The sequence below is a fragment of the Taudactylus pleione genome, unplaced genomic scaffold (assembly GCF_031769625.1).
Source record: "Taudactylus pleione unplaced genomic scaffold, aTauple2 ptg000010l, whole genome shotgun sequence".
NCBI classification, from domain to species: domain Eukaryota; kingdom Metazoa; phylum Chordata; class Amphibia; order Anura; family Myobatrachidae; genus Taudactylus; species Taudactylus pleione.
Window position 1 is genome coordinate 12,240,718 of NW_028284413.1, and position 144,179 is coordinate 12,384,896.

General features: G+C 45.5%; 1 protein-coding gene across 1 annotated transcript; it reads left to right on the forward strand.

Annotated features, from left to right (window-relative positions):
• Positions 1-22,196: 22,196 nt before the first annotated feature.
• On the forward strand, positions 22,197-98,381 carry NMUR1 (neuromedin U receptor 1). The gene is made up of 4 exons (XM_088467448.1): positions 22,197-22,273; positions 53,719-53,824; positions 64,607-65,542; positions 97,852-98,381. Exons 3-4 carry the CDS (start codon positions 64,630-64,632, stop codon positions 98,247-98,249), a joined length of 1,311 nt encoding a protein of 436 aa, XP_088323574.1. The 5' UTR covers positions 22,197-22,273; positions 53,719-53,824; positions 64,607-64,629; the 3' UTR covers positions 98,250-98,381.
• The last annotated feature ends 45,798 nt before the right edge of the window (positions 98,382-144,179 follow it).

Consider the following 144,179-nt stretch of genomic DNA (forward strand, 5'->3'; position numbering starts at 1 on the left):
CTGACTGGTTCGCGCATGCGTATTACGATCCGTACGCATGCGCAGTTGGGCAAACATCGCTCGGAGCGAACGAGCGGCCGCTTACGAGCAGCTCTGAATCAGACCCTTAGTGTGTCTATGTCCTATTTTATTAATAGTTTGGCTATTGACGTGTGTGCGTAACAAATCTATTTATTGCTGCTGAAATGCAACCATATCTTGCCAGTATGATGCTTCTGGCTGTGGAGGGGGTGGGGGAGGGGGAGGTAATAAAATTGGTGGAGTGGAAGGCACAGTGGGTGTTGGCAGCATATTTGGCGTTTGAGGAATAAGGGCTAAGGAAATCTCCTGTTCATTTTCGTGTAGCCTATCATCCTCTGAAAATCCAGCATGGGAAATGTGAGGTGGATCTTTATAATCTATAAGAGTTGTGTATTGTATTAAAAGTACAACACAGTATTTCCTGTAATAAAATAAAAAAACCCTGACAACAAAGCAAATGAACTAAACAACCCCAGGTTGCTGGAGCACACAATTTGTAACCCACTGTGTTAATGTATATTAAGGTTCGGTGCTCAGTAGTCAATTGGTGTTACAACTAGGGGTGTGCACCGGCCACTTTTCGTGTTTTGTGTTTTGGTTTTGGATCTGGATCTTTCTTTGTGTTTTGGATCTGGATTGGTTTTGCCAAAACCACCCTTCCGTGTTTTGGGTTCTGGGTTTTGTGTTTTGGACCTGTATTTTTTTTTTTTTAAAAGCATAAAAACAGCTAAAATCACAGAATTTGTGGGTTTTTCTGCTCCTGTGCTATTATTAACCTCAATAACCTTAATTTCCACTCATTTCCAGTCTATTCTGAACACCTCACACCTCACAATAGTGTTTTTATGTCCAAAAGGTTGCACCGAGGTAGCTGGATGACTATTCTAAGAGATACGAGTGGGCGGCACAAACACGTGGTCCATCTAGGAGTGGCACTGCAGTGGCAGACAGGATGGCAGTTTGAAAAACTAGGCCCCAAACTATACATAATGCAAAGAAAAAAAAGAGGTGCAAGATGGAATTGTCCTTGGGCCCTCCCACCCACCCTTATGTTGTATAAACAGGACATGCACACTTTAACAAACCAAACATTTCAGCGTCAGGGTCTGCCACACGACTGTGGCTGAAATGATTGGTTCGTTTGGGCCCCCACAAAACAAGCTGGCAATTAATCTGTCCCTGCACAAACTGGCTCTACGGAGGCAAGATGTCGTCCTCATCCTCCTCATCCACCGATTCCTCACCCTCTTCAGTGTTGTGTACATCCTCATCCTCACAGAGTATTAATTCGTCCCCGCTGGAATCCACAACCACAGGTCCCTCTGTATGTTCTGGAGGCTGGTCTCCCTGGAAGAGTTGATAATTAATTTTCTGAACATCATCTTCTCAACATTTTGTGGAAGCAACCTCCTATGCGTTTCGCTGACAAGGTTCCCGGCTGCACTAAACACTCTTTCGGAGTACACACTGGAGGGGGGGCAACTCAGGTAAAATAGAGCCAGTTTGTACAGGGACCTCCAAATTGCTTCTTTTTCCTGCCAGTACAGGTACGGACTGTCTGACATGCCTACTTGGATGCTGTCACCGATGTAATCCTTTAACAGACAGACGCACGCTTGTCGCTGCTGCTTTGAGGATGCAAGTGCAGCTACAGCCCACACAATTCACAAAGACAGAAAAAAGAAGAAGAATATTTTTATTGTTTGTGTAGCACACTTTGAGGGTGTCACCACCCTTTAACAGACAGACGCACGCTTGTCGCTGCTGCTTTGAGGATGCAAGTGCAGCTACAGCCCACACAATTCACAAAGACAGAAAAAAAAAGAAGAATATTTTTATTGTTTGTGTAGCACACTTTGAGGGTGTCACCACCCTTTAACAGACAGACGCACGCTTGTCGCTGCTGCTTTGAGGATGCAAGTGCGGCTACATCGCACACAAGTCACAAACACATTAAAAAAATAGTTTTTTATTTTTTGGAGCCTTTGAGAGTTACACCACCCTTTAACAGACAGACGCACGCTTGTCACTGCTGCTTTGAGGATGCAAGTGCGGCTACAGCCCACACAATTCACAAAGAGAAAAAAAAAGAACAATATTTTTATTGTTTGTGTAGCACACTTTGAGGGTGTCACCACCCTTTAACAGACAGACGCACGCTTGTCGCTGCTGCTTTGAGGATGCAAGTGCGGCTACATCGCACACAAGTCACAAACACATTAAAAAAATAGTTTTTTATTTTTTGGAGCACTTTGAGAGTTACACCACCCTTTAACAGACAGACGCACGCTTGTCGCTGCTGCTTTGAGGATGCAAGTGCGGCTACAGCCCACACAATTCACAAAGACAGAAAAAAAAAGAACAATATTTTTATTGTTTGTGTAGCACACTTTGAGGGTGTCACCACCCTTTAACAGACAGACGCACGCTTGTCGCTGCTGCTTTAAGGATGCAGGTGCGGCTACAGCCCACACATTTCACAAAGACAGAAAAAAAAAGAACAATATTTTTATTGTTTGTGTAGCACACTTTGAGGGTGTCACCACCCTTTAACAGACAGATGCACGCTTGTCGCTGCTGCTTTGAGGATGCAAGTGCGGCTACAGCCCACACAATTCACAAAGACAGAAAAAAAAAGAACAATATTTTTATTGTTTGTGTAGCACACTTTGAGGGTGTCACCACCCTTTAACAGACAGACACACGCTTGTTGCTGCTGCTTTGAGGATGCAAGTGCAGCTACAGCCCACACAATTCACAAAGACAGAAAAAAAAAGAACAATATTTTTATTGTTTGTGTAGCACACTTTGAGGGTGTCACCACCCTTTAACAGACAGACGCACGCTTGTCGCTGCTGCTTTGAGGATGCAGGTGGAATCTAGACGGGATTTGGAACCGGGACACACTACATCCATCAATTGTCTAAATCCCACTGCACTAATGGCGGATACCGGACGCACGTCTAACAACAACATAGCAGTCAAGGCCTCAGTTATACGTTTTGCTTCAGGATGACTGCTGTCGTACTTCATCCTCATCGCTAGGGACTGTTGGAGGGTCAATTGTTTAGTAAAAGTAGTGATGTTCCAACTTCCTCTCTGGGAAGATGAACAACTCTCAGCAGCAGCAACAGCACTAGGAGGAAGTGGTTCTTGATCTTTCCCTATTTTATTTTTATCGGAGAAAGTTTGGTCCTCCATTTATGTTATATTGATATATACGTGCGGCTAAAGCGCACACAAACACAGAAAATATTTTTTTATTTTTGCTGGAGAGTAGTGCACTTTGTGGGTTACACCACCCTTTAAGAAATGAGCCAGCCGGCTCTTTACTTATGGGACACAGGCGCACGCTTGGCGCTGCTCCTTTGTTGATGCTCGTGCAGCCACAGTGCACACAATTCACAAACACAGAAAATAATTTTTTTTTGGTTTGGACTGGAGTGTACTTTGGGGGTTACAGCACCCTTTAATGGTCAAGCCAGCCGGCCCTTTACTTATGACACAGGCGCACGCTTGGCACTACTTTGTTGATGCACGTGCGGCTACTGCGCACACAATTCACAAACACAGAAAATTATTTTTTTTTTGGTTTGAACTTGAGTGTACTTTGGGAGTTACAGCACCCTTTAACGGTCAAGCCAGCCGGCCCTTTACTTATGACACAGGCGCACGCTTGGCACTACTTTGTTGATGCACGTGCGGCTACTGCGCACACAATTCACAAACACAGAAAATATTTTTTTTTTTGGTTTGGACTGGAGTGTACTTTGGGGGTTACAGCACCCTTTAACGGTCAAGCCAGCCGGCCCTTTACTTATGACACAGGCGCACACTTGGCACTACTTTGTTGATGCACGTGCGGCTACTGCACACACAATTCACAAACACAGAAAATATTTTTTTTTTGGTTTGGAGTGTACTTTGGGGGTTACAGCACCCTTTACCGGTCAAGCCAGCCGGCCCTTATACTTATGACACAGGCGCATGCTTGGCACTACTTTGTTGATGCACGTGCGGCTACTGCGCACACAATTCACAAACACAGAAAATAATTTTTTGGGGGTTTGGAGTGTACTTTGGGGGTTACAGCACCCTTTAACGGTCAAGCCAGCTGGCCCTTTACTTAAGACACAGGCGCACGCTTGGCACTACTTTGTTGATGCACGTGCGGCTACTGCGCACACAATTCACAAACACAGAAAATATATTATTTTTTTGGTTTGGAGTGTACTTTGGGGGTTACAGCACCCTTTACCGGTCAAGCCAGCCGGCCCTTTACTTATGACACAGGCGCACGCTTGGCACTACTTTGTTGATGCACGTGCGGCTACTGTGCACACAATTCACAAACACAGAAAATAATTTTTTTTTTGGTTTGGACCGGAGTGTTCTTTGGGGGTTACAGCACCCTTTAACGGTCAAGCCAGCCGGCCCTTTACTTATGACACAGGCGCAAGCTTGGCACTACTCTGTTGATGCACATGCGGCTACTGCGCACACAATTCACAAACACAGAAAATAATTTTTTTTTTGGTTTGGACTGGAGTGTACTTTGGGGGTTACAGCACCCTTTAATGGTCAAGCCAGCCGGCCCTTTACTTATGACACAGGCGCACGCTTGGCACTACTTTGTTGATGCACGTGCGGCTACTGCGCACACAATTCACAAACACACAAAAAATATAATTTTTTTAGCACTTGGGGGGAGCAGCCCTGATGGACAGAGCACCCCCTGGACAACACTACAGCACCCCTTTAGGACTGGGACACTGCACAGGACTTTGGAGTGGACACAGCCCCTATGGAGAACTGACTGCACAACACAGTCCAGCCAGCCCCTATGGACTTTGAAGTAGTGGACACAGCCCCTATTAACAACAGCAGCATAGCACAACACAGCCAGCCCCTATGGACTTTGAAGTAGTGGACAACAGCAGCACAGCGCAGCACAGCACAGCACAACACTACTCTGCACTACACTACACTACACTACACAGCCCAGCCAGCCCTAACTCCCACCCTCCCTCTTCACTGTCCACAGCCGAGTGAGAAAATGGCGCCGGCGCGGGTACCTTATATAGGTTCCAAAACCCACGAGACTCGGAAGGCGGGATGATGACGTTTTGCCTCGATTTCAGATCCGAGTCAGGCGGGAAAAGTCGAGCCTGACTCGGATCTGCCTCGGATCGGGGGGGCTCGGGGGGGTTCGGATTTCAGAAATCCGAACCCGCTCACCCCTAGTTACAACTACAGGTATTCACAATGTCTTATACTAATGTTTGTTGTTTTGTCCATAGACTCACCATCCTGAAGGGGTGAAGCAGGTTCCGCTGTGTAAGACCGAGTCTCCAGACGTCTTCATGGTGGTGTTGCAGCCTGTTTACGGCTGCAATGTTCTTGGTCTTTTTGGTGGAAGGTTTGAAGGTCCTTTAAAGAAAAAAAAAACAGTGTCTGGATTAGGGGTGAGCGGGTTCGGTTTTACTCGGTTTTACTCGGTTCTTATCGCCACTTTACCGCAAATTTGGCTCGATTTTATTCGCTATCCAAAACACATGTTCGGCGACAGCCAATAAAAAGATCCGGGTAAAACCGAGTAAAACCGAACCCGCTCACCCCTAGTCTGGATATGACATTACTGTTTGTGCCACATATGTTTGTGTGTATTTAATTTGAATATTGTTTTGGATAAACATTTACATTATCACAATGTTTTCTACATTTGTTGGAACAACAGATATCTGGATTGGTTAATATTGGACGTAGGTATGATCGAAACAAATGTGCCTATACACAATAGCATTGATCCAACAAACAACATTAATCTGTTAGCCCAAGCAAATGAAAACTTTAAAATAAAAAACTAGAATCCCTACACATCCCTGCATGGCTAAACTTTGTTTGTGAAGACTAGCATAACAACACTTTCAATTAGAGGCGAAAAGTGCCGTTTGGAGATAAGTTTCCGCGGATTCGGACTTTCACCCTGTTTTCAAAGTATCTCCATAGTCAATTCCAGGACGATGTCACCTGAGCGGAAACTCAATGCATTGGAATAGGTGGAAAAGTATCTCCTTTGAACAGCAGGTTTAAAGAAATTCAAAATCGTTATTTTGGGGTGCAAATGTGTGGAAACGACTCAGAACCCTTGGGACAGCCCCCCAAAGAACAAATCTGCCAAAACTTTTTACAAAATTACATCAGAACACCACAAAAAAGAACTTTTGCTTTGGGGGTGAAAAAGTAAAAAGTGGGGGGACAAACATTAAAACTTGCGAAATAGACTTCTTAGAGGTCTGCAAGGATGGGCCAGGTGTGTTTAGGATTGTAGGTGCATGACGCATTTGTGCGTTTTTTTCTTTTTTTAAAAGTATACTTTAGAGACATAAAAATATGCTAACACCCATTTTCAAGTATCCCAAATTTGACTGGATTACTTATTCTCCAAAAAAATAAAAAAATTATGCCATTCTTCACAACCTTTGCAAAGACGCTAATAAGAAGCAATTTAAACAACTTAAGTACACCAAACACTTTTATTGGGGCTATTATCACACATCTCCATTGATTCACTATGTAAGAGCATCTTTTTAGAGGGTACAGACTGATTTGCCCAATTCAGACTTTCCGCTTGTTCCACATTCTCCACTTTGCATTTTCCCCTGTTTAGGAATTGAATAGGGTGAAAAGCGGTGATGCACACAGAATGTTTTCACCTCTGAAACAGGCGAAGAAGGCGGAATGTCGGACAGGCAAAACTTTTCGTAGTTTTCACCTGTAATTGAATAGGGGCCCTATAGGCATTATATTGGACATAACCAAAACACAGATTTAAGCATTTCTGACAGTTATTATCTAAGAAAAAAAAGGAAAAAACTTACATGTCCGCTTGGGGGCATCTGTGTCCCGCACATAAGTCCTGCGCACCGCTTCAGGAGGAATGAGGTTTTTGAGGGGTTCCTCATATTCTAAATAAATAGCTTCATAAGCAGAACCACCTCCAGCACCCCGTGCTGACTTCATCTCAACCGCCATCTTCTCTTTCAAATGTAGCTTGATGTCAGAGAAACGCTTCTTACAGTGGGACTCACCACGCTTGGTTGGCCCCACAGCATTGACTGCCTGGACAACACCAGACCACATGGCACTTGTACGCCGGGCAGAGATTCGGACAGCCTGCTATCTACACGAGTGATGTCAGTAGGGATGCCCACAAACGGCAGGCGTTCTTTCGGGAACGCCTCAGTTTGTTCAGCCACCCCCCTACCCGCCTACAAAACGGGGCGAGCTGTCGATCAACATCAACAGCCGCCCCGTTTTGGTGCGAGCTCTGGAGTGAGTGAAGTTCTCACTCGCTACGGGGCTCGCACATGCGCGTTGTGCACGCTGCGCGTGCGCACTGGGTCACCATTGACCCATTTGTGAGCTCAATGCGCTTGCGAGCGGGTCTGAAGCCGGCCTTTAGTACTCAAAGGGCTAAGTGATAAGCATTTATATTCTTTTCTTTTAATTTGACTGTCTTTATTGTTCTCTCATTTGTTATTTCCTTGCCAACTCACTTCATTTTGCGATTTTTTTTATGACAATTTATGTAATGATTACGAATAGGGATAAAGAAAAGTGCAAGAAGAATGTACTTTTCTATTTTTAGTTTAATAAACAAAAAAATGCATTGTGGGTATTTTTTTACAATAATTTCTTTCATATTAACAAAAAACACTTAAATCATTCCTGTTATACATTACATTTCTGGAATAAAACCAGCATTGTTCTTATATACAAACTACAAGTATATATGTATATATTTGAGGGTGGTTCAATAAATACTTTAAGGTAACAAGATCTCTCAGAGCGTAAATTTATTCAACTCGTCCATATACGTATAATCAATAGTATGGCTTTGGTACAGATTATTTTTCCACATAGTCCCCATACTTGTCTAAGCATTTGTTCCAATGGTACACCAAGGCCCGAGGCGGAACTACTGTGAAACTAATAAAGCTTAATTTTTCAACAAAATCAATAGTTTTTAAGTGTGTGTTATTAAAATAAGGTTATTTTAGTGATAGAATCATAAGCCAATGGGTTAAAGTACTTAATATTGACGTTAGAATATGCTCTAAAGTAGTGCATGTAGTTGGAGTTTCTGAGAACCCAGGAACCCCCCTGATCAGTACTGGCTGGCAGACATTCTATCTACAGCTCCAACCAGAGGATAGCTCTTATGAGCTTGTCGGGTGCAGAATAGAGAGCTGTTGTCAGTGTCACTGCTGAGTGCAGTACTGTCAGGTGCCACAAGATGCTCACATTTCCATTTGTGCTGTCCTATCTGCCAGAAGTCGGCCCTGCAGTGCTGACCACAAACTGAAAGCTGAGCTGATTGTGGGATGGCATGCAGCTCAGAGGCAGGAGCAAGCAGCATGGGGGAGAGACCTGACTCATGGGGATTCCAGAGATCCCACTCAGGAGGATCAATAGCTGGGATCCTACAGAGGAAGTAAGTTTTAGTTTTGTATGTGATCTGTCTACAGACTCTTTGTCTCCCTCTGGGGCTTCCTACATCTATCTATCTATCTATCTATCTATCTATCTATCTATCTATCTATCTAAAGTCTCACTCTCTTGGTGGTTTCTACATCTACTGTATCTATCTACAGTCTTACACCTTCTGGGGGTTTCTACATCTATCTATCTACAGGCTCACTCTCTGAGGGGTTTATACATCTATCTACTGTCTCTCTCTCTCTCTAAGGGGTTTCTATATATATCTACAGTCTCTCTCTAAAGGGTTTCTACATCTATCTACAGTCTCTCAATCTCTGGGGGATTTCTAAATATATCTACCTACAGTGTCTCACTCTCAAGGGGGTTTCTACATCTGCAGGGGACATAGAATGCAGGCACACACTCTAGGTACTAAGAACAATGATAGAAAAATAATAATCCTGATAAACTCTACTATTAACATGGAGTATAAGTGAGGTTCTTAGTACAAGTTTGGCCAAAAATGTTTGCCCAGCCACCTCGTCAAGGTGAACCCCATAAGATGGGTCCCTAACATCCCTAATACTAACACATTACATTAAATTTATCCAAGACTTACCAGTAATAATGCCCATTCTAATATGTAGACAGATATGATGGAACCTGGGCTGGTGATTAAAAACACCTAAGGGCAGATGGGTTGGGTGCAAATTCCAAATAGAAGGAGTCTCCATCTTCAAATGTACAAAATATACACGAATAAAGTAGTAAGGGGGGGGCTTGGACTGCACACCCTAATTTTAAACATAATAGGAGGTGCTGCCATGCTGAGACTTGTAGTACAATGCAGAGGACATAGAATGCAGGTGCACACTCTAGGTACTAAGAACAATGATAGAAAAAATAATCCTGATAAACTCTACAATTAACATGGAGTATAAGTGAGGTTCTTAGTACTTGTTTGGCAAAAATGTTTGCCTATCCACCTCGTCTAGGTAAACCCCATAAGATGGGTGGATGGGCAAACGTTTTTGGCCTCCAGTGACAGGCAGAACCAAGAGAGAATGGGGCTTAGTGGTGGTGTAGCAAGGTCATGGAGGGAGGGAGGTGGTTTAGAGTTGAGGAACAGGAAAGAAGCAGATGGTTGGAAAGCAGACTGATGAGAGACCCACATCTATCTGCAGTCTCTCACTCTCTGGGGGTTTTCTACATCTATCTACAGTGTCTAACTATTTGGGGGGTTTCTACATCTATCTACCTACCTACAGTGTCTCACTCTGGGGGGTTTCTACATCTATTTACAGTTTGTCACTCTTCTGGGGGGTATCTACATATATCTACAGTCTCTCTCTCCCTGGCAGGTTTCTACATCTATCTATCTAGTCACTCTCTGGGGGGTTTCTACATCTATCTACTGTATCTACAGTGTTTCACTCTCTGGGAGGTTTCTACATCTATCTATCTATCTATCTATCTATTTATCAATCTATTTAGTGTCCCACTCTCTAGGGGTTTCTACATCTATCTATCTATCTATCTATCTATCTATCTATCTATCTATCTACAGTGTCACTCTCTGGGGGGTTTCTACATCTATATATCTATATTCTCTGCCTTTCTGGGGGTTTCTACATCTATCTATCTACATTCTCTTGCTCTCTTTCTACATCTATCTATCTACATTCTCAATCTCAGGGGTTTTTCTACATCTATCTATCTATCTATCTATCTATCTATCTATCTATCTACAGTCTCTCATTCTCTGGGAGGTTTCTAAATCTATCTATCCATCTACAGTCTCTCACTCTCTGGGGAGTTTCTACATCTATCTGTCTACAGTGTCTCACTCTTTGGGGGTTTCTACATCTATCTATTTACACTATCTGGGGGGTTTCTACATTTACAGTATCTATCTATCTATCTATCTATCTATCTATCTATCTACAGTCTCTCACTCTCTACATCTATCTACAGTGTCTCACTCTTTGGGGGTTTCTACATCTATCTATCTATCTATCTATCTATCTATCTATCTATCTATCTATCTATCTATCTACATTGTCTCACTCTGGGGGGTTTCTACATATATCTATCTATCTATCTATCTATCTATCTATCTATCTATCTATCTATCTATCTATCTATCTATCTACAGTCTCTCACTCTCTGGGGGTTTATACATTTGTCTACAGTGTCTCACTATGGGGGGTTTCTACATCTAGATATCTGTCTATCTACAGTCTCTCATTCTTGGAGGGGTTTCTACAGCTATATACATTGTCTCACTCTCTGGGGGGTTTCTACTGTATATCTATCTATCCATCTACAGTATCTTCACTCTCTGGGGGATTTCTACATCTGTCTACAGCCTATCACTCTCTGGGGGGTTTCTACATCTATCTACAGTCTCTCACTCTCTAGGGGGTGTCTACATCTATGCTATTTGGGCCTCAAGGTCCTTGCAAGGGCAGCAAGGTTCTTTGGACCTTGTTGGATGTTGCCCTATTGTTGCTGGTTGCAAAGGGCCCCCCATAACAGTTCAAGCTTCAGGGTCCAAAAAATGTAAATCCACCACTGACCAAGGCATCTATCCCGCCATAGAAGAAATCAGAGTCAAGCACCTGAGGTAGGACATGAAAGCTTGCTGAACTACACTGTAGGTTAGGAAACGCCTTCCACCCAGGTGCTTCTTCAATGGTCCGAAAAGATAGAAATGTCTCTGCTTCTTCAATGGTCCCAAAGCACTGTGCCATGACCTTCTATGCTGATGAAGTTGTTTAGAATTTCTTTGAAGGTGTGAACGAAGCATGTTTTCATGTCATGGATGCTTGCTTTGTCTCCAGTGTCACATGATGCACCCATGTTTCATCACCTGTAACAATACGCTGCAGGAACTGCACTCCCTACATATCAGTGACTATTGTAGAGTCAAAGGCTATAATAGCAAGGATATTTTAACTATTTTCTTTATTTGTATATTTTGGATATAGAAATGGCTGTATTGTAAACATATAAATAAGAGAAATATTGTTTAAACTCTGTGGACTTCATTCAGAGTTGAATGTAAATGGAAGTTGCAGCTTTTTTCGCCCATAATTTGCTTTCTTTGGTGCACACGTGCGATTTTCCACGATGCACATATTTTTTCCTGTCACTTATGATTCCCTGTGACAAGAGGGCTGAGACGGGGATGGAGGGGGAATGTAGGTGCGGCCAAACTACAGGAAAGCTGTGTCAATGTGAAATCCACACAAAATGACCACCTGTAAGACACAAATGTGACTGTTTGGAGGGACGTGATTTGCAGCTAAAACCCAGGTGCAATTTCTGCTGAAAAAAGAAGAATGTTTGTGAGCTGAAACAAAGACTCAATTCCCTCATTTAACTTTGCACTAAAAAGACATTTTGCTCTCAGGAATCTTGATTAATTATCTACACTGGGATTAATTATGGCCAGACTCCTTTTTTAACAGCTATTGATCTGATTCTTACAATACTATCATCACTTAGGGTTTTATATTTCACAGTTTTTAATTATACCAATAAAAGTTATTTTTTATTTGTTTTGCTGCCTGTGTTCCCTATTAAAAAGAACTTTTACTTTCCTTCTATTCAGGTAAAAGTACCACTATCTTAGGGAATACCTCCCTCACTACTATGGTGTTATAGACCACCAATCCATTGATTTTGCCAATCATAACTAATATTTTATCTCAAATCCTGTGCAGATTCTTTTTTATTCAGCAATCCTTTATTATAACCTACAAGATTTCTTCACCTCTGCAACAGTAGCATATACGAATACAGTAGCATGTGTGCTAGGTTTACGTAAGAAGAAAATAGCAGCAAATGCGCCAGGTGTACCCCAAAGAAATAAAGTAACATATGGTTTATGCAAGGAATAATAAGAGTGTAGAGATGAGGCTTGACAGTGTTAGTATTGTGCTGAAACCTAGAGATGTGCGCTGACCTCCGTGTTTTGGTTCAAAATCATCGTGTTTTGGTTTTGGCAAAACCACCCTCAAGTGTTTTGGTTCGGATTCGATTTTGGATTTCTTTAAAAAACAGCTAAAATCATGTAACTTGGACCTGTTTTTGTTCCTTTAGTATTTTTAACATTAATTTCCATTAATTTCCAGTATAGATGAGCGGATTGGATTCTGTTGAATCCGGACCGCTCCGAACACTGGGGATCCGAGTCCACCCCCATCTGACTCAGATCCCACTTCGAGGCCGAACCTCATCTTCCCGACGTCTGATTCTCGCGATAATTGGCTTCTATATAAGGCGCCAATTCACTCGCACACTGCAGAATGCTGCGCACTTTTCTGCTGTATTGGTTGTACAGCTGCTGTGTCCAGACTCACAACAAGTGGCTGGCTGTGCTGTTAAGTGACTGTGTATGGGGTACGCTGCTGTATGCTGCGCTTTACTCTGCTGTATTGGATGGCTGTGCTGTGTTCAGAGTCACAATTGGCTGGCTGTGCTGTTAAAGTGACTAAGTATAGGATGTATGCTGCGCTATACTCTGCTGATTAAAGTGGCTATGTCCAGACTCACAAGTGGCTGTGCTGGTAAAGTGACTGCATATAGGGGGCACACTGCACCCTGATGTATGCTACGCTGTAGTCTGCTGATTAAAGTTGCTTTGTCCAGACTCACAAGTGACTGTGTGTACAAGGCATGCTGATATATGCTGTGCTGTAGTATGCCCATCTGCTCCAGTGTAAAAAAAATTTAAATGATATTTTTTAAAAGTTTAAAAAAACTAAAAAAGTAAAACAAACTTTCAAGAAAGTTAAAAGTTTAAAAGGTAAAAAAAAATGTTTTTTTTGTTGCTGTACCCCACTGTGTATACAAGCACTGTGACTCCTTGGATCATAGCCCACTGTGTATGCAAGCACTGTGACTCTGCTGGCCGTACCCCCAGGGCTGCCATCAGTAATGGTGGGGCCTGGGACTGACAAAATAGGCAGCCCCCCCAAGGCTATTAGACCAAGTCTCTGCCCAGCTTTCTTTTTTTCCACGCCACTCCCCACCAAAACCCCCCTGTCCAGGTCACCAGGTTATCAGACCCAGTCTCTGGCCAGCTTTTTTTTTTTCCACTCCACTCCCTCCCACCCCCAAGGTAACCAGGTTATTAGACCCAGTCTCTGCCCAGCTTTTTTTTTTCCACTCCACCCCCTAGGTACTTAGACCCAGTCTCTGCCTTCCATCCAGTCGCTGATGATTTCACTTACCTTATATCCTTTTTCTTTGCCTATTTCCCAGCACTGCAGACGCTGGCTGCTGGCCCAGCACCTCTCGATCTGCGGCTCCTCCTACCACAGTCTCTCCCTCCAGTAGCGCGGCGCGACGTAATGACGTCACGCGAGCCGACTTCATACCAGAAAACTTTATTGACCATAGAGGGCAGGCAGGTGTCTATCATGTAGGTTGGTGCAGGAGCGGCCCCGTTGCCTCCTCCATTTATGGGTACCGGATCGGTGGACGGTAACAGCGGCTGGGCCCTTTTTCTTCTGTTCACGGGCTGCAGGCTGTGCAGTGGCGATAGCGGGCAGGCCCACGGCGGGCACCCCCTCCTTCAGCCAGGGTCCGGGCCCGGGACTCCAGTACCCGCAGTCCCCACCTAATGGCGGCCCTGCATACCCCACTGTGTATACAAACACTGTGACTCCTTGGGCCGTAGCCCACTGTGTATACAAGTACTGTGACTCTGCTGGCCGTGCCCCACTTTCCAAGGACAATTCCATCTTGCACTGTAATGTTTCATAGATGTGCTTTAAACTACAATGTATGTGCTGCTGCTCTGTCGCTTAGTAACCAGCCAGCTCATTGCAGCCTTTGGCCAATAATGGTGAAAACAATTTTGTGAGCTGTGAGGTGGTCTAAATTGACTGTAAATGACTGGAAAGTAATGTTATTGAGGTTAATAATATAACAAATTATGCAATTTTAGCTTTTTTATTAATTTTTGTAAAAAATCCAAATCCAAAACCAGTCAAATCGGTTTGGTAAATCCAAACCCAAAACCAGACGATGACTCCAAATCCAGCAAATTTGGTGTGGCCTAATTTCCAGTCAGTTTTGATCAACTCACAGCACCTGAAATCACAAGGGCGGGACTTAAATGCTATTCACATGACGCGGATACTTCTGTTTAAATCCGATTTCCGAATTGCGAGAAGCAGTGGCGTCATGAGGGGGGCTGCGGGCCGCACCCTAGGGTGACACCAAAATGTTGGCACCCCTGCAGTGACAGCAGAGCCGGATTAAGGCCCATGCGGGTCCCAGGGCAACTAAATTGTGGGCGCCCCCTTCAAGCCACATGGAGCCTACAATGCCACCCCCTCCCCTTCCCCCTAGCCACACGGAACCTACATAGGCACTCACCCCCCTTAGTCACCTAGAGCCTACATAGACACACACACCCCCTTAGTCACATGGAGCCTACCCCCCCTTCCCCCTAGCCACCCTGAGCCTACCGCCCTCCTACCCCCAAACCACATGGAGCCTATTGCTCCGCCGCTGATTACTCACCTGAGTGACGGCATGCGGGCGTGACCTCCTGGCAGAGCTGCTTCCTAGTCCTTTCATCAGCTCCACGGATGTAATGTGTCATGTGACGGGAGCCACTCTGCACTGTATGCAGCAGCACCAGGGGCGGATTGGGCCACCGGGACTGCGGGAAAGATCCCGCTGGGCCGGTCCCCTCTCCCCCCTGCTGGGCCGCTTTACACACATTGACTGGCCGGCGGCGGCTCTAACTGCCACTACCGCGATCGGAGCTCAGCTCCGAAAGCGCAGCTGTCATGAACGAGCTTCTGCGCGTGCGCAGAAGCTCATTCAGTAGTGAGATGGTAGAGGGAGCGCTGCTGTGTAAGCCGAGCCGCAGCAGCTCCTCCCGTGGGGCATTGCGGAGCACGTGAGTGACACCTCACGGCTCCGCCTCCAGCAGCCACTTATCCAGCGCAGGAGCCAGGAAGAGGAGAAGGGGCAGGCTGCAGGAGTGGCAGGGCTGTATGGACTGGAGCAAGCGGTCGCGACTGGCAGTGACACTGTGAGTCAAAATGTATTCACATGATGTGATGTGACATATGACTCCTTTTATATATATATATATATTTATTTCACATCCCAACCCACAAGTTATTATAGTTATTTAGGTGATACCTGGGATGTGATTATAATATGATCACAACATCCCAGGCATCACCTAAATAACTATCATAACTTGTGGGTTGGGTTGTGAAATAAATATATATATATATATCTTGATAAAAGGGCTTATTCCCCTGAAACGTTGACCACACAGACTGCCTCTGGGTTCGTTTCTTTGTTGCTGAGACTCCGAGTGCCATCCGCCATACACCTGCTATATATATATAATATATATATATATATATATATCAATAACGCTGTATCCAGCACTCTAGGCAGCTGCAAGCCCCTTGTAGAATTGCTTGGGTGCCTTCCTAAGATAGGGTATAATTCCCCTCCAAATAGTGCAAACAATAGGCGTCACTCCAAGTCTTGCAAGGATAATAAACGTGTCTTTAATTCATATCGACGTTTCGGGGACTGCTACCCCGTCATCAGGACAGACAACCCCCGATGACGGGGTAGCAGTCCCCGAAACGTCGATATGAATTTATTATCTTTGCAAGACTTGGAGAGACGCCTGTTGTTTGCAATATATATATATATTAGGGATGTGCAGGCTCGGATAGGTTCGAGTTTGCACGTGGAGTTCGGATTTTTCCCTCCAAAAAAACGGAACTCAGAACGAGGCAAAACGTCATCTTACATGGACGAACATCATCATTCCTGGTCTTTTGTCCAGGAATGATGATGTTCGTCCATGTAAGATGACGTTTTGCCTCGTTCTGAGTTCCGTTTTTTTGGAGGGAAAAATCCGAACTCCACGTGCAAACTCGAACCTATCCGAGCCTGCACATCCCTAATATATATATATATATAAATATTTAAGGTGTCCTATGCGTTTGTGTTACTACAATATCATGCACTGACATTTATGTAGGTTGCACATGTAGTTAGTAATTAGTTATTTAGAGCTGATTATGCTATGTATAGAAAATGTGTGTGTAACTGTATAGATCTATCTATCTATCTATCTATCTATCTATCTATCTATCTATCTATCTATCTATCTATCTATCTCGTATCCATCTATCTATCTCTGCCAAACAAATAGTGCACTTATTTAGATCCTTAAAATGTCAAAATGGAACAGGTCCCAGAATTGATTGTTTTAGGTGTGAACAACTCTCTACTTCAGTTGAAACCACCGTATCAGTCCTAGCATGGACCAAAGAATTTTGTGGCTGGCATCTTTCCCAGTAATTTATCCGAATCCAATCGCTTCACAGGAACGTCACTGGCTTGGCGTTGTTGTGACGATCCTGTGACGTGTTTGCCCAGAGAAACCTGTTAATTTGACGGTGGTATCTTTGGTTGCCTAACCCTGACCCCTAACCCTCCCACTAACACACGTTTCCCACAGCCTAAACCTAACCCTATGTAGCCCCCCTCCCCCAGTAGCATAACCCTAGCCCTCCCCCTGCAGCCTAACCCTCCCCCTAGTGTTTAACCCTTAACCTTAAACCTAACCCCTAAACCTAATACTTACCATCTGGATTGTGGGGCTGTTATTATGAGCCCCAGCATCCTGACCCCCGGGATGTCAACTACATCCCCCCTGTAGGAATCTACTATATTAGTTGCTACTTCTTGTGCTTTGATTTTAGAATATATAATAGTTGCGTCCAACTCAGAATCCCGCCACCCTCGACAGTACCCGCCCCCTCATTAGATCACGCCCCAAATAGGGCTGCTTCCAGAAATTTCCCGGGCTGGTTTTCCAACCCAATCCGTCCCTGAGCAGCACTGACTGTGCTGCTGCATACAGTAACACCGGATCGTGGCAGTGAGCCTCAATCCGGGAACAAGTGTCACTGGACCCCATTCCCGGCAGGGTCACACTGACGCCCCCCCCCCCTTAATACAGCCCTGAGAGACAGGAGCTGGGTGCTTCAGTGTGATATTCTCCCGCAGCACCCGGCTTCTGTCATAGAAGAGGAGCTGACAGTGCTGACAGCCCAGTTTCCGGTGGCAGCCCAGCATCTCCAATGATGCTGGGCTGCCCCTTCAGTGAAGTCATTGGGATCCCCGCCCGAGGCCATGTCCCTTTATTTTAGGCCACGTCCCCTTTTTAATAATATGTCAGATACATAACACAGAATAGAGCCTGGGCAGTGAAAATAAATAAGACATCTGCATTAACCATGTAAAATACAATACCACATAAATAATTTGGAAACGGCAGTCTCCACATGATATCAGTAACTTAGGAAATGTCGCAGATATCTCCTGCATTAAATGCAAAATCACATTGTATGGGAATATTGCTGTAGTGCAATTTATCAAGCCCCGTAAACAAAAGCTTTCAGAGCTTGAACGTTATAGCTACCGCCATATAAAGATGACATTAGTCACTTTGCACCTGGGGAGGGGAACAAACTGGCTGGATGGGTGTTTTGATCCCTCCTCAGTCCAGCATGAACCGACTGTCATGCGCCGAAACCCAGTATCCTTCTCTGCTCTCCCCAGCCCCATGTAATGTATATCCTGCGCAGGACTGGCTCAAGGCATGTTCAACCAGTGCGGTTGATCAGGGGCGCCACCCCATAGCGGGCGCACCCCTCCCAACCATTCCTGATTTCAGCAGGACAGTCCCGTTTTTTGTGCACTGCCCCGCTGTTCCACCCGCGGGGCAAAGTCTCCTGCGGGTGGTTGGGAGGTTGGGCATCTTGACTGCCGTGCGGCGGTGTCGGCCCATAGTAGAGGAATGGATGCAGTGCGCATGTGTGCGGCTTTCATACAGTGCAGGAATAGGGCTGGGGGCAGCCCAGCTACTGACGGAGTGCTGGGCTCTCCCCCAGCCTGATGTTAACAGGAGGCGTGCCATACGCGCACGCCTCCAAATAGCGTCATGTAGGGGTGTTATATGGTAATTAGACCATGGCTCCAATTTTGGACACACGTGGCTTTACCGCGCGCATGTATGGGGCGACTAGATACCGTCCTGCACAGGGCGTGGCTCCCCCTGGAACCAGCCCTGATCCTGCATTTGCTTCTATCTTGTCCACTATTTAATGGCGCAGTAGTGTAGGAGCAGCAACTTGGCATCTCTCACTTGGCTCTAACCAACTCAGACATAGGTGCCCGTGTGCATGTAGGTTTATTAGCACCTATCAGAATGAAATTAATGCTCAGTTCATTGACATTTCTTTTCACTCCTGCCCAGTCCTTTGTCCAGAGGCACTGAAAGGAGGGGAGAGGAGCAGGTACTGATTAACCAGGCCCGGGCTTGCTAAAGGGGCCAGGCGGAGGCCTGAGTCTGCCACTTTCCCCCTTAGTACTGTCAGCGGCAGCAGCACCCAGTGAGTACAAAGAGGCTGCTGCTGCCACTGAGCGCAGCAGCAGTCTCCTCTGCCTGGACCTGCTATGAGGGGGAAGAGCGATCTCACTGGTCACACGCCCTCCCTGGATCTGCCCCTGGCTGAGGGACACAACGGCGCCCCCCTTTGGAGCCACGCCTTCTTACATTAGGCCATGCCCCCTTGTCAGTATCCGGGCTCAGCCAGGCTCTCTACAAACCGGTTTGTGTCACATTATACATGATGCATTCACTTCAGGACGGTTACTCTGCTCTCACTTCTGCACTGCAGGTATCTGCGTGCTACTCTTGTTCTCATGTATTTATTAGTATTCATCATGCCATCAATTGTCAGTGTGACTTACTTTGGCATTATTTAGTCTGTATTTAATTAGTTTGTTATTAAGGGCTCTATTTACTACAATCCGCATATTGAATGCGGATTGTAGTGTGATATTACCGAGTGAATTCGCATTGCAAATTCAGGCATTATCACAGGGATTTACTATAAATCCCTTGCAGGGACAGAGCTTGCGATAAAGCTCTGTCCCTGCGGATCCCATCCGCACTCTAGTCGCGGTATTTTCGGAAAAAATACCGCGACTAAGAGCCCGCGCATGCGCCGACCCAGAGTCGCTGCTACCCCCCACGATGCTAAGCCCCGCCCCCCGCAATCGCGGACCCCCGTGACACCCCCTCCCCCCCCCGTGACCCCCCCCTCCCTTCATTACACTTACCTGCATCCTCCTGGCCTCCGGTGATCTTCTCCGGGCTTCCCGATCAGGTGATCTCCCATACTGCACTGGGGCCCGATCACCTGATGACCGGGCAGCAGTGCACTGTGGGAGACCAGCTATCACCGGAGGCCCGATCACCGGTCCCTGGATTCAGGTAAGTAAAAGAAAAAATGTTTCAATTTTTTTTTTTTTTTTTTTTACAGCAATCAGCTTGCGGTCTGTTTAGACCACATAGCTGATTACTGGTACTGGCTCCCGCCTCTGCTCTCCCCGATAACCGGGGGAGACCCTGGATAACGCCACCTCCTGGTGGCGTTATTATCACAGGGCTTCCCCCGGTATTTCTTTACAATTTATTTTTAGTAACTATGGTTGGATCACATTTCCCAATGTGATCTGCTTTACTAAAAATAAGTGATACCTAGGGGTTGGAGTAGAATTTTACTAATTCTACTCCAATTGCCCTGTAATAACTATAGGTGAAACTAAAATAATGTGAAAAGGGTGTGAAAACACCCTTTTTCACTTTATTTTAGTAAAAATAATGTTAATAGAGCCCTATGTCTCAGTGCTGCTTAGGGTTATATTTATTAAAATATGTAGCCAACACCTGAATATTTAGAATCCTTACCGCTGCATATGGCAGGAATAAGGATTTTTTTTTCTTAAATTTATTAATTTAAATCGCTGCAACACGTGCTCCAATAAGTGTCTATGCCTGCGATCAGTACATACGCAATCAATTTATTTCCACCTATCATGCAATGCAGCGCATATGCAATAAAGAAAAGGGTGTGATGTGCATTGGGGTCTCCTGTCGCCCACTGGAGAGGGATTTTAACATCTCTCTCCAACATGGCTGCCACATTGCTAGGGATGGCCAATTAGCAGTCCCGTATCGATCTTTTGCATCAATGTGGGACTGCCATGTCTGCATTTAATGCAGAGGATAATCAGCAAAATAAAATTGTTCTTCCCTAAGATCGATATTATTTTTGCCCATGCGCCGTTAGGGTTTAAATAAAGCTTGTGCATTCACAGTTAAAAAAGAAGAAGAAAAGAAAATCTCATGCATAGGCAGTGGAGCGGGAGACACCGGAGACCAGGAAGTATATCGCTGCTGCCGTATCATGGTTTTCGGATCGGTTCTGCTAATACATCAAATCTCCAGAATCAATCCAAAAATCCTGATGCATCGGGCAAGGAAATCGATCATTTAAAAAAAAAAAAAAATCATCCCTATCCATTGATTGCAGTTAATGGTCTAGCAGCATCTAAAGATGGTGTTAGCCCACACATGCAAAGATCCACAAAGCAAATCTATGGGGACAGCTGATGCTAGGACTGGCGGCTAGAAAGCAGGAGATATCATCTGCTTTCTTTATTGGTAAATTTAAGGGATAATACATTTTGCATTTAAACATCAATTTCCACATATTGTATGGACAAAATTGTTTAATAAATAGCAAAGCCGTAACTAGACTTTTTGGTGCCCTGTGCCAGAAAGAGCATTGGCACCCCCTTCATTTTTCAAAGGGACATAATGCACCCAAAAAAGGGCCATGGCTTCATGGGGAAGGGCCAGGGAAGAGATAGGAGAGGCCAGGAGATGCTGGGGATGAAATAGCAGGAAGCTACAAGCAAGAATGATAATATACAGGAATTTGACAGGCCCAAACAACACCTGTGGTGCCCTGTGCGATGGCACCAGCCGTACTACCCTAGCTACGGCCCTGATAAATAGGCCCTCAAGAATGTACAGCAATCTCGTGCCGCTATGTAATAAAAGTGCCATCCACACTCACTTTTCCAGAATCATATGCAAAGTGTTATCCTTGTATTTGGCGGGTCAGGTAGGGGTAATCCAGCGCTGACCCCCAAAATTTGCTATTCTATGAGATTGAGACCTAGAGATATTAATCTGGAAGGAGGCACTAACTGCTAGTGAACCATCAGGCAACTAACTGATCACTCACCCCTAGGATCTGTCTAGTTTGTTACACTTATAAACTAGAATAAAAATACACAAATTGTTACATGTTCAATTCAAATGTTAATGCTACAGGTTCAATAACATCTTTATCATTCTCTTTAGATCAATGTGATATATTTGTCTTCACACTGTATATAGATCATCCCAGGGTCTGTTTGTTTAGAAAGCAGAAAGACTGGAAACTATACAACCTTAAGGACAGATCTACTGTATGCTAGGTTTTGTAAATAGAAAAACATATATCAAGAACCTCGTGATCTGCAGGAAATGTAAGCGTAAAAAAGCAGCTACTGTATGCTCACTCTCGCTGTCAGAGGGAAGTGAATGGATGTGTATTATTGCTGTATTGCGAAGTGAGAGAATAGCTTCTATACACAGCTCATCTGGGCTGTCCTTTAAGTACAGCACCGCCCTCTGGTGGAGCTTTAATAAAATGTGTATAAGAGTTGAGCAACGCTTCTTATTCAGGTCTGTGTAGGATGTGAAGACACTCAGCCAGTGGTGTATACCTTGGGAGGGCTTCAAACTGCTTGGAGCATGTGAAAAAGCTGGAGGAATTTTTCACACCTACAGGACCAGGTGAGTGTCCTAAACTTGTCAGGCTGAAGTCCTAAACTTGTCAGGCTCAGCATGTTTACTGTTGCAGTTATTCACTTTTTAAAAAAAATGTTTGACTGCAAGATCTGCAGTGTGAGCCAAATTCTTTTATTGTTTAACACTACTGAAGTGACATAATATATTATATGAGATCATCTTACATATAACATACAGTAGGTAATGTATTTGGCGGCAAGTTTTAATGTCATCATTATATTTGTACAGCAGGTGTGCCTACATAAACTAAATGGAAAATAAATAAATGTGCAAAATAGCAGAAGTTGTTTTGATGGTGTACATAACATAGATTTAGTATATATATTTTATACATCGGTTAGTAATGTATTTTATATCAGCATTCGCCACTTGATGTTTTATTCAATTGATTTTGTTTGAATGGATGCTGTCTTGAAATATTAATATTATAGAGCTGTTGTTGCCATTATAATTCTTATTTGGATTCAACAATTGATGGGTCAAGAGAGCACTGGATAAAACTCTACTGCAGAACTATCATTATTTGTATATCCTTCTAACTTTGTATTCTAATATTCTTTTCAGTGTAATTAAGTGACAGTTATAGCAGAGTGATCCAAATAAGATCAGAGAGGTATAAAATAAAATTGTGTGTGTATATATATATGTATATATATATATATATATATATATATATTCAGATATATTAATTCACTCACATAAATAGAAGCTAGATTTTGGTATACTGTTCACATATTCTTGCTATTTTGATCATGATCACTAGCCACACGTTCAGTACAAATACTTTGAGCGTCGCAGGAGACCGTCTTTAATGTATTCCCAGCATGGTCAATTAATATGCTATTGCAAGTATCATGTGTATAGTTATCTACACCTCATTCAACAGTGTATGCCACAGAGAGAGGATATTAAAGTGTATTTTACCACACACCTCTGTTACAAACAACCTGTTTTATTGTGTTAGTAATATACTGTACACATTTTTCTCTCGATCTTTGTGTCATAGATGTTCTAAGACAGCCCCAATCTTTGCTCCTTGAAGTCTTTAAACGGTTTAGATTGTTTCTCTGAGCGTAGACCTGAAGCGTTTACATTAAAAGAGAAGGAATGGAGCACTTGTTTTATAGTAATTAATACTAAAAGTATTCTGATATTTTTTTTTATTAAACTAAATGACATGGATGGTTATTTATTTAAAAATGAATAAGCCACATTGGTATGAAAATTTGTTGCCACCAGGAGCATGCATTATGGGACACACATACATGGATGGATGGACACACATACATTATGTTATTATTTTAAAACACACAGGGGTCTATTTACTAAGCTCTGTTAGGAGATAAAGTGAACAGTGATAAGGTACCAGCCAATCAGCTCCTAACTGCCATTTTTCAAACACAGACTGTGACATGGCAGTTAGGAGCTTATTGGCTGGTACCTTATCACTTTTCACTTATTCTCCTAACACAGCTTAGTAAATAGACCCCACAGACACTTAAAAGAAGACACACATCATGCATGAACCAGTTGTTGAATGTGACACAAAGACAATATTAATTAAGTACACAGACAAAAGAGTATGACTTTGAAGTGTGAGCTTATTGCACAAAGTACTTATAAGAGCGGAGGGAAACACAGGCTATCCATAGAGAGACTAACAAATACTTGGATGAGGAAGCCTATTTGACAAATATCACGGCGGTACTTGTACTACCACAATACCTATTCTGTCATCGCCCCCTCAGGATGGTAGTAATAGATTTATATCATTAGCATATGCTTTAGTCTTTTTTTTTAAATGTAAAGATTTTAAATATTATATATTTTTTTAATAAATGTAATTTGCGCCTGTGAAAGCTGATATCAGGAGGGTGTGGAGTATAGAAGGGAGTTGTGGGCAACTGAAAGCTCCTTCAAATGTGCATCCGGAGTACAGATAGGATGAGCGTAGAACAGACATACACTAAATGGGGAGAAATAAAAGAAGAAAGGGACAGAAACACAAACAAGGTGGGGGGTACAGACAAGGAGAGAGATTCACAAATTGGACAGAGAGGTGCACATACATACACACATACATGGTGGTGGGGGGGATCAGAAGCATACATGGTGAGACAGAGGGCGGGATGCAGGGAGAGGAAAAATGCGGGTTTGACCACACTTCTCATATGCACCAAGTGGTACATCCCCCCTGACTTCGGGTACATACCGCGGTTCATTACCGCAGTATGTACCAAGAATTTTGCAAAGGACATCTCTCCCGATAAGAGCTGTCCATTGCGATGCTGCCTGGTAGAGGGACTTACGGGTTCAACACCCAGAGGTCCTCCTGGCGACCTTCTGCGCATGTACATAATGCCGCGGGGGTTCAGCCTGGAGCGCCCCGATAAGAAGTCCATAGGCCTCTATGCGGTAACCCACCTGAGTGTATTGCATTCCGGTGCTTAATACATTTGGGGAATGCAGTAAAACCCCTGAAAACTGAATTAAGTGGGTTTTACCGCATTTTCCCTGTTAGTGCATCCCAGCCCGGGGCTTGGTTGCAGTGGGTAACGCCATCTTCCTATAGGCTTCTATTGGGAAAGTGCTGTGAGAGGGATCCAATTGGACCCCTCCCTGCACCCCCCGTGGTGCGTGCGTTCTTCTGCGACAGAGCGGTCCTTTGAGGGGATCGTCATGCAAACTGGCGTTACCAATGTCAGCATGCATGTGATGACTGGCGGAATGCATCCTGCTCAGAGAGAGATATATAAAACAAGCCTACCTGGTGAGAGCAGGGAATGAGGTAAATCATCTCACGTAGTATGCGTTCTCCTGTTCCGCTTTTACATTGTAACAGTCAGCATGCTCAAGAGTCATATTAAGCAGCAGGTGCTTACTGATTAAACACACTGGACCAAGAAATAGATAACTACATTGCCACTCGTCTAGTGCTGGAGGGAACGGGGTCTTCTGTCTCCGAACTAAGTTGCCACACGTTGACTTCTTTATAGCTGACAAACGGCAGCACATGGACCATGGTGTGGCTAGCATTAAGAGGTGGCGATTTGTGAACAAGGGCAGTTTCAGGGCAACTGGAATGCCTACCTAATCGGCCCAGGGCACAGAAGTGCGGTACTACGGTACTAGGCAAAGCTACAGGTTGTGAAAAAAAAGTGTCCACCTAATTTCCATTCTAATGAAACTGTAGAGAAAATAATGAAACTGAAATAAGTGTACAATGCAGAGGACTCACTAGACTTCCAGGAGACTTGGCAGGCCTCTTACTAATGTTCACAGAGCTCTTTCTTACACCTCAGATGATCTACCTAGTATATAATTATATTTTCTCTCTCATGTATGCACAGCTACCTATTCTTTCTCTATAGCATGTAACTGCCTCTCCTCTATGTAATGTACAATACTATGGGCGCCAGCCTCTCCTGTCTAGTGCAGGCATTCTCAGCCTGTAATACATGTACTCACGAAGGTACATCATACATATTAAAGGAGTACCTCCATCAGCTAATTTAAACAAATAATAATGATTTCATGCATAAGTAATGAATTCATGACAAGCAAAACAAATGAGTAACGGCAGTTTTTAAATCTTGAATGTATTAAAGTGTTAGTTGCCAAACATTTATGCACCTTCTGGGGTACTTGGAATAAATATAAACACTTTGCGTGGTGCTTGGAATAAATTGACATTACAATAGGAGACACTTGGCAAACATTTACCTTCATAGAAGGGGTACATGATATTAAAAGGTTGAGGATTTCAGTATTAATCTACCCATATTTCTTCTCACTATCAATCCCAGCTGCCTCCCTTCTGTAATGTACAGTATTCAGACTGTATCTCTCTGGTATAAGTAACTCCGAATGTTCTCCCAGCTGAGACATATGGGGGCCTATTCATCATCGGAGGCCATATGTCCCCCGATGATTAAGTAATGATCTCGCTATGAGGGATACATAAGTATTCAACTCGCAGCGGGGGAAACTTTGCATCAGAGCAATTCATTATTGCTCTGGTACGGGGACAGCTGTTCCGAAAAGCAGCTGTCCCCTCAGTATCACAACTACAGAAGTAGCTGCGTTACTTACCTCCTCCCCGTCGTCCCGGCCACACATGCGTGACCCGAGGGTACACATGCGCAAAGCCACTACGGAGGTAGTAAGGCGGCGGTGGGATCCGCTCGGATTCCTCTTCACTTCCCCGGAACTCCTTCCAATAGGAAGGAGCGGAGATCCGAGAACAAGCGCCATCTGAAGATGGCGCTTGTTCTCGCAAGCAAACTCCAAAAACTTTCAGTTTTCGGAGCTTGCTAAATAACACGTGGTCCCTTTGGAACCCCTGATGATAAATGGCCCGGTAACTAAAATATGCGGAAACTAGCGTTTCCGCATGGTTACCGGGCCATATATCATTGATGAATAGGTCACATGGAAATAAAAGCCTTCACTCTTTAATTTGATCAGCACAACAGAATGGATACTTTACCTCATAATTTAAGGTTCTGTGGGTTCTATTATCTAAGCAGTGTTAGGAGATGTGTTGCTCTTGTTTCTATGAGAAACAGTGCCAGTACTCAGGGAGAAGGTGCCAGTACTCAGGGAGAAGGTGCCGGTTCTCAGGGAGGTGGTGCTGGTATTCAGGGAGAAGGTGCCACCAGTGGCGTCACAAGGGGGGTGCGGGTGTCACACACCGAGGAGTGACACCAAGGTGCAGACTCCCCCTCAGAGACAGGAGCCGGGTGCTGCACTGTAGTATTAAGTGCAGCATTTATGCTCCTGACACTGTGAGGGAGCCGGCACTGCACACAGGGCAGTCTCCTGTACAAAGTAAGAAGCACAGGACTATGGGGGTTTGGGCTACGTGGCCACACCCCCTTCCTGCATGGCCAAGCCCCTTCCCACAAAACCAAGCCCCCTGGCAGCGAGGCCACACCCCCTTTTTGGCGGCTCAAGTCTTCACCACGCGCACAGCATTCATCCCAGCACCGCGTGACACCGTGGGGAGGGATGTCACTGGGTGCCAGTACCAGACCCTCCAACATGACCTGTCCCACCAGAAACAAAATGCTCTGCTGCTGGACTTCCCACTTAATTTATGATTACAGTCATCTGTGTTACACTACTTAATTGATGAGAGTTGTGTTTAAGCACAGGTGAGGGCCATCATAAATCAAGTGGGAAGTCCAGGACCAGAGCATTTTGTACCTGGTGGAATGGGTCGTGTTGGAGGGTATGCAGTACTCAGGGAGAAGGTGCTGGTACTCACCTAAAGTCACAGATTGATACAAGATGTATAGTAGCTGCCATTCTCCAGACCTATTTTACTAAATTCTGAAATTATTTAACCGATTTCTACCTGAGAATGAAAAATGACACCAAAAAAAGGTGGCGTTACCATCAGGAAAAAATATTGTTTTTATAAAAATAAATCCAAATCCATTATGTGCATAGGAGCAAGCAGAATATAGGCTGTATGCCTACAGTATGCCCTGCTCAACAATTGTCATGCTTGCTCCTCAATAGGACATCAGTTTTGGTTTACACATATATAGTGCACAAAGCACTATGTGAAACTTATTTTTTCAATAACCTGGTATGTCCTCATTGTGTATATATATCTATATATCTATATATACATTAGGGGTGTGCACCGGCCACTTTTCGTGTTTTGTGTTTTGGTTTTGGATCTGGATCTTTCTTCGTGTTTTGGATCTGGATTGGTTTTGCCAAAACCACCCTTCCGTGTTTTGGGTTCTGGGTTTTGTGTTTTGGATCTGTATTTTTTTTTAAAAAAGCATAAAAACAGCTAAAATCACAGAATTTGTTGGTTTCTCTGCTCCTATGCTATTATTAACCTCAATAACCTTAATTTCCACTCATTTCCAGTCTATTCTGAACACCTCACACCTCACAATAGTGTTTTCATGTCCAAAAGGTTGCACCGAGGTAGCTGGATGACTATGCTAAGCGACACGAGTGGGCGGCACAAACACGTGACCCATCTAGGAGTGACACTGCAGTGGCAGACAGGATGGCAGTTAGAAAAACTAGGCCCCAAACTGTACATAATGCAAAGAAAAAAAAGAAGTGCAAGATGGAATTGTCCTTGGGCCCTCCCACCCACCCTTATGTTGTATAAACAGGACATGCACACTTTAACAAATCAATCATTTCAGCGCCAGGGTCTGCCACACAACTGTGGCTGAAATGATTGGTTCGTTTGGGCCCCCACAAAACAAGCTGGCAATTAATGTGTCCCTGCACAAACTGGCTCTACGGAGGCAAGATGTCATCCTCATCCTCCTCATCCACCGATTCCTCACCCTCTTCAGTGTGTACATCCTCATCCTCACAGAGTATTAATTCGTCCCTGCTGGAACCACAGGTCCCTCTGTACGTTCTGGAGGCTGGTCTCCCTGGAAGAGTTGATAATTCATTTTATGAACATCATCTTCTCCACATTTTGTGGAAGCAACCTCCTACGCCTTTCGCTGACAAGGTTCCCGGCTGCACTAAACACTCTTTCGGAGTACACACTGGAGGGGGGGCAACTCAGGTAAAATAGAGCCAGTTTGTACAGGGACCTCCAAATTGCTTCTTTTTCCTGCCAGTACAGGTACGGACTGTCTGACATGCCTACTTGGATGCTGTCACCGATGTAATCCTTTAACAGACAGACGCACGCTTGTCGCTGCTGCTTTGAGGATTCAAGTGCGGCTACAACCCACACAATTCACAAAGACAGAAAAAAAAAAAGAATATTTTTATTGTTTGTGGAGCTCACTTTAAGGGTTACACCACCCTTTAACAGACAGACGCACGCTTGTCGCTGCTGCTTTGAGGATGCAAGTGCGGCTACAGCCCACACAATTCACAAAGACAGAAAAAAGAAGAAGAATATTTTAATTGTTTGTGTAGAACACTTTGAGGTGTCACCACCCTTTAACAGACAGACGCACGCTTGTCGCTGCTGCTTTAAGGATGCAGGTGCGGCTACAGCCCACACAATTCACAAAGACAGAAAAAAGAACAATATTTTTATTGTTTGTGTAGCACACTTTGAGGGTGTCACCACCCTTTAACAGACAGACGCACGCTTGTCGCTGCTGCTTTGGTCCTCCATTTATGTTATATTGATATATATACGTGCGGCTAAAGCGCACACAAACACAGAAAATATTATTTTATTTTTGCTGGAGAGTAGTGCACTTTGTGGGTTACACCACCCTTTAAGAAATGAGCCAGCCGGCTCTTTACTTATGGGACACAGGCGCACGCTTGGCGCTGCTCCTTTGTTGATGCACGTGCAGCCACAGTGCACACAATTCACAAACACAGAAAATAATTTTTTTTTTGGTTTGGACTGGAGTGTACTTTCGGGGGTTACAGCACCCTTAACGGTCAAGCCAGCCGGCCCTTTACTTATGACACAGGCGCACGCTTGGCACTACTTTGTTGATGCACGTGCGGCTACTGCGCACACAATTCACAAACACAGAAAATATTTTTTTTTTAGGTTTGGACTGGAGTGTACTTTCGGGGGTTACAGCACCCTTAACGGTCAATCCAGCCGGCCCTTTACTTATGACACAGGCGCACGCTTGACACTACTTTGTTGATGCACGTGCGGCTACTGCGCACACAATTCACAAACACAGAAAATAATTTTTTTTTGGTTTGGACTGGAGTGTACTTTCGGGGGTTACAGCACCCTTTAACGGTCAAGCCAGCCGGCCCTTTACTTATGACACAGGGGCACGCTTGGCACTACTTTGTTGATGCACGTGCGGCTACTGCGCACACAATTCACAAACACAGAAAATAATTTTTTTTTAGGTTTGGACTGGAGTGTACTTTCGGGGGTTACAGCACCCTTAACGGTCAAGCCAGCCGGCCCTTTACTTATGACACAGGCGCACGCTTGGCACTACTTTGTTGATGCACGTGCGGCTACTGCGCACACAATTCACAAACACAGAAACTAATTTTTTTTTTGGTTTGGACTGGAGTGTACTTTCGGGGGTTACAGCACCCTTAACGGTCAAGCCAGCCGGCCCTTTACTTATGACACAGGCGCACGTTTGGCACTACTTTGTTGATGCACGTGCGGCTACTGCGCACACAATTCACAAACACAGAAAATAATTTTTTTTTTGGTTTGGACTGGAGTGTACTTTGGGGGTTACAGCACCCTTTAATGGTCAAGCCAGCCGGCCCTTTACTTATGACACAGGCGCACGCTTGGCACTACTTTGTTGATGCACGTGCGGCTACTGTGCACACAATTCACAAACACAGAAAATAATTTTTTTTTTGGTTTGGACTGGAGTGTACTTTCGGGGGTTACAGCACCCTTAACGGTCAAGCCAGCCGGCCCTTTACTTATGACACAGGCGCACGCTTGGCACTACTTTGTTGATGCACGTGCGGCTACTGCGCACACAATTCACAAACACAGAAAATAATTTTTTTTTTGGTTTGGACTGGAGTGTACTTTCGGGGGTTACAGCACCCTTAACGGTCAAGCCAGCCGGCCCTTTACTTATGACACAGGCGCATGCTTGGCACTACTTTGTTGATGCACGTGCGGCTACTGCGCACACAATTCACAAACACAGAAAATATATTATTTTTTTAGCACTTGGGGGGAGCACCCCTGATGGACAGAGCACCCCCTGGACAACACTACAGCACTCCTTTAGGACTGGGACACTGCACAGGACTTTGGAGTGGACACAGCCCCTATGGAGAACTGACTGCACAACACAGTCCAGCCAGCCCCTATGGACTTTGAAGTAGTGGACACAGCCCCTATTAACAACAGCAGCACAGCACAACACAGCCAGCCCCTATGGACTTTGAAGTAGTGGACAACAGCAGCACTACACTACACTACACTACACAGCCCTAACTCCCACCCTCCCTCTTCACTGTCCACAGCCGAGTGAGAAAATGGCGCCGACGCGGGTACCTTATATAGGATCCAAACCCCGCGAGACTCGGAAGGCGGGATGATGAAGTTTTGCCTCGATTTCAGATCCGAGTCAGGCGGGAAAAGTCGAGCCTGACTCGGATCGGACTCGGATCGGGGGGGCTCGGGGGGGTTCGGATTTCAGAAATCCGAACCCGCTCACCCCTAATATACATATATATATATATATATATATGTACATATATATATATATATGTACATATATATATATATATATATATATATATATATATGTACATATATATATATATATATATACACACACACTATATAGACAAAAGTAATTGGACACTGACAGCAAGTAGATCAACCAGATTTTATTGACGTCAGTACTTTGCAGATACACCAGGTGCAGTGATCACAGCAAACAATCTTATTGGCATGTCTTGCCATTCCACCTTTAGTACAGCAACCAACTGTGACACTGAAGAAGGTTGAGTCGACCTAGAACGTACCCGTCGCTCCAATTCATCCCAGAGGTTCTCAATGGGGGTCAAGATCTGGATTCTGAGCTGCAAGTCCATCCGTGTTACCGAATTTTCTGTATACCAGTCCAGCGCCACTCTGGAAACATGACAGTTGGCATTGTTGTCCTGATAAAAACATTAGTTGTTTCCATAGAACTCAAGTGCATGGGCCTCTCTATGAAGTGTTCTTGTCAAAACCGCCACATTGATGGTCATTTGGAACTCGTGTGCAATGGTATGCATGGGACCATTTCACTTGAGCGGGGGTGTCCAATCATTTTTGTCTACATAGGCCCGTATTCATTTAGAAGCGAAAAGCCGAGATCCACAAAATACTATCGCTGATTGCGACTTTTTCACCAGTCGAAAAAATATTGCCTTATTCAATTGCATCCCTCTTTTTGTGCACCCGAAAACGCAATGCAATGTAATAGGCGAAAAAGATTCGCGTCAGAATAGGTTGAGAAAAAAAGTGCAAAATCGCTATTTTGGGGTGCAAAGGTGGGGAAACCACTAGGCACCCTTGGGACAGCCCCCCGAAGGATAACTGCATCAAAAAAAAAACAACTAAAAAAAATAGAGGAACACCCCAAAAAAACACTTTGAAAAGGGGGGTGAAAAAGTGCAAAGTGGGGGTACAAACTTAAAAACTAGCGAAATAGACTTTTGGTGGGTCTACAAGTATGGGTGAGGTGTTTTATGGATTGCAGGTGCTTGCTTCAGGTGCGTTTTCTAAAGTTTTTTGAAAATTTATTTTAGCGACTTCAAACCATGCTTGCACCCATTTTCATGTACCCCAAATTCGACAGGACTACTTATTTTCACCCAAAAAAATACTTAATGCTATTCTTCACCACTTGTGCAAAGACGCTAATTAGAAGAAATTGACACACCTTATGTACCCCAAATAACTTTATTAGGGCAATTCGGGGGGCATGTACATTGATCCCCAATGTTAGTGCATCTTTTAGGGGGTGTCAGGCTGATTTCCCCAATTCTATCAGCACTTTTCGTCTGGTTTGCATCCGCCTGGTTGCGGCTTCGCGTCTTTTGGAATTGAATAGGGCGAATCGTGGTACCTGCTCGATAAGTTTCCGTGGCTAAATTACGCAATGTAGGTGAAAAGTCCGGCAGGTGAAAAAGTATCGCGGGTGCTAAACTAATTGAATACGGGCCATAGTGTGTGCATGTATATATATGTGTGTGTGTGTGTAATAAGTACAGTTTGGAATATAATGGTGAGTGCTGAGTTTGTATGATTTATATATATATATATAAATATTAGGGGTGAGCGGGTTCGGATTTCTGAAATCCGAACCCCCCCGATCCGAGTCCGATCCGAGTCAGGCTCGACTTTTCCCGCCTGACTCGGATCTGAAATCGAGGCAAAACGTCATCATCCCGCCTTCCGAGTCTCGCGGGTTTTGGATCCTATATAAGGTACCCGCGTCGGCGCCATTTTCTCACTCGGCTGTGGACAGTGAAGAGGGAGGGTGGGAGTTAGGGCTGGCTGGGCTGTGTAGTGTAGTGTAGTGCTGCTGTTGTCCACTACTTCAAAGTCCATAGGGGCTGGCTGTGTTGTGCTGTGCTGCTGTTGTTAATAGGGGCTGTGTCCACTACTTCAAAGTCCATAGGGGCTGGCTGGACTGTGTTGTGCAGTCAGTTCTCCATAGGGGCTGTGTCCACTCCAAAGTCCTGTGCAGTGTCCCAGTCCTAAAGGGGTGCTGTAGTGTTGTCCAGGGGGTGCTCTGTCCATCAGGGGTGCTCCCCCCAAGTGCTAAAAAAATATTATATTTTCTGTGCTTGTGAATTGTGTGCGCAGTAGCCGCACGTGCATCAACAAAGTAGTGCCAAGCGTGCGCCTGTGTCATAAGTAAAGGGCCAGCTGGCTTGACCGTTAAAGGGTGCTGTAACCCCCAAAGTACACTCCAATCCAAACCAAAAAAAAAAATTATTTTCTGTGTTTGTGAATTGTGTGCGCAGTAGCCGCACGTGCATCAACAAAGTAGTGCCAAGCGTGCGCCTGTGTCATAAGTAAAGGGCCGGCTGGCTTGACCGTTAAAGGGTGCTGTAACCCCCAAAGTACACTCCAGTCCAAACCAAAAAAAAAATTATTTTCTGTGTTTGTGAATTGTGTGCGCAGTAGCCGCACGTGCATCAACAAAGTAGTGCCAAGCGTGCGCCTGTGTCATAAGTAAAGGGCCGGCTGGCTTGACCGTTAAAGGGTGCTGTAACCCCCAAAGTACACTCCAGTCCAAACCAAAAAAAAATATATTTTCTGTGTTTGTGAATTGTGTGCGCAGTAGCCGCACGTGCATCAGCAAAGTAGTGCCAAGTGTGCGCCTGTGTCATAAGTAAAGGGCTGGCTGGCTTGACCGTTAAAGGGTGCTGTAACCCCCAAAGTACATTCCAGTCCAAACCAAAAAAATATATATTTTCTGTGTTTGTGAATTGTGTGCGCAGTAGCCACACGTGCATCAACAAAGTAGTGCCAAGCGTGCGCCTGTGTCATAAGTAAAGGGCCGGCTGGCTTGACCGTTAAAGGGTGCTGTAACCCCCAAAGTACACTCCAGTCCAAACCAAAAAAATATATATTTTCTGTGTTTGTGAATTGTGTGCGCAGTAGCCGCACGTGCATCAACAAAGTAGTGCCAAGCGTGCGCCTGTGTCATAAGTAAAGGGCCGGCTGGCTTGACCGTTAAAGGGTGCTGTTACCCCCAAAGTACACTCCAGTCCAAACCAAAAAAATATATATTTTCTGTGTTTGTGAATTGTGTGCGCAGTAGCCGCACGTGCATCAACAAAGTAGTGCCAAGCGTGCGCCTGTGTCATAAGTAAAGGGCCGGCTGGCTTGACCGTTAAAGGGTGCTGTAACCCCCAAAGTACACTCCAGTCCAAACCAAAAAAATATATATTTTCTGTGTTTGTGAATTGTGTGCGCAGTAGCCACACGTGCATCAACAAAGTAGTGCCAAGCGTGCACCTGTGTCATAAGTAAAGGGCCGGCTGGCTTGACCGTTAAAGGGTGCTGTAACCCCCAAAGTACACTCCAGTCCAAACCAAAAAAATATATATTTTCTGTGTTTGTGAATTGTGTGCGCAGAAGCCGCACGTGCATCAACAAAGTAGTGCCAAGCGTGCACCTGTGTCATAAGTAAAGGGCCGGCTGGCTTGACCGTTAAAGGGTGCTGTAACCCCCAAAGTACACTCCAGTCCAAACCAAAAAAATATATATTTTCTGTGTTTGTGAATTGTGTGCGCAGTAGCCGCACGTGCATCAACAAAGTAGTGCCAAGCGTGCGCCTGTGTCATAAGTAAAGGGCCGGCTGGCTTGACCGTTAAAGGGTGCTGTAACCCCCAAAGTACACTCCAGTCCAAACCAAAAAAATATATATTTTCTGTGTTTGTGAATTGTGTGCGCAGTAGCCGCACGTGCATCAACAAAGTAGTGCCAAGCGTGCGCCTGTGTCATAAGTAAAGGGCCGGCTGGCTTGACCGTTAAAGGGTGCTGTTACCCCCAAAGTACACTCCAGTCCAAACCAAAAAAATATATATTTTCTGTGTTTGTGAATTGTGTGCGCAGTAGCCGCACGTTCATCAACAAAGTAGTGCCAAGCGTGCGCCTGTGTCATAAGTAAAGGGCCAGCTGGCTTGACCGTTAAAGGGTGCTGTAACCCCCAAAGTACACTCCAGTCCAAACCAAAAAAATATATATTTTCTGTGTTTGTGAATTGTGTGCGCAGTAGCCGCACGTGCATCAACAAAGTAGTGCCAAGCGTGCGCCTGTGTCCCATAAGTAAAGAGCCGGCTGGCTCATTTCTTAAAGGCTGGTGTAACCCACAAAGTGCACTACTCTCCAGCAAAAATAAAAAAATATTTTCTGTGTTTAGCCGCACGTATATATCAAATCGATATAACATAAATGGAGGACCAAACTTTCTCCGATAAGAATAAAATAGAGAAAGATCAAGAACCACTTCCTCCTAGTGCTGAAGCTGCTGCCACTAGTCATGACATAGACGATAACATGCCATCAACGTCGTCTGCCAAGGCCGATGCCCAATGTCATAATAGAGGGCACATACAATCCCAAATGACAAAGTTCAGGAAAATGACCTTGAAAAAAACATTTAAATCAGCTGAAGAGAAACGTAAACTTGCCAATATGCCATTTACGACACGGAGTGGCAAGGAACGGCTAAGGTTGATCCCTAGTATGTTCATGACTAGTGGTTCAGCTTCACATGACGATGGAAGCCCTCCTCCCACTAAAAAAATCAAAAGAGTTAAGCTGGCAAAAGCACAGCGAAGAACTGTGCTTTCTAAGAAGATATCACAAATCCCCAAGGAGGGTCCAAGTGTGGTGGTGGTTGCGATGCCTGACCTTACCAGCACTGGACGGGAAGAGGTGGCTCTTTCCACCATTTGCACGCCCCCTGCAAGTGCTGAAAGGAGCACCCACAGTCCACTTGCTGATATGCAAATTGAAGATGTCACTGTTGAAGTACAACAGGATGAGGATACTGGTGTAGCTGGCGCTGAGGAGGAAGTTGGCGAGGAGGATTCTGATGGTGATGTGGTTTGTTTAAATCAGGCTCCGGGGGAGACAGTTGTTGTCCGTGGGATGAAAAAGCCCATCACCGTCATGCCTGGGCAGAAGACCAAACATTCCACCTCTTTGGTCTGGCAATATTTCTATCCAAATCCGGACAACAACTGTCTTGCCATATGTACCTTATGTAAAGGTGGAATAAGTAGGGGTAGGGACGTTAACCACCTAGGAACATCCTCCCTTATACGGCACCTGCAGCGCGTTCATAATAAGTTACTGTCAAGTTCAGAAACTTTGGCTGAGACCGTAAGCAGTCCAGGGACACCTAAATCCCGTTGTCCTGTTGTATCCAAGCGCCTGCAAACCACACCGTCAACTCCCTCCTCGTCAATTTCCTCCTTAGTCAGGATCGGAAGTAGTCCTGCAGGCCATGTCACTGGCATGACTGACTCTCCTAACCGGGATTCCTCCGGAGGATCCTGCATTGCTACGCCTCCTGCTGCCGCTGCTGCTGTTGCTGCTGCTGGGAGTCGTTCATCATCCCAGAGAGGAAGTAGGAACACCACTACTTTTACTAAACAATTGACCCTCCAACAGTCCTTAGCGAGGAGGATGAAGTACGACAGCAGTCATCCTGAAGCAAAACGTATAACTGAGGCCTTGACTGCTATGTTGGTGTTAGACGTGCGTCCGGTATCCGCCATTAGTGCAGTGGGATTTAGACAATTGCTGGAGGTAGTGTGTCCCCGGTTCCAAATCCCGTCTAGATTCCACTTCACTAGGCAGGCGATACCGAGACTGTACAGAAACGTCAGAAAAAGTGTCCTCAGTGTCCTGAAAAATGCCGTTGTACCCAATGTCCACTTAACCACGGACATGTGGACAAGTGGAACAGGGCAGACTAAGGACTATATGACTGTGACAGCCCACTGGGTAGATGTATCACCTTACGCAGCAACAGCAGCAGCGTCACCAGTCGCAGCATCTCAGAAACGCCAGCTCGTTCCAAGGCAGGCTACGCTGTGTATCACCGGTTTCAGTAAGAGGCACACCGCCGACAACCTCTTAGAGAAACTGAGGGAAATCATCGCCCAGTGGCTTACCCCACTTAGACTCTCCTGGGGATTTGTCATATCTGACAACACCACCAATATTGTGCGGGCATTACATCTGGGCAAATTCCAGCACGTCCCATGTTTTGCTCACACAATAAACTTGGTGGTGCAGAATTTTCTGAAAAGCGACAGGGGCGTGCAGGAGACGCTTATTTCAGGCCACTTTCGCCATTCAGCGACTGCGTGCCGAAGACTGGAGCGCCAGCAAACACTCTTGAACCTGCCCCGCCATCACCTGAAGCAAGAGGTTGTGACGTGGTGGAACTCAACCCTCTATATGCTTCAGAGGATGGAGGAGCAGCAAAAGGCCATTCAAGCCTATACATCCACCTATGACATAGGCAAAGGAGGGGGTATGCACCTGACTCAAGCGCAGTGGAGAATGATTTCCGTGTTGTGCAAGGTTCTCCACCCCTTCGAACTTGCCACACGTGAAGTCAGTTCAGATACTGCCAGCTTGAGTCAGGTCATTCCCCTCATCAGGCTTTTGCAGAAGCAGCTGGAGAAAGTGAAGGAGGAGCTAAGACGGAGCGATTTCGCTCGGCATGTGGGACTTGTGGATGAAGCCCTTCATTCGCTTTGCCAGGATTCCAGGGTGGTCAATCTGTTGAAATCAGACCACTACATTTTGGCCACCGTGCTCGATCCTAGGTTTAAAGCCTATGTGGTGTCTCTCTTTCCGGCCGACACAAGCCTGCAGAGGTGCAAAGACCTGCTGGTGAACACACTGTCAGCTGAAGCGGAACGTGACACATCAACAGCTCCTTCTTCATTTTCTCCCGCAACTGGGGCTGCCAGGAAAAAACTTAGGTATCCTAAGCAACCCGCTGGCGGTGATGCAGGGCAGGCAGGACCAAGTTTGGACATCTGGTCCGGACTGAAGGACCTGGCAACAATTTCTGACATGTCTACTGTCACTGCATATGATACTGTCACCATTGACAGAATGGTGGAGGATTACATCGGTGACAGCATCCAGTACCTGTACTGGCAGGAAAAAGAGGCAATTTGGAGGCCCCTGTACAAACTGGCTCTATTTTACCTGAGTTGCCCCCCCCCTCCAGTGTGTACTCCGAAAGAGTGTTTAGTGCAGCCGGGAACCTTGTCAGCGAAAGGCGTAGGAGGTTGCTTCCATAGAATGTGGAGAAGATGATGTTCATCAAAATGAATTATCAGCTCTTCCAGGGAGACCAGCCTCCAGAACGTACAGAGGGACCTGTGGTGGTGGATTCAAGTGGGGACGAGTTAATACTTTGTGAGGATGAGGATGTACACACTGAAGAGGGTGAGGAATCGGTGGATGAGGAGGATGAGGATGACATCTTGCCTCCGTAGAGCCAGTTTCTGCAGGGACACATTAATTGCCAGCTTGTTTTGTGGGGGCCCAAACGAACCAATCATTTCAGCCACAGTTGTGTGGCAGACCCTGGTGCTGAAATGATTGGTTTGTTAAAGTGTGCATGTCCTGTTTATACAACATAAGGGTGGGTGGGAGGGCCCAAGGACAATTCCATCTTGCACCTCTTTTTTTTCTTTGCATTATGTACAGTTTGGGGCCTAGTTTTTCAAACTGCCATCCTGTCTGCCACTGCAGTATCACGCCTAGATGGGTCACGTGTTTGTGCCGCCCACTCGTGTCGCTTAGCATAGTCATCCAGCTACCTCGGTGCAACCTTTTGGACATAAAAACACTATTGTGAGGTGTGAGGTGTTCAGAATAGACTGGAAATGAGTGGAAATTAAGGTTATTGAGGTTAATAATAGCATAGGAGCAGAAAAACCTACAAATTCTGTGATTTTAGCTGTTTTTATGCTGTTTTTCAAAAAAATACAGATCCAAAACACAAAACCCAGAACCCAAAACACGGAAGGGTGGTTTTGGCAAAACCAATCCAGATCCAAAACACGAAGAAAGATCCAGATCCAAAACCAAAACACGAAAAGTGGCCGGTGCACACCCCTAATATATATATATATATATATATATATATATGTATAATTTACTATAAACTATCTCATGCACAGTACCTGTTTTGTTTATGATATTTATACACTGAGGGATACAATATTCTAGGCTTCCTCTCCTATGTAATTGGACACTGCCATTATTAACATGTCTGTATACAGTAATAAATATCCGTTCAGTACTGTATGTGATCATTGCTATAATTGTGATTGCTCTATTGCTTTCTCATACATTACACAATTCCCTGGCTATGTCTGCCTGTGTACAGTAGTCATCTGTAAAGTGGTTGTTTCCCTCTCTGTGTTACTCAGCTCTGTCCAACCCACAATTATTGATCACTCTGTCTTATGCATATTTCTCTCTATGAGTTTATATGCCAACCTGGTTATTTATAAAGGCATTAGATGCTTGTATGTCTCTCTGAATATATACTAAAATCTCTCTTCTGCTGTAATGGCTGTGTTCAGTGGCGGGCTGGGCCGGGAGGCACGGTGCCATGTGCCCCCCGGGCCGCAGCGTCATGCGGGCGCGGGCCGGTGCAGTCTGTGTCACTGTGACACAGACTGCACCGCATGTCCGGTCAGCGCTACACAGCACAAACACACAGCCGCCGGAGCCGGCAGCTGTGTGTTTGCTGTAATCAGCAGCCGCTGAGAGTCTGTCAGGCTCTCATCGGCTGCCGCTGCTCCCACTGCGGAAGCCATCTTCCGGCTCCCGCAGTGGGTAATGGGAGAGCCGTCGTCATGACGACGTCTCTCCCATAATGCAAAGCGGCCAGAGGAGCCGGTGGAAGCGTCGGGACCAGGAGCGGGAGTTTCAGGTAAGTGTTTTTTTTTTTCTAAATTAAGTCTCTCTCTACTGGGGGCACTACTAAGGGGGGGGGATTACTATGGGGGCACTACCAGGGGGGGATTACTACTGGGGGCACTACCAGGAGGGTGGATTACTACTGGGGGCACTACAAGGGGGGGACTACTACTACTGGGGGAACTACAAGGGGGGACTACTACTACTACTGGGGGCACTACAAGGGGAGGGGACTACTACTAGGGGCACTGCATAGGGGGGAGGGAACTACTACTAGGGGCACTACATAGGGGGAGGGGACTACCACTGGGGGCACTGCGAGGGACCACTGCTGGGGGCTCTATTTAAAGGGCAATACTGGGGGTACTGCATAGGGGGGAGACTACAACTGGGGCCACTATTTAAGGGACATTGCATAAGGGTTACCACTACTGGGGGCACTGCATGGGGGGGTGGACTGCTACTGGGGGCACTGCATAGGGGGTACCACTATTGGGGGCACTATATAAGGGGCTTACTACTGGGGGCACAAGGGGCACTGAACAGGGGGGACCACTACTGGGGGCACAAGGGGCACTGCATAGGGGGGGATCACTACTGGGGGAACTACTGGAGGCCTGCATAAGGGTGTTATCTCCTGTGGCACACGGGGGCACTGCATATGGGCACTACGACAGGGGGCTGCCCCTAATCTTTATTTTTACCTTACATTAATCCCATATGGACCCGCCTCCTCCCTGAAACACTTGAGGGGGGGCGGCGCCGTAGCATGCACGTTCTTCGGGCACCCTGGCTACACGCTACTCCTCTGCCAGGGCCGCCTGCATGCATTTGCCCCCCAGGCTAAAAGTTGCCAGCCTGCCCCTGGCTGTGTTTGACTAAACCTCTGAGTAACCTACCATCTTCACAGCCTACAGTATTCTTCCACTGTATCTGAAACAGACACCATTCAAATCTTATATCAAATTTTTATCACATTGGTAAATTATATCTATCATGGTGTCTTTGTCTTAGTGATTATTGTGCAGTTTTCCATGTGCTCTAGTTACATTGCACGTTTACCAGTACAATCTAGTGTAACGGCAGTGTGCGCCAGCACATGAGAAATTGTTATACCACTTTCTAAAAGTTAAGAATGCAATAGCGGGAATGTTGTTGCGCTACAGGAGTTTGATACGATATCCCAGCGGTGACAATACCGGCAGTGGAATCCCGTTGGCTAAAATCCTACAAATTTTTATCAGTGTTCTAACTTGAATTCTAACCCACCCCTCCCGCAGCCTAACCCTAACTGTCCCCTTCGGTAGCCTAACCCTAACCATCCCCTACCGTAGCCTAACCCTAACCATCCCTTACCGCAGCCTAACCCCAACGTCCCCTACCGCAGCCTAACCCTCCCCCTAGTGCCTAATCCTAAACATTACCCTAATACTCACCGTTGGGATTCCGCTGCTGGGGTACATACCGACATTTATAACTCCATTATGTACTTAGAATTGCGATTAAAACCACAAAGGACAGCTCTTACGAAAAGAGCTGCCCTTTGCAATGATAGGACTTGTATGAACCCCAGAAGTCCCTCTGGAGTTCTTCTGCGCATACAACTTATGACGCGTGCAGCACAGGGGACACTGGGAGGGATCCGATTGGATGCTGGGTTGGAAAAAAACTCATGATGACACATGTACATATAGCAGTGCTTTGGATAGATTGGGTGTTATTTAAATTACCCAATTTTCCTAATAGGAAATCAGGGAGTTATGCGAAAAAGGGCCTTATTCAATGTTGGAAGCATCAGAGTCGCAAACGGTATACACAAAAAAAGATGCATTTCTGCATCCTATTCAGAGTTGGTCACATTCGCAACGCAACTCGCGTTAATGTCTCACTCCGAATAAGGTCCAATGGGTTTGGGAATAGCAGTGTAACAGATGAAAACAAATACAGTCAGGTGCATAAATATTGGGATATTGACAGAATTTTCATATTTTGGCCTCTATTCACCACCACAATGGCTTTGAAATGAAACAAACAAGATGTGCTTTAACTGCAGACTTTCAGATTTAATTTGACGGTAATTACATCCAAATCAGGTGAACGGTGAAGGAATTAGGGATGTGCAGGCTTGGATAGGTTCGAGTTTGCACGTGGAGTTCGGATTTTTCCCTCCAAAAAAACGGAACTCAGAAAGAGGCAAAACGTCATCTTGCATGGACGAACATCATCGTTCCTGGACAAAAGTCCAGGAATGATGATGTTCGTCCGTGCAAGATGACGTTTTGCCTCTTTCTGAGTTCCTTTTTTTTGGAGGGAAAAATCCGAACTCCACGTGCAAACTCGAACCTATCCGAGCCTGCACATCCCTAGTAGGAATTACAACAGTTTCTATATGTGCCTCCCACTTTTTAAGGGGCCAATAGTAATGGGACTATCAACTCAAAAGCTATTTCATGGACAGGTGTGGGCTATTTCCTCGTTATTTCATTATCAATTAAGCAGGTAAAAGGTCTGGAGTTGATTCTAGGTGTGACATTTGCATTTGGAATCAGTTGCTGTCGACTCTCAATATGAGATCCAAAGAGCTGTCACTATCAGTGAAGCAAGCCATCATTAGGCTGAAAAATCAAAACAAACCCATCAGAGAGATAGCAAAAACATTAGGTGTGGCCAAATCAACTGTTTGGAACATTCTTAAACAGAAAGAACGCACCGGAGAGCTCAGCAACACCAAAAGACCCGGAAGACCACGGAAAACAACTCTGTGGATGACAGAAGAATTATTTCCCTGGTGAAGAAAAACCCCTTCACAACAGTTGGCCAAATCAAAAACACTCTCCAGGAGGAAGGTGTATATGTGTCAAAGTCAATAATCAAGAGAAGACTTCACAAGAGTAAATATAGAGGGTTCACCACAAGATGTAAACCATTGGTGAGCCACAAAAACAGGACGACCAGATTAGAGTTTGCCAAACAACAATGGGAAGAGAAGAGTATGGAGAAGGAAAGGAACTGCTCATGATCCAAAACATACCACCTCATCAGTGAAGCATGGTGGTGGTAGTATCATGGCGTGGGCATGTATGGCTGCCAATGGAACTGGTTCCCTTGTATTTATTGATGATGTGACTGCTGACAAAATCAGTAGAATGAATTCTGAAGTGTTTAGGGCAATATTATACGCTCATATTCAGTCAAATGCTTCAGAACTCATTGGACGGCGCTTCACTGTGCAGATGGACAATGACCCGAAGCATACTGCAAAAGCAACCAAAGAGGTTTTTATTTCTAAAAAGGGGAATGTTATGCAATGGCCAAGTCAATCCCCTGACCTGAATCCGATTGAGCATGCATTTCACTTGATGAAGGCAAAACTGAAGGGAAAATGCCCCAAGAACAAGCAGGAACTGAAGACATTTGCAGTAGAGGCCTGGCAGAGCATCACCAGGGATGAAACCCAGCGTCTGGTGATGTCTATGCATTCCAGACTTTAATTGCCTGCAAAGGATTTGCAACAAAGTATTAAAAAGTGAAAGTTAGATTTAGGATTGTTTAGTTTGTCCCATTACTTTTGGCCCCTTAAAAAGTGGGAGGCACATATAGAAACCATTGTAATTCCTGCACCATTCACCTGATTTGGATGTAATTACCCTCAAATTAAATCTGAAAGTCTGCAGTTAAAGCACATCTTGTTTGTTTCATTTCAAAGCCATTGTGGTGGTGAATAGAGGCCACAATATGAAAATTCTGTCAATGTCCCAATATTTATGAACCTGACTGTATATATTTGCATTACTGAAACTAGTCATCGAACTTTCTGCATTACAGAAATGAGGAAAACTACATTATACAAGTGATCGGAGAAATTGTTGTGTACATTGTAGTCAGGAGTGATTCCAGCTTATATGTCAGGACAGGAAATAGGGTGATAACAGTGTACATTAAGTAGAAGAGAGTAGACTGTGGACATTATAGAGAGAGGGAAAATGAGATGTGTAAACCTAAACAGAGACATTTTTATCACTTTTCTATTTACCCAAATGTAAGTTAAAACATTATCTTTAGGGTTGAAAAAGCAAGAGTTTCTAATCTGATAATTATCACCTTATATGCACAAATAATACTAGACAGTTGCTGCGTAAAGATTAGTTAAATGGTGCAGCAACAAAATGATTGTGATAAATTAATGGTAGACTAAACCCCAGACCTGGGGACATTGCTTTCTAAAACCCTCACACAGTGTGCAACAGGCATTGGGGTATAGTACCAAAGGTATTTTGCATATGTGAATGGTCACATATTGGAATGGGGAGCTATGGATCTACGATCCTTATACTTTAAAAAAATGCTGTTTGTGCTTCCATGACAACTTCAAAGTCCAACAATGGCCACAGTAAGGGAAAATAGTCCTGTGCAAACAGGTTGTAAATGTATAACAACAGACTGATGCTCAAGTGATGATTATGCTGTTACAATGCTTATTTCAAAGAACAATAGGGATTTACGTGGTTCCATTCCATAAATGTATATTATATTTTTCCACCGTAATTCTCATTTGCTGCAAATCATCACATGCGAGAAGGTGACTTAAAGGGTAAGTGACAAAGATACAAAGAGGAATCATTGTCACAGATCTGAGAGTTATTCATATTATTGGATATGCAGCCTATGTATATCTTTATAAAGAATATTTCCAGACTGTGTTTGGCGTATTGTGCGGAAATGCACAATATGCACATGATGCATAGAACTGTAAATTACTTTCCAAAGTTCATATCAGTTCTTTATTAGTAAATTCTAATAAATGTCCCATAAATGGTGGGATCAAAAATAAAAATAATTGGATTGAATACCGAGGGGCTGAGATGAAATCTTCTATGGTCATGGACCAGAAATTGGATTGTGGGTCAGCAGAATAGAAATATTGTTTTGGTTTTTGTAGCGATAGCATTAGATATAAATCAATGTCTTGTTTTCCATAGTAATAAAAAAAATAAATGTCTATAGAATCATTTCTGCATTATCTTTCTGATAAAAACCCCAAATCAAGTTCAGAGAACAGTATGTACCCTTGTAGCAAAGTGTCATCAGACCGATACAGGTAATCATTTCACTGCATGTCTTAAAAGCAAAATTTGCTAAGAAATGAGCAAAGTAGTTTAGTATTTGTTGAGCTACTAATGAACCATTTCACATTGGATCTATTAAACTAATACTGTAGGTAGAATTCTTAAACAAAATGTTGACCTGGAATTGTTGGTGTTTTTTTTAATCGCTTTCAAATTATGTTTTTACCGATCAAGTTGGGTAACCTCGTTTTACTTTGCAGGGAAAGTCAGACTAGAATAGTACTAACAATGTATTGTGCGGGAGAGCCACTGCTGACCCCAAGGGAACACAAAGGTCAGGCGAAATCAGTATTTATGGAATTAACCCTATGGCACTATAAGGCATAGGGAAAACCAATATTTCTGAAGTTGATATGAATTGGAAGAGCAAGTCTTAGCCTTAACCTTTTCAAAGTTTAAAATAGCTTGGCTGCTATTGGTTAAGCCCTAGGGACAAATATGAGAGTTTGTGACACAGATATATCATTCAGTATTAACAGTTACCAAGTATCGTGACCAATGAGGACAGCATCATTTACATAACAACGTTGTCTTTGTCTAAAATAAGAGAATACAGGCAGTTGGGTAGGTGAAGAGTAAGTTGTAATTTATAATCAGGTGCTTTTGCGAACCAGTAGTACATGGAAGATAGCATTAGGTCACTTAACTGCAGGTTAGTCAACTGTTTGGATATGTTTGGTCAATATAAAGGTGTTTGGTGCTACAAAGAGCATCAAATCAAAATTCGTTCATCACTGACTTATATTAGTATAACAATTGACAGGATACCAAGGCCAGATTAACAATGGGGCAGATGGAGCTGCAGCTCCAGGCCTCCACATAAAAATAGGCCCATCATCATGACAGCATGATGTTGACCAGCCACCAGCTGGCCACACAGACGGCCATAAGTATTTCAGTCCCAGGGCCTTAAGCTGGGTACACACTAAGCCAGGGGTCTTCAACCTTGGCCCTCCAGCTGCTATTGAACTACAGATCCCAGGATGCCCTGCCACAGTTTTAGCATGCTGTTATATCAAAACGGTGGCATGGCATGCTGGGATGTGTAGTTCCACAACAGCTGGAGGGCCAAGGTTGAAGACCCATGCACTAAGCTATATATCATACTGAGGCATATCGGAACAATATATCGGCCTCATCGCTCAGTGTGTATCACACGTTTACGTGGGTCGTTAGTCGCATCTTCTAATCTGCGGTGCACGCATGGCAGATTGGAAGATCCAGCGGCTGACACCATGGCTATGGATGCTAAGGGGGAACGATATATTGGGCAGTCGTACACCATATCGTGCAGTGTGTGATATTTTGTGCCGTCGTTTCTGCCATTGCTGGGTACACACATCGTCTAGTGTGTACTCAGCATTAAGCCGGCCTTGGATGGTACATTATTATCTACAGAAAAACTGAATGATATCCAGGTTGTTTTTTGCCCTTAACAACCCCTATTTCATAAAGACCAATTAACAGTACAAAAAAACATACCTCACTAGTTCAGGGCAGGCAATAATGGGTAATGAAATAAAAATGATAAAAAACAGGATATAATTGGTAGTGGGCAGAGTCAGTAACAGGAACATAATATTGCCACCAATCAGCAAAAGACTGTGCTCAGACACAAAAGAAATGAAAAGCTGGATTTAAATAGCAGCAAACATGCAGCTTACAGTTTACATAGATGCACTATCATCCCAGCAGTACGTATGTCCATCCCTCTCTAATGTGAAATGTCACACATTATTGAAATTATTATTATTATTATTATTATTATTATTATTATTATTATTATTTATTATCATCAATAATATTTATTGAAATTTTCCAGGGAGAGGGGTACAGAAAAAAAGAGGGTAGGGAAAGGAATGCAGGGAAGGGATACAGGAAATCAAATACGCACTATACAATACAGAAAAATAATACAGAATACTTAACAACAAAATATTGTAAACAAACTAGAAGAATCACGTAATAATACGAAAATGAAAATTCAAGCAGAATCAACCTCATTAAATTTAATGGTAATGGGTCTGACAGACATGGCTTATATAGATATTAAGCGCCCTCACCGTCAGTAACATACTCATGTCAAGCCATCCACTTCATAATTGGGGAGGTAGCAGAGGTGGAATATGGAACAGAAGCTGTTTCCATAGTGAAATGAAAATGAACTTTGTAAAATACTTTAAACAAAGGGAGGGGCTGTTTCCAACATTGTGCTAGGGCTGCGCGTGCTGTTCTTAAAATGTGACCTAACACATACCTCTTATGGGGTTGCACTAGATCAGGGTAAAGGTGAAGGAGCGGTAGAGATGGAGAAGAGGTCAAGGTACAGTAAGACCCAACACTTTATTCATTAATAAAAAAAACTTATCCCAAAAATTACGTAGAAGCAATTTCTCCACAATTTCCAAGTTCCAAAACTTGGAACAAGAGGGCCAAATGGTGTGCAGTTTATCAGGAGTGAGGTATAGTCTATTTATTAATGTAATATGCATTTCAGTATGATTTAAACAGCGAGACATATGATAAAACGTTACATAGATCACATTCCACTGAGCATCTGAATTACAATGACCCAAGTCCGACTCCCAGCTAGACTTAGAAGGCAGCTTAACAGATGGACACACCCCAATAGAAACTTATACCAAAAAGAAATGTTGCCCCTGCTGCCCCCCAAGATGAAACAGGGTATTAAATAACAAGGGGGTAAACCGAAAGACTCAGACAAATGTGCTACACTTTGGAACCAGTGTCGGATTGTAAATGAGGAAACAAAAGCAAAACACCTCCATCCATCAGATCTCCTAAAGTACCAATACCCCTAGAGTGCAAAGTAGACACATTTTAAGAAATAGCTTGTATGGAAATAACAGGAGCAGGGAGAGATATCTCAGATACTTGAAAGACTAATTTGTCCCAATCATATAAAGAAGCTTTTGTAGAAGAGAGCAATGGCAAGTTGGAGGGCCACATATGTTTAGGATGTCCGCCAAAGGGAATCCTAAACAGTAAGAACTTTCAAGGGACACCTAGCAATTAGTAACAAACTGACAGAACCAATCACGAAGTTGAGCTAGGAGGCATGCCTCTTGATATTTCACTAAGTCTGGAAGAGCTAACCCACCTCGATGTGTAGGGAGAATCATTCACAATCATGCAAGTTTCGAAGGGCGAGTTTTCCAAATGTATTTAAATAAAATAAAGCGGCATTTATCTAAATATTTACTAGGAAAGGTTAGAGGTATTGTACAGAAAAGTTACATAAGCTTAGGAAAGAGTTACATTTTAAATACTGCTAGGATAGACATGACTTCGTAAAATCTATCAAGCGTTCAATCAGAGATTAACATCAAAAACTGAAGAAAGTGGTGGAGGAATGTGAATACCTAGATATTGAAGACAAGTAGTTCGCCAATTATAAGGAAATTGAGAGCGAAGTAGAGAAACGACGGTTTCCGAGAGGTTAATGGGTAATGTGTCAGCTTTAGTAGTGTTTAACTTATAGAAAGAGGCCTTACTGTACTCGTCCAACAGAGAGTGGAGATGAGACAATGAGGTCAGAACAAAATGTAGCAAAAAGAAGAAAATCCTCCGCAAAAAGACAAAGTTGAGATGTGTCACCAATCACAACACCAGGGAATGCCCAGTCCGCCATAATTTGGCTGCCAAAGGTTCAATTGCTAAATCAAAAATAAGAGGGGATCAGGGGCAACTCTACCGAGTACCATTGGTAATAGGGAACGGGTCCGATAGAAAGTCATGACTAAACACCCTGGCATTAGGAGTACTGTATAAAGCTAAAATAGATGATAAAATTTGTTCACAAAAACCAAATCTAGAAAGCACTGTATGCATGTATAACCAATTCAGCTGATCGAATGCTTTCTCTGCATCAAGAGAAAGCAATACAAGGACAGTTTCATTGGTAGAAAAGCAATCAAATTAAATACTCTACAGATATTATCTGAGGCATGTCTGCCGGACATGAACCCCACCTGGTCAGGATGAACCAGAGTGGGAAGAAGGGGGTTGAGGCGAATAGTAATTAATTTAGTGTAAAGCTTAACGTCCCTATTAAGAAGTGCAATGGGTCGCAATATGCCGGGTCTTTCCCCGGTTTAGGCAGAGTTACAACTAGAGCTAACAACATCTCAGGAGGGAAAATCCCAGAGCTCGTGACCTCTTAGTACGTGGTCGGCAAAATTGTAAGTGGTCTTTGAAAGTCACATAAAAGTCATTATTAAAGCCGTAAGTATGTGGAACCTTGCCATGTGGGAGAGACTGAATAGCCGAATCTACTTCTAAAGATGTCCATGGAGCATTAAGATCAGCTAGCTGATCAGAAGTCAATGAGGATAAGCCAATAATGGACAGAAAACACTCAATAGAAGAGAGTGAGGGCTGAGATATGGAAGTCTAAAGAGAGATTATAGAGTTGAGCGTATTAATGTTAGGATCCGCGCCAGCGGATCATCTTGGTGGCAGGTCCCAGCTATACTCACTGGGACACTGCATTTTTTCCTGATCCATGTTCCGGCTGTTGCAGGGAGCTGGATTCCTGTCTGTTCTGTGTACAGCTCTAGCTGTTTGTCTTTGTTTAGCTTATAGTCTGTCATTCCTGTCTGTCCGTGTGTTTGTCTCAGGTGCTCACTAATCACCATCTGTCTGTGTGCAGCTCAGGTGCACACTAGCCTTTGATTAAGAATAGCTCTCTGTGGGAAATGGCTTTGATTGGACCCTGTATTCCTTAAGTTACAGCCAGCCCTTCACTCCATTCTGGTTATACTATCTGACATGCTATGTTAGTTGGTCTGTCCTCAGAAGTCTGAGTCCTAGCTGGTCTTCCTAATTCTACAGTTTTGTTTCCTGAACCTGTCAGTATTCAGCCCTGCAGCATTTCCATTCCACAGCCTGTCAAGCCTTGTCTGTTTTGTTACAGCTATTCTACCTGCAGTATTCTCCACCTCACTGCCTCCAGTCTGTGTTCCTGCTGTGTCTGAGTGTACCTGTCTGCCATCTGGTTCATGCACCTCCGCATGTAAGGCTGCATCAAGATGTGTCCATCTGCAGTATTCTCCACCTCGCTGCCTCCAGCTTGTGTTCCTGCCACACCTGAGTGCGCCTGTCTGCCGTCTGGTTCCTGCACCTCGGCCTGTAAGGCTGCATCGAACTCTGTTTGTACCATCACGGCTCAGTATCCTCACCCCGTCTGTCTAAGCCGCATCACGGCCTGCAAGGCCACATTAAACTTTGTCTGTACCATCACGGCTCAGTAGCCGCATCCCGGCTATCTAAGCTGCATCATGGCCCACAAGGCTGCACTGTACTCTCTATCATCATGGCTCAGTAGCCGCATCCCGGCTGTTTAAGCTGCATCAAGGCCGCATAGAACTCTGTCCGTACCTTGGTGGCTCAGTAGCCGCATCTCAGTTGTTTAAGCCGCATCTCGGCCCGCAAGGCTGCATCAAACTCTGTACATTGGCGGCTCAGTAGCCGCATCTCAGTTGTTACAGTCACACATGGCCTTCAACGCCACTTTGTTCAAGTCTCGTCTCTGGCTACTAGGCCACATCATAGTCTGCAACCATCTCGGCTCATTAGCAGCACCTGGACCTGCTAGCCGCACCTTGAACTGTGTCTGTACCACTTCCACTGTTCTTGCCTTATCATTGTATTTTGTCTGTGTCTTGTTTGTCCAGTCCTTGTCCGTATCTTGCCTGTCTAATCCTTGTCTGTATCTTGCCAGTACTGTCTTGTCTAGTCCAGTGTAATCCTGCAATACCACTGTCCCGGTCTCTCCTGCTTAGCAGCTAGTTATTATTGTCCAGACACTCCTTATCTGGTGTCCTAGCTGCACCATAGTCCCTAGACATTCCTGAGACCCATCATCTGTCGCTGCTGGTGTCCATTACACCTGTTTTAGTACTATTACCTGCAGCCTCACTCCAGTTAGCCAGTTGTGGAAGGACTGCCACATCACCATCCTGTTTTGTCCTAGTCAGCAGTCCTGTGGTCTCATCTCATTGTGTGAGATCTTAACAATTAGCAAACTGATGGGCAATGTCAGAAGGTTTAGCGACCTTAGTACCTGATGGGGAGAAATTTTTTTTTAACCTATTCCTAGCCTGCTGTACTCTTAATTTACGAGTTAACAATCTCCCAGCTCTGTTGTCCGTCAAATTGAATTTCTAACGTAATCTATTAAGAGCTGCCTGAGTACGAGTCATAACAATCTTCTGTAATTAGATTCTGAGAGAAGACAATTCTTTACAAAGAGTTTTAGAAGGGTGGCATTTATTTAGGTCCTCAACCTCTCACAATTTGGTCTCTAAGTCAGCTTGTTCTCTAAGTCAGCTTGTTATTGTGTATTTTGTCTCTTATAACTTGAATAGCAGCTCCTCGAATCACTGCCTTAAGGGCACACCAAAACATAAAAAGTGTCAGGGGGAATTAGTAGCTAAAAATGTCGAAAGACTACTGTATATGCAATAGATTGCTTTGTCATAGGATCCTGTAAAAGATGAGTGGACAACCGTAGGGGTGTATAAGATTTAAAAATATCCTAACACCATAATAACGGTGCATGGTCGGACCATGTGATTGGTAATATAGATAGTAACCTAGAGTGTTGTAGTGTCATTTATCAGAGAGAAGTAGGTCAATATGGGAATAAGAGTCATGTTCAGGAGAACAACACATATAATCTTGCCCAATTGGATTCTGTACTCGCCAAAAGTCATATAAATTAAATTCCGCTAAGAGGTTACGGAATACAAGAGAGGGCCCAAGGTGAGACTTAGGGCCTCATTTATCAACAAGTTTATCACTCAAAACTAGTGATAAATATCACTTTTTAAGATAAATGGTGCTCAGCCAATCAGCTCCCAACTGCCAATTGTTAGAAAAATGACAGTTGGGAGCTGATTGGCTGGAGCACCATTTATCGTAAAAAGTGATATTTATCACTAGTTTTGAGTGATAAACTTGTTGATAAATGAGGCTGTTAGACAGAGAACAGGAAGACTTTTCCACTTTGGGATCTAGAACTAAATTAAAGTCTCCCAAAACAATAAGAGAACCCCTACGTAGCTTCTGTATGGCTAAACACACTTCATGGAGAAATGGGATGTGGTTAGAATTAGGGGCAATAATAGAAACAAGAGTAACCCACTTATCTTCAAGCAGACCAGTTAGAATAAGGTAACGTCAAATTAGCAATTTAGAGCAGACGAAACTGATTTCTGAAAAAAGAATAGCAACCCCATTGCGTTTAAATGGACCATTTGCAAAGTAACCTAAAGCGTACCTCTGGTCTCGGAAGACTGATAGTCCTAAATAAGAGAAGTGAGTTTCCTGCAAGGCTACTACATCTGCTTTTTGTTTGTGGAAGGTAGACAGAGCCAACCTACGTTTGTTTGGAGAATTTAAACCTTTAACATTTAAAGGAAAAACCTGTACCATCTAACTCAAAACAAAAGCAGCGAGATAAAATAGAAAGTGTAATGAGAAATACATGTAAAAAATCTAAATCACATTGCATTTGTCGTACAACTAAATGAGTATCCCAAAAATCATAGGGATGGGAGGAGATGGATAAGGGGACAAAAAAATTAACAAGGGGAAGAAAAATCAAAAGACCCGGTACATTGGGTCAGTGGACCTGATTCAGACCCGGTCGCTAAGGTGCGATCGCTCGCTGCCGGGCGAATGTTGCTCAGTGCGCATGCATATAATTCGTAGTGCGTGTGCGCAAGCCAGCTTAGCGATGGGGATTTGTGCACTCGTAGTACACAGACTGCCCGCTACTTTGAGTACCGTTTGTGGGTGGTAACAGGGGAAGGTGCTTGTGAACGGGGGAGTGGTGTTGCGGATGCAGGCGTGTCAGGCCGCCAAAATGCAGTTTAAAAGGCGTGCATAATTAGCAAAGTAGTGTCATTGTACACGTCACCTGCATGTATTGCATCCAGCACTGATTGCAGTGCTTGCGGTGGGGAAAGGCAACCCCAAGGGCTGCAAGCAGCTCCGATGGCTCTCGATGTTACCGATTAATCAAACAATTCCAGGAGATGACATGTGTTGCGAGGGGAAAGGAGGCGTCTTTATACACTTGCGAGCTCTCAGTGCCGTAGCTCACTAACACATAGAGGGCGTCCTTATGCCACGCAGTGCGAGCGTTTAATTTAAATATCCGGCCCCTTTTTGCTAGCGAGCGGCCTTATCTTGTGAGCAGGTCTGAATGAGCTCCAGTGTCTTTACTGCAAGGATTGAAATGATTATTAAAATGTGCAAGGGAAGGAGTCATAGCGGACAATAGTACAAGCCTATATACAGTATAATAATGACATACTAATACTATCCACGCCTATGTTTTATTGTATATCACACTACATTTTGTTTTGTTGCAGAGCTCTACATATCAGTCGCCAAGATTACAGCCAACTGCAGGACTCTGCACCACATCCACCGATAACTGGCTCCAGGGATCAGCTGTACTACAAGACCTGAGCAGAAGTGAGTAGGGTTAGTGGGAATGTAATCTCTGTCATATATAGGATGGCAGAATGTCATCTATCATTTTCATGTCATATCATTGCTGTCCACATTCCTAGGCATAGAAGGCCATATTTTTATTTTCATGCCTTAAATTAATACTTTAATTCCTCCAACTTTTCGAGTATATATTTAATTCTTCCAAGTCACCCTGCTTAAAGGTATATTGTATTGCCCTCAACTTGCCTTATGTATTTGTGCATTTAATTCACATTAGTGCATGATATTTATTACCCTACTTACCTATCCGTTTCGAAAGTATCATGCCAAATATTTTTTTCTCCTGATCAACACACAGACTGTTCAATAGCCCATCCCCATATGAGCAGTTTGTTAGAATGAAATGCAGACAATTCCCCCCAGTGTAAGATGTAAAAAGTATATTATATTTCATTTCACAGCCACAGGGATATGCAAGTCAGCAATTGCTATAATGGACAGCACCATCAGCATGAACAAAATGAGAGAAATAAGGACTCTCTACATTCACTGAGCTACAAATAAACTAAAGGGGAAAAAAAACATAGAAATACTTAAGGCACTAGAATTAATTTGTGAAGCATATTGGATGTGCACCAAAGAGCACCCTGTATTTGCACTAGTATGCGCGGATAGTTACCCTTGAATTGTATAATGGGGGCAGGGCCAAGAAGATGCAAGTGTGCCTCATGCCCCCTGCACCGCCCACTTGGCCATCCACACACTGCATTGCCAACCTGGTTTGCTGCCATAAATAATCAGTTGACTACAGTTGACACCCTGCTCTGAGTGTGAATTAGATATGTGCATGCCCAAGAGTCACCTAATTACTACAGCAGCACAGTGAGGTACCAAGTGGGTTTGGTGTTAGTTTCTTCAAACTGGCACCTTTTGCTACTTGGGTGGATTGAAGTTTTTGGGGAAAACATATAGTACAAAAGTAAGAAGTAAATTTGAACAAAAGGTTATAAGTAAGAAGGATGGTAAAAATAGTGATCTCCAATAGAATAATATAGACCACGCTCTGTAAAAGGAAACCGTACGTTACAAGGAATACCCTCACTACCTCTCACTTCAACCTGTACAAACTTCGCACAATGCCATCATCTTGCACTGTAAACCCATGGTGGAAAACTTGGATAACACTGGGACTAAACTGATTTTGCACTGATGATATACACTTTGTAACACCTCAACACTTCTTCATATAGTGATGATAAGATATCTCTTTGCTAATGAATGAAAAAAGTCTTGACAAACACTGCCTGCTACAGATGTATCCTCATACATCTAGCCCAGTGGTTCCCAAACTTTTTTGAATCGCGGCGTCCTAGAGTATCAGCGTTGTTTTCACGGCACCCCTAAGCCAAAAGTTTGTTATTGAGAAATGCAGAAAATATGTAGTATTGTAGTAAAGTGAAGTAAATTGTGCTAACCTGTCATCCTTAGGGTCATTTATGTGGTGATGAGCAGGTTTGTGCTTCTGTTTGTCCACATAGTTACATTACATTGACCATAAGTAATTTGATTTGGTGCTGGACCACCAACCTGAGGCACCCCAGGGTGCCGTGGCGCACAGTTTGGGATCCACTGATCTAGCCTCAATACGCCATGTAGTACGCGCATGTGAGCCGCCAGGACGTGTACCTATGCTAGCACAGAAAATGCATCTTAGTCTCAATGTGGTGCAAGTAAGATGCACCAGTAGACTGTGGTGATTTATTTGATAAACAACACTTGTATATCTGTGTGCACATGAGTCTGTATACGAAGCACAACGGAACTTGTCATGGAAAAAGCTGCGGCCACTACATTGTAGCACTTTGTATACAGATTCAGACTCAGTCACACACAGATACAAGTGTTGCATAACAAATTAATAAGCGCAGTCTCCTGGTGCATCCTAGACACATTGAATTGTCACAAAGATGTGGAAAAGACATCCGGCGCTAGCAGAGTCGCACAGGACCTGGAGCACCAAGAAGGTCTGTTTGGGGCGACTGCAGCAAAGATGTATGAGGACACATCAGTAGATCAGAGGCTCCTATCAGAGGCTCCCAGCCCAGCAATTCTTTCATGGCACTCCTAAGCCAGAAGTTTCCTATTGGGAAAAATGATTCAAATCATAAAATTTGCTTATGTGCCTTTCTTGGAGTCAGTTATATGCTTCTATTTGTTCATGTCGCTGCTGATTGCCAGCCACGCGCATTGGTTCTCTATTTCACAGCTAGGAGGATAGGATGGTGTAAAGAGAGTAGAAAGTAGAAGGAGGGTGGGTGAGTGAGTTGTGAGTGAACAGTGGATTGTGGGAAGCAGATGACAGAATAAGCAGGAGGAGCAGATGGGATGGGGAGACAATGGGAGATATACACAAAAATGTGGGGACAGAAAGACATATATGGGGACACAGAGACATTTCAGCAGACAGAGGCAAAAGTAGAGATGGACAAACTAAATAAAAGAGAGTGACAGACAAACACACAGTAGGTTGGCAGAGACACACAAAGGGTGAGACAATCATGGGGGAGGGGAGGAATGGAGTCAGGTGTAGCTGGGGAAGAGAAGGACCCTGGTACTTTGAACTTCTGCTGGTTGCATGAGACTATGGAGGAAGCGGCACGGAGGAGAAAGTATGGTGGTAATGGTGGTAAGTGCAGGAGATGGTAGCAATGCACAGCAGCATGCTAAGTGGTGCAGACTGCGTACATGGCCAATCGTTGCATAAATGCAGTCCAAATATTTTGATTTGGGACTGGACCATCCACCCATGCAGTGGCGTCACAAGAAGGATGCGCGGGTGCGGGCCGCACCCGGGTGTCACCCACCGAGGAGTGACATCAAGGTGCAGACTCCCCCTCAGTGACAGGTGCCGGGTGCTGCACTGTAGTATTAAGTGCAGCACTCGGCTCCTGACACTGTGAGGGAACTGGCACTGCACATAGGGCAGTCCGCACCTCCTGCACCCCTCTGGCCCTCCCAGTAAAAGCATGGGAGTCGGGACAATGGGGTTCAGGCCACAGAGCCATGCCCCCATGGTGACACCATGGGGAGGGAACGCCACTGCACCCACGACCCCCTTGTGAGTGTGCTGCAATGTCCAGTTTGGGAGTCACTGTACTAGATACTAATAATTGTTGTAGGAAGTCAATCTAGACTGTCACTAGCAGATCACTGTAATATACCCGAGTATAGCAAATAATTGAGCATTGCTATAACATAATAAATCACATCTCATCACATATCATATATCTGAATAAACGTGAACATACAAATTAGGGGTGTGCACCGGCCACTTTTCGTGTTTTGTGTTTTGGTTTTGGATCTGGATCTTTCTTCGTGTTTTGGATCTGGATTGGTTTTGCCAAAACCACCCTTCCGTGTTTTGGGTTCTGGGTTTTGTGTTTTGGATCTGTATTTTTTTTAAAAAAAGCATAAAAACAGCTAAAATCACAGAATTTGTAGGTTTTTCTGCTCCTATGCTATTATTAACCTCAATAACCTTAATTTCCACTCATTTCCAGTCTATTCTGAACACCTCACACCTCACAATAGTGTGTTTATGTCCAAAAGGTTGCACCGAGGTAGCTGGATGACTATGCTAAGCGACACGAGTGGGCGGCACAAACACGTGACCCATCTAGGAGTGACACTGCAGTGGCAGGCAGGATGGCAGTTAGAAAAACTAGGCCCCAAACTGTACATAATGCAAAGAAAAAAAGAGGTGCAAGATGGAATTGTCCTTGGGCCCTCCCACCCACCCTTATGTTGTATAAACAGGACATGCACACTTTAACAAATCAATCATTTCAGCGCCAGGGTCTGCCACACAACTGTGGCTGAAATGATTGGTTCGTTTGGGCCCCCACAAAACAAGCTGGCAATTAATGTGTCCCTGCACAAACTGGCTCTACGGAGGCAAGATGTCATCCTCATCCTCCTCATCCACCGATTCCTCACCCTCTTCAGTGTGTACATCCTCATCCTCACAAAGTATTAACTCGTCCCCACTTGAATCCACCACCACAGGTCCCTCTGTACCTTCTGGAGGCTGGTCTCCCTGGAAGAGCTGATAATTCATTTTGATGAACATCATCTTCTCCACATTCTGTGGAAGCAACCTCCTACGCCTTTCGCTGACAAGGTTCCCGGCTGCACTAAACACTCTTTCGGAGTACACACTGGAGGGGGGGCAACTCAGGTAAAATAGAGCCAGTTTGTACAGGGGCCTCCAAATTGCCTCTTTTTCCTGCCAGTACAGGTATGGACTGTCTGACATGCCTACTTGGATGCTGTCACCGATGTAATCCTCCACCATTCTGTCAATGGTGACAGTATCATATGCAGTGACAGTAGACATGTCAGAAATTGTTGCCAGGTCCTTCAGTCCGGACCAGATGTCCAAACTTGGTCCTGCCTGCCCTGCATCACCGCCAGCGGGTTGCTTAGGATACCTAAGTTTTTTCCTGGCAGCCCCAGTTGCGGGAGAAAATGAAGAAGGAGCCGTTGACGTGTCACGTTCCGCTTCAGCTGACAGTGTGTTCACCAGCAGGTCTTTGCACCTCTGCAGGCTTGTGTCGGCCGGAAAGAGAGACACCACATAGGCTTTAAACCTAGGATCGAGCACGGTGGCCAAAATGTAGTGGTCTGATTTCAACAGATTGACCACCCTGGAATCCTGGCAAAGCGAATGAAGGGCTTCATCCACAAGTCCCACATGCCGAGCGGAATCGCTCCGTCTTAGCTCCTCCTTCACTTTCTCCAGCTGCTTCTGCAAAAGCCTGATGAGGGGAATGACCTGACTCAAGCTGGCAGTGTCTGAACTGACTTCACGTGTGGCAAGTTCGAAGGGCTGAAGAACCTTGCACAACACGGAAATCATTCTCCACTGCGCTTGAGTCAGGTGCATACCCCCTCCTTTGCCTATGTCATAGGTGGATGTATAGGCTTGTATGGCCTTTTGCTGCTCCTCCATCCTCTGAAGCATATAGAGGGTTGAGTTCCACCGCGTCACAACCTCTTGCTTCAGGTGATGGCGGGGCAGGTTCAAGAGTGTTTGCTGGCGCTCCAGTCTTCGGCACGCAGTCGCTGAATGGCGAAAGTGGCCAGAAATTTTTCGGGCCACCCAAAGCGTCTCCTGCACGCCCCTGTCGCTTTTCAGAAAATTCTGCACCACCAAGTTTATTGTGTGAGCAAAACATGGGACGTGCTGGAATTTGCCCAGATGTAATGCCCGCACAATATTGGTGGCGTTGTCAGATATCACAAATCCCCAGGAGAGTCTAAGTGGGGTAAGCCACTGGGCGATGATTTCCCTCAGTTTCTCTAAGAGGTTGTCGGCGGTGTGCCTCTTACTGAAACCGGTGATACACAGCGTAGCCTGCCTTGTAACGAGCTGGCGTTTCTGAGATGCTGCTACTGGTGACGCTGCTGCTGTTGCTGCGTAAGGTGATACATCTACCCAGTGGGCTGTCACAGTCATATAGTCCTTAGTCTGCCCTGTTCCACTTGTCCACATGTCCGTGGTTAAGTGGACATTGTGTACAACGGCATTTTTCAGGACACTGAGGACACTTTTTCTGACGTTTCTGTACAGTCTCTGTATCGCCTGCCTAGTGAAGTGGAATCTAGACGGGATTTGGAACCGGGGACACACTACCTCCATCAATTGTCTAAATCCCACTGCACTAATGGCGGATACCGGACGCACGTCTAACACCAACATAGCAGTCAAGGCCTCAGTTATACGTTTTGCTTCAGGATGACTGCTGTCGTACTTCATCCTCCTCGCTAAGGACTGTTGGAGGGTCAATTGTTTAGTAAAAGTAGTGGTGTTCCTACTTCCTCTCTGGGATGATGAACGACTCCCAGCAGCAGCAGCAACAGCAGCAGCGGCAGCAGTAGGCGTAGCAATGCAGGATCCTCCGGAGGAATCCCGGATAGGAGAGTCAGTCATGCCAGTGATATGGCCTGCAGGACTACTTCCGATCCTGACTAAGGAGGAAATTGACGAGGAGGGAGTTGACGGTGTGGTTTGCAGGCGCTTGGATACAACAGGACAACGGGATTTAGGTGTCCCTGGACTGCTTACGGTCTGAGCCAAAGTTTCTGAACTTGACAGTAACTTTTTATGAACGCGCTGCAGGTGCCGTATAAGGGAGGATGTTCCTAGGTGGTTGACGTCCCTACCCCTACTTATTTCACCTTTACATATGGTACATATGGCAAGACAGTTGTTGTCCGGATTTGGATAGAAATATTGCCAGACCAAAGAGGTGGAATGTTTGGTCTTCTGCCCAGGCATGACCGTGATGGGCTTTTTCATCCCACGGACAACAACTGTCTCCCCCGGAGCCTGATTTAAACAAACCACATCACCATCAGAATCCTCCTCGCCAACTTCCTCCTCAGCGCCAGCTACACCAGTATCCTCATCCTGTTGTACTTCAACAGTGACATCTTCAATTTGCATATCAGCAAGTGGACTGTGGGTGCTCCTTTCAGCACTTGCAGGGGGCGTGCAAATGGTGGAAAGAGCCACCTCTTCCCGTCCAGTGCTGGGAAGGTCAGGCATCGCAACCACCACCACACTTGGACTCTCTTTGGGGATTTGTGATATCTTCTTAGAAAGCACAGTTCTTCGCTGTGCTTTTGCCAGCTTAACTCTTTTGATTTTTTTAGTGGGAGGAGTGCTTCCATCGTCATGTGAAGCTGAACCACTAGTCATGAACATACTAGGGATCGACCTTAGCCGTTCCTTGCCACTCCGTGTCGTAAATGGCATATTGGCAAGTTTACGTTTCTCTTCAGCTGATTTAAATGTCTTTTTCAAGGTCATTTTCCTGAACTTTGCCATTTGGGATTGTATGTGCCCTCTACTATGACATTGGGCATCGGCCTTGGCAGACGACGTTGATGGCATGTTATCGTCTATGTCATGACTAGTGGCAGCAGCTTCAGCACTAGGAGGAAGTGGTTCTTGATCTTTCTCTATTTTATTTTTATCGGAGAAAGTTTGGTCCTCCATTTATGTTATATCGATTTGATATATACGTGCGGCTAAACACAGAAAATAAATTTTTTTTTGGTTCGGACTGGAGTGTACTTTGTGGGTTACAGCACCCTTTAACGGTCAAGCCAGCCGGCCCTTTACTTATGACACAGGCGCACTCTTGGCACTACTTTGTTGATGCACGTGCGGCTACTGCGCACACAATTCACAAACACAGAAAATAATTTTTTTTTTGGTTTGGACTGGAGTGTACTTTCGGGGGTTACAGCACCCTTAACGGTCAAGCCAGCCGGCCCTTTACTTATGACACAGGCGCACGCTTGACACTACTTTGTTGATGCACGTGCGGCTACTGCGCACACAATTCACAAACACAGAAAATAATTTTTTTTTGGTTTGGACTGGAGTGTACTTTCAGGGGTTACAGCACCCTTTAACGGTCAAGCCAGCCGGCCCTTTACTTATGACACAGGCGCACGCTTGGCACTACTTTGTTGATGCACGTGCGGCTACTGCGCACACAATTCACAAACACAGAAAATAATTTTTTTTTGGTTTGGACTGGAGTGTACTTTCGGGGGTTACAGCACCCTTTAACGGTCAAGCCAGCCGGCCCTTTACTTATGACACAGGCGCACTCTTGGCACTACTTTGTTGATGCACGTGCGGCTACTGCGCACACAATTCACAAACACAGAAAATAATTTTTTTTTAGGTTTGGACTGGAGTGTACTTTCGGGGGTTACAGCACCCTTAACGGTCAAGCCAGCCGGCCCTTTACTTATGACACAGGCGCACGCTTGGCACTACTTTGTTGATGCACGTGCGGCTACTGCGCACACAATTCACAAACACAGAAAATAATTTTTTTTTGGTTTGGACTGGAGTGTACTTTCGGGGGTTACAGCACCCTTTAACGGTCAAGCCAGCCGGCCCTTTACTTATGACACAGGCGCACGCTTGGCACTACTTTGTTGATGCACGTGCGGCTACTGCGCACACAATTCACAAACACAGAAAATAATTTTTTTTTAGGTTTGGACTGGAGTGTACTTTCGGGGGTTACAGCACCCTTAACGGTCAAGCCAGCCGGCCCTTTACTTATGACACAGGCGCACGCTTGGCACTACTTTGTTGATGCACGTGCGGCTACTGCGCACACAATTCACAAACACAGAAAATAATTTTTTTTTTGGTTTGGACTGGAGTGTACTTTCGGGGGTTACAGCACCCTTAACGGTCAAGCCAGCCGGCCCTTTACTTATGACACAGGCGCACGCTTGGCACTACTTTGTTGATGCACGTGCGGCTACTGCGCACACAATTCACAAACACAGAAAATAATTTTTTTTTTGGTTTGGACTGGAGTGTACTTTCGGGGGTTACAGCACCCTTAACGGTCAAGCCAGCCGGCCCTTTACTTATGACACAGGCGAACGCTTGACACTACTTTGTTGATGCACGTGCGGCTACTGCGCACACAATTCACAAACACAGAAAATAATTTTTTTTTTGGTTTGGACTGGAGTGTACTTTCGGGGGTTACAGCACCCTTAACGGTCAAGCCAGCCGGCCCTTTACTTATGACACAGGCGCACGCTTGGCACTACTTTGTTGATGCACGTGCGGCTACTGCGCACACAATTCACAAACACAGAAAATAATTTTTTTTTTGGTTTGGACTGGAGTGTACTTTCGGGGGTTACAGCACCCTTAACGGTCAAGCCAGCCGGCCCTTTACTTATGACACAGGCGAACGCTTGACACTACTTTGTTGATGCACGTGCGGCTACTGCGCACACAATTCACAAACACAGAAAATAATTTTTTTTTGGTTTGGACTGGAGTGTACTTTCAGGGGTTACAGCACCCTTTAACGGTCAAGCCAGCCGGCCCTTTACTTATGACACAGGCGCACGCTTGGCACTACTTTGTTGATGCACGTGCGGCTACTGCGCACACAATTCACAAACACAGAAAATAATTTTTTTTTGGTTTGGACTGGAGTGTACTTTCGGGGGTTACAGCACCCTTTAACGGTCAAGCCAGCCGGCCCTTTACTTATGACACAGGGGCACTCTTGGCACTACTTTGTTGATGCACGTGCGGCTACTGCGCACACAATTCACAAACACAGAAAATAATTTTTTTTTAGGTTTGGACTGGAGTGTACTTTCGGGGGTTACAGCACCCTTAACGGTCAAGCCAGCCGGCCCTTTACTTATGACACAGGCGCACGCTTGGCACTACTTTGTTGATGCACGTGCGGCTACTGCGCACACAATTCACAAACACAGAAAATAATTTTTTTTTGGTTTGGACTGGAGTGTACTTTCGGGGGTTACAGCACCCTTTAACGGTCAAGCCAGCCGGCCCTTTACTTATGACACAGGCGCACGCTTGGCACTACTTTGTTGATGCACGTGCGGCTACTGCGCACACAATTCACAAACACAGAAAATAATTTTTTTTTAGGTTTGGACTGGAGTGTACTTTCGGGGGTTACAGCACCCTTAACGGTCAAGCCAGCCGGCCCTTTACTTATGACACAGGCGCACGCTTGGCACTACTTTGTTGATGCACGTGCGGCTACTGCGCACACAATTCACAAACACAGAAAATAATTTTTTTTTTGGTTTGGACTGGAGTGTACTTTCGGGGGTTACAGCACCCTTAACGGTCAAGCCAGCCGGCCCTTTACTTATGACACAGGCGCACGCTTGGCACTACTTTGTTGATGCACGTGCGGCTACTGCGCACACAATTCACAAACACAGAAAATAATTTTTTTTTTGGTTTGGACTGGAGTGTACTTTCGGGGGTTACAGCACCCTTAACGGTCAAGCCAGCCGGCCCTTTACTTATGACACAGGCGCACGCTTGGCACTACTTTGTTGATGCACGTGCGGCTACTGCGCACACAATTCACAAACACAGAAAATATATTATTTTTTTAGCACTTGGGGGGAGCACCCCTGATGGACAGAGCACCCCCTGGACAACACTACAGCACCCCTTTAGGACTGGGACACTGCACAGGACTTTGGAGTGGACACAGCCCCTATGGAGAACTGACTGCACAACACAGTCCAGCCAGCCCCTATGGACTTTGAAGTAGTGGACACAGCCCCTATTAACAACAGCAGCACAGCACAACACAGCCAGCCCCTATGGACTTTGAAGTAGTGGACAACAGCAGCACTACACTACACTACACTACACAGCACTAACTCCCACCCTCCCTCTTCACTGTCCACAGCCGAGTGAGAAAATGGCGCCGACGCGGGTACCTTATATAGGATCCAAAACCCGCGAGACTCGGAAGGCGGGATGATGACGTTTTGCCTCGATGTCAGATCCGAGTCAGGCGGGAAAAGTCGAGCCTGACTCGGATCGGACTCGGATCGGGGGGGCTCGGGGGGGTTCGGATTTCAGAAATCCGAACCCGCTCACCCCTAATACAAATATGTAAATGTGATTCAGATGCTGTACTTGCTAGTTCTGGGTTATATAAATTTAAGCAACGCAATAGAAAAAGCAGAGGGGTCCCACTTTGAAAAAGTGCCTTGGGATTAGTACCACAGAAAAGTAGAGCCTTTGCTATTGTGGCTAGCTATCTCAACATATACTGATAAGCAAGGGAAAGCTCCTATGTAATCCATATGTTCTCCCTATCTGTCATAAAATTTTCAATCTGAAAAATATGTAAAAATGCCCCATTTCTGTCATTGAAACATAAATCCTTCTTTCCATAGGTTTGTACACAATAGAGAGAGAAATGACCATCAGCAACTACTCAAGCTTGGAGCTTCCTCCACATCACAAAGATGTTCCTCGCAGCCTTGATCAAGTTGATATCTCCAATCAAAGTGCAATAAACCACAGCCTTGGGTTCTGTGATGTAAACCCTATGGAATGTAATCTGACATTGGAGGAAATCCTCTTCAAGTACCTGGGTCCACGTCGGTCAAACAACTTCACCACAATTTGTGTGATATACCTTCTTATCTTTGCAGTTGGTGCTGTGGGAAATACTTTAACTTGCATTGTGATTATTAAACACAAGATCATGAGAACTCCTACAAATTACTACCTATTTAGCCTTGCAATTTCTGATTTGATGGTTCTCATAATGGGAATGCCTCTGGAGCTGTATGAGCTCTGGAGTAACTATCCATTTCTTTTTGGGAAGGGTGTATGCTCCTTCAAAACTCTACTTTTTGAGACAGTATGCTTTGCCTCCATATTGAACGTAACTGCACTCAGTGTGGAGAGATACATTGCAGTGGTGCACCCTCTTCGGGCCAAGTATGTAGTAACTAGGAACCATGCCAAGAGAGTTATCATAACTGTGTGGGTTTTGTCTGTTCTGTGCTCTGTTCCCAACACCAGCCTTTTTGGAATCTACCACCTGGACGTGCCTGGTCTTGGCATTGTACCTGGCTCTGATACATGTACTTTGGTGCGACCAAGGTGGATTTACAATGTTATTATTCAGATTACCACTATATTCTTCTTCTTCTTACCAATGGGTACCATCAGTGTTCTGTACCTTCTGATTGGCCTTCAACTTAAGAGGGAGAAGATGTTGCAAGTTTTAGAGGCGAAATCTGGTGGAGATGGAGACAGTTACCAAAACGTTAGACTTCAACAAGAGAAGAGTCGAAGGAAACAGGTGACTAAGATGCTGTGTAAGTTATATCACTTTCTTACTACTTGTTCATGTAAATAAAAATAATGATCAACTTGCTACAGCAGATACAGTTTTTCTCTTGTAAGACCAGAACTGTATAAATCAAATTCGAAATGTACATTATTTTTTGTAGAAATATTTTAAAACCCAGATGATTTTATATAAACTTCCTCATTAACCTTTGCGTCAGTGGATAGAAAAAACATTCATGTCCCTGCTGATACAAACTTATATCTATGAATCTATTATTATTTGTAAATATTGGTTATATATTACTGTGCAGTGGTTTATTGGCAGCTAGTGTCATTCCCTGCTCACCAACAGCAAATAAAAGTGAATAAAGTCTTACATGAGGCTGTTTTAATGGGTTATGAATAATGGAAGCATGGATGTTATGCTGTGGTCAAGTCACCAGCACATACAGTATACTACAATATTGTACTCATATTTGATATTGCTGTATGTAATTTCCCTGTGGTAGCATATCTGAGTCAACAAAGACTATTTCAGGAATAGAGATATGTGTAATAAAAGCAAAGTGTATGCGGCTTGCTGTTTGGATTCAATGTTCACCTAATCAAAGTCATCTGTGATTAAATACATAGGCCCTCATTCAGAGCCGTACGCTCTGAGCAGAGCGCACGCTCTGAATGAGGGCCGGGCTCCATTTTCATGGAGCGTCCTCCTGGACGCTCGTATAGCTGTGGGTCACCACCCACAGGCTATACGAGCGTGCTTTTTGATGGCCGCGATGGTCGAGACCATCGCGACCATCGAAATTGCGAGCCGGAGCCTGCGGTTGAGGTTTTCAACCGCAAGCTCCGGAGTGATTTTGGCTCTATCAGAGCCAAAATCACTCCCACTGACATCACTAGTGATGTCAGTGGGCCGGCTTCTGACGGGAGGCGTTCCCGTGGGAACGCCCCCGGCACGCCCACCAAAGGGGGCGTGCTGTCAATCAACATTGACAGCACGCCCCCTTTGATCGGACACAACGAGCGAAGGACTTTCCTTCGCTCGTCGCGTCTGGCGCATGCGCACGACGGAGCTCCCTCCGTCGTGCGCATGCTCAGTGCATAACATCGACCCACTTGCGAGCGGACAGCCGCTCGCGAGTGGGTCTGAATCAGGCCCATAATTTGTTTACTCTTAATATAAGGACAAACTATATATTCCAATGGTAAATACTGCTCAGTCAATACATATATCTATCCAGTGGTTTACACCTGGAAATATCTCATTCTGCCATAGGAAAATAAATATGCAGTAAAAAGGAATTTTATTTCAGGGTTTGCTTTCTGTAAAACAACGTACATTAAGGTAGTTACAGACTGTAACCCTATTTCTTTATTACCATTTGTTTGAAATGTGTACCTTCTCTTGCCTAATATTTTGAATTAAAATAGGACCTGCTATGATTTATCAAGTAAGAGAATGTCTTTTCGTTGTTAAGCAAAATTCTAGAGTCACAAAATATATATTTAGCGTATGTTCATAGGCAACATATTTTATGGCCAGTGTCTGGCAAATTATATAGCCTCATACCCAATCTAGTATTATACATCTAAGAACCATTTTATACTGTCCTCTGACCATTATTCCAACAGCCAGCCTCTTTCCACCCCCTCCTCCCACTTCATCCTCCTTCTCTTGTTTTATATGCTTAGTGATCTGGCCCACAATGAATTCTAAGGTGATATACTGTATATCAAAGGCAAAAATTGGTGTTTTCACCGATGACAGGGGGTTACCACCGGGGTTACCACCTGGCTATCAGATTCACCACACCTTGCCTATTTAACATGCATTCCAGTTGTATACTGCATCAGTATTTGTTCTGTTATGGCCATCTCTGAAAGTGCATTTCCCCTGAGACTGACCTGGCAATGCGATAAACCAGTATCACTCAGCTTCACAGTGAGATTTGTTTACTAGATCAGAGGTTTTTCTTATTAGAAAAAATTGCTATTGCCTATTTTATACATAGATCCTTAAGAGAAAATATGTACAGTCATTGGTTATAGCTTTGCTGTTGTGAAATCTGATTGCCTGCTAGGTTTTACAGAAGAAAAGCAAGATCAGTACTATCACTTAAGCATGTGTTTGTGGGGCTTGGCCTATTCATCATCGAAGGCCATATGGCTTCCGATGATGAAGTTTTGATCTTGCTGCGAGGGATACTTAAATATAGAACTTGCAGCGGAGGGAGCGTGACACCGGAGCAATTTATCATTGCTCCGGTGCGGGGACAACTGCTCCGAAAAGCAGTTGTCCCCGTGGTTAGTTTTGATGCTACTTCTGTAGCTGCGTTACTTACCTTCATCCGTCATCACGGCTATGCATGTGTGACCCCAGGGAGGTAGAGGGGAGGTGGCAGGGGGATCCGCTCGGATGCCTATTCGCATCCCCGGGATCCGAGAACAAGCATTCGTCTGAAGATGGCGCTTTTTCTCGGAAGCAAACTCCGAAAACTTTCAGTTTTCAGAGTTTGCTGAATATCAAGCGGGTCCTATCGGACCCCTGATGATGAATGGCCCGGTAACTTAAATATGCGGAAACCAGCATTTCCGCATGTTTACCGGTCCATTTATCATTTGATGAATAGGCCCCTCTGTGTGAAAGGATAGATCAAAACCAAAACAAGCTGGTCTGTATAAAAATGACTAACATCTCCCAAAATTATATCTAAAACTCACTGATAACTGCCCAGTTTTCCCACCACTAGCACTTGTTTTATTTCTGATACTGTACTCTAAAGCGGCCCATACACGGTGCGATAAAGCAGCCGTTCCGACTAATTGGTGCGATTTGGCTGCTATATCGCACCGCGTATGGGCTTGATGTCGGACGGAGGCCCATACAGGATCGGTCGATCAGGGGATGTGATATGCAATCTCATGCTTCTCTACGGGGGTGAGGGAGGGGGGAGCCAGCAAATCGGCCGGTCAGCCACCTGATCTCATCGTGTGTGGGGATCGCCCGATATGCCGGACGTCGGGCGATCCGATTCCTCAGAATCCGAACCGCTCCGAACAGGTGGAATCCGAGTCCACCCGAACGCAAGTTCGGGTGTTCCCGCCTGACTCGGATTCCACCTTGGAATTCCAGCCGGGCACCGCGCCTCTATAAAAGGCTCGGTGCCCGGCTGTCGGCGCCATTTCGCGTGACTGTGTCAGACGGAACAGTCACGCTTAGTTAGTGATAGAGAGGAGAAAAGTGAGACTAGAGTTAGATTACAGTTAGAGAGAGTAGTTCTTGCCACTGTGTGCTCCGTGACTGGGCTTAGGGGGTCATTCAGACCCGCTCGTGAGCGGCAGTACGCTCGCAAGCGGGTCGATGTCCCCCACTGCGCATGCGCACGATGGAGGGAGCTCCGTCGTGCGCATGCACGAGACCCGGAGAGCGACGGGCTCTCCATCGCTCTGGGTCTCGCACCAAAGGGGGCGTGCTGTCGATGTTGATTGACAGCACGCCCCCTTTGGTGGGCGTGCCGGGGGCGTGCCTGCCAGACGGAGGCGTTCCCATGGGAACGCCTACTGTCTGAAGCCGGCCCCACTGACATCACTAGTGTTTCTCATCATAATTAAAATACTAAACATCAAGACTTTACATTTTTTTTCTGCAGAAAAAGAAAAGTTTTAAAAATATAAATATAGATCTTCATTAGAAAACATGGCTCCCAGAGCGAGGTATTTACACAGTGATGTCAGTGGGAGTGATTTTGGCTCTGATAGAGTGAGAGTGCATACAAGCTCCGTGAAAGGGCATAGCCCATTGCGTCTATTCTACAAGCTCCGTGAAAAGGCATAGGCCCAGTGAGTGCATACAAGCTCCGTGAAAGGGCATAAGCCCACTGAGTGTATTATACAAGCTCCGTGACAGGGCATAAGCCCACTGAGTGTATTATACAAGCTCCGTGACAGGACATAAACCCAGTGAGTGCATAGAAGCTCCGTGAAAGGGCATAGCCCACTGTGTCTATTATACAAGCTCCGTGATAGGGCATAGCCCACTGTGTGTATACAAGCTCTGTGACTCTAGTTCATAGTGATAAATTAATATGGATCACGAGAATGAACCGAGAGGAGAGCAGAAACAAGCAAATGCTAGCAAGGGTGTAGAGGCTTTAAAAACTTAGGGAACATGAAATTAAAAAATTTAGATTTCACAGGGGTAAAGACAAAAAAAAAACCTCAGGCTTTGCCCTTTTTTTTTGAGTGGTGGTTCTGCAACTGTCAGTGAGGAATCTTGTGCCTCTCATGATGATAAAAGACCTTTTCAATCAGACTATCGAAGTGTGAAAAAATGTAAAACCAATAAGGCAGTAGATCAAACTGTGTTTTTTGAACACAAATGTCAGAAATCCCTGAGGAGAGTCTAAGTGGGTCCACGAGTGGTATTGCTATGTGTAAGCCTGACATTTCAGAGAAGCCGCCCTCCACAGTTTCTTTTCCATCTGTAGTTGTGGGGATGAGGGGAATATATGTGCAGCTGACCTTGGTACTAATAATGTTGAGGATGAGGATATTGTTTGTATAAGTTAGGCACCAGTGGAAGCAGCTCTTGGCCAAGATAAGAAGGCCATTGCCATGCCTGGGCATAGAACCAACAAATCCACATCTTTTGTGTGGAATTACTTTTACCCAAACCCTGACAATGTTTGTCAAGCCATTTGTAGCCTCTGTGGGACCACAGTTAGTAGAGGTAGGGACGTTAAGCATCCAGGAACCTCCACACTATTACGTCATCTGCAGCGAGCTCATGACAGGTGTTTGATAACAGAAACTACTGCTAAAAAAATAACAAGCAGTCCAGCATTAGCTAGATGTCTTCTTTCTACTAAATCCCAGCACCTGCAATCTTCGCTGACAACACCTTCCTCCTCAATATCCTCAGGAATGATCAGTGGTAGTACAGCATCCAATTTGTTAATGCTAAGTCACGGTGACTCCTCCAATATCCAGGACACCTCAGAAGAAACTGAATCTTTGAGCGCTAGGCCTGCTGCTGCTGCTGCTGGTGGATCTTCGTCCCAGAAGTGAACCAAGAAGACTACTAGTAGTATACCAAAAAACAATTGACTGTTAAAGAATCTCTTGCAAGGGGAAGCAAGTATGACAGCTCTCACCCTGTCGCACAGCGGATCACTGACGCCATGACAGCTATGCTAATATTAGATCTGCATCCAATTTCCGCAATTAATGCAGTGGGATTTACACAGTTAATTGAGGTCATGTGTCCCCGGTACCAAATTCCATCTCGTTTTCATTTTACCCAAAAAGCCATTCCTCGGCTGTACCAGGACGTTAAACAGAACCTAATTATTGGCCTGCAAAATGCTACTGTACCCACTGTCCACTTAACCACAGATATGTGGACAAGCGGTAGTGGACAAACTAAAGATTACATGACTGTGACGGCCCACTGGGTGGGTGAATCGTCTTCAGCAGCAGCAGTATCTAACAAACAACACCAGCTCATTCAGAGGCAGGCAACTCTGTGCATCACCGGATTCAATAAGGGGCATACTGCTGACAACCTCTTAGAAAAACTAAGAGATGTCATAGAAACATGGCTTACCCCACTTGGACTCTCCTCAGGATTTGTGATTTCTGACAACGCTACAAATATAGTGAAAGCATTACAGCTGGGTGAATTCCAACACATCCCCTGTTTTGCTCACACAATAAATTTAGTGGTGCAGGGTTTTTTAAAAAACTATAGGGGTGTGCAGGAGATTCTGTCTGTGGCCCGAAAAATTTCGGGACATTTTTGGGATTCAGCAACAGCGTGCAGGAGCTTGCAGCACCTGCAAGAGCAGTTTAATTTGCCCTGCCATCAACTGAAGCAAGAAGTGGTAACAAGGTGGAACTCAACCCTGTATATGCTTCAGCGGATGGAGGAGCAGCATAAATCCATCCATAGCTATACGACAAGCATGACATTGGGAGAGGAGGGGGAATGTACCTTACCCCAGCACAGTGGAGAGTACTTTCTGTCTTGTGCAAGGTGCTCAAACCATTTGAAGTTGCCACTTGTGAAGTGAGTGCTGACACTGCTAGCTTGAGTAAGGTGATTCCCCTGATTTCACTTTTGGAAAAGCAGCTGGAGAAATTGAAGGATGAGATTAAACAAAGTGATTCTGCAAAGTATGCTGGACTGATAGATCAAGTCCTTTGTTCGCCTCGCCAGCATCCACGGTTGGCCAAGATCTTGAAATCTGATCATTATATTTTAGCAACCATGCCTGATCCTAGGTTCAAGTCGTATGCTGTGTCTTTCTTTACAACTGACCCAGATCTTAAAAGAACCAAAGCGCCCCTGGTGAGCAAGTTGGCAGCTGAAATGACACATGGCACTACGATGACGTCTCCTCCTTCGGTTTCTCCAGCAGCAGCCAGAAAATAAAATCACCTTTTCCAAAAGACCCAGTGGTGCTGCAGATACGTCAAATCAACATTTTGACATATGGTCAGGTCTAAAAGATTTGCCCAACACCAGTGACACCTCTACCGTAACTCCATCTAATACGATTACCCTCCAAAGAATGGTGGAGGATTATTTTCAGGACACCGTACACGTAGACATGTCACAGAGGGCCTGATTTAGACCCGCTTGCGAGCGCTGAGCGCTCACAAGCGGGTCGATGTTGGCCCAGTGCGCATGCGCACGAGGGAACTGGCTCCGTCGTGTGCATGCGCGAGACCCGGATAGCAATGGCCAAGCCGTCGCTATGGGTCTCGCTACAAAGGGGGCGTGCTGTTGATGGTGAGTGACAGCACGCCCCCTTTGGTGGACGTGCCGGTGGCATGGCTGCACAGATGGAGGGGTTCCCATGGGAACGCCTACCGTCTGGAGCCGGCCCCACTGACATTACAAGTGTTGTCAGTGGCAGTGCTTTGGGCTCTGTTAGAGCCGAAAGCACTCCAGGGCTTGCTGCAGACGAGACCCTACCACAAGGGTCTCGTCGCAAGCTCGATGGTCGCAATGGTCTTGACCATCGCGACCATCTTTTTGGCCGCTCGCTATAGCTGTGGGTGGTCACTCACAGTTATGCGAGCGGCCAGGAGGCCGCTCTAAAAAAAGGTAAGGATGGCCCTGATTCAGAGCAAGCGCTCTGTCAGAATGTCCGGATGCTCTGACAGAGCGCTCGCTCTGAATCAGGGCCGTCCCTCTGTTTTTTTTGAGCGGCCTCCTGGCCGCTCGCATAGCTGTGGGTGACCACCCACAGCTATAGCAAGCGGCCAAAAAGATGGTAGCGATGGTCAAGACCATCGCGACCATCAGGCTTGCGACGAGACCCTTGTGGTAGGGTCTCGTCTGCAGCACTCCCATTGACATCACTTGTGATGTCAGTGGGGCCGGCTCCAGATGGTAGGCATTCCTATGGGAACCCCTCCATCTGTGCAGCCACGCCCCCGGCACGCTCACCAAAGGTGACATGCTGTCACTCACCATCGAGTGCACGCGCCCTTTGTAGCGAGACCCATAGCGACAGCTTGGCAGTCGATATCCGGGTCTCACGCATGCGCACGACAGAGCCGGTCACTCGTGCGCATGTGCACTGGCCCAACATCGACCCGCTTGTGAGCGCTCAGCGCTCGCGAGCGGGTCTGAATCGGGCCCTGAGTCCCTTCGAATATTGGAAGAATAAAAGGCAATTTGGATACCCTTGTATAAACTGGCTTTGCATTACTTAAGCTGCCCATGCTCCAGTGTGTACTCGGAGAGAGTTTTCAGTACAGCCATGAACGACAAAGGAGGCTACTTCCGCAAAATGTAGAAAAAATGATGTTCATTAAAATGAACTGGAAATTTCACGAGGAAAACCTTTCCCACCAATCACGTCACAGTACAGACTTCTGTAATTGTAGATTCCAGCGGGGATGAACTGCTATTGTGTGAGGAATCGGATAATGTACACACTGATGAGGGTGAGGATGGCAATGATGGTGACATCATGCCACTGTAGACCTGTTACTTTTAGTAGATTGGAAGATTTTTTTGTGGGGGCCCAAACAAACCAAGCACTTCAGCCACCAAGTGGCAGTACCTGTCGCTGAAATGGTTTGTTAAAGTGTGCATGTCCTTTTTAAGATCCAACATAAGGGTGGGTGGGAGGGCCCAAGGAAAATTCCATCTAGCACTACCTTTCATTTCTGCCACTGCTGTGTGGCATAGTTTCATAGATGTGCTTTAAACTGTGGTGTCTGTGCCACTGCGCCGCTGCTCTGACGCTTGGTAACCAGTCAGCTCACTGCAATCCTTGGCCAATAATGGTGAAAACAATAATTTAAGCTGTGAGGTGGTCTAAATTGACTGTAAATGACTGGAAATTAATGTTATTGAGGTAAATAATACTCTAGGAAGAAAAAAAAGCCCAATTTATGTCATTTTAGATTTTTTTGCCAATTTTGGCAAAAAATCCAAAGCCAGTCACCGCAGTTTGGCAAATCCAAATCCAGAGCCAGATGACGAATTAGAACCAAATCCAAATCCGGCAAAAATGGTCCGGCGCACATCACAATCCTAACATACTGCCATGTAAGGATATAACAAAGGACTATTGTGGTCTATGGGTTTCCCATTGATCACCTTGACATTCTCCCTGGCTTTTACCAGAGTAGGGTCATTTAACTGCTCCATGGCAAAGACCTCTCTTCTGACCTCTAAATGAGGCAGACGATCAACTGGCTCAACAACACTTCCCTCAGTGGGAGGCACATCACTTGGCGAGCCACCATCATGCTCTGCATTCTCTAGTTCGCCAATCATACTAGAAAAAGGGAACATCTCTGACTCTGAAGAAACTTCCTCTGCTACTACGCCAGTAACCTTCTCAAATGAATCAGGGTGATTTACCTCTGTGAAAAATCGGCTTTCCCACAACTTCCAGAAGTGAGCAAAGTCTCTCCCCAATAAAACATCATACATTAAGCCATGTACCAAACCCACAGAGACTATCGCGGGAAACCACATGGTGTTTCGATGTTCACTTCTGCAGTATTATAATAGCGAGTGTCCCCATGTATGCAGGTCACACCAACAGTTTTCCACTTACGCTTCAAGGGGTCACCAGCTCAGCTTTCATAAGTGTCACCAGGCTACCAAAATCTAACAGAGTCTCTACACAGTTGCCTTCTACAGTGAGTACACACATGTGCTTATCAGTCTAAATCCGCCGGTCAGCAGTACAGGCTGGCTGTGCAAAGAAAGACCCCCTGCGGTATACATGAGCAGTATCATATTGCATAGGTTCAGAGGTAAGAGAACAATTAGCTGAAATATGGCCGAAGTCACCACATCAGAAACACTGGAGCACATTATAATCTAGTCTTTTATGGGGAAGGAGCCTTCCTGGCCTGGCTGGCCTGTCTCCAGGTTCCTCACCCTCAGTCTTAGGTACATTCCATCACCCAGTACCCTTCTCCCCTGGAACAGTCTTACCAGTGCCGATGGGAGTTCACCATTGTGCCATCGGGGCTCGGTGGGGAAGACTCAACAGCTCCTCAGCTGCCACGTACCTCTCCACCAGTTTGACTAGCTGGTCTGCGGACTTAGGGTCTGCATGGCTCACCCACTTGCGCAAAGATGCAGGTAGCGATTGCAAATACCCGATCCATCACAACTCTTTCCACGATCTGTGGTCCTGTCAGCGTCTCGGGCTGTAGCCATTTTGTGGTTAGATGGATGAGGTCATGCATCTGTGAGTGTGGAGGTTTTTCCATTTGGAACTCCCAGCGGTGGACTCGTTTGGCCTGAACAAATGAGCCGACTCCCAAGTGAGTTAGGATCTCCCGTTTTAACTTTGCATAGTCCTTGGCATCATCTAGGCATATATCATAGTAGGCCTTTTGTGGTTCTCCAGACAGGAAGATGGCCACAAGACTTGCCCACTATTCCTTGGGCCAACTCTCCCTTTCTGCGGTTCTCTCAAAGGCCATAAGATACGCCTCCACGTCATTACTCGGGGTCATCTTCTGCAAAAAATGACTGGCGCGTATAGAGCGAGTGTGGGTTGGAGGGTCAGTGGAAGCATCTGCTGTCCGGGCTAGTAGGTGTTGTACCACCTCTTTTATGGCCCGGCTGTTCTCCGCTAAGGCCTGGTGGGTTTCCTCGATGGTAACTTGGGTTTCCTTAGGGCTGCCTCCTGAATTTTGTTGGTTTCCTGCTGTGCTGCCGTAGCCTGGAGCAAGGCCTTAACAATGTCCTCCATGTTGTCTTTAGGGGTCAGCTGAAAGCAGAACCTGGCCTCTCTGAGCATCTGCTAACGCCACCTTCATGGATTCCACAATCTCGTGTCTGTCCCTTTAAATTTTAAAGGACACATTTTTTCCTTGCTGCAACTTCAGTGTGCGTTTGCCCGCATTCTCCACCAATTGTAATAAGGTCGGGGTAGCGGGTCCCTCTCCTGGGGTAGATGGACACCACCTTACACACAGCAGCCAGGAAACAGCACTCCAGTCATGGATTTTCATGCAAGCTGGACGGTGCAAGTTTTTATTGTGCAATTTCAACAATCAAATAAACAAAACATAAAATAAACCCTAGCCCTGCTGGGCACGAACTAGACAGTAAGTTCCCTATCTAACAGAACACTAAACAAAATCCCCATCCACAGTACCTTCTGGTTTACAGCCAACAGTGTCTCAGAGCAAGCTAACCTGCGGCCTGCTCTCCCAGGTATGAGACACTCAGCTATGAAAAAACCTAGCTTATCTGAGCCACTTTCAGGTGCAAACCCTAAAGAGCCTGCTACCAGGCTGAAAGGCCCAACACCTGGAGTGGGCTGTGGATGGAGCCCTCCTTCTCACATCCACACCCCCAGGACCCATTCTGGCTTTTCACAGAAGCCGACATTTCTAGTCTGCTTATCCAACAGACTTCTCCTTGGGGTTTTAAGACATAAGACAGGAATCTAGGACATATATAGTAGCCATTCCACATTTCTCCAGTGCTTCTATCACAGTTACTATGTAAAGAAAAGTTGCAATAAATGACAGAATTTATTTGAAAATAATAGCGGAGTGTAGCCAATTGTATTTTGTACTCCTGTCACCAACAAGTGGCTTCTTGCTGTGTTCATTCAAAGAACATTACCATATTTTCAGTAGATATGCCTGATTAATAATAGACGTTTCCATCTCTGAGGATGGCTATAAGATTGTTTTATCTTTCAAGAAGATATAATCCTCACTTCAGCTCAATGATTGTTCTCTTGAAACCCCTGCTCCCTTCAATTCCCATATTAGAGAGCATGACCGATATATTCACTGAACTTGTGCAACCATACCGCACATTGTGAGCGCTGTCTGATTTTCGGATTTGAACTCTGCAGTTTTATTTTTTTCTCCACTCACAGCCTGTCACAGGTCATTTCAGTAAGAATGCCAACAGTTTGGTGACTTATAGCAACATACTGTACTGTAGCTAGCCACAGATCTGTCAACTTGAAAACGTTCAGATGGCTTCATACAGATTTACAGAGAGATTTATCAAAACTTTCTACAGAGGACAGCTAGCGGCCTTGTATATAGCAACCAAATAGAGTCTAGATGGCATATTTACTAAAGATTTATTTTAATCGAGTTTGATTGATTTGAAATCGATCAAAATATATTAAAATCAACCTTTAGTAAATATACCCCTAGCTATCATTTAGCTAGTACATTCTATAGAATGATAGGTAGAATTTGATTGGTTGCTATAGACAGCACCTCCACTTGGTTTGATAAATCTTCTTAAGGGGAGATGTATCAAGCTTTGGAGAGAGATTCCGTGGAGAAGGTGCTGAAAGCAAAAAATCAGCTTCTGTCATTTCATAGAGTAAGCTACTGTAGCTAAATGACCGGTGTATAAATCGACAGTAAAAAAGTCAATAAACAGTAGGTTAACACCAGATGGTCGACAGTCAATAGGTTGACAGGGGCAAAAGGTCGACATGTACAAAAGGTTAACACACAACATGCCAACGTGTATGTATGCTGACACATACAAAATGTCGGCAGGGTCAAACATTCCACATGGGAATGGTCAACACAAAAATGGTCTTTTTTTTGTTTTCTAACCCTTATCTTCACCCTAACCATAACCCTCTCCTTGGTGCCAAACCCTAACCCTACGGTAAGTGCCTAACTCTAACCATCCCTCCTAGGGCCTAAACCTAACCGTCAGGGTAAGTGTCTAACCATCCCTCCTAGAGCCTAACCCTAACCCTTTGGTAAGTGCCTAAGCCTAACTGTCCCTCCTAGAGCCTAACCCTAACCCTTTGGTAAGTGCCTAACCCCCAAGGCCAGTGCACACTATCCGATGCCAGAAGCAATGGAGTGACAGCGAGGGCCATGATGCATTCAGCAGCTTGGCCCCCGCTGATGAGATCGCCAGACAGATTATGTCGCTGACGATGCGCTGGAGCATGCTTGTAATATTACTTCAGCATACCATAGTACCATCTGATAAAAAGGTCTAAAAACACTGAAGCAGCAGACTTTGCGAAAACCAATACTTGTGTCATTCTCAAACTTTTGCCCATGGTTGTACAGTACTGACTAGGTCAGTGATTTTCAACTCGAGGCACACTACACAAGATTTTAAAATTGCCAAGGCACACCATCCAAATATGCTGTGTGTGTGACCAATGAAAAAACATAAACATTGGCTCCCACATAAAAAAATACACACATATTGGCCTCCACAGGAATAAAATACACTACACTACAAGTGGCACTAGTGTGCCACGGCATAGTGGTTGAAAAAGGCTGTACTAGGACTTTCTACTATGTTGCCATTTCAGTCCATTACAGTGGTGGTACTTTCATAGCCTCTTTGCATTATTGACTGAAGTAGAATGCATACTGTGATGATTGATATAATGGGAAACAGCAAATGAAAAACCTGTAGCCAGAAGGGTTAAATAAAAAAAAGCATCATACACCCTCTGCTCAGTATCCTACTGAATGGTGTTTATCTTTTCAGCGCACAATGATTGGTATCTTGGTATCTCACTAATGTAGTAGTATGTAGAAATTGCATACATTTTATTAGGCATTATAGGAAACTATTAGATGTCAACTAATGTATTATGGTGCAAAAGTGAGAGCATCGCCTTGTATAGAGATGAAATGGTGCAGTAGTTAGGTGCTTTGGCTGTAGCACATCAATTCTTAGATTATATTATAAAATGAATGCTGATATTTGCTGTTGGTGATGATTTAGAACAGTGACTGTGTGCCAGATAACAAGTACTAAGTGTAAGCTCTGTTGGTAGGAAAACTGATTAAAACACTGTAGCATGGAGTAAAATTGTTCCACTATAAGAATACAATTTTGTAATATTCTGGATGATATTACATTTGTGATAGGATGCACACATCTCCCTTTTCCTATGCATATTAAACTGACCTATGTCAAGTACATTGTTTCCATCTGGAGTGTTTATTAATACAAAATTACTTTGTTCTGTAGACACTATACGATCTATCGTCTGATATATTGCTCTGACGCGGATCGGAATGATATATCGTACACATCATATAGTGTGTATGCCCAATCCATCGTCTCTGGCCGTCATTCATTGCATCGTCCCATCTGCTGTGCTGCACGTCAGATAGATTGATTCCATGGCTGACACTTTGTTTTTACATGCAGCATATGCATCATATGCCGGGTGATGTGTGTACAGTGAAGCAATGTATTGTTACATTTAGAGATGAGCAGTTCGGATTCTGTGGAATCTGAACCGCTCCGAACATAGGGGATCCGAGTCCAGGGTTCAGGTGTTCCCCGCCTGACTCTGATCCCCGTTCGGGGCCGAACGGCGGCCGCCCGATGTCGGATTCTCGCTAGAGCGGTCTGCCCTACACAGAACAACCACACAGCCGCCAGCGGCAGCTGTGTGTTTGTTACAGCAGCCAATGAGAGTCACACAGACTCTCATTGGCTGCTGCACGGAGGGAGCCGGCTGGAGCTCACTCATGAGCTCCGTCTGCCGGCTCCCTCCTCGTCGCGTGGCAGCAGAGCGGACGGCGGCTGGAACGGGGATACAGGTAAGTTTTTTGTTTTTTTTAATGTGTGTATGGGGGCCTGCTAATGGAGAGGCCTACTACTGGGGGGCATACTACAGGGGGCCTGCTACTGGGGGGCCTACTACTGGGGGGGCATACTACAAGGGGCCTGCTACTGGGGGGGCATACTACTGGGGGCCTGCTACTGGGAGGGCATACTACTGGGGGGGCCTGCTAATGGGGGGCCTGCTACTGGGGGGCATACTACTGGGGGACATACTACTGGGGGCCTGCGTATGGGGGCATACTACTGGGGGGCCATACTACTGGGGGCCAGCTAATGGGGGGCATACTACTGAGGGGGCATACTACTGGGCACCTCCTTATGGGGGCATACTACTGGGGGGGCATACTACTGGGGGCCTGCTTATGGGGGCATACAACTGGGGGGGCATGCTACTGGGGGCCAGCTAATGGGGGGCATACTACTGGGGGGGCATGCTATTGGGGGCCTGCTTATGGGGGCATACTACTGGGGGGGCATACTACTGGGGGCCAGCTAATGGGGGGCTTACTACTGGGTGGCATACTACTACTGGGGGCCTGCTACTGGGGGCATACTACTGGGGGCCTGCTTATGAGGGCATACTACTGGGGGGCATACTACTAGGGGCCAGCTAATGGGGGGCATACTACTAGGGGCCTGCTTATGTAGGCATACTACTGGGGGCCTGCTAATGGGGGGCATACTACTGGGGGGCACACTACTGGGGGCCTGATAATGAGGGTGGGCATACTACTGGGGGCCTGCTAATGGGGGGAATACTACTGGGGGGGCATAATACTGGGGGCATGCTAATGGGGGGCATACTACTACTGGGGGCACTGCATGGGGGCCCTACTACTAAGGGGACTGCATAGGGGGCACCACTACTGGGGGCATTGTGTAAGGGACAGCACTGCTGGGGGCATTGTGTAAGGGACACCACTGCTGGGGGCATTGTGTAAGGGACACTATTGCTGTGGGTATTGTATAAGTGGCACTACTACTGTGGGCATTGTATAAGGAGCATTACTACTATGGGCCTTGTGTATAAGGGTCACTACTGTGGGCATTGTGTAAAAGGGTCACTACTGTGGGCATTGTGTAAAAGGGGCACTACTGTGGGCATTGTGTAAAATGGTCACTACTGTGGGCATTGTGTAAAAGGGGCACTACTGTGTGTCGTAACATAAATAAGAGACACTACTTTATGGTGTAATGTGAATCAGGGGCACTATGTGCAGTGTAATGTGAATAAGATTGTACACTGTGACTCCTTGGGCCGTAGCCCACTTTGTAAACAAGTACTGTGATTCTGCTGGCCGTACCCCACTGGGTGGGTGCACTACTTTTCATTTCTGCCACTGCTGTGTGGCAATGTGTCATAGATGTGCTTTATACTATGGTGTCTGTGTCGTTGAGCCGCTGTTTTGTCGTTTAGTAACCAGTCAGCTCACTGCAACCTTTGGCCAATAATGTTGAAAACAATATTATAAGCTGTGAGGTGTTCTAAATTGACTGGAAATTAATGTTATTGAGGTTAATAATACTCTAGGAAGAAAAAAAAAGACAAATTTATGTGATTTTAGCTTTTTTTGTCAATTTTTGTAAAAAAATCCAAATCCAAATCCAAAGCCAGTCACCGCAGTTTGGCAAATCCAAATCCAAAGCCGGACGACGAATTAGAACCAAATCCAAATCCGGCAAAAATGTTCCGGCGCACATCACCGCATTTTCAAGCCGCACCGTTGTTAGGTGTGTACCCAGCTTAAGTTTTCTAAAATATCAGTGTTTCAGACAGATTCAAAAAGTACATCCAAGCTGTCTGCTGGAGGCTGGATCCTAACCAAGAACATTTCTAAGTATAGATTTTCCATAGCGTATTCATATGAGGTGGTTGTTAAGAGGAGTTATATGATGAAGCAATCACTATACAGGAGCTATATATAGGCAATATAGCAAAACTGGGTAATGCAGTGTAGGCAAACTCAGCATTAAATATACACTTGCAGATCAGTATTACAAGAGCTTTTCCACTTGTGACCATAGAGGCTGAAGAAGGCTGTGACGGGGTTTTCCCATAAGCAAAGTTCAGAGTGGTGCATCAATGCAATTGCTGTCTATGTAGTGTTGAATGGAAGAGTAAATACATTTGTATCAAGTATAGGCTGGTGTAAGTTTGCACTGATGATAATAAGAGCAAACTAAGCATATGGAGAGGGATAGGGTGTACTGCAAAGATGCATTCATCACAATGCAGGAGCAACTACTCAGCACCAGTCTGAGGCCCATAATCTGAAATTTTTATGTAGGACCAGAACATGTATGCAGGAAGAATTCACCTTTCCTACAGGTCTTCAGAGGGACACATCTTACCAGATTTCACATGGTGATTGCTTCTGAGCACACCCTCTTTGCACCAAGTCTATAAGGCCCCCTGCAGAAAACCTTAACCAGCTTGGCTAGGAAATATATTTAACTACCTAACATAAGCCCAGTGGGGTAGAGTAAGACCAATTGTGGGATGAGCCACCACCAGCACTAGGCTGGGCTGGTAACATTAATACAGGGAAATAAGCAGTGAGGGGGGGAATGCGGTTAACATTCACCCTGGATGCTGTCTGCCGGAACCGCAGCATTGGAATCATGATCGCCGAGACAACACTGACGTCAGAATCCTGACACGACTCGGGATACCGGTATCCCGATCGTAATGACACTGGGGAAAGGTGAGTTTCAGCCGCGGGGGGGGGGGGGGGTTTAGGTTTAGGCCGCGGGAGGTGGGAGGTTAATGTTACGCTCCCGCCAGGGGGGTTAGGTGCTAAGTTCAGGCACCACCGGGGGAAGGGGGGTTTAGGGTTAGGCACTAAGGGGTTAGGGTTAGGTTTAGGCACTTACCCAGAGGGTTAGGGTGCGGGGTAGGGAGGGTTAGTATAAGGGTGCAGGAAAGGAGGGCTACGGGGTAAATAGAGCAGGGGAACATTACTTACCGTTCCCCTGTCGGGATTTAAACCATCAGGATGCCGATGTCAGTGTACTGACAGCCGGCATCCCGTCCATCTGTATTTCATACCGATTCTGTGAGGGGTACCTCTGTCATAATGACAGCTATCCATAGCCTGTTCAGCACAATACTGACTTCAATTTATTAGTCACCTTAATCTTAGTGGATCCTCCTCATCCTTTTTGCTTTTTAATCCTTTGGGGGTAGAGAAAAGACTAGCTCCTTGCAGAGCCACAATGCCACAGTCTGGTAGGCCTATCAGCTCCTAACAATAGAATGCTGCTATGGTCTGATTGGTCACAGTGTGGAAAACTGCTGTATTGGTTAATAATGGCTCCACCCCATGTTGGGTATAACTTCAATGAACTACCTTCATAAAATGTATCATAGACAAATGTATCAATGTACTACAATATTGTAATGAATAATGTTATTTTCTTTTTTTATAAAAAACTATTTTTTTTATTGCAAAGGATTTAAACTGCAATGGTTATCATTCCAGGGGTAGAGCACCTGCAACAGATATGCCTCCTAACAGGCGTATCTGGCGCCATCTATACCTGAGTAGGGTGCAAGTACAGTGCTTTGCAAATAATGTCAATGTTTTTGGACTCATGTGCAGCTCTAAAACTGTGTTATACACATTTGCACTGTCCTGTAATAAAGCCCTGTAATGAGCACCAATGAGGCAGTCAGCATATCTCCCTATATTGTGTGTTGGGGGGTGGCTTGTTTTGAAACAAGGGGGGACATGACCGTATAATAGTGGGCGAGGAGACACTTGCAGTGGACATGCTTAGTGGAAAAACCCAATTTTCAGTGGAGGCTTTCAACTTTCAAAAACTTGGACAATTGTGCCATTCGACTCAGGACTGACCTGATAAAATTGTAATGGTTTAGAGACATGAATAAGTATTATAAAAACAATGGGATACAAAAATAGAATTTATAAGGAGAAAAATTAGACAGAATATGTGGAGATTGCTGTAAAGATGAGCTGTATGCTATAAGCGGTAGTCTTTAGTGCATGCAACAGTTTTTAGCCTTTTACCTATATTAATATACAGTAGGAGATGACTTCTTAGCTAGAAATATTCAGTAATTTAACTATTGGCATTTGGCACCCATCAGATTTATGGGTTTGAAAGTGTGTATTCTTTTAAATGTGCTCTACAATCAATCCTTGCTTTAGTTTTGTTTGCTTGCATGGTGAGAATAATTCCTACTTACCATCCTTGGTTGTTGCATTCAGGGATAAGGCTCCCTTGTATCATGGTTTTGAAAGGACATGGTTTCATATTGTTGCATATTGCAGACTAGGTGCACCGAAATAAGAGGATAATTGAAGGTAGGTTCCTATACTTGTGATTCATACATTAGTATCTAAAAGTACGTATGGAGTAGGTGTTAGGGCCTGAGAAATATCCAGCTTACAATGGATAATATTTTTTTCTATTTAGAAATTATTGAAGCACTATTGTTTGTAGCACATCTGTATTTTTCTCATTTGGTTACTATAAGACTAGTGCTCCCCTTTGGGTTTCTAAATGCATTATTAGGTGGCAACCGGTGGGCATGCATTAGAATTATTCATGTCTTGTTTTTTAGCCTGATTTCTTTTACATAATATATACTTGGCTATTAGAATTCTCGTCATGAAAATAACACAAAATTATTACAGTATGCTGTGTGATAAAATATACCAAGGGGTTGGGTACGGGATGTGGCGCTCGGGATGCCGATGGTCAAAATCTTGGCACCGACATCCTGACAGGTTTAGGATACCGACACTTGTCAGTAGGTATCCTAACCCTCCCCCTCTCCCTACTCTAACCCTCCCTTCCCAGTGACTGAACCTAACCTCCCCACTCCAGTGCCTGAACCTAACCTTCCCCTCCCCGCACCCTAAACCCAACCAACCCCCTAGCGCCTAACCCTAACCCTCCCCCTAGTGCCTAACCCTAACTTTCCCTCCCCACACCCTAAACCTAACCAACCCCCTAGTGCCTAACCCTAACCATCCCCCTAGTGCCTAACCCGACCACTTCTCCCAACCCCGCTACTTACCTTCAGGATGCCGGCGGTCGGAATGCCTGTGCTGAGATTCTGACACGTGACGGGATTCCTGCGCCGGTATTCTAAGCCCCGGCATTCCCTGTGCCGGGATGCTGAACATATCCCATACCGATGTGGTATGATTTTGTGGTGATAGCATGATAGGGCTTATTATCAGTAGTTATATGATAGAGAGATGGACATTATAGGATTAATAATTAGACAATAGATGTAAGAATCACATAATAAGAATAGGGAGATAATACACATATGAGTTGTATGATGATATGATAGGAATGATAAAGGAGAACTACGCTAGTGTGATAAGAGTTATGGGTTGTACTGTATAACAACATTGGCAACTGATTAGACTACACCTACTCTTTTCAGTACACAGGGTGAAGAATTTAATATGTGGGCACCAGCATCACTGTTGGGAGATCCAGGAAAAGATCTCATGTATTTTGTAAATGGTAGGGTGAAGAATAATAAATATATACAAGACTGGACATTTGTTCATTATGTTGTGCTACAGAGCTTAATTAATTAATTCATTCGTTCATTTATTAATGTGTTTTTAAAATGGATTACAAGAAATGGAGTAGTATTTTGAATTAATCACAAGCAAGAAAGGCGTTAGCCCGGTCATCCAGTAAAGCGGGCTATTAAAAACAGTACTCATGTATTATCGGCACGTAACATATTGCTGGCAAGTACAAAGGCCTGTAATGATGGATATGACAGTGGTTAAAGGAACATTTAATTGTTTTAATGGCACTACATTAAAAAGATGTTCTATGCTTTATAGGGCAGCTTCCTGTAATCATGCTTAAACAAATGTCACATAGAGTTATAATTAATTCATTATGTGTTTTACAGGACTTTCATATTATCTAACTTTTAATGCAGTATGCTTATACAGTACTTGCCTGCTGCAGATTTTATATGTACTGTAGCAGGCACCTTACTGCTTGTGTTACAAGCTCTTAGTGTGTCTAGATTGATGCTTTTCAAACTTGGTCCCCAAGACACACAAACAGTCCAGGTTTTAAGGTTATCCATGTTTGAGCCAGATGGTAAAATCAAAATGACTGATATACTAATTAAGGGGCTTCTTCAGAGATGTACGCAATGCCGATATTTATTGACGCAGTTGAGCGATCGGTAACCTGCTCATGCATTTAAGTCATAGAGTACATGCATCAAGGTACATAACCATCATTGCTCGCAGTGACTTTTTACTCACAGTGTGATTGACAGTCAGGAAACGATTGACTGGGGAGTGGCGACAGGTATGTCACAGCCTGTGTCTGTGATCCCGTATGCAATAAAAATGGCTCCGGTGTCTCAGTAATCATGTCCAGTCTGTGTGACCATAGGGTTACTCAGGAGGTCGAATATCGAAGGCATACTTGCCAACTCTCCCTGATTGTCAGGGAGACTCCCTGAAATAGTAGCAATCTCCCTAACTCCATGAACAGTCTAGCAATCACCCTGATAGCCCCTTTCCCCATTATGAAACTTTTATATATTTAAAAAAACAGAGATATATACTGTACATTCAACTGGTATAATCGGTGCTATTTCCCTGCATTGGTTGTAAGACACAGTGGGCCTGATTCAGAGCCGCTCATAAGCGGCCGCTCGTTCGCTCAACTGCGCATGCGTATGGGTTGTAAAAAGCATGCGCGAACCAGTCATTGCGGTCGGAAATTGTGTGCTCGCAAAATAGCGAATGCCTGCTAATTTGAGTGACACAATGAGGCGTTTGTGGGTGGTAACAGGGGAAGGTGCTTGAAAACGGGGAGTGGAGATGCGAATGCAGGCGTGCCAAACGGTCAAAACGGGCGTTTTAAGGGTGTGCATAATTAACAAAGCAGCGTCATCGACCACGTCACTTGGTTGTCTTTTAGCCTGAACTGCTCGCATGATTGCGGTAGGAAAATCCAACCACAAGCACTGCGAGCAGTTCAGACGCCTTTCGATGTACTTGATTAATCTAATAAATAACGGAGATGACGTAGGATGCGAGCGGCCAGGGGGCGTTTTAAAAAAAATAGCGAGCGCATGTTTCGTTCGCTCGTTCAGACATAGAGGCGTCAACAGACCGCAAAGAGCGAGCGCTCTATTTAAATAGCCGGCCCCTTTTTCTGAACGAGCGAGCGCAAATAGTGTCCGGCTCTGAATCAGGCCCTGTGATCCTTATGGCTATATGCATTTTCTGTAAAGTATCAGTGTGTTTTCATCAACAAATAAATCTTATTAACATCTTTGGGGCTGGTTTACATTTGGATGTAAGTCAGGTTTATGACACGCCTCTCAGATGTAGCAGTACACGCCCACTTTACCTTGTGCTCATAGGTGTTGCTTTCACTATCTCCCTGAAAAGGCAAGTGTGATCGAAGGATATCTGCAACATTTGCATATTATTGCACAGCAGCTGCGTACAAATTCGTACCTGGGTTGCATTAGTGTAAATCTATGAATCAGGTCCTAAGTTACATGTTCCCAAGCATGGATATCCTTAAAACCTGCACTGTTAGTGTGTCTTGAGGACCGAGGTTGAGAAGCCCTAGTCAAGATGGTATCAGCAGATGGTTAAAATTGAGTTGACAAAAATTTTCAAAATTGTGCTGTAAAATAATTGTCTTGTTCCGCACTTGACCATACCATAAAGTATGCTTTCCTGTAAGTGTCTCCAGTCCTACACCAATCACACCACTCAGTCTGACTCTAGCCCATGCTAATTCATTTCATGACGTGAATTATAATAGTGTGCAGAATGGCATTCCCAGGGGCGCCAAGAGGGGGTGGAGCGGGTACAGATTACCGGGGCCCGGGCTTCCTGAGGGGCCCTTAAAGATAACTTACATTGATCGTGGTACACGCCCCAAACAATTTACACTAAATACTTAGTTCCATAGCATCAGGAAAAGACCTTTATTTCCGTTGCACTAGGATATGACACAGCCCATATTAGTATTCTTCTCTGGATGCAATTTCCTATTAAAATAAACATAACAGAAGAAAGCTTGAAAGAATAACATAAAGCGATTTAACCATATTGAGCCTGGGTGGGGTCAGTGGCCAATTGGCATGTTGTTTGAATTTCCTGTCTCAGTGATTCTCTGTTGATACAACAGACCGTCTTTCATTCAAGATGACAGTTCACAATAAGAAGTACCTGCTCAGAGCCTCAATCCCACCAGCTTCTCCTGTGTCTCTGACACATCGTCGGTCTCATCAGTCCCAACACACTGTCACACACTGTTACTGACTGATTGAGCCCAGTGTCCCACCAGGGAAATGCAGAGGCAGGGGCCCGCTGAAGGGGTGTGACCAACCATTGGGTAGGTATGGTCATTATCGGGAGGGGCATGACCGTTCCACAAAGGAAACATCATAATAATATTATACATTCTCAGAAAGCACTATGTCCAATTTAGTCCAATAGATGTGTAGGGGGACAGAGGGGCATATGGATCATAACTAAAATGGCCCATGCGGAAACGCTAGTCAAAGTTTTCGGAATTTGCTTGTGAGAACAAATACCATGTTGTCGGAGCCCCGCTCCTTCCTATGGGAAGGAGTGCTGCAATGAGGGGGGTAACACTGGTACTTTTGTAGCAGTATGACTAATTTTGGGGACAGCTGCTTTTCAGAGCAGCTGTCCCCGCAGCGGAGCAATGATAAATTGCTTCGGTGTTAAGTTTTCCCCGCGGCAAGGTTGAATACGATTATGAATGGGCCCCAGAGGCATAGATGGAAAAGTGAACAAAGGCACAAATGACAGGGTGGCAGAGGCACAGCTGTAGAAGGTGCAGCAAGACACCTGGATAAGGTGCAGAAGGACAGATGTGGAAAGTGTCTGAGACACAGGTGGGGAAAGTGGCAGAGGGACAACAGTGGAAAGTGGCGGAGGGACAGTGGAGGAAGATGCACAGGGACAACTGTGGAAGTTACAGAGGGACAGCCATAGGTGACAGGACAGCCAGCAAAGGGGGCAGAGAGGAAGGTGGACAGAGGGACAGCAGAAGAAGGTGGCAGAGGTACAGCCAGGGAAGGGGGCAGAGGGACAGTCTGGGTAGATGGGTAGAGGGACAGCTGGTGAAGGGGCAGAAGCATTGCTGGTAAGGGGGCCTAGAGACACACTGTCCTAGGGGTTTACAGTGCGCATTCAAAGTCTGGCCAATGGAAGCAGTGGGAGAATTAGAGCTAGGGGTGGGGTCATATGGGGAGAAAGGAAGTACAGCTGGTCTGGGGGCCCTCGAGAGATGAAATCCAACCCCTCCAACTTCCACCTCCTGTTCTGTCGCTGATGACAGGTGGGCCCACTGCTGCTGGAGTGTATTAGGAGTGTTGCGGACCGGGTCAGTAGGGTGTGAACAAGAGACATGTAGACATCAGTGGTGTAGGATCAGAGCATCATGTACAGTACCTGCATAGAGAGGTCCCCAGTCTGACTGTAACAACCACGAGTCTTCCCAGCGCTCATTCTGCAGGACCTGCAGCTGACCCTGATGATTGCAAGAGGGAAGGTGGGCGCTTCTGCCGTTGCTGAGAATGGGGGAGCCCGATGCTGCCGGCACTAAGGACGCGGGGGGCCCTGCTGAGGATGAGGGGTGGGAGGAGGGCCGCTGCTGTTCCAGATACTGAGGATGCGTGGGGGGCTCTGTGCTGATGATGGGGTCCCGATGTTGCTGCTGCTGAGGATGGGGTGCGAGGAGGGGGGATAGGCACCTCGGGGGGGGGGACTTAGGGTTAGGCACCACCCCCAGGAGTCTTAGGGATAGGCACCCCAAGAGAGGATTAGGGGGGGAGAGGGGAGGGTTAACTATACTTACCAGCCGGCATCTGGATTTTTTGCTGTCGGGCTTCCAGTGTCGGGATTAGAACCGGCGGCTTTTAAGCCGTCGGTATTTCATACCCTACCCAGTTCAGTTATGTGGTGGTGGACAGGTTTGCGCTTCTTTTTAACCTCATATTTACATTACAATGACCATAAATAATTTGATTTGATGCTGCTCCACCAAGCTGAGGCACCCTTGCAAGTGTCCCGAGGCACCCCAAGGTGCCACGGCACACAGTTTGGCAAATATTGGTGTAATGCATATTATTAATAATACATAATAAAAATGGACCAAGATACATACACAGCACACTAAAGATAAAAAAAAATGTGAAAAATTGACTCATACACACTTAAGGTACTTTTTGAAAGCAAATACAATTTTTCTTAGTGGGCAAAGTACCTATGGGTCTTATTCAGAGTCAGTCTGTAATGGTATTTACAATTTTTTTGTTTTTAGTTGTGATTCTTTTCAGGGCAAATTTGTGCAATCTAAAACATAACTTGAGACTGTCTGCATCTAGTGTGTCTGTACCCCATCCCTCCACCATTATGGCTCTGTTCCCCCTCCTATGTGTGCCTCTGACCCCCTTCCCCAAGTGTGTTTCATCCCCACAATTTTTCCTCTGTCCCCATTGCTCCCCAAGTATGCTTCCGACTCCATTCCATAGGGTTCCCCTGCCCCCATTTCGTCCCAGGAGTGTCTCTGCCCCCATCTATACCCAAGTGTGGGCATCATAGTATGTGCCTGTTTTGGGTACCAGGGTTCTATGCTACACATCTACGCCCATCGGTTCGGAAGCCCGGGAGAAAGGATGAGAGGGGCCCTGCCTGTTTCCTCTGTACTGAGCCCCACAATTTCTGATGGCAGCCCTGGCTGTAGAAAGCACAAGGCAAAGCACTGCAGGCTTAAGCTAGACAGCGATCTCCCCTGAATACTGCTGTTCCAACCCTTTACTCTCATTTTAATCTAGCTTTGCAAAACAAAACATAATTTTTGTGTGTGAATGCCTAGCTTGGTATAGTTGTGTGCAGGCCACAACAAACTCCCAGGTAGTTTATCCTAAATGCAAAGTCTTGCACCATACTTACCTACTTTTGAAAAAGTATTTCAGGGAGATTGTGAAAACAACACTTATGAGCATGGCGGTAAAGTGGAGTGTACTGCTACTTCTGAGAAACATCTCATACAATTGACTTACATCCAAATGTAAACGAGCCCAAAAGCAGTCAGTAAGATCTACTTGTAGATGAAAACACACTAATACTTTCCAGAAAATGCATGTAGCCAAAGAGATCACTGTGCCTTATAACCAATGCAGGGAAATTATACTAATGATCCCATTTGAATGATGTATATGTCTCTGTTTTTTCTTAATATAACAGCTTCATAATGGGGGTAAGGTGCAATTAGGGAGATTGTTAGACTCTTCAGGGAGACAGGAAGATTGCTACTATTTCAGGGAGTCTCTCTGACAATGATGGAGAGTTGGCCAGTACAGTATGTCTATGTTTTTAAGTGTTAATATTGGCCACCTTGCACATAAACTCACAAATGGCATCTAAACTTCCTTGAATTGTACTTTTAGAAATATCCTCACTGTGTATAAAGGAGGTAGCTATTATGTTGCTACTGTAAGTAAAAGGACAAAGAAGGGTGGAAGGGTGTTTACCATGGTTCTAAGATATGGTTGAATAGACGGGTTTACCACTAAAATGAACAGTGAGTTTACATTTGATACTAATGGATGGATAACAGTAAGCAATGAGTAGAATGAGTGTTAGGAAACCTGAGCATAATAATGTTAGGAGTTCTGATCTAGGTTGGCGCTATATATAATGAGACACAATACAATATCCTATGCTGTATGATGCTTTCAGACCAATCTGACATATGGCACATGCACTTAGATTCCTAATGTGTCTACATGGAAAATCCATTTCTTAATGAATGGTTCCTGGGTTACAGCAAGTAATTTCAGGACAGATCTGACTTTACTAATGGAAGCATCAATATATCAATGGGTGTCCTTCCTGTTCCATCTGATCTGCTGTATGGCCATTGAATCGGGAGCTGTTTAAGTTTGTAGTCATCAGTGCCTTTATCCCAACTGATATGTACAAGAATAACAATTCTCTGAACACTGTACATTCAATGTCCTTGTTGCTCAAATCAGAATCCACCGTAGCCTCGGTATTATAATACAGAAAATATACTGCTCATAACTATATAACTCTGCATGCCAATGTAAAACTCTGACTTGTTTCATATTGATAAAGTCTAAGGGCTGGAATAAAAAAAAATATAATTTATGTTAAGATTTTATTTCCAGAGTTCCTCATAAACTAAAATAGAACAATGAAATAAAACAGGCTACAAAATTCAGCCCTTTATCTCACTTTAATGGCTTATTTAATTATTTTTAATAAAAGCAACAACACATTTTATGATTTTATTAAGAAAGGCAATACATATAAATAATAGTGCACAATGTTCAGAAAATCAGAATGTAAAAAATAATACAACTAAAAGTCTCTTTACTACTCTAAGCTAATAAAAAACAATAATTAGAGTAGACTGGAATTATATAGATATAGCAAACAAATAGTTGGCCATACATTGACTCCTCAGTATTATTTTGTAATGTTAAAGTGAAATGTTAAAAGGGAGAAATGATCTAATATATCAAAGGGTATAAATAAAATAAAACAATGGGAGCACTTCCACATCCCCAGCTTGCAGCAGCCCTACCCCCTTTTCCACCATTTTGAATTTTGAAGTTGGGTGGTACAGATAGGATTCCCTCCAAACTAGTCCTGGGTAATATAAGTTCTAGAAATATAAAAATTCTGATTTCTAGATATTCAGGACTGTCCTAGGAACATTTGAAGAGGCGAGTGGATGAAAGCGTTATGTCACGTTTAGAAGAAACTGAAATATTTACATTGAAATGTAAATTATTAGAACTTAAGAATTGGATTTAGCACTTTTATCCATAAAATACAGTATAACAATTAACAGACTTCCATCATGTAAAATAACATTGTTACAATGATCCTTAGGTCATAACACTTTCAGCTATTAAAAAAGTAATTTTTTAGAATATTGTTACATAACCCCCTAATCCACAAGCCTCTTCATTTGATAGTATGGCGTCCTGGGGTATTCTGCTTAGTAGAGTGGCCAGTGGTGCAGTATCTGGGTGCTCAAATAATGGTCTCCATACAGCTTATTCAGGTTAAAACAAACAAAATGGTGTTTTAATATTTTCAGACAGGCACGTAGAGAGCCGTCCCGGGCCCCAGTACAGTACACTCGTGGCGTGGCCTAATCGTGGGAGGCACGACTACGCTCTCAGCCAGGGGACAATCCAGGGGGCGCGATCAGTGTCATCACTGGCACAGGACACTGCTGTTGCTGCTCAGCGGCAGCAGCCTCCCTGACCCCACTGCAGCCCAGCACACAACAGCTGGTGCTGGGATGGAGACACAGGCTGCTGACAGTTAAGAGGGAGGGGGCACGCTGGCTGACCCATGCCCCCGCCTGGCCCCACCAACAAGCCTGGGCCCGGGTAATTAGTACACATGCCCCCATCTTGGCGCCCCTGTCATTAGCATATAATAACAGAAAATAAGAAACAACCTAGCCCCCATTCAAAGCACTACCTCACTTCTTCAGCCCTATCTGTCAAGAGCAGCTAGTCTGTGCAAAGTCTTAGTCCTGTCTGCTTCTAGCAGGTACAATATGACCTCAGGGTTAGTGCCCTCGGTATACAATCGGGAAACCGGCTGCCTTAATACCGACAGCCGGCTTCCCGACTGTCATATACCGGCGAGGGTGAAATGCCGGGCGTCTATATCTAAACGCCTGTCATTTCCCTGACACTGGGAGACAGACGCCCGGCATCCCGATCGAAGGGATGCCGGGCGCCGCGAGCAGACAGCCGCAGGGGGGGGAGGGTTAGGTTTAGGGCACGCGGGGGGGAATTAGGGTTAGGCACCCCCCCGGGAGGGTTAGGGTTAGGCTAGGGGGAGGGAGGGTTAGGGTTAGGCACCCCGGGGGGGACTTAGGGTTAGGCACTTAAAGGGGGGATTAGGGTTAGGCACTTGGGGGGAAGGTTAGGGTTAGGCACCCCTAAGGAGGGTTAGGGGGTTAGGTTAGGTTAGTTTATACTTACCTTAGCGACGATCGGGATTTACAGCGCTGTCAGGCTTCCGCTGCCGGGAACTCTGCTTTTGTCGGCCAGGCGCTGCTGGGAATCGGAATTTCATAACGATTCCCTGCCCTCCTGGCCTGTCTTGACTGCCACAGCTCTACCTGGGCTGCATCCTCTGGGCAGCAGATAGGTGAGATCACTCCCCTTTTAAATTTGTTTGGGCAGATCCCACCATCACAGAACAGATTCGCTGGCTCACCACTGAATGATAAAAGATTAAGGGGTCTATTTACTAAGCAGTGTTAGGAGACAGAGTGAAAAGTGATAAGAAAGTGATAAGGTGCCAGCCAATCAGCTCCCAACTGTCATTTTTCAAACATAGCCTGTGAGATGACACCTTATCACTTTCTTATCACTTTTCACTCTGTCTCCTAACACTACTTAGTAAATAGACCCCTAAAGCCTCTACTTCCTTCAAACCGCATTTAAAATGCGGTTTCTTCGATAAAGCTCTGTCCCTGCGAATCCTCTTTGCACATTTCTCATGGTATTTTTTCCCAAAAATACAGTGAGAAGGTGTCTGCGCATGCGCTGCCGCCTACTAGCGCTACCCACTCGTGACACCCCCCATGATAGCTCCCCTCCCGCAATGCACCCCTCCTCCGTGACACCCCCCCATATCTCCCAGCTGACACTTACCTCGGTGATTAGTGAGGTCTTTCCTCTGGGAGGCTGGTCTCCGGACTCCTGGTCTTTACCACTGGTCAGCTGTGCTGTTAACTAAGATGCTGGTTTACAGCACAGCTTACCGGGGCCACAGTGCAGGAGCCCCGCTGACCAGCTGACCAGAGGGGAGAGCTCACCGATCAGCCGTCCCCCGGCTGCAGGTAAGTGTTTAAGTTTTTTTTTTACAAAGTTTTTTTTTACAGTAGGGGAAGGTGGGGATAGATGTTACAGAGGCAAGTTGTGACAATGAATCTAAAACCACACCCACATCACGCCACGGCTCATGTGACTGGGAACAAGTTTGAATATGTTACCGTCAGTTAACGCAGACGTGTTTATGTAATAGGTACCTAAACAAACTCGTTTTTCGTGTTCCAAAGTAATATTTTTCACCTAGATTTGAAGTCGTATCGTGCCTGGACTGGTAAAGGTAAGGGTTTATCATTCATTTTGTTAGAATCACAGACCATTAGTGTATTTATCATTGTTATAATTGTGAATTGAAGCACGGAAATCGAACTATGGCCATCTTGGTTATCTGACGTCACTTGGGGCAAGTTGTTACACAATATTGGGGGCAAGTTGTTACTCACTGACACTCCCATTAAAGGCCAGCTGGAACTAGAGGCAAATATAAGTAATTAAAAAAAAGAGGCAAAACTACAGAAAGTTAAGAAATCTTTAACTCTGGAATGAAGGCAAATATAAAAAGACTAAGATGACATCGAAATCTAAAAAAAGAAAGTAGCCAAAACATCGTCGAGTTCTAAAGACGAGTGTTTCTGTATAATGTGTACTAAGAGTTACAATCTGTCGAAACCTGGCCAGGAGTAGGTCCAGTGTATTACATGTAAAGGGTGGGCTCATATTGCTTGCGTAAGAGGTGATGCAATAGCATTTACTTGCAGAATTGCAAATCAGAAATCGTCAGTGAAGACTATGGGGGGTATTCAATTTGGAGCGAAAAGGTTTTCCGGGGATAAAGTACCGGGCGCGTTCCCGCTTTATCCCCGGATTCAATTAGAAATCAACGAAAACGAGAGCCAGCAAAAGGGTATCACCAAAAAATGGGAATTTTCGGGAAATATTCCAGGGATCCCCCTAAAGATGTCTAGACATGGGGATCACTATGGGTACCCCCATTTTTACCTGCTGAAGGAATTTGGGGTTTCTAATAGCCGAGGCAGGTGAAGAATAGCACTTAGATTTTATTTTTTTAAATAACTATTCCTAGCAAATTTGGGGTACATGAAATGGGGGTAAGCATATTTTCAAAAATAAAATGATATTTAATAATTCTGTAAAAATGCACCTCAATGAATAAAACACCTGCCAGCATTTATGGGAACCTCTAAGGAATCAATTTTGCTATTTTTTGAACTGTGTTCCCTATTTTTTTTTAAAGACCCCAAAATTAAACCTTATTTTTTGGGGTATCCTGATTTTTTTTTTTTTTACACAGATCTATGTTATTGGTCATCTCCAGGTGGTGCAGGCTATATTTTTTAACCCTGCACCCCTAAACCCCAATTCTGCACTTTTTTTTCACAATGTAAAACATGGTGAAAAGTTATCCCCCTTTTTTTACAAAGACTTTTCACACTGGCGAATACGGGGATAATTGAAGCAAATGCCAAAATGACATCATGGGCGACTCCGACTTTTTCGCAGCCAAATTGAATACGGCCCTAAGAGTAATGTCTGTCATTGTCATCAGACTATATACCAAATATATGCCAAATGTGATTTTGTGATAAATGCACAAAGTTTTCTAATGAACACTTTTTATAGTAAAGTTTTGTATAAATTATTTTATCGGTAACAATTTGCCCCAACCCCTGCAACAATTTACCCTCTGGGACAGAGTGTTACGATTGTTTTTGTTCCGAAAAACATGTTTTTCATTGTTAATAACAATTATTGGATAAATAGAAGAAAGAATACTGTTGGTTTGTAATTTATTCTGTATTTTTGTAACAACTAGACCCGCCTTCCCCTAATCAGCTTGCGGTCTACCAGAGCGGAGCAGGAGTTGGGGAACCCTGCTTAACGCCATCTTGTTATAGCAGGGCTCCAACCCAATATTTTTTCTAAATATATATATATATATATTTTTTTTATATATATATATATATATATATATATATATATATATATACAAAGCACTCATGTCCATCTCAGGACAGGAAAGAGACCAACACACCATTGATTTGATGAAAAATACAAGTATATTAAAATATTAAAAATACAAAAAAGTTAAATAGCCATGCTCAACAATGTGTCTCAATACATAAAGCACAAAGTATCTCATGATTGAGCTCATGATTAAGGTGGTAACACACCAAAACGGCCGTTGGACCTATGGCTGCTATTTTCTGGTCACCAGGCGTACGATGAGTATTCCAGTTTTACTGGCTCCTGTTCTGTGACTTACAGCGCTTGATATTTTGTGCACCACCGTCTATTTCGCCCCTAACTCCTAAATACTATGGAATACCTACACAGACCATTGCATGTAAGATTCCTGAAAGTGGAATTCCTAAGCTGATATATTGTGCTTCATATATTATACCTGTTTATAGACACTAATATCTATTAGCTTGCTGAGGGATCATCTATTTCTGATAGATCATCATACGGAAAGCAGCGCACTGTCACTGTCCCTGATTGATTGGAAGTTCCAGGGACTATGTGACCCTGCAGCATGTCCAGGTGATGTTTGTATCCAGCTGGATGGAGCTCTGTGTTGTCTCAGGATGACAGCTTATGGCTGCTCTCCCCATTTAACTGTAGGTGTTTTTTGTCTGATCATGTCCTTATTAGGAAGTTTGCTTTGTGCTATGGGATTTACTTGTACACCCCAACAGGGCAGCCACAGTAACGTCTGGACATATACCTGGGGGAACATTTAGCTTTCTCCCCACTGACTGAAAGCTACTAAGTAGTTTATGAAATACACAGTGACAATAAATTGGTTGTGTGGAACACTATTCTGCAGACGATACAGGCACGAGGAAAATAATATTTATCTTTTCACTCGGAGGAGCAGGATATTTTTGCAGACAAAATGTATTTTTATGTGTGCAGCCGCTTGTAATTCTGGCACCCTTAAAAAGACTAAATCAGACCAAAATAATTTCATTCTTTGACTTCCAGTAGTTTTTGTACAAAATATTCTATCTTTGGGAAAGAAGAAAAGAAGAAATAATTGTACTGTGCTTTGTAGCAACAAAATAATAAACCCTTTATTATCTACTAGTAGACTGCAGTAAGAACATGGAGCGCTCTTGTGAAAACTGTATTTAAATAGAGATTCAGAGTGTTGTTAACTGTTTATGGGACAAACCATTTTTTATTTTTATTTTTGTAAGCAATGTCTTTATTAATAATAATAATAATAATACAATAATAATAATAATAATATGAAACCACTGCTAGTTTCTTACATTATCCTTTTTTTGTACCTACAGTTATCCTTGTGGTGGTGTTTGGTCTTTGTTGGGCTCCCTTTCATACTGAACGTCTGATGTGGAGTTTCATAGACAACTGGACAGAAGAGATGCACGAGATGTTTGGTTTTGTCCATATTGTCTCTGGGGTGCTATTTTACCTCAGTTCGGCAGTCAACCCAATCCTGTATAACCTACTGTCTACACGTTTCCGTGAGATGTTCAAGGAGGTGATGTGTCATGGGAGAAAAAAGAGACTAGGTTCTCGCAGGTCTTCCCCAAGTGTGACACGGGTTACTACACGAAGCACGGTGTGTGAGCATGTACCGGGAAACGGACTTCCTTTCTCTGATGTGGATGAATTTGAGGTCTATGTGGAGTGTGATAATGTGGCCAAAAATGAGTCTTCTTTTTCTTGATCACATATCTCGTCCATAGCCATTGTGTTTTATTGCAATGGCCCATGGACTGTAATACAGACTATACGCTGATGTAGACTGTGTTTGTGCTTACATAAAGTTCTCTAATTCAATGGGATCTGCAGAATTTAAAAAAAAAGAATAATTTCCTTTCAATATCCCAGTGATGAATGAGTCAAAAGCAGCTGCATCTTTCCGAAAGCACCTATTACAGATCAAGTGTCTCTCTGTGAACAGAACTGTTCGCATGAACCCATATTGTCCTCTTAGGATAACGAGACACTTATATGGGATTGGTGTTGTTATATATAGCAATGGGGGAGTGTGAGAGGCTAGATTTATTAACAATTCTTCCAAACTGCTTTGCCTGGAAGGTCTCATCTGTGCACGCCTTCACACTGTAAAATGTCAGTAGAATTAGAAAAGCCTGGATTGTACTGTACATTCCAGAAACAGAAGCCAGAAAGGTTAGTAATCTGTGCAGCCACTCATGCAGCTAATAACTTAATAGGGGCCTCTGCTAATCAAGTCAGGATGTGTAAAATAAATTCAAATTCCATTTATTTGTCCCCGTAAACATAGTTTGTTCAAGTTAGCATTAACTAAAACGCCAGTGCATTTGTCTCATTTCATCTGATAGGACTCACAATAGGATTACCATTGTATAATTATAAGTGGAATCTAGTCACTATGGGGTCTATTTACTAAGCAGTGTTAGGAGACAGAGTGAAAAGTGATAAGGTGCCAGCCAATCAGCTCCAAACTCTCATTTTTCAAACACAGCCTGTGAGATGGCAGTTGGGAGCTGATTGGCTGGCACCTTATCACTTTTCACTCTGTCTCCGAACTGCTTAGTAAATAGACCCCTAAATTCCCTAATGGCCTTATTCAGAATCAGACACATACCGAAATGCAAAATGCGTCCATAAACATATTTACATTTTAAAGACCTATTCAGAGTCAGTCGCATATGCAAGTCCTGAGCTGCAATTCCCTTCCCTTGGCTGCAGATCTCTCACCTTGTCATACCTGGGTCTGATGCATCTGGATTATGACTGGGGGCGTGGTTTCACTGTGAGCTCTGAAATTGCTAAAAGTCGCAGCATACATTGGGAACACACTAAAGTTAATGGCCAGATTGAACAGCTAAGTACCCAAGTGGATTGCAACATGTAATATGCAGAGAATAGTAGACACAAATAGGACATTTTATGACAACACTTAAAAATATATATGCAGGGTTACCCTTCTTATTTATGGAAACTCATACCCCTTTTACACCGGAGCTAAAACCCGGGTTTTTGAAGGGTTAACCCGGGCAGCTCCCTGGTGTAAAAGGGCAGAGAGTTGGATCGCCGGGTCGAGTGACCCGGCAATCCAACCCAGGTAACTAGCAGGGTTTAACACAGGCGTAGCCCGTGAAACCCTGCTATGGGAACAGCGCACTCCGGGTCACGATGACCTGGAGTGCGCTGCTAGCCGGCCGATTGGTCCGGCTTCAGTGGCGCTTGGAGATGACGTCATCTCCAAGCGTCCACTTTCACTCCACAAAAGCCGGGTCTATGCAGACCCGACTGCGGTGTGAGCGGCGCTGACTCGGGATTATCCCGAGTCAGCGCCGGCAAAATTCCGGGTCTGATCCGGATAGGAACTTTGTTCCAACTCCGGGTCAGACCCGGAATTTAGGTGGAAAAGGGGTATAAGTGTGCTTCAGTATAAAGTGACCTTTAAAACACTTTTGCAGCAGTTTTAAGAGATTTGCATAAATAGGTGAGTTACTGTGCGTGACCAATCATACGCAATCGTTATTAGCAACATTACACTTAGACCAGGGTTAGAGCACCTGCAAGTAAGACCACTCCAGTAGACTGCATTTGAGACTTTTTGGCAGCCATATCAGTTGAATTTTGCAATTCCCTACCACGCAATTACTATAAAGGAGGGACAATCAATCGTGCCCCTGAAAAGGGGCATGGCCCAGTGGGAAGGCACATGATCCTGTATCGTATTCCCATTTACAACACTGTGGGGAGGTGTCCAGCACTTGCCAGGCTGCCCCTAGACTCACCTCAAGCAGTTTAGATGCCGTGCGCACTTATTACCGAGCACTGGTAATGCATACTCCCCCAGCCTTCCAACCCCCTGCAGGACACTGTAGCTGAAAAGTGAGTTTGTCCCACCAAAAGTAAGACAATTGGGGGAGTATGCCCTTACTGCAGCCCACTGCCCTAATGCCCACTGCCCACGACTGCACTCCCATTCTAGCCCTGGTCTCGGCCTTCTATATCTGTACAATCACAAGCCATGTCACAACTGGAAAAAGCTGTGGATTGCAAAATTTTGTGAATGAGCCATAAAAAACGCATCTTGAGACATAAAAAGACAAATCGCTTTTCTGTCTGACTCTGAATAAGTCCCTATGTTTTTAAATTATTGTCCCTGTTGATATATCTAGGACTTCTTATATTTTGATTTCTGCATTGCTACAATGCCTTACTTTTAATAAGGCATATAAGTGGGCATGTTTTGTACCACGTTTACCTGGGATGTATGAAAGGAAGCATGGAAATTATTTAAATACCTCATAGTGGACATTGTACACTAAAGTAACCCCTCAATTCTCATACTGAACAACATAAGCCTGAATTCTACGAAGATCCCAATGCTGACAACTCTGAAATGGCAATTATAGACATCCCTGTCCTCAAGGAGCATATGTAAGACACACAGAACATGTCTGTACATAAATACTTCTCTGTCTGTGACTACTTTCTGATTTTATGTACATAAGTGGAAATTGTATTAATTGTGCAGTATAAAGTAGCTTTTTAAAACCACTAATTGGCAACTATGATTGTAAACAAGGCTCTCTTCTCTCTCCTCCAAGTACCTGAAGGTACTCTGTTCATCGGACAAAGGGAAGAGGGATTTCCGGGGTCTTTGTGCATGAGACGTGGAGATTTTGCCAAATAGATCTGAGCAACAGTGTCAAGCGAGTGATTTACTACAGGACATATTTCAAAACTAGTATATCTTCTCTCATAATTATCAGAGACACTTTTATCAAAGCACAGTGACAAAAAAGTAGGAGATTTATAGCCAGCTGCATTTTATCCTGTGTATATTATACAGTGATTCATCCCGATAGAAGTATAACACTGCAATATCCTGCCATACTGCACAGTGTAATAGAAGTATCTTTATAATGTATGTATTTCTCTATAATGTATGTATATAATGTTAACCAATATGTAAAGTCCTGTATACACATTCTATATACATATATATATAAAGGTGATTATTTAATTTGTGTTGAAAAAGCAGAGCAAAGAGTTCCCAAAAGAAGAACTCTGGTGAATAAAGGCCAAACTCCACAAACTTTTTTCCATATATTGTTACACTTTGTTAAATCATCTATTTTTTTGTACAACACTTTCTCAGCCTCTTATATGTGTCCTCAAGATCTAGGGGGTGTATTTACTAAAGATAGGTTTTTCAAAGTCGCTGATTCTCAGTGGCTTCGAGAGGGGTTTTAAAAGGGCAATGGTAATAAATGCAATACACTTGTTTTGCGTGCTTTAATTGGTTTTGCCTTACTAAACATTGCCGCTGTAAATGCATCATCTAACTCGCCAAAATCTCGAGACTTTCAGAAACACCCAATTACATTTGTCCCTTAGGGGTAAATTTACTAAATGGCACTATTAAATCCACCACATCTTCAGCAGTTTTGGACGCTGGATTTAAAGAGGTAATAATATTGCATACAAAACATTTCTGTTTTTATATTTATTATTTGTAGTTTTATTATTATTATTATTATTATTATTATTATTATTATTACTATTATTAACAATTATTCATACCTCCAGCATATTCCTTTGTGCATTACAATTGGAAACAAAACAATAATAAAATGAGACTGGGTAATAACAGAAGAAACGTAAGAGGCCCCTGCTTGTAAACTTACAATATTTTAAATTATTGTTCCTTTAAATTCAGTGGCCAAAACACAGAAGATGCGGCACTTTGAAAAATGCCTCTAAATAAAATTACACATTAAAGATAATAAGTATGTATATAATGGTAACATAAGTGTGAAATATATTCACAAGCCTAAGATATATATCATCAGTCATATGGTAATCACTTTTGTTGAAGGTAAAATACATTTTGGGGGAGTTACTAAGCTGGAATACACAGTTTTACATGCAGGTTGCAAACTGCCACACAGCACATTCGGTTTTCAGAGCTAAACAACCAGATTTACTAAAAGGCACTTTGGAGGCTTCAAACTGTTGAGGTTTGCAAAGTCTAAAATCCCATGCTGATTACCGCAACCTGTCAAAAGATAAAGTTATCAGTTTGGGCCCACTCGGTCAACTGCATGCAAATTTACACACACACTGCCCTCAAAGCTGCACAGACACGCGGCTCCCATAGCCGCACACACACGCATGGCCCCCATAGCCGCACACACACACGGACCCCATAGCCGCATACACACATACTGCCTTCATAGCTGCATACACACATACTGCCCTCATAGCCGCATACACACATACTGCCCTCATAGCCGCATACACACACACACACACACACTGCCCCCATAGCCACACCAGGGGCAGATCTAGACTTTTAGGTGTGGTGGTTTACAAATTAATCTTGACTCCTCCCCTCTTCTCATTACTCCTCCCATGTTCAGTAATGTCCCCTCCTATTTTCAGTTTTAACTCTTTTGGGTCCTGCACCCCCCATTCACCACTTTAAGACTTTTTCTTAAGTTGCAGTCCAAATAGAAAGAGCCCCAATGAACCACACCTAGCCTCCTCTAGCACAACTGATGACATGGAATGAACAAAGCAGAGATCAATCCCAATCTTGTTATAGGCCTCAGTTCTATAGCACAAGGTGGTCAGAAGAAGCCCTTGCACTGACTAAAGCTGGCTGTCACAGTGGCACGGGGAACTGAAACAGCATTCTTACTGCGTGTGTGCAGCCATAGGATTGTGCATGTGGCAGTTAATGGTGAGGGATCCTTCTGTTCCCAATTCCGAAAAACTTTGCGAAGCGTTCCCGATAACCTAAATTACACATCAGAGCCAAGTCCCAAAAAGTTATGGGGGCTAATCTTTTGTACTGTTAAAAAATATGCCCCATAGAATGGAGTAGTCCCTGGACTGCAGCTGTGGTTATTATACCTCAGTGGTTTCTTATAAACATCTGCCTCTATGCACACACAAATATATATATATATATATATATATATATATAACGGATATCACATCTACTATACATAGAGATAAAGGCACTCGCCAGACTTTTGAGGTCCAAAACATACTTTAAGCTTTATTAGCATGCACATAATAATCCGTAGTTGCCAACAAGGCTTCATAAGAGTACAAAGGACTGTGGAGCTGGAGAGTGCCAGCATGCACAGCACATACACACTTTTTCAGCTACACAGTCTTTTGTAATCTTATGAAGCCTTGACAGTGGTTCCGGAGTGGAACCGAAACGTTGGCCACAATGGATTATGTGCATGCTAATAAAGCTTAAAGTATGTTTTGCCTTCAAAAGTCTGGCGAGTGCCATTATCTCTACGTATAGTAGATGTGATATCCTTTATCGTTGGGTTACCCACAGTTCAGTGGAATCTCTAAAGAAGCACCCCAGCAAATTAAAATTACAAGATATAAGGTGGGTGTGAGTGCTGGACCACAGATACTATATTTATATATATATATATATATATATATAGTAAAGAGCAGGAACACTTGCAATTAACTAGTGTGGTGACGGGGAGCAGGTATCATCTATGTTCAATTCTTGATAAGCACGATGAGAATCAGGGCCCTGTTCGATTGTCTTATAGGATTGACCCTAGTACTAGTACCTAATACTTGATGTAACCGTTAGTATTGAGCACAATCTATTGAGAATATCTTACTCTCTCCCATAAGTTTAATTCCAATTCGGTCCAAAAGCGGTTGCCTTTTTTGCAGCTTCTCCGTATATGGAGAATTTGCAATAATGATGCAGATATGCACAAAAAATTGGACACCATGATTAATAAATTCATAGATAGGGATTATAAATTAGCCCCACTATTGAAAATTAAAGAAAAGTTGATTCGCATTCCACGTACAGTAGCAAAACCTTAACCCCTAAACAATTCAAGAGCACTGCTAATAGAATTACATGGCCAAGTAGATATAGCACTGCCAGTTTTAGATCTCGGGAAGCCATTGAGAAATATTGGCCCTTAATCTGCAGTGACAAAGATTTACCCGGGTCTACATGACCAATGCATCCCTACTTGCTATTCTCGTGGAAGAAATATCCGCGACTATCTGGTGTACCCTGATGTGACAAAGTTTGGTAAACCAACATCTAAAAGCTTTTTAGGTCCTCTTAAAAAAGAGTGTTTTAAATGTGCAGGGTGTGTTACCTGTAGTTACGTGATCACAGGCAACTTAATAAAACACCCCTATACAGGTAAACAGTTAAAAATTTCCAGCATTTAAATTGCACCAGTAAGTTTGTTGTTATGTGTTGGTATGCGGCCAATATTATATCAGGGAGACCGAGCGGCAGTTCAAGGACAGGATGGCAATGCACAGGTTTTCTATACGTACCGCCGTCCTCTCCGAAACTGGGGAACAACCTGTAGCAATACATTTTGCCACCACAGGCATTCCTTTACAGCAATGAGACATATGGTAATTGATCAGGTCCCTCCCTTACCTAGTGGTGGGAATCGATCAAAAATCGACCCACCCAAACACACCTGATCTGTGGGGGATCCGAGTCTGGCTCGAGTTCTCCCGCCAGACTCGGTTCTCAAAACGAGGCAAAACATTATCGATCCCCGCGTTGGATTCTCGCGGGTTTTGGATTGCATATAAGACCCTTCCTGCGGCGCCATTTGCTTCACTCCGGCTGTGCTGTACTCTGCTATGTGGCTGAGCTGTGAACTATGCTGTGTCCATCCAGGGGCTGTGCTGTGTTTCTCCTGGGACTGTGCTGTGTCCATCCAGAGGCTGTTCTGTGTCCGTCCAGGGGCTGTGCTGTGCTCCGTCCATACACTCCAGTGGCTGCTCCTGTGCTCAGTGCTGTGTCCATCCACTAGTCTACTGTGTTGCCGACGCACCTGTCCGGTGTCAATCCGCTCCAGTGTTGCCGACGCACCTGTCCGGTGTCCATCCGCTCAGTGCTGCTGGCGCACTTGTCCGGTGTCCATCTGCTAAAAAAAATAAGAAAATGTAATAAAAAAGTAAAAAAAATCACTTTTACAAAAAAGTCAAGAAAAGTTAAAAATTTTAAATAATTGATTATTTTGTGTGCTCTACTCCAGTGTATCCCTAACACAAGTACTGTGACACTGCAGGTCATACACCAGTGTATCCAAATAAGTACTGTGATGCTGCAGGCCATACCCCAATGTGTATCCTTAACACACACATACTGTGATGCTGCAGGCCGTACCCCGGTGTATCCATACAAGTACTGTGATGCAGCAGACTGTACCCCAGTGTATCCATATAAATACTGTGACAACGCAGGCCGTACCCCAGTGTATCCATATAAGAACTGTGATGCTTCCGGCCGTACCCCAGTGTATCCATACGAGTACTGTGATGCTGCAGGTTGTACCCCAGTGTATCCATATACTGTAAGTACTGTGACACTGCAGGCCGTACCCCAGTGTATTCTTAACACACAAGTACTGTGACTCTGCAGGCCATACGCTGGTATGTGCATATCAGTACTGTGATGCTGCAGGCCGTACCCCAGTGTGTATCTCTAACAAACAAGTACTGTGACGCTGCAGGTTGTACTCCAGTGTATCCATACAAGTACTGTGACGCTGCAGACTGTACCCCAGTGTGTATCCCTAACACACAATTACTGTGACTCTGCCGGCCGTGCCACATTGTATCCATATAAGTACTGTGATAATGCAGGCCGTACTCCAGTGTGTATCCCTAACACACAAGTATTGTGACGCTGCAGGCTGTACCCCAGTGTATCCATACAAGTACTGTGATGCTGCAGGCCGTACCCCAGTGTATCCATATATGAGTACTGCGACATTGCAGGCCGTACCCCATTGTATCCATATAAGTACTGTGATAATGCAGGCCGTACTCCAGTGTGTATCCCTAACACACAAGTATTGTGACGCTGCAGGTTGTACCCCAGTGTATCCATACAAGTACTGTGACGCTGCAGGCCATACCCTGGTGTATCCATATCAGTACTGTGATGCTGCAGGCCATACCACAGTGAGTATGTAGTCAGGAAGCTGACAGTCTAAATGCCGACCACTGGATTCCCGACTGTCAAATCCCGGCAAGGTACTACTGACAGGCGTCGAAAACCTGATGCCTGTCATTAGACCTACGCCGGGAGCCCGACACCCGGCATACCGAACAAAGGTAAGCCGGGCGCTGGGTGCGGATAGCCGCGGGGGTGGAGGGTTAGATTTTAGGGATCCCGGGGGGACTTAGGGTTAGGCACCCCCCCGGGAGAATTAGGTATAGGCTAGGGGAAGGGGAGGTTAGGGTTAGGCACCCCCGGGGGGAGGTTAGGGTTAGGCACCTCCCTGAGAGACTTAGGTTTAGGCTGCGGGGACGGGGGGTTAGGTTTAGGCACTTAGAGGGGAGTTAGGGTTAGGCACTTGGGAGGTTAGGGTTAGGTACCCCTAAGGGAGGGTTACCTTTTTTGCAATTGGGATCTTCACCCCTGCCAGGCTTCTGCTGTCGGGATTTGTACCATGCAGCCAGCGGTATTACCTACTACACCCCCCCAGTGTATCCACACAAGTACTGTGACACTGCAGGCTGTACCCCACTGTGTTCACATAAGTGGTGTGACTCCACAGTGTCATTTGCCTACAAAGTTTAAAAAAAGTTAATAAAAAGTTAAAATATATATATATTTGTTGTTCTACTGTTCCATCCAGTGGCTTTGCTGTGTTGTCCATCCAGTGACTGTGTCCATCCACTCCCTGTCCTGTCACAGACAGGTGCTGCCTGCAGTGAATCCACAGGCCATAGCCCACCGCGTTCACTAACTTGGAACTAATATTTTACAGTGTTAAAGAAAACAACATCATAGGGAAAGTTGGCTGCAGAAAAACATTCACCACATGAAGTGGCAAGGAAAGGCTAGGTGGCAATGTGGTTCAGTGAGACATGTTCTTTTGCCTCTTATGACTATGTAAGCCCTTATCACTCTAGAAGAGGTGTAAAAGATTAAAACCACTAAGGCACAGGAACCAACTGTGTGCTCAGAAACGTCACAAATTTCTGAGGAGAATCTAAGGGTGTCCGTGGCTGCAATGTGTGAGCCTGATGATGAGGATGCTGTTGATGAGGATGTTGTTTGTGTAAACCAGGCACCAGTGGAAACAGTTGTTGCCCATGATAAGAAAAAGCCCATTGTCATGCCTGGGCATAAAACAAAAAAATCCACCCGTTTTGTGTGGAATTATTTCTACCCAAAGCCGGACAACAACTGTCAAGCCATCTGTAGAATTTGTAAAGCCATAGTAAGTAGAGGTAGGTACCTTAACCATCTAGGAACCTCCTCCTTGTTACATAATTTGCAGGGCATTCATCAAAAGTTTTTGCCAAATTCAGAAACTTTGGCTGAAAAAGTAACAACAACCAGTCCAGCGTCAGCTAGCTCCCTTCTCACTGCTAGATCCAAGCACCTGCCATCTCCACCACCAACACCTTCATCAACAATATCCTCAATAATGATTGGAAGTAGTCCTGCATCCAATTTGATAAGGCTAACTTGAGCGCTGCGCCTGCTGCTGCTGCTGCTGGGATTGGATCTTCATCCTAGAAAGGGACCAAGAAGACTACTAGTAGTAGTTTAAAAAAAACTATTGACTGTTAAACAATCCTTTGCAAGTGAGAGCAAGTATGACAGCAGTCACCCAGTTGCATGGCAGATCACTGACTCCATAACATCTATGCTGGTATTAGATGTGTGTCCAATATCCACCATTAATGCAGTATGTTTTAGACAGTTAATTAAGGTCCTGAGACCCTGCTACCAAATCCAATCTGAATTCCACTTCACTAGAAAAGCATTTCCCGGCCTGTACATGGATGTTAAAAAAATGTTATTAGTGGCCTTTAAAAATGCTGTAGTACCCACTAGCCACTTAACCACAGATATGTGGACAAGCGGAACATGGCAAACTAAAGATTACATGACTGTAACAGCCCACTGGGTGGGTGTATTGCCTTCAGCAGCAGCAGCATCTAACAAACAGCAGCTCATTCAGAGGCAGGCTACTCTCTTTATCACTGGTTTCACTAAGAGGCATACCGCTGACAACCTCTTAGAAAAACTCAGGGAAGTCATTGCAAAATGGCTTACCCCACTTGGACTCTCCTCAGGATTTGTGAATTCTGCCAGTGCCACCAATATTCTGAGAGCATTACAGCTGGGTGAATGCCAACACATCCCATATTTTGCTCACACAATCAACTTGGTGGTGCAAAACGGTTTTAAAAATGACAGGGCCATGCAAGAGATGCTCTCTGTGGCCCAAAAAAGTACAGGATATATTTGCCATTCAGCAGGTGCATGTAGAAGATTGCAGCACCTGGAAGAGCTGTTGAATTTGCCCTGCCATCAGCTGAAGCAAGAGGTAGTAACAAGGTGTTTGATCCCAGCATCAGCCGACGTGCAGGGGCAGGCAGAAGGGATGTGTCCTCTGCGGGACACATCCGTTGCCGGCGCTGGGACAGTAATGTCCCTAGCGTCGGTGCAGACACTGCGGGCATCTGGTGAAGGGGCCGCCTGGTCCCTTTCACCAGTGCCGGCGGTACTGTGGCGCCGGGAGAAGCTTGGCTCCGGGCGCAAGCTCAGCGGAGCTTGGCGCCCGGCAGCCAAGAAGCGGCGGGTAGCCAGCGCTGGGAGAGAGTACTTGCTCCCAGCGCCGGTCGGGCGTTTTGCTCTGGCCGCGAGCCAAACCTGGCTCGCGGGCCAGCAGCCAATCAGAGGCGGACGCGACGAGCCAATCGCGGCTCGCCATGTCATAGCCCCGCCCACTCGCGCCATCTTGTATTAGACGACGCCGAGCGGGAAAGTTCAGTTCAGCGGCGGAGAGGGAGGAGAGAAGACCTCCCGAAGAGCAGAAGATCGGCGCGGCAACAGGGGCGGCGGCCGCGGAAGAGGCCAGAAGACGCCGCTGTCAAGAAAGAAGAAGACAGGCGGCGCCGGCTGGAAGAAAGGTAGAAGAGGCGGCGCCGCTGGCCAGGATGGGCCAGCGGCCGAAGAATGCGGCTGAGGACCGGAGAGAACTGTGGGGGAGGAAAGTAAAAGAGCATCACGAAGTTCCCCCCCGCAGCCTCTTCCAACGTAGCAGGTAGGCCCTCCGTGAGGCCCACCATATACCCTCCTCCCTAGACCGCCGGGGTTGTCGGGCGCTAGGCCCGTGTAGCATTGTCGGGCACTAGGCCCGTGGGTAATTAGGCGGGCACAAGGCCCAGGGCATTATAGCGGGCATTAGGCCCTATGAAAGGATTGCCCCATTAGTAGGTGTAAGTGGCCTGGGTACTAGGCCCAGGTCACTATATAATAAAGTAGGCGGGCAACTGCCCGAGCCACCCACCATATAAGGTGGTCTGGGCATTAGGCCCAGACCGCTAGGCGAGCCCCACAGACAGGCAGGCAAATAGGCCTGAGCCCCATAAAATGTGGTCTGGGCATTAGGCCCAGACCACTACCAGAGCCCACCGTTTGGCAGGCACCTAGGCCTGAGCCGCAGGTAAGACCCTGGGCGTTAGGCCCAGGGCCCTGAGCCCATTAGCTGCAGTGCTAACAGAGGCGGATGATTAGAGGTGTGAGCAGTGGTGGAGAGCTGTACGGCTTCCACCCATGAGGTAGTGGTTTCCCCAGTCACCGAGAAGAGGAGCTGGCCAGCTCTGGATAGGTAGCAGACATTTAAAGGGACAGCACTGTGTTTTGCTCTTGTGTATTTAGTCTGTGTTTGGTGTTCCGTGCAGGACAAATGTTTAGTTTTTTGTTACATCTGTCGCACTACACACACTGTAGGTTGAGGGTGATGCCGTTTTAGTATGTGTAGTTGCTTGACATAGGTTTAGGCCCTGCACGGCTGTGTTGTGTATCTCCTTACAGGGACCTGTAGGCGAGTGAGCGGACGAAGAGCAAGAGTGGACATGGTGAGGAATATCTGTGTGTACTGTCTCTCCCTGTTTGTCACTATCTATCTCCTTCCTTCTGGGCGGACGGTGAACCTTGCAACCCGGTGCAAGGACGGATCTTCACCTGGTGCGTGAGTACCGATAGGTGAAAATTCGGGATCTGAGGCCAAAAGTGCCAATGATGATCTTCACTTAAAACCTGAATTTATCCCCCGGTTCGGTAGGGCGCGTCGGTCGACGTGAGGAAGGACGGTACTCACCTCGTCTCCTTCCCCCTAGGTCATCGTGTCCGTGTTCTATTTGGAGGTTCCAGGACCGTCTGCTCAACACACGGCCTGAAGGTGAGAGGGTGCGACTTAAGGTAAGTAACAGACTTACACCTGCACAGCAGCAGGCATTGCACCGCACCTGCCCCTCACATTTGGCGTAGTCGGCAGGATCACGGACACGATGTGGACCACCGGCAAGAGGACCTCCCTACGGACAACTCCGGAGTGGATCCATCCCCGGGCGTATGAGGACAAGAGAGACTGGATTACGGTGTCGGGAGAAGACATCATGAAGATGGTGCAGCGGTCGGTACAGCGCGGCAAGGAAGAGCGCCGGGAGAAGGGGCGCAAGAAATCCGCTGTGATCCCCTGCAAGACGTGTCAGCGGCTGGGACATGATGCCAGCGAATGTCCCTGGAGAGAGTTTAGGGCGACAGAAGAGGAAGAAATGTCCCTGTTGGAGATCACACAGATGGCCCAGCAAGCGGTCCAGAGATGTGGTCAGAAGAACTCTGTGAAGAAGAGACTCTGGTGTATGCTCTGCGGAACCTACGGGCATGAGCATAATAGCTGTCCACGTGATGAAGAGTGGCACCAGGAGGATGAAGAATTCCGGTGTGAAAGATGTGGAGATCCAGAGCATGAGCTTCGAGATTGTCCGTGGGACGAAGACGGGATGATCTTGAATGGCAGAGCCCAGAAGTGGATAGAAGAAGCCAGGGAAGTGGAGCAGAAGAGCCTGCTGGAAGTACGTTCGCAGGTGCCCATTGTTCCTGAGCAGGAGCCGAAGAGTAGAGACCCCTTTGTGATGAAGATGGCAACAGCACCCCCGTGCTGGAAGTGTCGGCGGCAGGGACACTTGGCCCATGAGTGTCCCTGGGAAGATGCAGTGGCACTGTTAAGCCCCGAAGAGGTCCCAGTAAAGAAGAATCCTTGACCGCAGAGGATGGATGTGGATGACTGGGAGGTGAAGATGCCACGCTATAAGGAAGAGCGTGAAGACCCAGTGGCAAAGGAGTCTAGGATCTCCCCATGCTGGAAGAGTCCGAGACCTGGATACCCGGAGATGTCAGCGGAAGAGATGGAGTACGCTGAAGAAGGAAAGTGTCGCTTGCTGCAGGAGTCTGTGGAGAAGAGTCCAGACTCATGGAAAATGTCGGCGGAGACCCGAGAGGAAGAGGATGCCCCGGAGGAATCGACTATTGGGTGGTGGTTAGTGCCACACCCTGAATTCAGTGAAGATGCCCCAGACAAGTTGGAAGAAGAGTGGGTGGCTGCGGCACCCTTAGAAGAAAATTCCCCATGGTGGCCCATCGTGTGTGGCACTTCCGAGTTGCCACTCCCACAGAGGATCGGCAGAGTGAAGTCAGGAGGTACAAAGATGGAGAGCCCGGAGATAGTGGAGAAGGAATGTGGGGTCATAGTCGGTCCCGGCTGGGCCCTTGAACAGATCCTCGCTGGAGGGACCATAGAATACCCTGACCCGCGGACGTTGGAGATGGAAGAAGACTTTGTAGGGACTACAAAGGAAAAAGGGGGGGGAAATGTGGAAGGCTGTGCTGGGATCACGTGTTTGATCCCAGCATCAGCCGACGTGCAGGGGCAGGCAGAAGGGATGTGTCCTCTGCGGGACACATCCGTTGCCGGCGCTGGGACAGTAATGTCCCTAGCGTCGGTGCAGACACCACGGGCACCTGGTGAAGGGACCGCCTGGTCCCTTTCACCAGTGCCGGCGGTACTGTGGCGCCGGGAGAAGCTTGGCTCCGGGCGCAAGCTCAGCGGAGCTTGGCGCCCGGCAGCCAAGAAGCGGCGGGTAGCCGGCGCTGGGAGAGAGTACTTGCTCCCAGCGCCGGTCAGGCGTTGGGCGCGGCGGGCGTTTGGCTCTGGCCGCGAGCCAAACCTGGCTCGCGGGCCAGCAGCCAATCAGAGGCGGACGCGACGAGCCAATCGCGGCTCGCCGTGTCATAGCCCCGCCCACTCGTGCCATCTTGTATTAGACAGCGCCGAGCGGGAAAGTTCAGTTCGGCGGCGGAGAGGGAGGAGAGAAGACCTCCCGAAGAGCAGAAGATCGGCGCGGCAACAGGGGCGGCGGCCGCGGAAGAGGCCAGAAGACACCGCTGTCAAGAAAGAAGAAGACAGGCGGCGCCGGCTGGAAGAAAGGAAGAAGAGGCGGTGCCGCTGGCCAGGACGGGCCAGCGGCCAAAGAATGCGGCTGAGGACCGGAGAGGACTGCGGGGGAGGAAAGTAAAAGAGCATCACGAAGTTCCCCCCCACAGCCTCTTCCAACGTAGCAGGTAGGCCCTCCGTGAGGCCCACCATATACCCTCCTCCCTAGACCGCCGGGGGTTGTCGGGCGCTAGGCCCGTGTAGCATTGTCGGGCACTAGGCCCGTGGGTAATTAGGCGGGCACAAGGCCCGGGGCATTTTAGCGGGCATTAGGTCCTATGAAAGGATTGCCCCATTAGTAGGTGTAAGTGGCCTGGGTACTAGGCCCAGGTCACTATATAATAAAGTAGGCGGGCAACTGCCCGAGCCACCCACCATATAAGGTGGTCTGGGCATTAGGCCCAGACCGCTAGGCGAGCCCCACAGACAGGCAGGCAAATAGGCCTGAGCCCCATAAAATGTGGTCTGGGCATTAGGCCCAGACCACTACCAGAGCCCACCATTTGGCAGGCACCTAGGCCTGAGCCGCAGGTAAGACCCTGGGCGTTAGGCCCAGGGCCCTGAGCCCATTAGCTGCAGTGCTAACAGAGGCGGATGATTAGAGGTGTGAGCAGTGGTGGAGAGCTGTACGGCTTCCACCCATGAGGTAGTGGTTTCTCCAGTCACCGAGAAGAGGAGCTGGCCAGCTCTGGATAGGTAGCAGACATTTAAAGGGACAGCACTGTGTTTTGCTCTTGTGTATTTAGTCTGTGTTTGGTGTTCCGTGCAGGGCAAATGTTTCGTTTTTTGTTATATCTGTCGCACTACACACACTGTAGGTTGAGGGTGATGCCGTTTTAGTATGTGTAGTTGCTTGACATAGGTTTAGGCCCTGCACGGCTGTGTTGTGTATCTCCTTACAGGGACCTGTAGGCGAGTGAGCGGACAAAGAGCAAGAGTGGACACGGTGAGGAATATCTGTGTGTACTGTCTCTCCCTGTTTGTCACTATCTATCTCCTTCCCTCTGGGCGGACGGTGAACCTTGCAACCCGGTGCAAGGACGGATCTTCACCTGGTGCGTGAGTACCGATAGGTGAAAATTCGGGATCTGAGGCCAAAAGTGCCAATGATGATCTTCACTTAAAACCTGAATTTATCCCCCGGTTCGGTAGGGCGCGTCGGTCGACGTGAGGAAGGACGGTACTCACCTCGTCTCCTTCCCCCTAGGTCATCGTGTCCGTGTTCTATTTGGAGGTTCCAGGACCGTCTGCTCAACACACGGCCTGAAGGTGAGAGGGTGCGACACAAGGTAAGTAACAGACTTACACCTGCACAGCAGCAGGCATTGCACCGCACCCGCCCCTCACAGCTACACAATGACTTATGACATAGGTAGAGGAGGGGGAATGTACCTTTCTCAAGCTCAGTGGAAAATACTTTCCGTGTTGTGCAAGGTGCTGAAACTCTTCGAAGTAGTCTCTTGTGAAGTGAGTTCAGACACTGCCAGCTTGAGTCAGGTAATACCCCTAATTAGATTATTGTAAAAGCAGCTCGAGAACTGAAGGACGAGCTGAAATGAAGCAATTCTGCTAAGTATGTCGGACTTTAGTCGCTTTGCCAGGATCCAAGGGTTGTCAGGATCTTAGTCGAAAAAGGAGGGGGGTTTAACCCCCTATTGTTCCTCAATATATGAAGACCATATAGTCTTCATATATTGTTGCAGGTACTATTCAGTGTGCTGAGGGACAATAGGGGGTTAAACCCCCCTCCTTTTTCTACTTAGTATGACCCCTCCCTTTCATGCACCTGATTAGTGCTGCTAGATTGATTGAACAGCTGCCATTTTTTGTTTGTTTGGTATGAGTGGCATGAAGGAGCCAGTATTAGTAGGGCATGCTGGTTCTAGTAGTGCTAGTTGGAGTTCCCAGGGGTGACTCCCAGGTAAGCTGGCTCTCAATGTGGATGCATTTATGTATGTGCCTTTATCAGGAGGCCTTACATTTGACAAAATTTATATGTGCCTTTATCATGAGGCCTTATAATTGGTATATTTTACATTTGGGGTGAGCGTACAGGCGTTAGAACCCCGGGGCTGGTCTGGCTGGGCCCCCTCATGGCATCACCACTTAATACACATAGTTGCTTTTTACATCACATATTATGTTTGTATTTTATTCATGTAATAAGTCACATATATTTTAACCCCTTTTTCCAACACCCATTAATTAGTCTTACACACCTATACTTTACACTGCACTGTCACTCTTTTTCCATTTTTCGTGTGATGCCCTGGGGGGGGGGGTCCTGGGCTGGACGTTTTTCGGGGTGCACTGCGCCCCGGATGTGAATCCCTTAGTGTTAGGGACTGCTAGAGACAGAGAAGCCGTGACGTGGCCTAGCAGCTTCCCATGTATTTGCAAATGCATGCAACTAATATCTCTGATTTCTATGACCATATAGTCTTCATATATTGTTGCAGGTACTATTCAGTGTGCTGAGGAACAATAGGGGGTTAAACCCCCCTCCTTTTTCTACTTAGTATGACCCCTCCCTTTCATGCACCTGATTAGTGCTGCTAGATTGATTGAGCAGCTGCCATTTTTTGTTTGTTTGTCAGGATCCTACAATCAGATCAATACACTTTAGCAACTGTGCTCGATCCCAGGTTTAAGTCAAAAGTCATGTCTTTCTTCCCAATGGACACAGATCTGAAGAGATACAAACATCTGTTGATAAGCAAATTGTCAGTTCAAGCGGCACATGATGCAGTGATAGCACCTCCTTCAGTTTCTCCGGCAAGTGCGGCTGCCAGCTTTCCTAGGAGACCCACTGGTGATGTAGATGAGTCAAAACAACCTTTTAACTTCTGGTGGAGTCTAAAATAATTGCCTACAATTTATGACACCTCTACCATGACTTCATCTGATACGGTCACCATTCAAAGAATGGTTTAGAATTATATTAATGCTAGCGTCCAAGTAGGTATGTTAGACAGTCCGTTTGACTATTGGCAGGAAAGAAGGCAATTTGGAGGCTTTTGCACAAACTGGCTTTGCTCTACTTGAGCTGCCCACCCTCCAGTGTGTGCTCAGAAAGAGTTTTTAGCACAGCCGGGAACCTTGTCAGCGATCAGCGTAGGAGGCTACTTCCTCAAAATGTGGAAAAGATGATGTTCATCAAAATGAACTACAAATTCCACGAGGAAGACCTTTACCACCAATTATGTCCAAAAAATACAGAAGCACTTGTAATGGTGGATTCCAGCGAGGACTAATTAATATTGTGTGAAGATTATGTACACACTGATAAGGGTGAGGAATAGGATGATGATGGTGACAACTTCTTGCCTCTGTAGAGACAGTTTGTGTACATAGAGATCATTGCCAGCAATTTTTTGTGGGGGCCCAAACAAACCAATCACTTCAGCCACAAATGGCAGTCCCTGTCGCTAAAAGTGATTGGTTTGTTAAACTGTGCATGTCCTGTTTAATAGCTACAACATAAGGGTGGGTGGGAGGGCCCAAGGACAATTCCATCTTACACCTCTTTTTTGCATTATGCACTGTTTGGGGCATTGCTGACTGTCTTTTTGCGTAGATGACAAACATTTTTAAAGTTTATTAAACTGCCATCATGTCTGCTACGGCAGTGCCACTCTTTTTTCCTAGATATGTCATGTTGGAAGTTGCACTGCCACATCTGTTGAAATCTTCTACATGCGGTTGATGAATCCCAAAAATGTCCAGAAATTGTTATGGCCACAGACAGCATCTCCTGCATGCCCCTTTCATTTTTAAAACAAATTTCCTACCACCAAGTTGAATGGGTTGTTAAAACATGGTATATTTTCAAATGTACCCAGTTTTTGTAATTGCTCCCCCCCATCCCCAACCTGTTGCCCCAGGACCCTAGTGAATTGATAGGCTGTTACAAATAAAAGTTCAGCTCAATAAACGCCTGACTCCTTTGTATGCAGGTGACTCTAAGCGGAATAACTGGATAATGTAGATGGTGCATGTGAGAGACCAGAAATATGAGCAGCAGCACAGAGCATCTTCCTGTCAGGATGTGTGCAATAAAATGCTAATACATAGAAAAATGTGTCGATATTGGTTACATACATACATATTTACATGGTACATACCGTGCGTAATGCAGGCTGAGATAGCCTGAGGCCCTCTACCCGTTGTTGACAAACAACTTCCAGCAGGCCCGGCAAACAGCACGGATGCTGGGAGTTGTAGTTCATCCAGAGAGCTACAGGCTGCTTTCCTCTGATGTAAACAGCAAGTCTTGGTCCCATTATCCCCAACAACAACCCTGAGCACAAAGAAGATGTCTGTTTACAGTGTGTACTATTTAGCACCTCCACAAGCAAGGGCACTGCATTCTATTAGATGTATAAAAAATATACAGCGTATATTGGCTTAATCAATATTCAATCAGGATGTGGCACACAATGGCTGCCCTCACTGTGTGTTAGGGACAGGTGCTCTGCAGATGTCACTCAGGTGATCAGGTTTTTGGGTGGTTGGTTCACATAGGATTGGACACAAGTGGGATTCAGTGAGCCTGCTCACATATATGCCCCAAGCATCTCTGTGCGATGGTGCAGACACTGCATCTGACAATCTCTCCATGCTTGAATAGCAAACCTTCTCTAGATCAAAGATGTTTTTCAGGAACTGAATCCTACATTGATCCTCCCTTTCTTCAGAATCCCAAAAATGTAATACATTCACAAACTAATCAATCCTTTCTTCTTTTCCCTACCTTCAACTACTCCATAAACATACTCCATGTCTCTCGGGCCTCTGATCTAGTTCTTGATTAATGAAAACATTCTTTGTTTCTCTATGGGGTCATACAGTTTATTAAACTGCCATCCTGTCTGCTACTGCAGTGCCACTCTGTTTCCTAGATGTGCCTTGTTGGAAGCTGAACTGCCACATTTGTGATGCGCACTGCTGTTGCTTAATTTAGTCAGCCATCTAGCTCGATGCAACCTTTTGGCTTAACCTGAATTAAATCAATATTGTGAGCTGTGATGTGGAGATAAATGTTATTGAGGTTACTAATACTGTAGGAACAAAAACAGGCCCAAATTATGTGATTTCAGCTGTTTTATGATTTTTTTGAAAAAAATACAGATCCAGAACCAAAACCAAAACACGCAAAGGCTGTTTTGGCAAAACCAAATCCAGATCCAAAACACGAAGAAGATACAGATCCAAATCCAAAACATGGGGGTCGGTGCTCATCTCTAGTTTTTATATCTAGCGCCATTAGACTTTATTCATTATACATTTTAATTAAAGAGGGTGGGATCCCCCTACAAAGGCAGGATGCAGGATTCACCTTAAGGACATCGCAGTTAGACTACTATTGTATAAGATAATATATTGGCTTATGAAAGGAATGAATCAGACAGTATAATGGATAAGCACATGCCTGGCCATTCCTGTTACTTCACAAACAAACAGAGGTCACGGAGGACATCATACCTAGATCCAGCTTGTAATCGCTCAGTCATACATTTCTATTCCCTCTGACATCTTCAGGTAGAAAACACTGAATGAAAATCCACATTTCAGAGGTACTAAGGACTTTAGTCTGGAAACTGTGTCAGCAAAAAGATGTACATTCCCCATTATTTGGACTATCTCTGTAGTCACAGCATTGTATACATACAGAGGGGATCGGTATGGAATACCACCGGACGCATTTAAAGCACACAGTCCCACCTCACATCCGCTTCTGGGTCCTAGCATAGACTCCTCCCCTTACTATTCATGACTCCTCCCAGTTCTTAGTCTATGCTCTTACAAATATAATTAATATTAGAAGAACAACATACAAGTGCGCATCATTCTGTGTATTAAAAAACACACAACAGAACAAGTCCTGCAGGAAATTCAGACATGTGCCATAGTCAGATATTTGGTATTTGGTTGGTTCTGTTAGGTAAAGTTGGCACTTCATTGGTGGAGGTAACACACAAAGAAAAGTGAAGGCATTTTCCCAAAGGGCTGCTAAGCCCTAGCTTAGCAGTTGTAGAGGATTAGATAGTAATCACTGTAGGAATTTTTTAGGGCAGGGGTGCTGAACACAGAGGAGGACACATCTGTGCACACCAAAGCAAAGCCATAACTACACATACTGAGAAAAGAGCATCCTGCCGCCATCCACAAGTGAAGCAGGAATAGCACGCCGAAGGCACAAGACAAAAAAAAACAGGTGTGATCTTCCTGGAAAGTGGCTTGAACACATAGTAGTACCCCAAATTCAAATGATACCACATAGTAGTGCCCCTTATGCAAATTACACTGCATGGTAGTGTATTTTAGTCACATTACACTGCACAGTAGTGTCCCTTATTCATGTTACATCACACAGTAGTGCCTCTTATTCACATTACGCCACACAGTAGAGCCCATTCACTTTATGCCACATAGTAGTACTCCTTCTAAACATTATGCCACACAGTAGTAGTGCCCCTTATAACATATTATGCCAAACAACAGTAGTGCCCCTTATATATTGTGCCATGCAGTAGTAGTGCCCATTATACATTATTCCACACAGTAATGCCCCTTATAACACATTATGCCACACACAGTAATGCCCCTTATAATACATTATGTCACACAGTAATGCTCCTTACACATTATGCCACACACAGTAATGTCCCTTATACATTATGCCACACACAGTAATACCTCCTATACATTATGCCACACACAGTAATGCCCCTTGTAATATTAGGCCACACAGTAATGGCAGTAACAGCCCCATGAACCTTTATTGCTTTAAGCATATTTATTTTAATTAGGGGTGAGCGGGTTCGGATTTCTGAAATCCGAACCCCCCCGAGCCCCCCCGATCCGAGTCCGATCCGAGTCAGGCTCGACTTTTCCCGCCTGACTCGGATCTGAAATCGAGGCAAAACGTCATCTTCCCGCCTTCCGAGTCTCGCGGGTTTTGGATCCTATATAAGGTACACACGTCGGCGCCATTTTCTCACTCGGCTGTGGACAGTGAAGAGGGAGGGTGGGAGTTAGGGCTGTGTAGTGTAGTGTAGTGTAGTGCTGCTGTTGTCCACTACTTCAAAGTCCATAGGGGCTGGCTGTGTTGTGCTGTGCTGCTGTTGTTAATAGGGGCTGTGTCCACTACTTCAAAGTCCATAGGGGCTGGCTGGACTGTGTTGTGCAGTCAGTTCTCCATAGGGGCTGTGTCCACTCCAAAGTCCTGTGCAGTGTCCCAGTCCTAAAGGAGTGCTGTAGTGTTGTCCAGGGGGTGCTCTGTCCATCAGGGGTGCTCCCCCCAAGTGCTAAAAAAATAATATATTTTCTGTGTTTGTGAATTGTGTGCGCAGTAGCCGCACGTGCATCAACAAAGTAGTGCCAAGCGTGCGCCTGTGTCATAAGTAAAGGGCCGGCTGGCTTGACCGTTAAGGGTGCTGTAACCCCCGAAAGTACACTCCAGTCCAAACCAAAAAAAAAAATATTTTCTGTGTTTGTGAATTGTGTGCGCAGTAGCCGCACGTGCATCAACAAAGTAGTGCCAAGCGTGCGCCTGTGTCATAAGTAAAGGGCCGGCTGGCTTGACCGTTAAGGGTGCTGTAACCCCCGAAAGTACACTCCAGTCCAAACCAAAAAAAAAATTATTTTCTGTGTTTGTGAATTGTGTGCGCAGTAGCCGCACGTGCATCAACAAAGTAGTGCCAAGCGTGCGCCTGTGTCATAAGTAAAGGGCCGGCTGGCTTGACCGTTAAGGGTGCTGTAACCCCCGAAAGTACACTCCAGTCCAAACCAAAAAAAATATTATTTTCTGTGTTTGTGAATTGTGTGCGCAGTAGTCGCACGTGCATCAACAAAGTAGTGCCAAGCGTGCGCCTGTGTCATAAGTAAAGGGCCGGCTGGCTTGACCGTTAAGGGTGCTGTAACCCCCGAAAGTACACTCCAGTCCAAACCAAAAAAAAAATTATTTTCTGTGTTTGTGAATTGTGTGCGCAGTAGCCGCACGTGCATCAACAAAGTAGTGCCAAGCGTGCGCCTGTGTCATAAGTAAAGGGCCGGCTGGCTTGACCGTTAAGGGTGCTGTAACCCCCGAAAGTACACTCCAGTCCAAACCAAAAAAAATATTATTTTCTGTGTTTGTGAATTGTGTGCGCAGTAGTCGCACGTGCATCAACAAAGTAGTGCCAAGCGTGCGCCTGTGTCATAAGTAAAGGGCCGGCTGGCTTGACCGTTAAAGGGTGCTGTAACCCCCAAGTACACTCCAGTCCAAACCAAAAAAAAAATTATTTTCTGTGTTTGTGAATTGTGTGCGCAGTAGCCGCACGTGCATCAACAAAGTAGTGCCAAGCGTGCGCCTGTGTCATAAGTAAAGGGCCGGCTGGCTTGACCGTTAAGGGTGCTGTAACCCCCGAAAGTACACTCCAGTCCAAACCAAAAAAAAAATTATTTTCTGTGTTTGTGAATTGTGTGCGCAGTAGCCGCACGTGCATCAACAAAGTAGTGCCAAGCGTGCGCCTGTGTCATAAGTAAAGGGCCGGCTGGCTTGACCGTTAAGGGTGCTGTAACCCCCGAAAGTACACTCCAGTCCAAACCAAAAAAAAAATTATTTTCTGTGTTTGTGAATTGTGTGCGCAGTAGCCACACGTGCATCAACAAAGTAGTGCCAAGCGTGCGCCTGTGTCATAAGTAAAGGGCCGGCTGGCTTGACCGTTAAGGGTGCTGTAACCCCCGAAAGTACACTCCAGTCCAAACCAAAAAAAAAATTATTTTCTGTGTTTGTGAATTGTGTGCGCAGTAGCCGCACGTGCATCAACAAAGTAGTGCCAAGCGTGCGCCTGTGTCATAAGTAAAGGGCCGGCTGGCTTGACCGTTAAAGGGTGCTGTAACCCCCGAAAGTACACTCCAGTCCAAACCAAAAAAAAAATTATTTTCTGTGTTTGTGAATTGTGTGCGCAGTAGCCGCACGTGCATCAACAAAGTAGTGCCAAGCGTGCGCCTGTGTCATAAGTAAAGGGCCGGCTGGCTTGACCGTTAAGGGTGCTGTAACCCCCGAAAGTACACTCCAGTCCAAACCAAAAAAAAATTTTTTTCTGTGTTTGTGAATTGTGTGCGCAGTAGCCGCACGTGCATCAACAAAGTAGTGCCAAGCGTGCGCCTGTGTCATAAGTAAAGGGCCGGCTGGCTTGACCGTTAAAGGGTGCTGTAACCCCCAAAGTACACTCCAGTCCAAACCAAAAAAAAATTATTTTCTGTGTTTGTGAATTGTGTGCGCAGTAGCCGCACGTGCATCAACAAAGTAGTGCCAAGAGTGCGCCTGTGTCATAAGTAAAGGGCCGGCTGGCTTGACCGTTAAAGGGTGCTGTAACCCACAAAGTACACTCCAGTCCGAACCAAAAAAAAATTTATTTTCTGTGTTTAGCCGCACGTATATATCAAATCGATATAACATAAATGGAGGACCAAACTTTCTCCGATAAAAATAAAATAGAGAAAGATCAAGAACCACTTCCTCCTAGTGCTGAAGCTGCTGCCACTAGTCATGACATAGACGATAACATGCCATCAACGTCGTCTGCCAAGGCCGATGCCCAATGTCATAGTAGAGGGCACATACAATCCCAAATGGCAAAGTTCAGGAAAATGACCTTGAAAAAGACATTTAAATCAGCTGAAGAGAAACGTAAACTTGCCAATATGCCATTTACGACACGGAGTGGCAAGGAACGGCTAAGGTCGATCCCTAGTATGTTCATGACTAGTGGTTCAGCTTCACATGACGATGGAAGCACTCCTCCCACTAAAAAAATCAAAAGAGTTAAGCTGGCAAAAGCACAGCGAAGAACTGTGCTTTCTAAGAAGATATCACAAATCCCCAAAGAGAGTCCAAGTGTGGTGGTGGTTGCGATGCCTGACCTTCCCAGCACTGGACGGGAAGAGGTGGCTCTTTCCACCATTTGCACGCCCCCTGCAAGTGCTGAAAGGAGCACCCACAGTCCACTTGCTGATATGCAAATTGAAGATGTCACTGTTGAAGTACAACAGGATGAGGATACTGGTGTAGCTGGCGCTGAGGAGGAAGTTGGCGAGGAGGATTCTGATGGTGATGTGGTTTGTTTAAATCAGGCTCCGGGGGAGACAGTTGTTGTCCGTGGGATGAAAAAGCCCATCACGGTCATGCCTGGGCAGAAGACCAAACATTCCACCTCTTTGGTCTGGCAATATTTCTATCCAAATCCGGACAACAACTGTCTTGCCATATGTACCATATGTAAAGGTGAAATAAGTAGGGGTAGGGACGTCAACCACCTAGGAACATCCTCCCTTATACGGCACCTGCAGCGCGTTCATAAAAAGTTACTGTCAAGTTCAGAAACTTTGGCTCAGACCGTAAGCAGTCCAGGGACACCTAAATCCCGTTGTCCTGTTGTATCCAAGCGCCTGCAAACCACACCGTCAACTCCCTCCTCGTCAATTTCCTCCTTAGTCAGGATCGGAAGTAGTCCTGCAGGCCATATCACTGGCATGACTGACTCTCCTATCCGGGATTCCTCCGGAGGATCCTGCATTGCTACGCCTACTGCTGCCGCTGCTGCTGTTGCTGCTGCTGCTGGGAGTCGTTCATCATCCCAGAGAGGAAGTAGGAACACCACTACTTTTACTAAACAATTGACCCTCCAACAGTCCTTAGCGAGGAGGATGAAGTACGACAGCAGTCATCCTGAAGCAAAACGTATAACTGAGGCCTTGACTGCTATGTTGGTGTTAGACGTGCGTCCGGTATCCGCCATTAGTGCAGTGGGATTTAGACAATTGATGGAGGTAGTGTGTCCCCGGTTCCAAATCCCGTCTAGATTCCACTTCACTAGGCAGGCGATACCGAGACTGTACAGAAACGTCAGAAAAAGTGTCCTCAGTGTCCTGAAAAATGCCGTTGTACACAATGTCCACTTAACCACGGACATGTGGACAAGTGGAACAGGGCAGACTAAGGACTATATGACTGTGACAGCCCACTGGGTAGATGTATCACCTTACGCAGCAACAGCAGCAGCGTCACCAGTAGCAGCATCTCAGAAACGCCAGCTCGTTACAAGGCAGGCTACGCTGTGTATCACCGGTTTCAGTAAGAGGCACACCGCCGACAACCTCTTAGAGAAACTGAGGGAAATCATCGCCCAGTGGCTTACCCCACTTAGACTCTCCTGGGGATTTGTGATATCTGACAACGCCACCAATATTGTGCGGGCATTACATCTGGGCAAATTCCAGCACGTCCCATGTTTTGCTCACACAATAAACTTGGTGGTGCAGAATTTTCTGAAAAGCGACAGGGGCGTGCAGGAGACGCTTTGGGTGGCCCGAAAAATTTCTGGCCACTTTCGCCATTCAGCGACTGCGTGCCGAAGACTGGAGCGCCAGCAAACACTCTTGAACCTGCCCCGCCATCACCTGAAGCAAGAGGTTGTGACGCGGTGGAACTCAACCCTCTATATGCTTCAGAGGATGGAGGAGCAGCAAAAGGCCATACAAGCCTATACATCCACCTATGACATAGGCAAAGGAGGGGGTATGCACCTGACTCAAGCGCAGTGGAGAATGATTTCCGTGTTGTGCAAGGTTCTTCAGCCCTTCGAACTTGCCACACGTGAAGTCAGTTCAGACACTGCCAGCTTGAGTCAGGTCATTCCCCTCATCAGGCTTTTGCAGAAGCAGCTGGAGAAAGTGAAGGAGGAGCTAAGACGGAGCGATTCCGCTCGGCATGTGGGACTTGTGGATGAAGCCCTTCATTCGCTTTGCCAGGATTCCAGGGTGGTCAATCTGTTGAAATCAGACCACTACATTTTGGCCACCGTGCTCGATCCTAGGTTTAAAGCCTATGTGGTGTCTCTCTTTCCGGCCGACACAAGCCTGCAGAGGTGCAAAGACCTGCTGGTGAACACACTGTCAGCTGAAGCGGAACGTGACACGTCAACGGCTCCTTCTTCATTTTCTCCCGCAACTGGGGCTGCCAGGAAAAAACTTAGGTATCCTAAGCAACCCGCTGGCGGTGATGCAGGGCAGGCAGGACCAAGTTTGGACATCTGGTCCGGACTGAAGGACCTGGCAACAATTTCTGACATGTCTACTGTCACTGCATATGATACTGTCACCATTGACAGAATGGTGGAGGATTACATCGGTGACAGCATCCAAGTAGGCATGTCAGACAGTCCATACCTGTACTGGCAGGAAAAAGAGGCAATTTGGAGGCCCCTGTACAAACTGGCTCTATTTTACCTGAGTTGCCCCCCCTCCAGTGTGTACTCCGAAAGAGTGTTTAGTGCAGCCGGGAACCTTGTCAGCGAAAGGCGTAGGAGGTTGCTTCCACAGAATGTGGAGAAGATGATGTTCATCAAAATGAATTATCAGCTCTTCCAGGGAGACCAGCCTCCAGAAGGTACAGAGGGACCTGTGGTGGTGGATTCAAGTGGGGACGAGTTAATACTTTGTGAGGATGAGGATGTACACACTGAAGAGGGTGAGGAATCGGTGGATGAGGAGGATGAGGATGACATCTTGCCTCCGTAGAGCCAGTTTGTGCAGGGACACATTAATTGCCAGCTTGTTTTGTGGGGGCCCAAACGAACCAATCATTTCAGCCACAGTTGTGTGGCAGACCCTGGCGCTGAAATGATTGATTTGTTAAAGTGTGCATGTCCTGTTTATACAACATAAGGGTGGGTGGGAGGGCCCAAGGACAATTCCATCTTGCACCTCTTTTTTTCTTTGCATTATGTACAGTTTGGGGCCTAGTTTTTCTAACTGCCATCCTGCCTGCCACTGCAGTGTCACTCCTAGATGGGTCACGTGTTTGTGCCGCCCACTCGTGTCGCTTAGCATAGTCATCCAGCTACCTCGGTGCAACCTTTTGGACATAAAAACACTATTGTGAGGTGTGAGGTGTTCAGAATAGACTGGAAATGAGTGGAAATTAAGGTTATTGAGGTTAATAATAGCATAGGAGCAGAAAAACCTACAAATTCTGTGATTTTAGCTGTTTTTATGCTTTTTTTCAAAAAAATACAGATCCAAAACACAAAACCCAGAACCCAAAACACGGAAGGGTGGTTTTGGCAAAACCAATCCAGATCCAAAACACGAAGAAAGATCCAGATCCAAAACCAAAACACAAAACACGAAAAGTGGCCGGTGCACACCCCTAATTTTAATATATGTAATTATTATTAACAGTAAGCAATATTTTGTCTGCTTTCTGCAGTCTATTTTTGCAATACAATTAAAGTATTTGATTACAAAAAAGATTAAAATGGGTTACAGTACTCATTACAGCATTTAAATGTGAATTATATCTCCAAGTTCATCACTGCATGGCAAATCTTTATCGCGTGAATTAAAAAAAATAAAAAATATATATATATATATATGTATATATATATATATATATTAGGGGTGTGCACCGGCCACTTTTCGTGTTTTGTGTTTTGGTTTTGGATCTGGATCTTTCTTCGTGTTTTGGATCTGGATTGGTTTTGCCAAAACCACCCTTCCGTGTTTTGGGTTCTGGGTTTTGTGTTTTGGATCTGTATTTTTTTGAAAAAAAGCATAAAAACAGCTAAAATCACAGAATTTGTAGGTTTTTCTGCTCCTATGCTATTATTAACCTCAATAACCTTAATTTCCACTCATTTCCAGTCTATTCTGAACACCTCACACCTCACAATAGTGTTTTTATGTCCAAAAGGTTGCACCGAGGTAGCTGGATGACTATGCTAAGCGACACGAGTAGGTGGCACAAACACGTGACCCATCTAGGCGTGAAACTGCAGTGGCAGACAGGATGGCAGTTTGAAAAACTAGGCCCCAAACTGTACATAATGCAAAGAAAAAAAAGAGGTGCAAGATGGAATTGTCCTTGGGCCCTCCCACCCACCCTTATGTTGTATAAACAGGACATGCACACTTTAACAAACCAATCATTTCAGCGCCAGGGTCTGCCAAACAACTGTGGCTGAAATGATTGGTTCGTTTGGGCCCCCACAAAACAAGCTGGCAATTAATCTGTCCCTGCACAAACTGGCTCTACGGAGGCAAGATGTCATCCTCATCCTCCTCATCCACCGATTCCTCACCCTCTTCAGTGTGTACATCCTCATCCTCACAGAGTATTAATTCGTCCCTGCTGGAACCACAGGTCCCTCTGTATGTTCAGGAGGCTGGTCTCCCTGGAAGAGTTGATAATTCATTTTATGAACATCATCTTCTCCACATTTTGTGGAAGCAACCTCCTACGCCTTTCGCTGACAAGGTTCCCGGCTGCACTAAACACTCTTTCGGAGTACACACTGGAGGGGGGGCAACTCAGGTAAAATAGAGCCAGTTTGTACAGGGACCTCCAAATTGCTTCTTTTTCCTGCCAGTACAGGTACGGACTGTCTGACATGCCTACTTGGATGCTGTCACCGATGTAATCCTTTAACAGACAGACGCACGCTTGTCGCTGCTGCTTTGAGGATGCAAGTGCGGCTACAGCCCACACAATTCACAAAGACAGAAAAAAGAAGAAGAATATTTTTATTGTTTGTGTAGCACACTTTGAGGGTGTCACCACCCTTTAACAGACAGACGCACGCTTGTCGCTGCTGCTTTAAGGATGCAGGTGCGGCTACAGCCCACACATTTCACAAAGACTGAAAAAAAAAGAACAATATTTTAATTGTTTGTGTAGCACACTTTGAGGGTGTCACCACCCTTTAACAGACAGACGCACGCTTGTCGCTGCTGCTTTAAGGATGCAGGTGCGGCTACAGCCCACACAATTCACAAAGACAGAAAAAAGAAGAATATTTTTATTGTTTGTGTAGCACACTTTGAGGGTGTCACCACCCTTTAACAGACAGACGCACGCTTGTCGCTGCTGCTTTGAGGATGCAAGTGCGGCTACATCGCACACAAGTCACAAACACATTAAAAAAATAGTTTTTTATTTTTTGGAGCACTTTGAGAGTTACACCACCCTTTAACAGACAGACGCACGCTTGTCGCTGCTGCTTTAAGGATGCAGGTGCGGCTACAGCCCACACATTTCACAAAGACCGAAAAAAAAGAACAATATTTTAATTGTTTGTGTAGCACACTTTGAGGGTGTCACCACCCTTTAACAGACAGACGCACGCTTGTCGCTGCTGCTTTAAGGATGCAGGTGCGGCTACAGCCCACACAATTCACAAAGACAGAAAAAAGAAGAAGAATATTTTTATTGTTTGTGTAGCACACTTTGAGGGTGTCACCACCCTTTAACAGTCAGACGCACGCTTGTCACTGCTGCTTTGAGGATGCAAGTGCGGCTACATCGCACACAAGTCACAAACACCTTAAAAAAAATGTTTTATTTTTTGGAGCACTTTGAGGGTTACACCACCCTTTAACAGACAGACGCACGCTTGTCGCTGCTGCTTTGAGGATGCAAGTGCGGCTACAGCCCACACAATTCACAAAGACAGAAAAAAAAAGAACAATATTTTAATTGTTTGTGTAGCACACTTTGAGGGTGTCACCACCCTTTAACAGACAGACGCACGCTTGTCGCTGCTGCTTTAAGGATGCAGGTGCGGCTACAGCCCACACATTTCACAAAGACAGAAAAAAAAAGAACAATATTTTAATTGTTTGTGTAGCACACTTTGAGGGTGTCACCACCCTTTAACAGACAGACGCACGCTTGTCGCTGCTGCTTTGAGGATGCAAGTGCGGCTACATCGCACACAAGTCACAAACACATTAAAAAAAATTTTTTTTTTTTTGGAGCACTTTGAGAGTTACAACACCCTTTAACAGACAGACGCACGCTTGTCGCTGCTGCTTTGAGGATGCAAGTGCGGCTACAGCCCACACAATTCACAAAGACAGAAAAAAAAAGAACAATATTTTAATTGTTTGTGTAGCACACTTTGAGGGTGTCACCACCCTTTAACAGACAGATGCACGCTTGTCGCTGCTGCTTTAAGGATGCAGGTGCGGCTACAGCCCACACATTTCACAAAGACAGAAAAAAAAAGAACAATATTTTAATTGTTTGTGTAGCACACTTTGAGGGTGTCACCACCCTGTAACAGACAGACGCACGCTTGTCGCTGCTGCTTTGAGGATGCAGGTGGAATCTAGACGGGATTTGGAACCGAGGACACACTACCTCCATCAATTGTCTAAATCCCACTGCACTAATGGCGGATACCGGACGCACGTCTAACACCAACATAGCAGTCAAGGCCTCAGTTATACGTTTTGCTTCAGGATGAATGCTGTCGTACTTCATCCTCATCACTAGGGACTGTTGGAGGGTCAATTGTTTAGTAAAAGTAGTGATGTTCCTACTTCCTCTCTGGGATGATGAACAACTCCCAGCAGCAGCAACAGCACTAGGAGGAAGTGGTTCTTGATCTTTCCCTATTTTATTTTTATCGGAGAAAGTTTGGTCCTCCATTTATGTTATATTGATATATACGTGCGGCTAAAGCGCACACAAACACAGAAAATATTTTTTTATTTTTGCTGGAGAGTAGTGCACTTTGTGGGTTACACCACCCTTTAAGAAATGAGCCAGCCGTCTCTTTACTTATGACACAGGCGCACGCTTGGCACTACTTTGTTGATGCACGTGCGGCTACTGCGCACACAATTCACAAACACAGAAAATAATTTTTTTTTGGTTTGGACTGGAGTGTACTTTCGGGGGTTACAGCACCCTTTAACGGTCAAGCCAGCCGGCCCTTTACTTATGACACAGGCGCACGCTTGGCACTACTTTGTTGATGCACGTGCGGCTACTGCGCACACAATTCACAAACACAGAAAATAATTTTTTTTTGGTTTGGACTGGAGTGTACTTTCGGGGGTTACAGCACCCTTTAACGGTCAAGCCAGCCGGCCCTTTACTTATGACACAGGCGCACGCTTGGCACTACTTTGTTGATGCACGTGCGGCTACTGCGCACACAATTCACAAACACAGAAAATAATTTTTTTTTAGGTTTGGACTGGAGTGTACTTTCGGGGGTTACAGCACCCTTAACGGTCAAGCCAGCCGGCCCTTTACTTATGACACAGGCGCACGCTTGGCACTACTTTGTTGATGCACGTGCGGCTACTGCGCACACAATTCACAAACACAGAAAATAATTTTTTTTTTGGTTTGGACTGGAGTGTACTTTCGGGGGTTACAGCACCCTTAACGGTCAAGCCAGCCGGCCCTTTACTTATGACACAGGCGCACGCTTGGCACTACTTTGTTGATGCACGTGCGGCTACTGCGCACACAATTCACAAACACAGAAAATAATTTTTTTTTTGGTTTGGACTGGAGTGTACTTTCGGGGGTTACAGCACCCTTAACGGTCAAGCCAGCCGGCCCTTTACTTATGACACAGGCGCACGCTTGGCACTACTTTGTTGATGCACGTGCGGCTACTGCGCACACAATTCACAAACACAGAAAATAATTTTTTTTTTGGTTTGGACTGGAGTGTACTTTCGGGGGTTACAGCACCCTTAACGGTCAAGCCAGCCGGCCCTTTACTTATGACACAGGCGCACGCTTGGCACTACTTTGTTGATGCACGTGCGGCTACTGCGCACACAATTCACAAACACAGAAAATAATTTTTTTTTGGTTTGGACTGGAGTGTACTTTCGGGGGTTACAGCACCCTTTAACGGTCAAGCCAGCCGGCCCTTTACTTATGACACAGGCGCACGCTTGGCACTACTTTGTTGATGCACGTGCGGCTACTGCGCACACAATTCACAAACACAGAAAATATATTATTTTTTTAGCACTTGGGGGGAGCACCCCTGATGGACAGAGCACCCCCTGGACAACACTACAGCACTCCTTTAGGACTGGGACACTGCACAGGACTTTGGAGTGGACACAGCCCCTATGGAGAACTGACTGCACAACACAGTCCAGCCAGCCCCTATGGACTTTGAAGTAGTGGACACAGCCCCTATTAACAACAGCAGCACAGCACAACACAGCCAGCCCCTATGGACTTTGAAGTAGTGGACAACAGCAGCACTACACTACACTACACTACACTACACAGCCCTAACTCCCACCCTCCCTCTTCACTGTCCACAGCCGAGTGAGAAAATGGCGCCGACGCGGGTACCTTATATAGGATCCAAAACCCGCGAGACTCGGAAGGCGGGATGATGACGTTTTGCCTCGATTTCAGATCCGAGTCAGGCGGGAAAAGTCGAGCCTGACTCGGATCGGACTCGGATCGGGGGGGCTCGGGGGGGTTCGGTTTTCAGAAATCCGAACCCGCTCACCCCTAATATATATATATATATATATATATATATATATTATAAAGGTAAAGTAAATGGTGGCACTCATGGGTCTTGTAGATAAAGAATCAAACTGACAACTGTGTCTTGTTTGACGTTTCAGTCCAAATGACTTTTATCAAGAACACAGTGTTCTTGATACAAGTCATTTGGACTGAAACGACAAACAGACACAGTTGTCAGTTTGATTCTTTATCTACAAGACCCGTGAGTGCCGCCATTTACCTTTATTGTGCAATTGGTTGTTTCTTTGGGAGCATCTAGGAAGGCACCAGGGCAGATACTTGCAGCTTGAAAGTGGAGTGCAAGCATACATATTAGAGATGAGTGGGTTCGGATCTAAGAGATCCGAACCCACCCAAATTTGGGGGATCCGGGGCGACCGAGCGCAGCTAGGATCTCCCTGCCTGCCCCGGATCCCTGACCCGAGGCAAAACCTCGCGACCCCTCTGTCGAGTCACGAGGTTTTGTTTTCAGCGGGCTTAACGCTGATTGGCTGAGAGAGCCATCTGCCATGGCTCTCAGCCAATCAGCGTTAAGCCCATTGAAAACAGAACAAAAGAAAAAAAAGAAGATGGCGCCCATCATCCCCTGCCACCGGCACCACCCGCTGCTGACACTGCCGACACTCCCACTGGCAGCATCCTCCGCTGCCGACACCACCACTGCCGACACTCCTGCACTGCTGCCCACTGTACTGAGGACACCGTCAGCGACCCCCACACTGCCGACACTGCCGACCCTCCCACACTGAGGACACCACCAGCATCCCTGCACTGCCGACACAGTCAGCAAACCGGCACTGAGGATAACGCTGGCACCCCCGCTCTGCCGACACAGCCGGCACCCTGCATTGAGAACACCTCTGCACTGCCGACACAGTCAGCAAACCTGCACTAAGACACTGCTGGCATCCTTGCACTGCCGACACAGCCAGCAAACCTGCACTAAGACACTGCTGGCACCCCCGCACTGCCAACACAGCCTGCAAACCTGCACTAAGACAACGCTGGCACCCCCGCACTGCCGACACAGCCAGCAAACCTGCACTAAAGACACCGCTGGCACCCCCGCACTGCCGACATCACCGGTACCCTTCACTGAGGACACTGCCAGCACCGCAGCACTGCCATTCCATGTACTGAGGAGGACACCATCAGCAACCACGCTCTGCCGACACTGCTGTCACAGTAAATGCACTATTGGTGTATCCAACCCACACTGTATAACCCACTGTAACCGTGTTGGAAATTAGAAGCTAAACTGCCACATGTTAGTACCGCCCACTTAGTCAGCCAGCTAGCTGGATGCAACCTTTTGGCTTTAACTAGATGAAGCAAATAATATTGTAAGGTGGTCAAAATTGATTGGAAATGACAGGAAATAAAGGTTTTTGAGGTTAATTATACTGTAGGAACAAAAACAGGCCCATTTTATGTGATTTTAGCTGTTTTTATGATTTTTTCAAGAAAAAACACAGATCCAAAACCAAAAACGAAAACAAAACACGGAGGTGAGGTTTTGGCAAAACCAATCCATATCCAAAACCAGGGTAGATCCAGATCCAAAACCAAAACCAAAACACGGGGGTCGGCGCACATCTCTAATATATATATATTTTTATCTATCTATCCATCTATCTATCTATCTATCTATCTATATATCTCTCTCTCTATATATATATATACTATATATATATATTAGGGGTGTGCACCGGCCACTTTTCGTGTTTTGTGTTTTGGTTTTGGATCTGGATCTTTCTTCGTGTTTTGGATCTGGATTGGTTTTGCCAAAACCACCCTTCCGTGTTTTGGGTTCTGGGTTTTGTGTTTTGGATCTGTATTTTTTTGAAAAAAAGCATAAAAACAGCTAAAATCACAGAATTTGTAGGTTTTTCTGCTCCTATGCTATTATTAACCTCAATAACCTTAATTTCCACTCATTTCCAGTCTATTCTGAACACCTCACACCTCACAATAGTGTTTTTATGTCCAAAAGGTTGCACCGAGGTAGCTGGATGACTATGCTAAGCGACACGAGTGGGCGGCACAAACACGTGACCCATCTAGGAGTGACACTGCAGTGGCAGGCAGGATGGCAGTTAGAAAAACTAGGCCCCAAACTGTACATAATGCAAAGAAAAAAAGAGGTGCAAGATGGAATTGTCCTTGGGCCCTCCCACCCACCCTTATGTTGTATAAACAGGACATGCACACTTTAACAAATCAATCATTTCAGCGCCAGGGTCTGCCACACAACTGTGGCTGAAATGATTGGTTCGTTTGGGCCCCCACAAAACAAGCTGGCAATTAATGTGTCCCTGCACAAACTGGCTCTACGGAGGCAAGATGTCATCCTCATCCTCCTCATCCACCGATTCCTCACCCTCTTCAGTGTGTACATCCTCATCCTCACAAAGTATTAACTCGTCCCCACTTGAATCCACCACCACAGGTCCCTCTGTACCTTCTGGAGGCTGGTCTCCCTGGAAGAGCTGATAATTCATTTTGATGAACATCATCTTCTCCACATTCTGTGGAAGCAACCTCCTACGCCTTTCGCTGACAAGGTTCCCGGCTGCACTAAACACTCTTTCGGAGTACACACTGGAGGGGGGGCAACTCAGGTAAAATAGAGCCAGTTTGTACAGGGGCCTCCAAATTGCCTCTTTTTCCTGCCAGTACAGGTATGGACTGTCTGACATGCCTACTTGGATGCTGTCACCGATGTAATCCTCCACCATTCTGTCAATGGTGACAGTATCATATGCAGTGACAGTAGACATGTCAGAAATTGTTGCCAGGTCCTTCAGTCCGGACCAGATGTCCAAACTTGGTCCTGCCTGCCGTGCATCACCGCCAGCGGGTTGCTTAGGATACCTAAGTTTTTTCCTGGCAGCCCCAGTTGCGGGAGAAAATGAAGAAGGAGCCGTTGACGTGTCACGTTCCGCTTCAGCTGACAGTGTGTTCACCAGCAGGTCTTTGCACCTCTGCAGGCTTGTGTCGGCCGGAAAGAGAGACACCACATAGGCTTTAAACCTAGGATCGAGCACGGTGGCCAAAATGTAGTGGTCTGATTTCAACAGATTGACCACCCTGGAATCCTGGCAAAGCGAATGAAGGGCTTCATCCACAAGTCCCACATGCCGAGCGGAATCGCTCCGTCTTAGCTCCTCCTTCACTTTCTCCAGCTGCTTCTGCAAAAGCCTGATGAGGGGAATGACCTGACTCAAGCTGGCAGTGTCTGAACTGACTTCACGTGTGGCAAGTTCGAAGGGCTGAAGAACCTTGCACAACACGGAAATCATTCTCCACTGCGCTTGAGTCAGGTGCATACCCCCTCCTTTGCCTATGTCATAGGTGGATGTATAGGCTTGTATGGCCTTTTGCTGCTCCTCCATCCTCTGAAGCATATAGAGGGTTGAGTTCCACCGCGTCACAACCTCTTGCTTCAGGTGATGGCGGGGCAGGTTCAAGAGTGTTTGCTGGCGCTCCAGTCTTCGGCACGCAGTCGCTGAATGGCGAAAGTGGCCAGAAATTTTTCGGGCCACCCAAAGCGTCTCCTGCACGCCCCTGTCGCTTTTCAGAAAATTCTGCACCACCAAGTTTATTGTGTGAGCAAAACATGGGACGTGCTGGAATTTGCCCAGATGTAATGCCCGCACAATATTGGTGGCGTTGTCAGATATCACAAATCCCCAGGAGAGTCTAAGTGGGGTAAGCCACTGGGCGATGATTTCCCTCAGTTTCTCTAAGAGGTTGTCGGCGGTGTGCCTCTTACTGAAACCGGTGATACACAGCGTAGCCTGCCTTGTAACGAGCTGGCGTTTCTGAGATGCTGCTACTGGTGACGCTGCTGCTGTTGCTGCGTAAGGTGATACATCTACCCAGTGGGCTGTCACAGTCATATAGTCCTTAGTCTGCCCTGTTCCACTTGTCCACATGTCCGTGGTTAAGTGGACATTGTGTACAACGGCATTTTTCAGGACACTGAGGACACTTTTTCTGACGTTTCTGTACAGTCTCGGTATCGCCTGCCTAGTGAAGTGGAATCTAGACGGGATTTGGAACCGGGGACACACTACCTCCATCAATTGTCTAAATCCCACTGCACTAATGGCGGATACCGGACGCACGTCTAACACCAACATAGCAGTCAAGGCCTCAGTTATACGTTTTGCTTCAGGATGACTGCTGTCGTACTTCATCCTCCTCGCTAAGGACTGTTGGAGGGTCAATTGTTTAGTAAAAGTAGTGGTGTTCCTACTTCCTCTCTGGGATGATGAACGACTCCCAGCAGCAGCAGCAACAGCAGCAGCGGCAGCAGTAGGCGTAGCAATGCAGGATCCTCCGGAGGAATCCCGGATAGGAGAGTCAGTCATGCCAGTGATATGGCCTGCAGGACTACTTCCGATCCTGACTAAGGAGGAAATTGACGAGGAGGGAGTTGACGGTGTGGTTTGCAGGCGCTTGGATACAACAGGACAACGGGATTTAGGTGTCCCTGGACTGCTTACGGTCTGAGCCAAAGTTTCTGAACTTGACAGTAACTTTTTATGAACGCGCTGCAGGTGCCGTATAAGGGAGGATGTTCCTAGGTGGTTGACGTCCCTACCCCTACTTATTTCACCTTTACATATGGTACATATGGCAAGACAGTTGTTGTCCGGATTTGGATAGAAATATTGCCAGACCAAAGAGGTGGAATGTTTGGTCTTCTGCCCAGGCATGACCGTGATGGGCTTTTTCATCCCACGGACAACAACTGTCTCCCCCGGAGCCTGATTTAAACAAACCACATCACCATCAGAATCCTCCTCGCCAACTTCCTCCTCAGCGCCAGCTACACCAGTATCCTCATCCTGTTGTACTTCAACAGTGACATCTTCAATTTGCATATCAGCAAGTGGACTGTGGGTGCTCCTTTCAGCACTTGCAGGGGGCGTGCAAATGGTGGAAAGAGCCACCTCTTCCCGTCCAGTGCTGGGAAGGTCAGGCATCGCAACCACCACCACACTTGGACTCTCTTTGGGGATTTGTGATATCTTCTTAGAAAGCACAGTTCTTCGCTGTGCTTTTGCCAGCTTAACTCTTTTGATTTTTTTAGTGGGAGGAGTGCTTCCATCGTCATGTGAAGCTGAACCACTAGTCATGAACATACTAGGGATCGACCTTAGCCGTTCCTTGCCACTCCGTGTCGTAAATGGCATATTGGCAAATTTACGTTTCTCTTCAGCTGATTTAAATGTCTTTTTCAAGGTCATTTTCCTGAACTTTGCCATTTGGGATTGTATGTGCCCTCTACTATGACATTGGGCATCGGCCTTGGCAGACGACGTTGATGGCATGTTATCGTCTATGTCATGACTAGTGGCAGCAGCTTCAGCACTAGGAGGAAGTGGTTCTTGATCTTTCTCTATTTTATTTTTATCGGAGAAAGTTTGGTCCTCCATTTATGTTATATCGATTTGATATATACGTGCGGCTAAACACAGAAAATAAATTTTTTTTTGGTTCGGACTGGAGTGTACTTTGTGGGTTACAGCACCCTTTAACGGTCAAGCCAGCCGGCCCTTTACTTATGACACAGGCGCACTCTTGGCACTACTTTGTTGATGCACGTGCGGCTACTGCGCACACAATTCACAAACACAGAAAATAATTTTTTTTTAGGTTTGGACTGGAGTGTACTTTCGGGGGTTACAGCACCCTTAACGGTCAAGCCAGCCGGCCCTTTACTTATGACACAGGCGCACGCTTGGCACTACTTTGTTGATGCACGTGCGGCTACTGCGCACACAATTAACAAACACAGAAAATAATTTTTTTTTGGTTTGGACTGGAGTGTACTTTCGGGGGTTACAGCACCCTTTAACGGTCAAGCCAGCCGGCCCTTTACTTATGACACAGGCGCACGCTTGGCACTACTTTGTTGATGCACGTGCGGCTACTGCGCACACAATTCACAAACACAGAAAATAATTTTTTTTTAGGTTTGGACTGGAGTGTACTTTCGGGGGTTACAGCACCCTTAACGGTCAAGCCAGCCGGCCCTTTACTTATGACACAGGCGCACGCTTGGCACTACTTTGTTGATGCACGTGCGGCTACTGCGCACACAATTCACAAACACAGAAAATAATTTTTTTTTTGGTTTGGACTGGAGTGTACTTTCGGGGGTTACAGCACCCTTAACGGTCAAGCCAGCCGGCCCTTTACTTATGACACAGGCGCACGCTTGGCACTACTTTGTTGATGCACGTGCGGCTACTGCGCACACAATTCACAAACACAGAAAATAATTTTTTTTTGGTTTGGACTGGAGTGTACTTTCAGGGGTTACAGCACCCTTTAACGGTCAAGCCAGCCGGCCCTTTACTTATGACACAGGCGCACGCTTGGCACTACTTTGTTGATGCACGTGCGGCTACTGCGCACACAATTCACAAACACAGAAAATAATTTTTTTTTGGTTTGGACTGGAGTGTACTTTCGGGGGTTACAGCACCCTTTAACGGTCAAGCCAGCCGGCCCTTTACTTATGACACAGGGGCACTCTTGGCACTACTTTGTTGATGCACGTGCGGCTACTGCGCACACAATTCACAAACACAGAAAATAATTTTTTTTTAGGTTTGGACTGGAGTGTACTTTCGGGGGTTACAGCACCCTTAACGGTCAAGCCAGCCGGCCCTTTACTTATGACACAGGCGCACGCTTGGCACTACTTTGTTGATGCACGTGCGGCTACTGCGCACACAATTAACAAACACAGAAAATAATTTTTTTTTGGTTTGGACTGGAGTGTACTTTCGGGGGTTACAGCACCCTTTAACGGTCAAGCCAGCCGGCCCTTTACTTATGACACAGGCGCACGCTTGGCACTACTTTGTTGATGCACGTGCGGCTACTGCGCACACAATTCACAAACACAGAAAATAATTTTTTTTTAGGTTTGGACTGGAGTGTACTTTCGGGGGTTACAGCACCCTTAACGGTCAAGCCAGCCGGCCCTTTACTTATGACACAGGCGCACGCTTGGCACTACTTTGTTGATGCACGTGCGGCTACTGCGCACACAATTCACAAACACAGAAAATAATTTTTTTTTTGGTTTGGACTGGAGTGTACTTTCGGGGGTTACAGCACCCTTAACGGTCAAGCCAGCCGGCCCTTTACTTATGACACAGGCGCACGCTTGGCACTACTTTGTTGATGCACGTGCGGCTACTGCGCACACAATTCACAAACACAGAAAATATATTATTTTTTTAGCACTTGGGGGGAGCACCCCTGATGGACAGAGCACCCCTTGGACAACACTACAGCACCCCTTTAGGACTGGGACACTGCACAGGTCTTTGGAACTGACTGCACAACACAGTCCAGCCAGCCCCTATGGACTTTGAAGTAGTGGACACAGCCCCTATTAACAACAGCAGCACAGCACAACACAGCCAGCCCCTATGGACTTTGAAGTAGTGGACAACAGCAGCACTACACTACACTACACTACACAGCACTAACTCCCACCCTCCCTCTTCACTGTCCACAGCCGAGTGAGAAAATGGCGCCGACGCGGGTACCTTATATAGGATCCAAAACCCGCGAGACTCGGAAGGCGGGATGATGACGTTTTGCCTCGATGTCAGATCCGAGTCAGGCGGGAAAAGTCGAGCCTGACTCGGATCGGACTCGGATCGGGGGGGCTCGGGGGGGTTCGGATTTCAGAAATCCGAACCCGCTCACCCCTAATATATATATATATATTTCTGAACTAAAATTGGACAGTATTGAAATTACCATTTGTTTGTTACTGTCACACTATGCATTCTGCTTTACAGCTTTACCAAAGCAAAATTCATGAATAATTTCTATTAGTACAATCAGTGTAGTGTTTGTATATAATACTTACTAGTAGTAACTTTAGTCCACAGTGACCACAGTGACAGGGCAGGCATAGCCACAGACTCTCCACTCCACTTTCCACTGTCTCCAACTGGCAGCTGCTGGCTGAGGGACAATTTGGACAAAGCGCTACAGAGCCCAGACTCCTGAGCGAGACACCTCACCAAACTAACCAAATCAGGCCCAAGGTGTGCAGCTCTGCTCTCCCTGTTCATCTTGCTGGCAGGCAGGGGTGTAGCTACTGTAGGTGCAGGGGGTGCGGGCGCTATGGGGCCCATTGCACGTGCTGCGCTACAGGCAGGGCCGGCCTTCCTGTTACGCCAAGTACGCAGTTGCGTACGGCTCCAAACTGTAAGGGCGCAGCCGGCATCACAATGCCGCTGCGCCACTTTCAGGGGGAAGACTGCAGTCCCGGCTCCAGGAATCCCAGCTCCCGGACCTTGACTCAACTAGGAAGCCCGCCGAGGCTCGCCCCCTCCTATCGCTACTCCCTCCAGCGGCGCTCGCCGCGTCCAAAACAGACTTTGTTGAACATACCCGCCGGCGGCAGCCAGCGGGCCGTCCCCTGGGCTCAATAAAGTTTTGTTTTGGACGCGGCGCGCGTGATGATGTCACGCGCCGCTGGAGGGAGTAGCGATAGGAGCGGGTGGGCCCCGGCGGTGTGAAGTGGTGACAGGGCTGCGGGAGCCTGGATGTACAGGAAGGTGAAAGGGGCAGAAGAAGATGGAGGCTGGGCCAGAGGAACATAATGAGGACTGGGGGGCAGAAGGTGACAGGTCACAAAGGCAGGTGAAGGGGGCAGAGGATAATGAAGGAGGCTAGAGGCAGAGGAAGGTGATGGGGGCAGGAAGCAGAGGATAATGAGAGAGGTAGAGGAAGAGGTGATGGGGGTAGGAGGTGATGGGCTGGAAGCAGAGGAAGGTGAAAGGGCAGAAGCAGATGAAGGAGGCTGGGGCAGTGGAAGGTGATGGGCAGAAGATGAAGGAGGCTGGGGCACTGTCATCAAGAAGACCTTGTACAAAAGACGGAAGACAAGAACTACAGAGACAGTGTGGTAAGTAATAGCGTATTTTTACTTTATTTAAAGGCTGGCATAAACTTCAGTTTATATATATATATATATATTTATTTTTTGTTAAATAGGCGTCACTCCAGAGACTTCTACCTCCATGAACAAACGTTTTTTATTTTCAATGTTTCGGGGTTACATTCCCTTCATCAGGATACACACACGGGACTGGGGGGGGGGGGGTAACATGTTCTTGCACCTGGTCCCACCACTCTAGTTCCGACACTGGGGGGAGGCATTTTATGTATGTGGAATAATGCAATATAAAGGGCATTGCATGTGTGGCATAATGTATTAGGGCATTACATGTGTGTGGCATAATACATTATAAAGGGCATTACATGTGTGTGGCATAATACATTATAAAGGTCATTACATGTGTGTGGCATAATGTATTAGGGCGTTACTGATGTCACCCCCTCCCTGTTACCAACTGCAGTCACTCTCTCCCTGCTGTCACCGTCTTAATGTCACCCAGTGCTATCACCCTCTCCATGTCATCATCCACTGCTGTCACTCTTTCCCTGTCACCCAGTACTGTCACCCTCTCCCTGTTGTCACCCAGTGCTGTCACCCTCTCCCTGTCACCCAGTACTGTCACCCTCTCCCTGTTGTCACCCAGTGCTGTCACCCTCTCCCTGTCACCCAGTGTTGTCACCCTCTCCCTGTCACCCAGTGCTGTCACCCTTTCCCTGAATATGTATCTTTGTGTATAATTGTAACTTAGCACTCAGGGTGGTCCTGCTGTATAAGGACTTCATACATATTCATGTGGGGCCTATGTGTTTTTTTTTTGTAAAGCATAAAAGCATAATTATTTTCACGTTGGGGCTAATGTGTTTTATTTAGCCTACGGGGGTTATTCAATTAGATGCAGGGTTTCCCCCGTCACTAATTACAGTAAAAAAATCCCCGCTGCGCGGGGAAAGGCTATGCAATTAAATAGCCCTTTTCTGTCGCCGAAAAATCGGGAATATTTCAGAAGGGGCGCCAAAATTTATATCCGCTTACCAAAAAAATTAGGCTCAAGCCGGCCCTGGCTACAGGGCCCGACTCTTCTGCACCAAGTGCTCACCTTACACCACAGTCACAGAGAAGTGTTCCCTGCAGGACCCTGCCTGCTGGGATGAACTGTCATGTCACACCTCCCAGCAACCCCGCGCCCGGCCATCTCCACCTGCATCCAGCACTGCATGATAGGGATGGCCATCGACCACCAATGATTCATAATCATCAATGGTTTATGGCCGATGTCAAATGTTTTTCCCATCGATGGGGGTGAACCAGATGGTCTCCCTCCATTGATGGAAGAACATAACCGAATATTTATTTTTTTCAAGGTGACGGCACATGGAACACAGCTCCGCCCCCAACACATGGGAAGCCACTCCCCCTGGTTCTGATTAGTCCTCGGGCCAGTCAGTCATGGAATAAGTATGACCATCGTTTGGTGAAGCCATTGATTATCATCCATTGCATAGTTGATTACCATCGATGGCCACTTTATAATTTGCCATTGATGGTAATCATACCGATGGCCATCCCTACCGCATGAACAGTGCTCTGTTCTCTCTGCCTACTGGGAGGGGCAATTACATCACACCTCCCAGCATTCCTTGCACAGCAGCAAACACAAGCAAGTGTGGGAGGAGCCCTGGTTTCATACCTGAGTCCGGTCATAACTACCTGTAGTCAAGGTTGGTACTTAGTAGTAATGATAGTGACTAATGTGATGTGGGGCAGAGAGGGGTAATACCTGGCACTTTGTGGGGTAGAGAGGGGGTAAAACCTGGCATTGTGTGGTTGGGAGCAGAGAGGAGGTAACACCTGGCACTGTGTAGTGTGGGGCAGAAAGGGGGTAACATCTGGCACTGGGTGGTGTATGGCAAAGGGGGATAACATCTGTCACTCAGGGTGGCGAATAGAGTGGGTAACACTTGGCACTGTGTGGAGTGGGGCAGAGTAGAGGTAACACTTGGCACTGTGAGGAGTGGGGCAGAGTGGGAGTAACAATTACTTGGCAATCTTTGTAGTGCAGAAAGCGGTAACACCAGGCTCTCTGTGTGGGGCAGATAAGGGTAACACTAGGCTTCCCACACAGGCAATAGTTATTGTTCGCACCAGATTTGCGGAAGTGTTTTTGGACAGTGCTGCAGTAACAGGTTCTATAGAATTTGGTAGCCCAGCAACCAGCAATACTAGAAGTGGGAGGAGTAAAAGGGGAGGAATTAGGATTCATTCTTAAACCAACCCCCCCCCAAAAGAAAAGTGTAGATCTGCCCCTGAGTGGCAGTGTGATAGATGTCTCTAGATCCCCTTCCCGGGAAGGACCTTCTGACATCAGGCGCTGGGCGGGGACACAGGCAGTAGCAGGGGTCAGAATGATGGTGATTGGAGAGAGCAGAAACCAAGGTGTTCCACCTGGGTGTCTGTGCTCTGTGTGGCTGGTGGGTGCTAACGGGAAGTCAGGAGAGATTCAGCCAGCATGTGTTGCATCTCTGGCTGGTTGATTTACTGTGCAGTGTGCACAGAGGAATGTCTGTGGGTGCCCAGAAATGAGGGGGAGTTTGCTAGGTGTGCCCAGTATGTAGTGTGCTAAGTGTGCCCAGAATGGGAGGGGAGGGTAAGGGAGTGCTAGGTGTGCCCAGTAAGTGGTTGGGTTCTAAGCATGCCCAGTAAGGGGGTGCTAAATGTTCCCAGTAAGGGAGGGGGCCCTTCAAAATGTTGCTTTGGGGCCCACAAAGTTCTAGCTACGCCCCTGCTGGCAGGTAAGCGCTTTTTCAGAAGAAATGCCTGCTCTCCCAGGAAGCTGGAAATACTCAGTGGCAAATGTAATAAGGTGCAATCTGGTGCCGCTGCGGGGAACTCCTACGAGTCTTCGCACACTTTGAAAGCGGCAATCATTTAAAGGCAAAACCAGCTTGGTTTTGCCTTCAAAATTATTGCTGCTTTAAAAATATAGAAAGACTTTCACACGGCACCAGATTGCACACTATTACATAAACCGCCTGGCCCTAGTCTAATCCAGGAGTCTCCTGCACATTGTGGGAGAATAGGCCACTGTGCTGCAAATATATTAATAATTACTTAGCAACCAAAATTATTACATTGAATCATATTTTATGCACATGCAAAAATGAGGAAGTAATTAGTTACTGTGGTGATGAAAGTACAACTATATAGATAATGGAATTATTTACAAAATAAACCATTAGGGGTAAATTTTCTAAGGTGAGAGTTTTTACAGGTGGAGATGTTGCCTATAGCAACCAATTAGATTCTACTTAACATTTAACTAGCACATTCTAGAAGATAATAGCTAGAATCTGATTGGTTGCTATGGGTAACATCTCCACTTCTAAAAAACTCTCACCTTAGTAAATTTACCCCTTAGACTGATGTGTTTGCATGTCTGGTATATTTTAACTGTAGAAGACATTTGCTTTATCTATAGGATACTGATTGCTTTTGTGCTACAGTAGCTAACCAATCTGATTTCATTGGTACACACAGCTCACATTCTAAATATATACATCCTTAAGTCAGCCTTGTCAGGCCTTTAAGATTGTTGTTGTTTCATAAAATATACCCTATAATACAAGCAGCCTAGTCATACATTATAACTACTTTACTAATATTGCCTGTAACATTTATACATATCTATAGTGAACAATCTGACATTTGCTTTACATTATTGCCTCCTTTGAATTAAGGGCCCCATACTGTACATCTAACAACAGATTGCCCAATCCTCCGATCAGATCGGAAATGCTGATCCGCTGGTTGGAAATCTCGATAGAGATAGGAATGTTACACCAAATATAACACCCTGATCATGGGCAAATGCAGGGGGGTTACCAGTTGCCTGGAAACCCCCCTCCCAGCCCTCACCATGTACAATAAAAATAGTAATATAATAGAATTTCGCTAGTGCTGCATGTTCTTCTCAGTATCACATATTAAATAATTAGCACAACC

Bases quoted from the DNA above. Each gene is read 5' to 3' on its own strand.
- NMUR1 (XM_088467448.1), top strand. From the start codon at position 64,630: ATGACCATCAGCAACTACTCAAGCTTGGAGCTTCCTCCACATCACAAA. The intron at 65,543-97,851 runs GTAAGTTATATC...TTGTACCTACAG, and splicing joins ACAGGTGACTAAGATGCTGT to TTATCCTTGTGGTGGTGTTT.